General features: G+C 32.3%; 14 protein-coding genes and 1 pseudogene across 20 annotated transcripts; 8 read left to right on the forward strand and 7 right to left on the reverse strand.

The window, feature by feature from the left end:
• The first annotated feature begins 5,333 nt into the window (after positions 1-5,333).
• Positions 5,334-7,900, forward strand: LOC118050412 (dimethylnonatriene synthase). Its single transcript, XM_035060762.2, has 2 exons — positions 5,334-6,365; positions 7,050-7,900. Exons 1-2 carry the CDS (start codon positions 5,451-5,453, stop codon positions 7,671-7,673), a joined length of 1,539 nt encoding a protein of 512 aa, XP_034916653.1. The 5' UTR covers positions 5,334-5,450; the 3' UTR covers positions 7,674-7,900.
• Positions 7,901-10,616: 2,716 nt separating this feature from the next.
• LOC118050414 (uncharacterized) lies at positions 10,617-13,861 on the reverse strand. The gene is made up of 8 exons (XM_035060764.2): positions 13,704-13,861; positions 13,132-13,238; positions 12,957-13,000; positions 12,773-12,858; positions 12,559-12,667; positions 12,189-12,202; positions 11,486-11,587; positions 10,617-10,896 (listed from the first exon to the last, which is right to left on the reverse strand). The coding sequence occupies exons 1-8, from the start codon at positions 13,749-13,751 to the stop codon at positions 10,774-10,776; spliced, it is 633 nt and encodes a 210-aa protein (XP_034916655.1). The 5' UTR covers positions 13,752-13,861; the 3' UTR covers positions 10,617-10,773.
• A 784-nt stretch (positions 13,862-14,645) lies between these two features.
• On the forward strand, positions 14,646-17,430 carry LOC118050353 (uncharacterized). Its single transcript, XM_035060678.2, has 8 exons — positions 14,646-14,803; positions 14,916-14,989; positions 15,079-15,158; positions 15,251-15,345; positions 15,439-15,547; positions 16,404-16,417; positions 16,978-17,079; positions 17,163-17,430. Exons 1-8 carry the CDS (start codon positions 14,735-14,737, stop codon positions 17,349-17,351), a joined length of 732 nt encoding a protein of 243 aa, XP_034916569.1. The 5' UTR covers positions 14,646-14,734; the 3' UTR covers positions 17,352-17,430.
• A 2,072-nt stretch (positions 17,431-19,502) lies between these two features.
• Positions 19,503-32,863, reverse strand: LOC118050352 (uncharacterized). 2 transcript variants are annotated; one of them, XM_035060676.2, is made up of 15 exons: positions 32,470-32,863; positions 32,097-32,298; positions 31,079-31,158; positions 30,713-30,751; positions 29,579-29,597; positions 27,460-27,513; positions 25,466-25,593; positions 25,313-25,381; positions 24,170-24,255; positions 22,627-22,736; positions 22,181-22,231; positions 21,915-21,973; positions 21,341-21,385; positions 20,612-20,686; positions 19,503-19,819 (listed from the first exon to the last, which is right to left on the reverse strand). In XM_035060676.2, exons 1-15 carry the CDS (start codon positions 32,638-32,640, stop codon positions 19,700-19,702), a joined length of 1,308 nt encoding a protein of 435 aa, XP_034916567.1. In that variant the 5' UTR covers positions 32,641-32,863; the 3' UTR covers positions 19,503-19,699. The 2 variants fall into 2 exon arrangements, with proteins under 2 accessions (XP_034916567.1, XP_034916568.1); XM_035060677.2 differs by lacking the exon at positions 27,460-27,513.
• A 2,034-nt stretch (positions 32,864-34,897) lies between these two features.
• Positions 34,898-45,367, forward strand: LOC118050402 (protein THALLO). Of its 2 annotated transcripts, none has more exons than XM_073403923.1 (17): positions 34,898-34,990; positions 35,072-35,211; positions 35,459-35,550; positions 35,900-35,984; positions 36,454-36,605; positions 36,811-36,951; positions 37,088-37,224; positions 38,547-38,634; positions 38,879-39,058; positions 39,795-39,974; positions 40,067-40,144; positions 40,296-40,435; positions 40,517-40,658; positions 41,215-41,498; positions 41,704-41,764; positions 41,866-41,934; positions 45,067-45,367. In XM_073403923.1, the coding sequence occupies exons 2-17, from the start codon at positions 35,100-35,102 to the stop codon at positions 45,175-45,177; spliced, it is 2,052 nt and encodes a 683-aa protein (XP_073260024.1). In that variant the 5' UTR covers positions 34,898-34,990; positions 35,072-35,099; the 3' UTR covers positions 45,178-45,367. The 2 variants fall into 2 exon arrangements, with proteins under 2 accessions (XP_073260024.1, XP_034916644.1); XM_035060753.2 differs by lacking the exon at positions 45,067-45,367 and adding an exon at positions 42,056-42,311.
• On the forward strand, positions 43,261-44,791 carry LOC118050416 (protein THALLO). Its single transcript, XM_035060766.1, has 3 exons — positions 43,261-43,311; positions 44,179-44,462; positions 44,668-44,791. The coding sequence occupies exons 1-3, from the start codon at positions 43,261-43,263 to the stop codon at positions 44,789-44,791; spliced, it is 459 nt and encodes a 152-aa protein (XP_034916657.1).
• A 1,866-nt stretch (positions 45,368-47,233) lies between the features above and the next one.
• Positions 47,234-48,804, reverse strand: LOC118050408 (senescence-specific cysteine protease SAG39-like; annotated as a pseudogene).
• Positions 48,805-50,203: 1,399 nt separating this feature from the next.
• On the forward strand, positions 50,204-53,070 carry LOC118050349 (large ribosomal subunit protein mL43). Its single transcript, XM_035060672.2, has 4 exons — positions 50,204-50,353; positions 50,975-51,054; positions 52,267-52,373; positions 52,540-53,070. The coding sequence occupies exons 2-4, from the start codon at positions 50,975-50,977 to the stop codon at positions 52,710-52,712; spliced, it is 360 nt and encodes a 119-aa protein (XP_034916563.1). The 5' UTR covers positions 50,204-50,353; the 3' UTR covers positions 52,713-53,070.
• A 731-nt stretch (positions 53,071-53,801) lies between these two features.
• LOC118050348 (uncharacterized) lies at positions 53,802-61,731 on the reverse strand. Its single transcript, XM_035060671.2, has 14 exons — positions 61,574-61,731; positions 61,174-61,255; positions 60,717-61,071; positions 60,245-60,431; positions 59,381-59,615; positions 59,237-59,305; positions 58,550-58,651; positions 58,387-58,427; positions 57,396-57,529; positions 56,439-56,502; positions 56,251-56,347; positions 56,071-56,165; positions 54,299-54,321; positions 53,802-54,212 (listed from the first exon to the last, which is right to left on the reverse strand). Exons 2-14 carry the CDS (start codon positions 61,211-61,213, stop codon positions 54,119-54,121), a joined length of 1,536 nt encoding a protein of 511 aa, XP_034916562.1. The 5' UTR covers positions 61,214-61,255; positions 61,574-61,731; the 3' UTR covers positions 53,802-54,118.
• An 11,092-nt stretch (positions 61,732-72,823) lies between these two features.
• On the forward strand, positions 72,824-76,741 carry LOC118050405 (uncharacterized). 3 transcript variants are annotated; one of them, XM_073403787.1, is made up of 7 exons: positions 72,824-73,228; positions 74,858-74,941; positions 75,054-75,121; positions 75,788-75,926; positions 76,014-76,097; positions 76,234-76,323; positions 76,411-76,741. In XM_073403787.1, the coding sequence occupies exons 1-7, from the start codon at positions 72,938-72,940 to the stop codon at positions 76,414-76,416; spliced, it is 762 nt and encodes a 253-aa protein (XP_073259888.1). In that variant the 5' UTR covers positions 72,824-72,937; the 3' UTR covers positions 76,417-76,741. The 3 variants fall into 3 exon arrangements, with proteins under 3 accessions (XP_073259888.1, XP_073259887.1, XP_034916646.1); XM_073403786.1 differs by having other exon boundaries at positions 72,825-73,228; positions 76,228-76,323; XM_035060755.2 differs by having other exon boundaries at positions 72,828-73,228; positions 74,870-74,941; positions 76,228-76,323.
• Positions 76,742-77,725: 984 nt separating this feature from the next.
• On the reverse strand, positions 77,726-78,562 carry LOC118050407 (uncharacterized). Its single transcript, XM_035060757.2, has one exon. It carries the CDS (start codon positions 78,515-78,517, stop codon positions 77,903-77,905), a length of 615 nt encoding a protein of 204 aa, XP_034916648.1. The 5' UTR covers positions 78,518-78,562; the 3' UTR covers positions 77,726-77,902.
• An 11,140-nt stretch (positions 78,563-89,702) lies between these two features.
• On the forward strand, positions 89,703-95,195 carry LOC118050400 (transcription factor bHLH153). Its single transcript, XM_035060751.2, has 6 exons — positions 89,703-90,315; positions 92,126-92,251; positions 93,263-93,328; positions 93,534-93,599; positions 94,380-94,427; positions 94,649-95,195. The coding sequence occupies exons 2-6, from the start codon at positions 92,153-92,155 to the stop codon at positions 94,799-94,801; spliced, it is 432 nt and encodes a 143-aa protein (XP_034916642.1). The 5' UTR covers positions 89,703-90,315; positions 92,126-92,152; the 3' UTR covers positions 94,802-95,195.
• Positions 95,196-95,668: 473 nt separating this feature from the next.
• On the reverse strand, positions 95,669-98,206 carry LOC118050415 (uncharacterized). The gene is made up of 4 exons (XM_035060765.2): positions 97,890-98,206; positions 96,738-96,796; positions 96,168-96,349; positions 95,669-95,976 (listed from the first exon to the last, which is right to left on the reverse strand). The coding sequence occupies exons 1-4, from the start codon at positions 98,077-98,079 to the stop codon at positions 95,904-95,906; spliced, it is 504 nt and encodes a 167-aa protein (XP_034916656.1). The 5' UTR covers positions 98,080-98,206; the 3' UTR covers positions 95,669-95,903.
• A 7,103-nt stretch (positions 98,207-105,309) lies between these two features.
• Positions 105,310-116,655, reverse strand: LOC118050399 (BAG-associated GRAM protein 1). 3 transcript variants are annotated; one of them, XM_035060747.2, is made up of 18 exons: positions 116,182-116,644; positions 114,879-114,929; positions 114,634-114,731; positions 114,072-114,147; positions 113,425-113,553; positions 113,265-113,311; positions 112,210-112,333; positions 111,951-112,067; positions 111,264-111,293; positions 111,071-111,170; positions 109,468-109,574; positions 108,385-108,528; positions 108,195-108,299; positions 107,232-107,378; positions 106,804-106,857; positions 106,313-106,376; positions 105,797-105,858; positions 105,310-105,691 (listed from the first exon to the last, which is right to left on the reverse strand). In XM_035060747.2, exons 1-18 carry the CDS (start codon positions 116,374-116,376, stop codon positions 105,569-105,571), a joined length of 1,773 nt encoding a protein of 590 aa, XP_034916638.1. In that variant the 5' UTR covers positions 116,377-116,644; the 3' UTR covers positions 105,310-105,568. The 3 variants fall into 3 exon arrangements, 2 of the variants coding, with proteins under 2 accessions (XP_034916638.1, XP_034916639.1); XM_035060748.2 differs by having other exon boundaries at positions 114,879-114,948; positions 116,182-116,322; XR_004687872.2 differs by having other exon boundaries at positions 105,614-105,691; positions 106,313-106,441; positions 116,182-116,655.
• Positions 116,656-125,395: 8,740 nt separating this feature from the next.
• On the forward strand, positions 125,396-130,562 carry LOC118050404 (uncharacterized). The gene is made up of 6 exons (XM_035060754.2): positions 125,396-125,514; positions 127,094-127,591; positions 128,131-128,441; positions 128,559-128,615; positions 128,804-129,282; positions 129,818-130,562. Exons 2-6 carry the CDS (start codon positions 127,164-127,166, stop codon positions 130,133-130,135), a joined length of 1,593 nt encoding a protein of 530 aa, XP_034916645.1. The 5' UTR covers positions 125,396-125,514; positions 127,094-127,163; the 3' UTR covers positions 130,136-130,562.
• The last annotated feature ends 9,478 nt before the right edge of the window (positions 130,563-140,040 follow it).

Here is a 140,040-nt window from a genome sequence, read left to right on the forward strand (position 1 = left end):
AGAAGCCTAAAAAAATTAAACATCCGCAAATTTGGGTAAGGCCGTAAAACCTTATGAGTCAGATTATGCGAATATGATAACCTAATAGAAAGTAAAATAGAAAAAAAAATAATGAAACTTAAACTTTAAAAATAGCTTAGTTTTGAAGGACTAAACCAAAAAGGATATATAAAAAAAACTATCACAAAAAAATACATGAGTTAACTAGCAAAACTTGCTACCAAGGTCATGAGATCAGGATAATTAAAAGAAAACCAAAGAAAATATCAAAACTTATTTTCCCAAATAAACAACATTGAATGATGAAATAAAATAAAATAAAAATGCAAAATCAACCCTTTTAAAGGAGGCATCGCCTCACGTGAAAGGAGGCGTCATGGTGTTTCATTCTTAAACGGTGCCTAATGTACAACCATTTTTTATTTTTTAATCATATTTTATATTTATTAAAATATTGAATTGCCTTTTATTCAAATATGTTATAAAAAAGGGTGAAGATACGAAAATGCCCTTAGGTACTAGTCAAACAAATTTTGTGTTAAAGGGTAACCTGGTCATTTACCATGCTTTGTAAATAAATAAATAAAAAAATAAACCTGGGCAAATCTGTTAAAGCTGGGTTAATCTTCCGAAGTCGCAACTATTGAACTCCTAGACTTGGATTCAATCAAAAAGCTCAATTCTCAACTAATTTTATATTGAATGATGAAATTAGAAAAAAAAAAAAAACTCATCAATATAAAAGTCAAAGTAAAAAAAAAAAACAATTGCAATTAAAAGAAAGAGAATCAAATTTGTTAAGAAAAAAAAACATAAGTAAGATGAAATCATATAAAAATTATCTCAAATAAAACAAATAATAATTAAAAAAAAATGTAAAAGAGGATAAAATGGAAATACAAGGATGATTGATATTGTCAACAAGGCCATGAGAAACAGAGAAAATATTCTAGGACCATTAATCATGCCAACCACAAACAAAAAAATAGACACTCAAGTTCGAGGATAAAATTAAAAATAATAATTTTAATAGTATAAATTATTTCAAATAAAACAAATATTAATAAAATAAACAGGACCAAATCCGAAGGAAAAAGAAATTGAATGTTTTTTGTTTTGAAAATTTGTAAGGTCACCACAATATTTGAAGAGGAGGGAGAAAATAATAATAAAAAAAAATCCCCTAACACCAAATTGGAAGCGATTAAGCTACATGTGTAGCTTAGGGATAAATGTATCACCGAAAAGATTCAAATGCTTCAGAAGCCATCATTTGACCATCCAACATCACTTCACACGTTACTAGAAGATAGTAGGATCTTCCTCTATGTTGACTTATTTGTAAGTATTATTTATATATTTAATTTCAAAGACATCTAATTGTTGCTAATCCAAATTGATATAACTAAAAACCTTAAGAAAAATACAAAAAATGCTCTTATACCTAATTTACCTTTTGTTTTAGGCTTTTAAGGGTGATCGTGTCATTTTACCATGCAAAAAAACATAAAAAGACTAAAAAGGGCTTGGATGAAAACTCTTCAATCACCAGTACAATAAATTTAGTGTTTAGTGAAACCCTCTTTTAGAATCGCAATGGTTCAAAAAAAATAATATATATATATATATATATATATAATCTTAATTTTTAATTTTAAAATGAAATATTAATTAAAAATAATTGATTACTCAATGAAAAAAATACATTAATTAAGATAAAATAATACGATTTTCTTGAGAAGTACAATGGCTCATAAGGAAAAATATATAATAAAAGTTCTTATTGATTTTATTTTTGTTTTAACATGCAGTTTTAATTAAATATAATTGATTAATATGTGAAATAACACATTGATTAAAATGAAATAATACAACCTTTCTAAGGAGCACAATGGTTCACAAAGGGATAAAAAACGAAAAATATAAAGGGTATTTTATTGTATTTTTCCTTTGATATGACATTTTAATTATTATGTAAAACAACACATTTTAATAATATAATATATATATATATATATATATATATTATTTTAATATGAGAATCTTTGAAATATTTTTTTCAATAATATTGAATGAGAATAAAATATATTTAAATTGTTTATTTTTCATTAAATTTTCTTAAATGTATTATTCTTTCCATATAAATTCTTAAAAACAATCTATTCATGATGTTTTAGTTCTTTAATTAAAATTTTCTTTCACTACAATAATAAGTTTTTACTTGAAAACGATGCTTTTTAACCCAAAAAGGCAACTTTTTTGTCTGAATAAAAAAAAATACATGAAAAAGAGAATTAGGTTTTGATTAAAAATATATATATTTTTTATTTTTAATCCAAATCATTATAGCCTTGCAAATACTTTTTTTATTGTTATAGTTTTTTATTCAATCAACTATGCGGCTAAAAAAAAAATATTTATTGTAAAAATTATGTTAATCAATAAAGATGATTTTGACAAAAACCATCGTTTTTCTATCCAGTTAGAAATTTCCCGTGGTGGAGCAACCATGCTAGTTCATATCTAACTAGATATGGTGGAGTGTGAAAATGTTGGTTTAAGATTGTAGCCAAGAGAATTGATTAGTCTAAATATTGGCGTAACCAAAACAAACTAATATAAATTAAACTACAGCTTATTAGCTTGAAATTACCTAATTAATGGCTATGGCTACAGTCTTCTTCTTAACCTGTGCAAAACACATGCAATCGTGGATCACATTTTAGCCTGCTGTACTGACGACGGCTAATTGCTGTCCACTTTGTGCAACATAAGTCAAGCAAAAAGAAACTTTGATTGGAACCCTACGTGTTTTCTGTTATCAAACATGGGCCAACTTTATTTTTTAAAAAATTCAATGTTTTTTTTAATATATTTGTAAGCTTTTATTGCATTTACATTTTAAAATAAAAAATATTTTAAAAAATAATTACAACTACATAACCACACTTAAATAAACTCAAATTATAACACTAGACATATGTCTACTGAAATAAAAATATTTTGGATTTATTAGTAATATTTAAGTTTTATCTACAAAATTAGTGTCTAAGTATTGACAAAACAAACCTTCATAGAAAGTTTTGTTAGGACATGTTTGAAAAATATGTAATTCGAGAGTGATTGAAAGAAAAAGAAGAAGAAAAAGAAGGAGGAGGTAATTATTTGACAAATAGCTAGCCAGGTGAGAAATTAGGGATAGTGAAGAAGGGACATGTGAAAGCAAGCACCAAGGAGTACCTTCTTGTGTGATACATGAGGAGATAAGAGCATGTTTGGTATTATGATTATTCTTATAGTTATAATTTGAAAAAAAAATTAAAATTTAATGTGTTTAATTAAAATTACGATTAAAATTATAATTGAAAAAAAAACAATTTCTTATGTTTGGTTAATATGTTTTTTATATAAGGTTTGATTGTAAAATTACCTAAAAGAAACATATGTCTATATATATAATGATAAAACATTGTTATTTTATAATTATGATTACATAACGAATTGAATAATCCTTGTATATTAATAAAAGTTTTTCAGTGTCCCATCAAACTACTTGAAAAACACATAATAAAAATAATATTAATTAAAATAAAAACTAAAACTAGAATAAAAAAAAATAAGTCAGTGACAGTCCAGGTAATGCAAGTAAATGTAAAATATATATATATATATAATAAAAAAAAACTAACAAGTTTGAGGGGTAAAATAAAAAATTCAATCCTAAAGGTATTTAAGCATTTTTAATGTTCTTGTAAAAAGAAAATTACAACACAACCTCTGCACAAAAAGGATTTTTTTAAGAGGTTATTTTAGTAATACCATTATTAAAAAAAAAAAGTCAAACAAAAACATGTCACTTCATTTATTTTTGACAAATAGCTTTCATTTTATTGAAAACTCGTATTTTTGGCTCCATGGCAAAACAACACTTGGAAAGTTTTGCAATGTTAATTAATTTTATATAGTGTTAACAAACAATGGAGCACAACAATAAGAACAATGGTAAATTGCTTTTCACAAACTGAGGTTGGTCCTCATTTAAAAGTGAGGTTCACGTTAAAAAAAATACATTAACATTAAGTAAATATTTTAAAACAACTTTTAATTTTAATAGCAAGTCACAATAGCAGATCCAAACACCCACTAAAAAAGTTACAGATGATTTTTTAATTAATGTATTATCAAAAATCTTTTATATAATCATAATTAGAACCTCAATACTTGTTTAATTATTGGCTTGAACTTTACCTCCTCGTGTGATACACGAGGAGGTACTCCTTGGTGCTTGCTTTCACATGTCCCTTCACTATCCCTAATTTCAAGAACATGTATTTGTTGACTAATTTAAAAGGCTCCAAATCTTTAGAAAGAAGAAGACAGATTCTTACGTGGGAAAACTTGTATCCTGTGTTTCATGGCCAGATCTTTGAACTTCAACCTTAAGGAAGAAAAATAATAGTAATGATCTTGAAAATTTCAATGGCCGCACTTAATTTCTGCTTGTTGGAATTTGGACCGTGCATGGATTATCTATAAATTGGAATCTTAGATTGGACTATTTATACGAGTGTCTTTGTTATTGTATTTTAAAAGTAATTTTAAAAAAATTTAATTTTTTTTATTTTTTTTTGTTTTAAATTAATCTTTTTGATATTTTTATATTATTTTGATTTGCTGATATTAAAAATAATTTTTAAAAAATAAAAAAATATTATTTAATATATTTTAAAATAAAAAAAATTTAAAAAATAACGGTTATAAACACTCAAAATCTTAAAGCGCGTTAAAAATAGTTCTTTGTCATCTTATACCAACCTTCCATCCTGATAATGGATGATAGTCCTTTGTTTTAACTTTTTCTTATAATTGAATTTAGACTATAGAAAATGACTTCATCCTGAGGGAGGAGATTCCTTTCATTTTTATTTTATTAACATCTTAAGTATTGTTCGAAATATTGGAGTGTGTGTGAATATATATTGGAGTGTGTGTGAACATTTTAATGGGCCGTTTGATACGGCGGTCCAAACGGTTTTTTGCACAATTTCAAATTTTTTTTTTTTGTTGCTAAAATTGAGTTCGGTTTGTACTTTCTAGATCGTTTTGATGTGCTGATATCAAAAATGATTTTTAAAAAATAAAAAAACATTATTGGCATACTTTTCGGCACGAAAAGCTATTTGAAAAACAACAGCTATCACAATCCCAAACACTCTCTAAGTCTTGTTAGAAATATTGGAGTGTGTGTGAATGAATATATATATATATATTCACACACACTCCAATATTTTGAAGAAGACTTGAGATGTTAATAAAATATATATATGGGAGATGGTGTTGAAAACAAAAATATGGTATTTCCATACTCTATAAATACCAGAGCAGCATTTAGCCTCATGAGTACCCACCTCCCTTGAACCACCCTGGATTTCTCTTATATCCTGTTCCAAATGATTCTTGGGGCTCTCGTTCTGCTACTTCTTTATGGCTTCTGGAAAACTTTAGCCAGAGAGAGAGAAAGCAAGAAACTAGCCACAGCCCCTGAACCATCCGGGGCATGGCCCCTGATTGGCCACCTGCCTCGTCTAAGAGGCCAGGACCCAGCATGTAAAACCCTCGCAGCCATTGCCGATCAATGTGGCCCTATTTACTCCCTCAGGCTCGGTTCTCATCGGATAGTGGTGGTGAGCAGTTGGGAAACAGTAAAGGATTGCTTGACCACCAATGACAGAATTCTGGCCACTAGAGCAAACATAGCAGCCGGAAAACATATGGGATACAGCAACGCAGCTTTTGCGTTGTCCCCATATGGAAAGTACTGGCGTGATGTTAGAAAGCTGGTCACTCTTCAGCTTCTGTCAAACCACCGGCTAGAAATGCTCAGGCACGTCCGAGTATTAGAAGTAGACGCGTTCATCAAAGGTTTGCACAATTCTTATACAGAAACAGCGGATCCGTACCCTGCGAAGGTGACTATGAGCAAATTGTTCGAGAGCTTGACGTTCAACATAAGCCTTAGAACGATAGTTGGAAAACGATACTGCAGCAGCATTTACGACAAAGAAAACAGCGAGCCATGGCGTTACAAAAAAGCCATAGAAAAAGCTTTGTATCTGAGTGGGATTTTTGTGATGTCTGATGCGATTCCATGGCTCGAATGGATTGATTTTCAGGGACATATAAGTGCTATGAAGAGGACTGCCAAGGAACTCGATGCCGTGATCGGAAGCTGGCTGGAGGAACATCTTAAGAAAGAAATACAAGGGGAAAGCGACTTCATGGACGTGATGATATCTAACCTTGCTGACGGTGCTGCTGAGATGTCTGGCTACACTCGTGATGTTGTCATCAAGGCAACAACTTTGGTAAGTTTGCTACCTAGCTGTAAGCTTGTCCTGCGTTTTCTTCCTTAATCCTTCACCATATCATATCATATCATCATCATATATATATATATATCAGTAGGCGCAAGAATCAATTGAATATTCCCGTTTTCCATGGTTATAAGACATTCATATCGGAAATAAATAACAAATTAGAGAAAGTGAATTTCAAATAAGCCCTTAATCAGAAACCATGGGGTCTGTATATAGTAATTTCATTAAACAGCTAGCAGGTCAGTAAAAGTTTAGGAATTTTAGGTTTGGGGAAAGAAAAAAAAAAAAAACCTTAGTGTAGTACTATAAATATACAGTAAAATGCTGCCTTAACTTTAAGGTATAGTTAATTATCTTATTAGGTTTAAGTTTGTTTTTTAAAAATTATTAATTCAAGTTTTATAAATTTAAAAGTCACTAGAGGTTTATATAGTCATTAATTTCAAAACTAATGAGATTAATTGAGATATGTGAAAGCTAGTCCAAACATCAATATTAAAAAAGAAAAAAAAAACTGCCATTCATCCAATTTTATCCCGTTTCTTTCTTTCTTTCTTTCTTTTATGGCTGGAGGGTAAGGTGGACCCCTGAGACTTTCAAAGTTTGTCAGGTGCGCAGGGTTCTTGACTTCCAACTATTTTCAAGTTTACACGTTTTGTGTTAGTTCTGCAGATTCTGACCCTCACAGGAGCAGGAAGCACGGCGGTTACATTAACCTGGGCACTGTCCCTATTGCTAAACCACCCAAGTGTGCTAAAGGCTGCTCAAGAAGAGCTGGACAAGGAGGTGGGAAGAGAGAAATGGGTGGAGGAATCAGATATTCAGAACCTCGTGTACCTCCAAGCAATAGTGAAAGAAACTCTGCGATTATACCCTCCAGGTCCCTTAACAGGGATACGTGAGGCCATGGAAGATTGTCATATTTGTGGCTATTATGTTCCTAAGGGCACTCGATTAGTAGTGAACATATGGAAGTTGCATCGAGACCCTCGTGTGTGGAAAAACCCAGATGACTTCCAGCCTGTAAGATTCTTGACTACTCATGCAGATCTTGATTTTAGGGGTCAAGATTTCGAGTTTATTCCTTTTAGCTCAGGGAGAAGATCTTGCCCTGCTATTAATCTTGGCATGGCGGTTGTTCATCTGACCCTTGCTAGGCTTCTTCAAGGGTTTGATCTAACAACTGTTGCAGGGTTGCCGGTGGACATGAACGAAGGCCCTGGCATTGCCCTACCTAAGCTGATACCACTTGAAGCTGTCATCAAACCACGTCTTGGATCACGCCTGTATAATTAAGCACCCGTTTATTTCCACGGTATTAAAATAATATTTTTATTAATATTTTAAGCTGGTCTTTTGACACGTAGACAAACAGGTACTTAATATTTATGACTTCACTACTACGAATATGTAGTAATTTAGACATCTTAATTAGTTAAGAACTGTATGGGCTTGTATCAGAATAAGCTTCGATGTTATGTAATGAAGTAAAATAATAAGAGATGTGTGACTTGTAGTGTTTACTATGATATAAAATGCCTTTCTTTTTGGTTCAAAACACACCCATCTTTTTGTCAACTTAAAAAACAAGAAAAAAATGGTGTAGAAATACTTTTATCCTTTTTTTAGGTTGTGTTTGCACCGGAATTTCAATCAGATTTGAATTTTTTTTAATTATTTTTTATGTTTTTAATTGTTTTGATGTGTTGATATTAAAAGTAATTTAAAAAAAAAAAATTATTTTGATATATTTTCAAGTAAAAAAACACTTAAAAAAACAATCGTTACTACATTCTTAAACACCCCCTTTATAAAAGTAGTATAATATATATTTTTATTTGATCACTTATTTGATGAATATATTATCATATTCAGAATAAATATTTAATAGATTTAGATTGTATAAATGATCATGCATGTTCCTAATGATATAGATTAGGAGAGAGAAATAAATCTATAATGAGTTGAGTTAAATTATATCCATTTAATTTGAATGTAATGATTCAGATTTAACAAACATAATGATCATGTTATAATTAAGGATATATGAGATGATCTCAATTCCATTCTATGACACAACTACGATGATGGATTTCATTATTGCCATTTATGGATCTAATTACTATGTTGGAGGGAAGCACCTTTAAATTCTAAGATTAAAGATACGCAAGAATTTTATCTTTCTATTTTGAACTGATGTGAAACTTTTGGAAGCATGAATGCGAGTGCTATATGTTGATGACATGTGGAATGTCTCCAAGAACATGTCCGAGATCAATAGTTTGAAGAATCAGTTGAGTGGTGAGTTTGAGATGAAGAATTTGAAAGTAACTAAAAATATTTTGGATAATAAGATACGTATAAATCAAAGCATTGACAAGTTATATTTATTATAAAGGAAGTATTTTAAGAAGGTACTTGAGCATTTTGATATGTAACACAGTAAGCTAATAATTACTCTATTTGTTGCTAGTTTCAATTATCTTTATGTTTGTCATTAGAAAATAAGGAGGAGAACGAGCATATGCCAACTGTTCCATATGTGTTCTATATGTTAATGCAATTAAAAGCATTATATATGTTATGTTCTACACTCATTTAGACATTTTCCACGTTATTAGTGTGATTAGTAGATTTATGAGATGTCCTAGTAAAGTTTGCTAACAGGCTGTGAAATGGATATTATGTTATCTTAAAGGTACTACATATGTTAGCCTAATAGCATTAGAAGTAGTGTTGAGGGCTTTATAGATTTAGATCACGTTGGTGATTTAGACAAGAGAAGATCGCTGCAAGTTATGTCTTCACTATCTCAGGAGGTGTCATTAGTTGGAAAGCAATTTTACTATTTATTATTGCCTTGTATACAACAACGGTTGAGAGTATAAAATTGACAGAAGTAGTAAAATAAGCTTTATGGTTAAGAGGTTTGGTTGACAATCTTAATTTATCACATGAGTTAACTATTATACATTGTTATAGCTAGAGTGTCATTTATTTAGTCAAGAACTAGATGTATCATACATGGACCAAACATATTAATGTCAGATATCACTTTATTCTAGATATCTGTCACAAGATGATATATCAATGAAGAAGATTTCGATAGCTGAGAACCCTACGTATATGTTGATGAAGTCTATCTCTACATAAAAGTTCAAGCATTGCTTAAACTTGATTGGTTTGTGTAGAACTTGAAAGATGCTTAATGAAGGCAATTAAAAAGGAGTTAAAATTCATAAGTTGGCTTAATTTAATCCAAGATAAAGATTTGATGGGTTTGTTTTAAATTATTAGGTCAAGTGAGAGAAAAATACTCATGTACTTAGTCCAATAAAAAACCCTCAAGTTATCTAGTTTTAATATTAATGTTTATTTGTAAGCGTTTTCATTCTCTACATTTAAATGGCGTGAGTGGAGAGAAAATATAAGTTTTGGATTATTTTGAGATCTTGAATGAGAGAGTATGATATCTTGTAATCTCGTATTTTCTTATAATGAATGCACCTTATTGTCTTGTGCGTAAAATAGGCTTGAATTGTTAAACCATGTAAATTATTTTGAGATCAGTGGAATGTTTTGGACGTTGTACCTGCATACCAGAGATGATCGATTGTTTCCATGGAGCTCTAAACTTGCATAGATTATGGTCTAATTGTTCTTATTAGTAGCAGATAAATCGAAGACAAAAGGAAAGAAAGATAGGTATCAGAAGAATCACTTAACGAGTCATGCAAAGGCAGCAGAGGGCTCAAGAGAGAGCAGCACTAATGAGCAACTCTGCAAGGATCAAAAGGAAGTTTTCAATATGAATTGTGTGGGTCAATGTATAGGATTTGAAGTTTTTAGATTTTAAAAAAATAAAATTGGAATTCTTTGTTGAAAAGCTGGCGGAAAATGGTTTTTGAGGTTAGATTTAAGTTTAGGATTTTACGTGATTAATTTAATCAGTACGTCTCAAAGGAAGACAGCTTGCCGTTTGATGTAGGAGTAGCCGCAAAGAGTTCAACTATTAGGTGGTAGAGGCAAGCTGATAGCAGTGATTGCCAAAGCAAACTTGCTTGATTACCTGGTTTTGATTTAATTACTTGTCTATGCGTTTTAGGGTACACTGAATCTTATAGCAAATAGTTGTCAAAATGAGTCTGAAACTAATCTGATATCAAACAAATTTCTACTTTCTTGCATTTTGAACTGACATGGAACTTTTGGAAACATGCAAGGAAATATGAGAGCTGATGAGTCTAAAAATGGTTAAATAAATAATTATTAGAAAAGGGATCTGATAACTCTGTACATTCACCTAATTTTAGTTTCACATTCCAGTGAGCAAACAAGTTGCTGGAACAATTAATACAGGGCAAAATTGGATTCATTCTCAAAAGTCCAATGTTTTTCAAGTTGTTTGTTGAAGCCGAATGACAGCATCAAAGCTGAATTTTTCATCTGGTTCAAATGCATCTTCAAGATCTTCAAAGCTTTGTTCAACTCTCAAGTCTTTGCTAACTTTTAAGCCTTCCTATAGAAGCGAAAAGACAGTGTTAATGCCAAGCATTAGATTCATAGATAAATGCCTTCAGAATATAGGGGAATGATGCAGTAGGGTGCACCACAGCAGTTAGAATGTAGGAAGAATTGCATTCCAAGAAGCAGTAATTCCACAAAGAACACACAAAAGGTCATTTGATTTAAAAAAAAAATAGAAAAAAAAAACAAATAAAATTGCTGGTGTGATGAATGTAATGGTGGCTAGAACTACTGGATCAATCAACTTTCAACTATACTATTCAAAATGAACAACGTTAATACAGGTGTTGGCTCACGATTAAAAGTTGGTCAAGACATTCATCAAGGTGTATGGAGAAAAAAAGAAGAAAAGGAAAGAGAGATCAGCTTAAGTGCTCCATTAACATGATTTATGATGTCAGTTTCTGTAAACTTGTAAGCTCTTACATTGATTTCTTTCCTAGAAATATTTCTAGTCATGTGACAAAACTATCTACTTGAAGTGTTTCCCAGAACACAATTCATTGGTTAATCACAGCACCGTGAAGATAAAATGACTTCATGACTTCCTTTAGAATCAAACAAGAAGTTAAGTCGGTTACCTTGTCAACATATTCAGCTACAGTAGAGTTTATGACTTTCTTGATCACTTCCTTGTAAACTTTTGAAGGTCCAAGAACTTCTAACAAAATGTCTCTAGGTATCTGCCAGAAACAAACAATAAGAAAATTCTATTATATATGTCCATGCACATATGTTGGGTGCAAGTAAATGTATATGAACATGACTGCAAGTATGTTCTTGTCTGCAGTCCGCATGCATAGGATGTAATAGTTAGCTCTCTAACTTTTCAATGAAAGTCATCGCTGGCTGTTTTTTCTTTCCTTGTGCATGTGCTTTACATCAATAGTGTGTGTTGGTGCATGTGTGCACATGAATGTTCTCCATAAAAAAGTTTTCATGATTTAATACTGAAAAATAATGAGCAATTTTTTTTTTTTCCTGAAGTCGCAGCTGTAAACTGAGCATAAGAATCCATTTAGACATGATAGATTATGTTAAAAGCGGATGCGCCTCAAAGTTGCAAGCTAGGTGACATGACACTGCCCCTTCAAAGTTCACTACTAGCACAACATATTGTGCATACTCTTTGTCTGCAGATGGTAATGGACTCAAGATGAGGTCAACATGCATCTCAAGAACGCAAGTTTTTGTTCACTTTAGGAAATGGACAAAAATCTCATATTTAAGTTACTTATTACAACTAGGTAAATGAAATTGGAGTAAGAGGATATGGAAACTCACATCCGGTGTTTTTCCTGCCAGTTCCCCATGGTGTTTGATAGAAATGATGCATCGCATAGAAATAATAACAGAAAACATCAGAGGCAGACTAAAATTAGGGAAATGAGAAAACATTAGAAAAGAACAGTCATTGAAAAACAATACTGTAAAGAAAATAAGATCAAATACGGCTTTAGAAGGATGGTTTGGCAAGTTACTAGTAAGAATACAGTTGAACATTATTTCAATCTGACTACTAGCTGTATGGTGCTATGTTCTCAGATTCCAAAATATAGAAAAAATCTATTTGAGGATGATTATAAGTAGGCTTGAGATTCTTGAAGACAGCACTTCCCTACTAGCAATCAGATAGAGAATTCAGATATTTTACCTCCCTTTACTCTTCGAAATCCTGGGATTGGCTGGGCTGCAGTAACCATTTTTTTGAAAACATCTTCAAAAATTGCTCTAGTTTTAGCACCAGATACTTCCACTCTTATCTGTCCACAAAAGCTATGAATATAATAGATTGCTAAAATTATCAACCACCAGGCAATTTAGAACTTGCCTAAAACCAACAACATGAATCCAGTATCTGCTCATACCTTCAATTCTTGATCTTCATTGGTACTCGTAATCATCACTGTGCAATCTTTGAACCGAGAGGAAGATACTTCAACATCTTCAGCAGCTAATTTATGTAGTCATTAAGTTGTAGTCAAAGGTCAACACAACACTAGCAATAAGGTTAAAAGCAACTAATTGAAAGACAACAAAATTGATTTGCACCTGATACTACAGCCGCAACAGGAGTAAAACATCTACCATTTTCCCTGTAAAATCAAATTAACAAATAAATAAGCAACCTCGCCAATTTCTTCTTCTTGCTACAAAAACCCAACAATGACATTTACATCAAAATCCAAATACAATACTCGAGCTCAAGTGAATGAAACTGCATTACCTTCTCCAAAATCCTTGCGCCCCACATCTCATTTGATGGGAAAAGGATGGCATTTTGCGAGTTAGATTTGGAGTAAAGACATCCACTGTATGCTTGTGACTTATTAACTGAAAATAATAACCAAACAAAAAACCAAAATTATTCCACTAAATCATGTCAATTCAGATTAAGATTTAAGGGTCATGACTCATTACAAAGAAGCTAAAACCGGTATTAAAATGTAAATTACTCAAGTAAAGATTATAGTTTTCCATAGTAAAACTAAACTCAAACAGACAAACAAAAAAGTGGATAAAAACATAATGCAGAAGTGTGCTGGTTGTGAAAAAATGAGAATCACTGCGTTGCCTGTCATCTTACAATGAAGTGAACATGGTAAAAATGACAGACGGGTGTCAATTCAAGCTCTATAGTAAATCCATGAGCACTTACAATAGATCCCATTAACTACTTTAAGACCCCATGTCTTCTATAGAATGAAATAGCTAGAATTTGGCTTAAAATGAAAAGAACAAGTTCAAATTATAGTTGCAGAAATGAAGAAATAAGGAGAGAAAACAAAGATACATTACCTTGAGGTTTAAGCCCAGGCAGAGGGTTTTAGACGCTACTATTTCCATTATCTCCTCCTCCTCCCTCTTATCAATCGGTGTGGCACCTAGCTAGCTATATAGATTTCTTATCACCATCTCAATTTTATTAAAGTTTTTGAGTATTATTTTCATAAAAAAACAACAAAAATAAAAGGTTGAGTAAAATATTTTATTTAGTCCCTATACTTTGAACAAGGTCATAAAGTAATCCCTTATATTTCAAAATATTAATTTCATCCCATGATTCTTATGATATTGTATTAAAATGTTGATTGGTTTTTCTCCAAGCCCCCACTACTTGAGTTGTTGGGTCAATACAAGTTTAGATTAAAAAATAAAAAATAAAAATCATTAGACTCATCTAAATTTACACGAAAAATCAAATTGTAAATTGATCAATCAAGTTACTTGAATTTAATTAAATTAATTTTTAAAATAATTTAAAATTAAATATAATTCAAGTTAGATTCTAAATCATTCCACCATCAAATCTATTTATGATTTGAATAAAACAATAATTGATCATAAAAAAATAAAAAAGAATTAATTTATAATCCTAGGAGAGTAAATAATTAAGTTATGAATAGGTTTAAAGTTTAATTATCAAAATAATAATTTATTTTTTGTAAATTAAGATAGTGTTTGGCGTCGTGGTAAAAATTATTTTTTATTTAAAAATAAATTAAAATAATATTTTTTTTTATTTTATTAAATTTATTTTTGATATAATCATATAAAAACATAAAAAATTAATTTAAAACAAATAAAAAATTTTAAAAAAATTGAAAATCGCCCCCAAACAATAGGTGCCTAAGTTTGAGAGTCATCACAGAGAAATGTCAACAACACCCCCTGCAAGCCTGCAACCTCAAACAGTAAACGACAGTTCACACATCATCTTTAGACTAACTAATTTGAACGACATGTCGGGTTGTCGGTCTTCAACGGATTTATAAAATTGAGTGGACGGAAATGATATAGACTAGAAAGAAGGAAGGAAGCAAGCTTTGATGGCGGCGATGACGACGACAGCATCAACTTTACAACTCCAACAACTTCGAAACCTCTCCTTTTACAAAGTAAGAATACCCCATTTTCTTTGCCCGTCATATAATGTTGAAGATTTCTTGCATTTTCTTGGAAACCAAACATTCTTAGACTCACTGACTGACTAACCACTTCTGTCTACAGTGTCTTTCTTTGAGCAGCAGCAGCAGCAGCACAAATAGCATCATTTTCTTTCAATCTCACTTTACTTGCAATAAGTAAATTACAAAAACAATCATTTAATATTGTTTTTGTTAATATATTTTGATTGTTTAATCAAGTTCTTGTTTTGTTTAAAACATTTCAGGCTATTATTATTTTCTTCTAATCCAAATTTGAGAGTGCTTAAACATGTGGGAGTCAAGCCTATATCTGCTGTTGGGTCAGGTTAATATTTTCTTAGCTTCTAAACACAATTATAGATAGTAAATTGATGGTGTTACTCATTGAAGTATTGTGGCATTTGGTTGTTTTTAAAGGTATGGAGGCATCAATTGCAGAAACGAATGAGAAACTAATAGCGTTGAAAAATGTTAAAATAGTTATTGAATCCCAAGAGGAAGATAAGATGCAGGTGGGTTATTGTTCTCGGAATCTCTAGTAGCTGATAATTAATGCTATTTTGCAAAATTTGTAAATGTGGTTTGTGGTTATGTTTAATTTTTAGGTAAGAGTGGATTTGAATGGAGATGAGACTCAAAAGGTGTTCAACAAGGCATTGACTGATTTAGCTCGTTCAGCACCTCCGATTCCAGGATTTCGAAGAGAGAAAGGAGGTAATGGTTATACATGTGATTTCTTCTGTACTAATATATTACTGAATTTGACTGCCTCCATCAAATTATGGAATAACGTTCTGCAATTATGAGTATGAACATAGACAAATAGTGTGTAGCTAAAAATCACACTCACCTGTAGAATAGGGAGTCAATTCAGTAAGTTCACAGTTTCCCTGGGCGGTTATCGCCTTTCCCCGGTTCAGGGTATGGGTTCTTTCTCTTTAATAATGTCCTGGTGTGTACTCCCCTACTGATCTGACTCCAGCAGATTCTCGAGAAGCCAATTCTCTCTCTCGGTTTACTTTACTGACAAGAGCTCTGAATGAATGAGCAATGAGTTTGATTATAGCTATTCAAAGTTTCTTTGTTTAATGTAGAGATGCATTCAAGATCAAATATTTGTTTATGATATGAATCACTTATTATTAAATCTAAAAGATCTTAGTACAAGTTTAATGGTTCTTTAGTAATTTCTTGATGATAGTCTGGAATTATCCTGCGAGAAGAATCCATACTTGATAGTGGTCAGGATGAGATATTAAATAAAGAGATGTGGTATCATGCATTTCTTTGTTAATCCAAAGAAATATTCATTGAGTTACTTTTCTGCTGATGGATACCTCAATAGGTGGTTCCAACATTTAGATGAGCCATCTGCTTTTGAAGCATGATCATCTTGACCTGTTTAGGATCCCCAAACCCATATTTTTAATCTGTACTGTCTTTAATCTCTTGATTGCTTCTCACCTTTGTCCTTTGTTTCATTAATTTTCGTCTCTGCAGATTGTTAACTCCTCAGTCAATGAATTCTAATCACTTCTTATTTTTTTTGCATGCATATTGGCTAATCCAGGAAAAACAACAAATGTGAGTGATTCTCGTTCATAGTTTTTTTTTTCTCTCTCTTTAGAAATCAAAATTTTATAATGAAATTAGTTTTGCATGAATAATGCATGTTTTACTTGAAATCTTCAATTTATGATTTGTTGTAGTCTGTTAATTACTTGGAAATGGAATAAAAGATGCAAAATTTAGGAAGTTCAAGTCATGGTTTCACTCACAAATTATTCAAGTTTCAATATAAGAGAGTGCTGGTATCTCCTACAGGAAGTAATTTATTATGTTCTTCCTTGTTTTTAAATGCCAAACTTAGTTCTAATGAAGAGATGAGAACCATTCTTATTTTTTGTGATGTATTTGCAAATGCCTGTTGCCCCTGCTATATCTTTATGTTGTATATGCCAAATTGTAGCTGGCCATGGCGTGAAGTATCTTATGTTATTTGCTTCTCATCCTTCATGCTCGTAAAGGAAATTCTATGCACTGAAACTACTCCATTAAACATCTATTGGGAGTTGCATAACTAGCATTATGATCTGCCTACTGTTGTCCTCCGTCATAAGATGTCTGACTAATAATTTCTGTAGGTTCCAAGGGAATTCCTCCTGCAAATCCTTGGAGAAGATCGTGTAACTAATTTTGTGATACAAGAAATAGTCACCTCAACCATGGCAGATTATGTGAAGAAGGCAAGTTATTTTTGCAACACTACATGTTGGTCTTCGTTTTGAAGCTGAAGTAAGTATTGATGAGTTTTTTCCATTCAAAACAGGAAAATCTGAAGGTGAAGGAGAACAAAATTAGCACCACTCAAAAGGCAGAAGAACTCAAGAAAGTGTTTGTACCTGGAAATGAATTTGGATTTAATGCTGTTCTAGAGCTTGAAAAACCTGAAGCTGAAAGTGAGAATGAAACTGAAAATAAAACTGATACTGAAACTGAACCTGAAACATCAAGTTAAATTCACCAATTTTGTAAAGCACTTGTACAATGTGATTATTTTCAGAGTAAGCTATTCATTTGTAATTGCTTTTAGACTATTCCTTTTGTTCTAATAGATAGCTGCTCTCATCAATTGAAGAGTTCTAATTGCTGCCAATTTGAGACTCCTGGCAATGTCTTCGGTGCTTGCCATGGAGAAACAAATGTCAATGTTTAAAGCAGTTTCCAACTTCCTATGTAGTGTCTCTTTTCCTGTTCGAGTGAGGTTTAGAATTCTACATAAAGAGCACAGTAGTGAGCTCCTCAAATCATAGCAACAATCACTCAGGTTTTCTCTTGAAAGATTTATACGAATCCAACACCAAGTGCACTGGGCTGTGGAATGAGCTCAAAATTTGTAGATATCTCTCTCTTCTTTGTATCCTTAATGCATCGATCATCATCATCTTCTTTTTATCCCTAGCTTGGTCTGGTTTAATTTCAATTTTTTATTTGTTCTGTGTCAGAATTGCACTTGCACTCTCGTAGTTGGTGCTGACGCTTCTGTTTGGCGTGGAGGATTAGAAAGAATTTTGGACCATCATCCAGGTTTATATATATACTGGCCTTGGTGGATGCGTTTCGTTTTGCGGCTGGATTATTTTTTATATAAAAAATAATATTTAGATATTAAAATAGATTTAAAAAATAATATAAAAAAATAATTTTGATAAATATTTAACAATGTTAATTACAGTTAAATTAACATGGGATAATAAATTTTTAATTATTATTATTACTAACATTAATATTATTATTATTATTATTATTATTAGATCATTATTTTTATTACTGTTGTTGTTGTTATTATTATCGTCATCATTATTGTTATTATTACTACTTCTATTATTATTAATATTATTATTATCATTATTATTATTATCATCAATAATTTTAATTATTATTATTATTATTTTATTAAAATCATAAACTTGATTTGAAGAATAAAAAGAAAACCATAAGAACTCTGTCAAAAGAACAAAGGGTAAAAAAATATGAAATTAAAAGCAGAAGAATCAAATAAAAAATCATTATATATACAAATTAAAAACTAATGGTTAAATCAAAAACACATGAAACTTTAACAACAGAGAAAATGATAAAAATATATAAATCAAACTAAATCTGAAATACTATTACCCTTAAGGACCATAATGTATTTATTGAGGTAGAAAAAAGAAATGAAGAGGGAAATAAAAGGGTCATCAACGATAAATCAAAAATATTTGGATTACACACGCTATCTAAAATGAAAGACAAGACGAGAGAATTTTATTTTTGGCTCATGATCAAATCTCATTATCGATCATAAAAATAATGTATAAATAAAAATACCCTCATAAAAATCAATAATAACAATTAGTCCATGTGAAAATACCAAAATACTCCTTAATCAATCAAAAGCAGACAATTTTTTTTTAGCAATGTTATATAAGTCACTCTAGTATTGTACTAAATAGTAAAATGAGTCTATAACCATAGTAATTTTATCATGTATTTTAGTGTATTTGTTATATATGGCTATATTGTTTATTCATTAGTATATATTCAACAAAAAGAAAGCTTTTATACTTATTTGCCATGTTGATTTACCCCTTTTCTTGTGTGTTATGTTTTTCAGGAGTGAACTACAGAATTGATGAAAATTCAAGGAAGACATTTATTTGGGACACGCATGACCAAGTCGCGGTATTGAAAAAACTGAGAGAAGTTGAGAATTCAGTGCAAATCTATGAATTTAATTCAAAATGACATCTGAGTAATTATGTCTAGAAATTTTGCAATTTTTATTTATTATAAATCAAAATAAATTTGATGTTCCCTTTAATCACTTTGAGATTTAATAGAATTATAAGTTTAGAATAATTTGCTTATCTCATTGTTTGTTGATGCAGTCTAGCCCTGCTTGTTGTATGCTTCGCTTCCCTGGTACCAAGTAAAATTTCGTACAAAAATCAAAATATTTGCTAATGAGAAAAGATAGCATGCATGATTTAAATTTAAGGATATGAAGAATCTGGGCATCATCATTATAAATTGTGAAAAAGCTCCACCATCTGTGGCTAACTACTTGCTGTCTAAATGGCAGCGTTTTAAGAAAAAATAATAAATCAGCAAGGAGGGTAAAATCTTGAGAAAGGACCCGTTTCCTCTGCATTTCATAAATTTCCCTTCAAATTTTTTGGAAACTAAAAATTTGGACAAGAATTGATAGAGCATTCATCATATATGCTCAGTTCCAAAATCAGCAGAGTTAGCAGTTATCTATACAGACAACACTACTACCATGAAAAAATGTCTAATTGCCTCCACTGACAATGGATCAAATCACCTTGCTTCAAGCTTTTCCCACAACTTGGAAGCTCTTCTGATGATCATGTCAGCTGAAAAGCCTTCAGCATAAGAGCTGACGGCAGTCAAGAGGTTTGTGAATTTCTCACCATTGTCCTGCACCGGTCAAACCAAAAAATCAGTATTTCCTGCAGTTAAATAATTAGCAAAAGAGGTTATCCCAGAAAGCTGTGCATGAGAGCATGGAAGTTCAACTTGCATACAAGATGCAGCTGATTATAAGAGCAAGGTTAAGCTGTGCAGTGGCCAATAAAGAAAATGTAGATTAAAGCAACAAAGAAAATTATTGGAGATGAATAGTACAGTAGGCTTTGCACTTTAGCAGGTGAAGAGTGCAATAGAATTTGCATAATTTGCCAAGACAAAAATAGAACTTGATGATGGGAACACCATGTATGGGTTTGGAAGGTCCAAAGGGGACTGCTGCTGTTAAGAAAGCATGGACATACCGCGAAATGGTCATTAAAGCCCAGCTATAAGAAATGAATGGCTCTAGAAGGAATAAATTGACAGAATAGTGCCTGCGTCAAGTAATTCAAACAGTGTATGCTCGGACTATAGCTGCATTGCCGGTGATGGAAATGACTTGATAGATAGTATGTAATATTGCAGTGTGCTTGTTAGGAAGCCACAATTTATAATGGAAAGCAACAGTGAATTGGAATTAGACAGTGAATTGTGCAATTAAAACCAGCACACAAGTCATGAAACCAATAATGAAATTAGCTGGGATTCATCATCTCATCAAAGATAGAACAAAACAAACATCAACAAGTACCAGTTCTGACTAGGAGAGTGCAAGTGTTTAGAGCCTCTCTCACTAAATTGCACATTTACCTGAATATGGATAGAAAACTTCTAAAATAAAAATAGACATAGTGTACGGACCTCGGGTTTCTTAAAAATCAAATCTGTGGTAGCAAATGGAACCATGTACTCTGGAAGCTCACAACGCAACTTTGCCTGCCATTACATAAGATATCCATGCATCAAACAAATACCAAGGACTAGGTGCCTACAGTCACAGTTAGATTAATAATAAAGTAACAGCTGCCATATTGTCATCGAGTCTTTCAAAATATAAAGCACCATATCTCATTTAACAAGTCTGCACATGGCCAGTCATGAGGCTTCTGCATTTTCAAGCATTTCAATGGAACTTTGTTCCCTAAAATGGTTAGATCTCATAGATTTTACATTGATAATGACCACAATGTTCATAATAATTGTTAGAAGAAAGTGCATGGCTAGGTAAGATAACTAATACATACTGCTCAAAGAACAAAGGAAATGAAAATCTGAACTCATGTTAGTGTATTTATTTAAGTTTCTTCAGCGGTGAGGCACAAAATCTATAATAATAAAAAAAAAAGATTGTAAGCACCGAACAGGGTTATGTTTCGGAAATGAAGACATCTTCTGATACTCCATAGAAAAGACAAACAAACATCTATGCCATTTACTGTAGTATCAGTCTTTTGCTCTTTATTCTTGTCAGACCAGTCGTAAGAACATTATGCATGCTTTAAAAATGAGATTGGGTGAGATATTTATCCACTAAAAAATTAATTTTCCACAAGAAAATATAATGAGCAGAGAAAAAGATAGGAAAATTACCAGCTCCTTGCTTAGTACTGCCTGATTAGCATTCTGTCTCAAGGCCTACAAGAGAGTAGTGACCAGAGGAAAGTAAAATGAGTCAGCCACATAAACGGCCACAGAATTTTAAATAAAAGCTAATATCATGCTATATTTATCTCAAATTTCATGAGCACAAGATCATGACATGATAAATTAACTTATATTTACGAGAGGTGCAATATCCTTGATGACAAACTTCTACATCCTCTTTTCTTACCAGAAAGGAGAGTTGCACATCATTATCGATAATGCATGCAATATCCCCAAGCACATGGAAGAAGAGAAAGCCATTACAAGCCCACCCCCAATAGTTGCTGAATAAGAACCCACTATCAGACTCCACAGCAACCCCCAGAACAAACACATAGGGATGGATTCTAATAAAGTGACTAGATATAGCACAACTGATTTGATAAAAATTGACTGAAGATATTTCATCTCATTGCAAGTGTCAAACCATGGAACAACCAACAAAAAATGATAAAGATTTAAAGGGAAAAGAAAAGGATATGACTTTAGCAAGTACTTGATTCATGTTGAAGATTTCTACCTTTTTAATGCTCTCCCCTTCTACTTGATCAACACATTTCAGCAAATTCTCCAATGTGCCTGAAAAAGAAGTGAAGATTATTGCAAGTCAGTATATCAAGAAACACACTTATATGGGCCAAAAAAGAAAATCCCACATTGACAGACAAAAACAGCTTGCAATCACTTTTGGCAGAAAAAACAAATATTCCATAACAAATGTCATCACATAATAGTTCAGCAACATGTTCACCCTATGACATTTTCCAACAAATTCAAAGACGATACCGAATCTAGAGATCAGTTCCACAGCATGGACAACTCCAATTCCTTCAACTCCTGCAATTATTAAATGATGGAACATCAATAAATCAACCTTTAGAATATTTGAATCTCATAAAAAAAGAATTCCTTAAAACTTCTAGCAGATTGCTTCATTTCAGAGAAAGGTTTAAACATTTTTAGCTCATTTCCATTGCTCATTCCAGAAACTAAGCAGAGGCTAGACACAAGTTTGAGCTGACCTTCGCAACATTTCATCAAAATTCAGGATTTTATTTTTCATTTTATTCACATCCAGTATTCCTCCAGTGAAAAAAATACATGAATGTCGAACATCATGGTAAAGGAAGTTCAATGATAAGTCATTGGAAGAAGATACACATGTAAAGAGATCATAAAGGAAATGACATTTAGCTGACTGTATTTAACTAATGAGAGATGTGTAGCGTAACCTGGAATATTATCAGATTTGTCACCCATAAGAGCCATTACATCAACAAACTGAGAAGGTTTCAATCCTCCATATTTTTCAGCAAAATCCTCCATTCCAAATGAAACCATCCTGGGCAAAGCAAAATATGAAACTACAGCACTACTCTATAAAATCAGATCAAAATTCCGAAAAAGCAAGCCAAAATTAAAGAAATTAAGTTATTCAAGGCAGCATGAAGCACAATCACAACCCACCAATAGTAACTAAACAGGTGACTCATTAATTTGCACTCGTATGAATAACTTGTTTTATTACATCATTAATTCTTAAATACCCTATAATAAACTGATTGTTTGGTTTGGTAATTCAGTTTCAATTTTGGTACAGTTTGAAAACCAACCAAACAAACAAAAACCAAATTCTTTCCCTTTTCTTTCAATTTTTATTTTCGAGAAATAGTCAAAAAGGACGAAATGTTTTAGAATAGAAAGTTTTGTTTGTATTGAAAATAAAAAACCAAACAGAAATATTTCAGTTTTACATAATTCGGTTTCTCACATATTCAGTTTGGTTTCAGTTTTTAAAAACCAAACTGAAAACTGAACCAATCAAACTGTTTGCGCACCCCTTACTATTAGGCTAACATTGCCTTCAAGTTCAACTGAATTTGAAATTTTATTTAGGAAGAACCCATAAGCAAATCAAAGTCTAATAGAGCATGGCATCAGAATTTACACTCATATGTCCCATTACAAGATCATAAGCAAAAGACATGGGTGGTGTCATGGCATTGGGACAGCTGGTTGTAGGCTCTAGATATTAATTGGACCAAATTTTTTAAGAAAAGAATAAAGAATAAAACTTAAATTTGGAATAAACAAATGTTGGCAGGTAATTATATGTTCTGTGTTATACGTATAGAATTTTAAATTCATATATTTCGATGGTATGTTAAGAATATTAAATGCAAAACCAGTTTTTGCAGCTCTGCAGTATTTATTTATTTTTTCACTGCTATAAATACAAAGAACATGTATAAATTCTTTCTTCACTGTTGCATGGTTTTTGTGTTCTCAGTTTACATCAAATTGCTTTGAACATAAAATATATCTTAGCCTAAACCAGGTTATGAAGTTACATAGTATCCCTTTACCTCTCTTTTTTCTCGTGACAGATATCTAGAACAAACATAAATCTTCAAATTTTTCATAGTTCTGTATTTTCAGTTTACATCCAATTGCTTTGAACTTAAAAAACTTCAAGTTTATTAGTTCTGAAGATTGTTCATCAAGTTATCTAAATATCAAAAAATAAACTCAAATCCACTAGTGGAATCATAGTAAATGAAATCCAACTCATTATCACCAAAATGACATTATTTCTAAGCCATGCAGGATGAAAAAGTTGATCGCAGCTTTGCATAACACGACTTTATATGATAAGAAAGAACATATTCGCAGAAAGAAAGGTTTCAGAAAACTCCAAGAATTTCTGATCACTCAAACCTCAAATGTTAACAAATATAATGCAGGCATGATGTTGTAAGTTGAATGGTTACTAACTCAAGGCCACGTGGTGCAATCCGTAGAAGACGTAATGAAGGAGAAAGAATCTGAAAAAAGTCTTTGTCCGGAGAAACAACTCGTACCTGTTACAAAATAAGCACAATCACAAGACACTAACGGTGGCAAGAAAAAATAACATAGGAGCTTTTAGGCAAACAGTAATGTTAAAGGTACTCAGTTTTAACTACTCAAACTGATTAAGAAAATCAAGCAAAGAAAGTTAACCTTCCAAAAGCTGAAGGATGAATGTGATAGATGTTTAGCTAAAAGGTTTCTATGTTGTATGGTAAAATGGTCAAAAATCATTTGGGGAAAAAAAACATTATACAATAAAACAAACAAAACAAAGGGGGCAGTTTACTCCTAATGCCAAATCTTTCACTTGTGAACACTTCAGAAAAAGCTTATTAATGCTAATATTAACAAAAAAGCAGAAGCCTATCAGTTTCTGGGCTTAAGATGAGATATGTTTGTCTGGGTATAATTTATCAGCAAAAAGCATTTTTCCTGTTTTTCATAGGAAAGTGGATAGAAGGGTTCTGGAAGGTGAAAATATTGTTTTTGAGCTCATGAGAAAAATAAATCAGTCGTGTGAGACTCAAAAAATAGTGGGAAAAAAATTAGCTATTCATAACCTGTCAATCAAGAAAAGATCTTCTCCAGGGAGTTAAAAAACAAGATAATCAAGATGAATTGTCTACCTCCTAGATAAAATACATAAATAGGCTGATTATAGAGTAAGTATAAGAGAAAAGGCAAACAATAGAGGAGCCAAACAGTTTCATTGACCTGTAGACTAGAACACATATATGAAAGGCAGTTGAGGGAAAATAAGAAAAACAAACACAACTAAAGCAAGATACAACCATGTTGAAAGGAAGCATATAACATACTAAGTTACATTGTCTGCCTGTAGCTATGTAAGCAAGACAATAAACAGTTTCTTATTTTAATAGCTTCTTTCGATTTTATTCCATAAAGGAGGGGGGAGCCCACAATGACTAGATCCTTGGGAAACAGTGGAAATCATTTTCAAAACATTATCCATCTTCTCTCCACGAAAACAAAATCCATGGATGAGTGTGGTTAGATTTCATTATACAGTCTCAGGTATTTGAGAAATAGAGCTCAGATAATTACCTTAAACCCATCCTTGACACTATTTACAGCCAATGTTCCAATGACATCATCTGCTTCTACCCCAGGTACCTGCCTTCACATAAAATCATAATTGATTACCATGAGAAATCTGAGTTGATCAATTATACAAGACTGCAAGATATAGCTACTTACCTCAATCACCTTAACGGACATAGCTTTGATAGCAGCTTTCAAATATGGAAGTCCCTGGAAGACAGTATCAGGCGTAGGAGGGCGGTTGCTCTTGTATAAAGAATATAAAGTGTGGCGAAAATTCAAGCCTTCAAAAAATAAAGAATATGATAAATCCAATCAGCTGATTTTGATTTGTGAAAACTAACTTGTAAAGTAGCCTCCACTTGGGGACCTTTTTTTTTTTCTTGGGGAGGATCAAACACACAAAATGCAAATGTGCACATGAGTGAATAAACAAGAGAATATTGTGAGAGATGGCAACATTAGAGTAATTTTATAGTGTAAAATCATAAGAAACAGACAATGACAAGACTGCAATGAGCACCTTAGCAGAGCTAAACAGTGGAAAAGGAACTCTGAACACATTCCCAAGCAGTTGCAATAAAAAACCTCATTTAGTTGAGCCTAGTCAAGTTATTTTTCCAGAAACCTAATAAAATTAACCTTCTCCATCCAAACTAGCTCTAGGCCCTCCACTGGCAACAGCTAAAAAGGACTTTGGTACAGATGTATTGGCAAAGATGGAAGTCTACGTGGCATCCTAGTCTGTGAATATATTGATCTCTTTATTATTATTATTCTGTTCCATTGCAATAGAATAAACGATATGAACAAAAAAATAATCATTGGGAATTACCATGGAAAATTCACTTGAAGGTATAATATTTTGCCTTTGAGAGTTAAGTTAGGTGAAACATTTCATGATCCATTTTTTTCTTTTTTTTATGAATGTACAATAATATTTCAGAATGTGTTTCAGGTTTGATCCATGATCATGTATCCTGGTGCCCAAATGAACATGGCTGTCACAAACAGCACATATAATTAACAGTTGAAAAGGCAAGCATGCCAGAATTAAACTAGAAATTACTTCTTGAAGCTTGTTTGCATAAATATACGATGTCTGTTATCTTAAAGCACTAGAAGCAATTATAGGCTATCGCCTTATCCCATTTTGAAGCATAGAAGTTAAAAAGACTACATGGAAAACAGGAACAGAAATAAAATAGTCTTGAAGTTTGTTTGATCACTAGAAGGCCCTGCAAATGGTTGTCCATGTCTATCCAAACACCTAAGAACCATGCGCTGAATTCATAGCCCATCAGGCTGAGCTTCTAAAACTCCTCACTATATTCATTAATGAGAAATGGATTCATATGACCTCCATTAATCACAAGTCAACATTTATGATCCATCTACAGTGTATTCATATGCTGCTTAAGAGAATCACAAATGTGCTCTTAGATGTGTCATAAACTCCCTCTTTGTATCTCCCAACAGTAGAGGAAACTAATGTCACAAAGGACAAACATAACGATTCAGAGAAAGTCAAGTTCATGCCATGTGAATTGTATTCCACATTCATTGAACATTTGTAGCACGTACATGTTGGAGGTTTGATGCAGCCAGTTAAGCTCAACTCAAAATAAAATCTACTGAAAGTCATCATGACCCAGTCCATTATGCAGCCAATCAAATCTACTCAAACTAAATTGCCTTATCGTCACTTTTTTCCTTTCGTTAAAAAGTCTAGGATCAGAAACTTTGGAAATCAAACATTATTAAAATTCTTAAACAACCCTATATTAATTAAAGCAATTTATAAGCATTTTGAGACCACGCATGATAAAGAAAAGAATTATCTTTTGCAATAAAATAACATATTATTCAAGAAAGCAAAGCAAAAAAAACAAAAACAAAAAAACGCTCAATTTGATTCTAAAGTCAGACACCTTTAAAAGTGATTTGAGAAAAGGCATGAATTGCCCACACCACAACAATGACATGCCTTGCACTCAAATAAAGTTTCTTCATCTGCACAGTTGACTCAGTGTAAAACCAGCAAACATCACCCATAATTATCTGGATTCACCTATAAATGTTGTTTCTTATTTCTTACAGATTGTTAAATTCATTATCAAAAGATTTTAAAGAATTATAAACTGACATACCTTTTTCCATGACAGTTTTGTTGGGTGAAACACTAGATTTTCCATACGGTACTCCTGAAAAGGAAAGGTAAAAGTTTGGTCTATCAAAACTCCACATTGAACAACAGTTTCACTATCCAATACCCCATAACTCGTACAAATTGACCACTGACTCGAAAATAGGAGAACAAGCTGGATGGCCCAAATTCATCATCTAACATTTGAGATACCCTCTTAAAGATTTCTACTTCTGAAAGCGTTTTCAACCAACTTAAAGTCCCATTTATATAATGATTAGGAATTAACAAATTGACACAGTTTAAATATTATGCGCAAATTGACCACTGAATTTAATTATTAAGGTTTTTACAGTTTTGGGATGGAACAGTGCACGTTAGCACACTTTTGATTTGTGAACTAGACAGAGCTGAAACGTTAGGAAATCAACAATTTTTGCTCCCTTTGCATAATTCCAGTGAAAAGGACGAGGCACCCTCCAAATTGTAGGCAAATTATGCCCCAACATTTTGGTACTCATTCGACCAAGAATCCTGCAAAGGTAGTTTGTGGATATCTTTTGTCTGGTCCAAATGTCATACCTAGAGAAACCTCTAAAAATTGTGAAAGAAAGATGTTTGTGCTATAGAGGGTTCTTTCTCCTGTGAAATTAATTCACTGAGCCAGAGCTATCCTCCAGCTATGGTTTAGACGTTGGAAAAGGTGAAGCAGTCAAGCCCATTGCAACCTTGAATCTCTTAACTGTAGCACTATGCAAGTGAAAGATTTTTTATGCTGCTTTCTCTGTTATTTCAGCAGTGTTTGGCAATGCAAGGTACCATGTGTTTTCTGTGTTTTGATGCATTAACCCCAACTCACAAGAAAATCATGACAGAGTCCCAGTCAACTGCAACATTGCATGAAAGCTTCCAGTCATAAGGTTCTGGATTCATGTATTTGCTAAGATAAGAGAGCACCAATTCTTGGGATTTCTTTTGACTGACATTTGCAATTTCAAAGTCACAACATTGCCTATCTTTGATATCCTAAGCTCAATAGGACAGGCTACCACTAATACATGGAATAGTTTTCTTTCCTGATTTCAGTTTGTCAACCCCTATCATTGGCAAACTCTGTAAAGATCAGTTCCAGTTCAATTCATGACACCATAGGAAAGCCATCTCTTAACTTTTCTATGAGTTGGTTAATGCTGCTCATGCTATTGAAGTATCACTTTTCTTCAAAGTGAGAAGGCTCAAGAAATGGATGCCTACAGAGCTAAAGGATTGTTTTATGCTGTCAATAAAACTTTTTTTTTCCACAATTATAAAACTTAGAAGACATAATAAAGCCTGAGGCTCAAGAAACGGATGCAAACCAAGCTAAAGAATTATTTTATATTGTTAAGAACACGTTGTTATCTGCAAGTATTAAACTGAGCAAACATAATAATGCAGCCAACAAACTGGAATCTCTCTTTCTTGTCATGTATCAGATAACCTTCGTGTTATTTAACTTATAAGACAGAAGCGTAGCACACCAACATTTAGCCTACAACAAGTTAACATTGAACCTCACCTAAATGTTTTATCAGTGTCCATGTACTCACAATGTCCAGCCTATTGTTGATATTAAATCATAGATTTGAGCTCTCATCTCTTTCCAAAAGTCAGACTTGAAATGAACAGGAATGAAGGAATGACACTTCAGCAACAAAACATGAGACAAACACAAGAGAAACAGAAGAGTGAGGAATAAGTTCATCAAAGGGAACTATCTTCCTTCATAGATTATATGGGTTTTGCATGCTTTGAACAGGAATTGAGTCTCAAACCCACCACAATTTGACAAGTAACTCTGCAGAAAAGAGATATCTATTGTACCAAAGGCAGGAAAGGGAATTTAGAGTCAACATGTCGGAGGGCACAGGGAATCAAACCATTCACTAAAATCATTTTATTGCAGATTCACCCAGACAAAGATAAAAATCATCATTGTCAGTTTTAAGAGGTTGAGATCATGTAGTTGGAAATTCCAAGTAAAACATCAAACAGCTTGAAATACTTTAGAGCATGTTAAGAAGCACAAACAACAATTGAGAGAATCAATTAATAATAAAAATATCAGAGAATTTATATCTCACCATCATGATCAAACACCACCTGCAATGAAAAATAATAACCAATAGATAAGTAAACTATCTAATTAAGGAGAATGATGAAAAGGAAAGAGAAAACAATAGCTTAATGTGCAAAAGAAGAAGTAGCAAAACCCTTCCAAAAACAAAAGTTACTGACACTATTATGAAAGATAATATGCAAAGCTATATTCAATGTAAGTTAAAGGCAGACACTATATGTAATATATATTTGATAATGCAAATATAGATGAAACCTAGCACCAGTGTAACCAAGGTTGGGTTACAGAATCATATCTTTTAAAAATAGATCTGGAGGACGTAATGATCATATTCTGATTGTAAATAATCTCTAACCAAATGTAACGTCATGCATCAGCCACTCTTCAGAATCTGAAGTTCACAGTGTTATGAAAAACTGATTTATCAGCTACAAGAGTCTAAATCATAGTCTTTGGATTAGAGAGTACTGGTGAATCTTGTAAGCTGTGTCCAAAAGGCAACACTAAGACAACTTAGCATCAAAAGGCTTTACCAATAAATCATACATAAGGGAAGCAATATCACATTTCAGAGAGATTCAACAAATCAATTATTAGAGAGGTGAATCTCATGTTTGAGAAAAATTGAAGACGGAAACTAAGAGTTTTAACTGCTAATAACAAGCAACGTGGTCATAAATCTTTGTCCAGACACTTTCCACTTAAAATACTATTTTTTAGGGTTGATGGCCCCCCTATACTTGCTAAACCCATTCCACACTATTTGGCAAGTCCAACCAATTGAACTATGGTTAAAGAAGTAGCCCATAGAAGACTACCATCTAAATTTAATGTATCCAGCATTTTTTTTCCTTCTATGAAAATCAATTCCGTGCTTCAGATGAAATTTTGATCCAGAAATTACTAAATTTTGTGCATGTCAGAATGTAAAATGTGGATACTTTTAGTAGCTCTCAGCCTCTTGCTATCACTAATAACACCTACTATAGTTACATTAAATCATTCCTTCTTTGAACAAAAAAGTCAGCCAAAACAGAACCGTTAATGCACATGGATAGCAATGCACAACTTATTTATCTTCATTGTGTAATGTGATTGAATGCAATATACACATATAAGCATAAAGCAATTGTCATACCACTGCATGGGAAGGCATGAATCCCAGGACATCAATTATCTGCAAGAGAAATAATAGAGATATGCTTTAGACATTAAGAACTTAAACAATGGGTTACGTTAATAATTCTATAAGTATTTATCCACTCTTCTCAAAATAATATAGAGGATTATTATGTGACTTTTGATTTGAGTCTGTAATGTGAAGGTTGAGTTATCTGTGTATTGTGTGATAATATCTCTCCTTCTTTGTTTCCTTTCTCTGTCTCTAGAGTGTAGACTCTACTCTACAGTGTCAGTACACGTGGCCCAGGTCACAGGACTGTGGACAGCAACCAAACCAGTCCCTAAATAATAGGAAATCATAAGACTGAAAGAATACACTTACAAAAGATAGCGCAGAAAATATAGTTAAAACCCAATCTCCATTGCCATCTGCATGTGTTAGATGACCATGATGCACCTTTGCTGCTCACAATCAAAAGAAGACAAAGTCATGATAAGCTAAAATACAAGACTGGTCCGATTTAAATATACTAGATCTAGGTTGCACCCTGAAACTAAAGGTAGTTGTAGTTTAAAAGAGCCAATGATCACGACAAATCCAAATTTCAGAAACAGATAAGTCATATGCTGATATTTCAACTTTCATTCTAAAATCTGATGCGTATTCTCTATAGCTATGAGCAATAATTCATCAAAAAATGGAGAAATTCTCAGCATCAATGAAGTATGAGTAAGAAACTTCATAGATCCATGAAGTAAAGACCAGCCAAGAAAATTTTCAAAATTTATGGAGGCAAAGATAATTCCTAATATTTTATTGGACAAGAGAAGCAATGATGATTGAGACAGTAAGCAGGCAATACGTTCAAACATCCTCATTATCTTCAAAACTCCGAAACACTGTAAATCTTAGATAGTGAGTATGCAATGATGTTAAAGATTATTCTCTTCAAATCTCCAAAACACATTACTAAGCTCAATAGACAGTGAGATTTGAGTAGAGAGTAGACAATAAACCCATAGAATCATTAGTCCTTATCCATACATTCAACAGACTTGCCCAGCTACTTTGAAAAACTGACTGCCTAACGCAGCCTGAAATATCTAATCTATTAGCTAATGTCATTGTAATATCTAGTCTAATCTCATATAAGCAGTTAAACTAATTGAAATATAGAATAGCCCTCCTGGCACATGAAACTCTGACATTGCAGACAAAAATCACAAAACAAAGACAGACATACAAATGACACCGCAATACAATTGGTCAAAAGGTGTAAAAATAATTTCCTAGAACCAATCAAACAATCCGCAACAAAACTTAAACTTCAATTTTTCCATTGGTAAAATAATTCAACATGAATATTAAAAAAAAAAAAAAAGCCAATACCATGACATACCTAAAAGCTTGAAGTAAGCTCTATAAATGACCGATGTACCATCTATAAGCATTACTCTTCCATTTGAAGGATTATTAGCCTCCACGGCATTTCCTTCATGCTTGACCAAATCTTGGTGGACCACCTCGTTTTCACTTTTGGAAGAGGTTAGTACATTACTTTGAGGAATTGCAGAAACAACTTGAGATAAACTACAGTAGCCCTAAACAAAACAAAACCCAGAAGTCAAAAACGCCGAAAAAAAGAAGAAAGGATATTGCATAAGAACTAATTTAAAGAATTAAAATATAACAAAAAAAAAAAGGTTGAGTCTTTTCAAAACCCACAAGTTTAATTTAATCAGAAATGGCACATAACAAAGTATTAGCATTACCTTGTTTGATAGAACAGCTGGCGAAGGACGAGACAAAAAAACCTTTCTCTTAAAATTGGAAAGGTTATTAAAGCCAACAATCTGATTCGCTGCTGCAAAATTTCCTCCCACACGGTGAAACCGTCCTTTCCACATGTGGTGGAGATTCAATGACTTGTAGTAGTAAGCCATAACTTCATATCACTTCTCCTCACCAACTGTGGCTTTAGCTTTTTACACAGAATTCAGCTGAAAATAAGAATGGAAGTAGGATTTTTGTAGAGAATGCGTTTGGGTTTTGAAGGAGAAGAAGGCAAGAGAGGGTTTAAGAGTTTTTACTGGGTTTAGAGCTGTGCTGCTGCTGACACTGGTTTTCATAGGGAAGCTTTTTCAGGGGATATTTGTGAAGTTGATATAGTTTTTTTTTTTTTAAATAAAATTTTAATTTTTTATTTTTTATTTAAAAAAAAAAATTAAACACAAAACAAATTCATCCTCTGTGAATTTATGTGGTCCTCTGGTTTTATAATTTTATATTTTGGCTCTATATTATATTTTTCATGTTTCATTTTTTTGAATGCTAAGAAAAAATACAGAAAGTCGGAATATAAGCCTAGGCAAGCTTGGGCTTTTTTTAAGCCCGGTGCACAACCTTCTCCTCCAAGTTCAAGCACCTCGTTGCACTTTTTTTTTTTTTTTTTAATTTAGAATAAAATTTTAAATTATAGTTATTGTGTAATAGTTTTCAAATAAGATTATAGTTTTTTATGGTGATTTTAATAATTATTTTATAAATCATTATATATGAACATAATATGAAAATTTTCTTTAGAAAAGTTCTCATGAATATTCAATGATAATAAATCTTTATTTTAAAAAACTTTATTGTAAATTTTTGCATAACTTTTTAAGATTAACTATTCTTTTATTTTTTTCATACAATAGAGTAAAAATTCTACATTTTTTTTATTGAAACTTGAATTTCAAATCATAATAAGTCTTTACTTCAAAAATAATGTTTGTGATACAAAAATACATGAATAAAAAAGTAGAGTTTCAATCAAATAGATGCATATTTTCCTTTTAGTTTTTTATGGACAATTATTTTAATTTCTCTTAGTTTTTTTTTTAAAAAAAACAAGCTGCTAGTAAAAAAAACCATGAGTATAAAAAATAAAATTTCCCCAACGAATGTGGTTTAAATTGTTGCCTTGGTTACAAAATTTTATTTTAATTATTATATAATTAAAAAATATATATCTTTCAAAAGTTGTCTTGTGACATCCCACACTTTTTAATAAGTTTTTTTATGATAATATTAACAAAATTATATATGGAGGATTTGTTCAATAAAAAAATCTCTTGAATAATAAATGAGGAAAAAATGCCTTTTTATTTTATTTTATTGTAAATTTTCTATGTGGTTTTATCAAATTAAATATATTTTTTTATTTTCATATAGTTTTTGTGAAAATTATCGAATTGTAATTTTATTTTTTATAACTTGCTTTTTAAATCATTGATGAATTTTTATTAAAAAACTTTGATTTTAAAAAAGATAGGTCTTTGTCAAAAAAAAAAAAACCATGAATGCATGAATAAGAAAAGATAACTTTAACTTTAAAAAATCCATTTCTTACCCAATAATTTAAATCATTGGAATGCTTATTTTAATTGGCATCAAATTTGATAAAAAAAAAATCACATGAGAAAACTAATTATAAACCAAAATGAAAATGATAATCTTTATTTAATATTTTCAGATATCACAGGTTTAATGATAATATATATTAATAGTAAAGAAGACTTTTCAGTAATTTATCATATCCTATATGTCATTAACTAAATATAAAATAAATATATTTACGATATCCTGTATACTAAAATATAATCGTGTCTTTTTCTCTTTTTTAATTGTTTTTTTTTTTTCAATAAGTAAACACTATTTTAGTGCGTGTCACCACCCAAGAATGTTAATGGGTATCCATAAGCCAGGTTTCTTGATATTTATATTCAACTCATTATCAAGTAAAAAAACTGAATATCCATAAATTATGTATCGGGTCTCACCTTTCCATATGAATATTCATCATTTGACTATTTTTTATTATTCAATAAAAATTAAAATAATATATATATATATATATATTAAATTATATATGCGTGTGTTTATATTAATATTAAAATATGTATATATTATATTTTATTAAAAAAACATAAGTATTCCATAAATATATATATATATATATATATATATATATATATATTTTAAATTAGATTACTATAACCCATAAGCTAAGGTAGTTATTCAAAAAATACCATCTGTTATCTTAAAATAATAGTAATGACAATAACAAGGAACAAAATTCGGGTAAAAAGCGTGGGCTTCTAGCCCATATGTCTTATAGTTTAGGCCCAATAGAAAAACCCAAAATACAAACCCAACAAAACTTTAAACCCCAGCAGCGTGAACTATAGCTAGTTCAACACCCTCTCAGGGTTTTTGCGTTTTCTTTCCTCCCCGCTGTCAAACGAAGCAACCGTAATTTCCTTTGCGTTACTCTTTTTTCTTTGTGAAATTTTAGTGTAAGCTGATAAATTCTTGTTTTGGTGTATGTTGCAGGTGTTAAATTTGTTGGGTTCATAAAGCCATGGCAAAGAAAGGAAGGAGTCAAAAGAAAGACGGTAGCAGCAGAAGCAGTAAGAGAAAAACCCGTGGTGAATATGTTGACCCACAAGACATGGATGATGATATTGATTCCTGTATGTTACTTCTTGTTTATCATCTTTAAGTTACGTTTTTTGGGTTATGGGATTTGTGGGGGTGTTTTTCTTTTTCCGAGTTACTGGTTTTAATGTAGCTGTTGATTCCTTTATTGAATTTAATTTGTGTTGGAGGAAAAAAGGTTTGAATAATTATTTGTTTTGATGGGTGAATAGGGTTTAGTTGAGGAAAGAAATCATGGGTTTTGATTTGTTCTGTTTTTGTTGTTGTTTTGAATGTTTGCAGTTCACAAGCAGAGGGATATTATTCCGCTTGATGTAGATGGTGATGTTGGGGAATTAAGTGACGACGAGGAAGAACCTATTTTTGATGATGAGGTTTTTGGCTGCTTTTAATAATTAAATTATCAGTTTTCCTGTAATTGTTATATGTGCTTGCTATAATGGTATAGTCAGTGTAATGTGTAGAAAGTATTTTAGTTGCTGGATTGTTGGAGGAGATTGAAAATGTGAAAGGTTTTACCTTAATTTCATTGGGGAATGAAGACTGGTTATGACTTTCTATAGCTTTGTCCTTGGGAGTTTATTCGAAAGAGAAAAATTGGAATTGTGCTTTTAACTTTGTTTCCTCATCCTATGTGTTAAAAGAGTATTAAACTGTTATCCACCTTTTGTGCTTTCTGATTTCATTTTTCTCTTGTCACTTTTTTGTTGATACTGCTAACAGGCTATTAACAATGATGAGGATGAGGATGATGATGACGAGGATGAGGACGACGAGGAGGATGAAGATACTGGATTGGCTGCAAAAAGTAAGAATCTTGACTTCATTTACATTTTTTTTTCCCGTGAGCGCTGAAAAAGTTTCTGATGTCAAGTAAAAGTGACCCTTTGCGTGATTAATTAATCTCTCTGAAAAAATGATATTTCATTTTTTTGAACTGAGGTGTATGCATTCTTTATAACTCTCTTATTCTCTTCTTACAAATGGATTGTATATATTAAGCGAGGGTGAAACTTAAACTTTAAGTTGCAACATTAGCATGGGATATATTTCTCCAATATATATATTGATTACTTCATTAAATCAGTCAAATTTTACTTTTGTTTAGTAATAGCATTTGTCGCAATGATAACAGTTTTATAATTGATTAAATCATTTATTTAACTAGTAAATTTAGAAGACCACTCTGGATGCTGCTTTTACAGTTCTTGGAAGTGGCTGGATAGTGAACTAGTTTTATGATATTGAATTTGTCACTTATTGCATGTTATCTGCAGTTATAAAGCAGCAAAAGTTCTTAAGAGCAAAGTTTGGAGATTTTGATGATGAATTGCAAGATGAAGAAGAAGATGAGGAAGCAGCACAAAATATTGTATGGAGTGGGAACAGGAGCCATGATTATCATGGTGGTGATAATCGTGATATCGAGGTGAGAATTTAAATATCAAGAGCCATGATTCTCATTCCCATCCGCCTTCTAATTGCTTTACATCTCGCCATTTTCCCAGTTAAGCTAACTAATATCAGGTGGAATTATATATTTACATGTTTGTGTGTGTTATATTTTTTTTCCTTTCTTGCTTTGATGCTCTCTTTGGAATATCCTGAACATTTTGATTTTTGATGTTTAACAGTTAGATTCAAGTGATGAGGCCCTAAAGGAAGAGGAGGATGAGGTATTGAAATTACAGAGAGAAAGAGCAAAAAATTTATCAGTGGAAGACTTTGGCCTTAAAGATGATGAAGATGAAAGCGACAAGGAGCTAACACTAGGGGTAAGCTTAACCATGGTCTTGTTTGTTTGGCAGATTAACAGTGATGTGAATTCAGTTCTTAAAGTTTTAGCATCTCAAAGGGAATCAATGAATAGATTTTTTTAAAGACATTGTACAACTGTGATTATTTTCTCAGGAAATCTCAAATCAAGGAAAAACCGCAAAGAAAGCTCGTTTGAGCAAAGATGCCATTGATGACTTGGGTACAACTTTTGAGCTAAACAAAGATTTCAATGAGCTGTCAAGGAAGGAGCAAATGGAAATTATCTCTAGGTAAAATCTCTTAGCTTTATTGTTTGTAGGTTCTATGATTCTATACACTTCCATGTTACTGGAGTTGCAAAGAAATGACTTTTCTTTATCGAGTTGTTTTTATTGAAACAAAAGCTGTAAAATAGGTAGGGGAATGCTAGCTTAACAGCTGCTAGAAACAGTTGCTCATTAGATTATGTCACATGTTATGCCACTTAAAAGAAATAACCTAGAAACTTGCTAAACCCATGACCATATTTTTCTATTTCAAAAAAATAAAGAACACTCTTCTTTGTTCTTACTTTCTAATATGAAAAGTCTATCAATTTCTAGGTATTTCTTTAAGTGACATAAGTCATGTCATAATCTAATGAGTGACTGCTGCTAGCATTCCTCAAATAAGAAATAGGAAAATAATTTGTAAGGGTAAAGCATATTCAGAGCCTGAAAGGGAAGAACCAATTACTTATGAAACTATAATAGTAAAAGATCTTCCCATGGAATCTTTGTTCAGAATCAAGTTTCGGTGAAGTCAGTATTTATAAAGAAATTTCACATGTTAAGCCAGATGATAGTGTTCAAATATTTCGAGCAACTTTATTGAAAATACCTTAGCAATGAGAGGAGAATTTTGGATTAGATGCTCAGATTTACCCTTAAATTTTTTCCTTATTTTATTGGATCTCCCCTGCTCTTCTCTGCTGTTAAATGTATTTATCTACATTCTATTTCCTGGCTAAACAATGAATTTTATGCTTCTAGATAAGATGTAAATAGAGGAATGCAGATAATAATTATTGAACTGACAAGGTAACGTGTTATTAGTGGTGAAATCCCACTATTATAACATGTAACTCTTGAACTGACAAGGTAACGTGTTATTAGTGGTGAAATCCCACTATTATAACATGTAACTCTAACTACATAATGAAGTAGGTGAGATAGCTGCAAGTGTTTGATGACATGCTATTGACATTTGCTATATTGTTTGGGACTATTCAGCGGTTTAGAATTGTGGTTGTTAAAATGGGATCATGAAAAGCTCCATGGTAAGCCCCATTTTTACATGTAGTATTATTTGAAATCTATGGGTGGTCTTTAGTGCTCTGAAGGATTTGTTATATCCTTTTATGCCTGTTGTTGGAGGAGGTCGTGTGTTTTCCATGTGCTCTCTAAGTATCGAATCCCCTTACTGTTAGACACAAATGTGGTGCTCCAACTCATAAATTTGTTGTTACCAGTTTTCTGATTTTCCATGGTTTTAATTCCATATTTTCAAATATGCTCTTCTGTTTTACTTAATAAAAAGGTTCCCATTTCTGAGCTAGCATTTCTTACTTCAGTTCTGCTCCAGAATTGGTTGGTTTGCTGTCTGAGCTCAATAGCACACTTGAAGAGCTTGAAAACAAAGTTAATCCACTTTTAAAGAAGGTACTTTTCTTCTTCTGTCACTATTGTCTTTCACTTTTTTGTGCCTTGTACTGGAGCTGCATATGCAAGTTCCGTTTGCCTAAGCATCATTCTATGTTTTGGCAAATGATTTTCTAAACAATGGTCCTAGTTTCTTATTTTCTAAACTGCAGTCATATTAGTCATCACATGTGTCCAGATATTGCAATTTCACTATTGGAAGTATATGCTGTCAGGATGTTATATGCTTTTATATGTTCTGTAGGCTAAAGTGGGAGGAATCGTGCTGGAAAGTGGATTGCGCTATCTGGAGGTGAAGCAGCTTCTATTGCTGTCTTATTGCCAAACTATTACATTCTATCTTCTTCTGAAGTCTGAAGGGCAGCCAGTTCTTGATCACCCTGTTATAGCTCGCCTTGTAGAGATCAGGGGCTTATTGGACAAGGTTTTCTGCTTTACATGCTTTAATTTTTCTTTTTCCGATACCTCAATTTATAGAACATTTTTTTTTTGTGTGTGCATGCCTCGTTAAGAAGTCTCACATGCTTGGGTTGAGCAAGGTAGATTGTGTTTCATCATAAGGAATAAACAGCATGTCAAGTTTCCTTCAAAACTCTAAAACCTGCAGAGTCGGTTGGCTTGGTGTATTGCATCTTCGCTATCATTTAACTTTAAATTTGCTTTTCCTGATAATTTCATTTGTATTATTTTATTTTTTTTTGTCTATGTGCTTGTGTGTGCCTCATTAAGAAGTCTCACATGCGTGGAGTGAGCAAGGTAGCTTGTGTTTCGTCATAAGGAACAAATTGCATGTTAAATTTCCCTCAAACTCTAAAGCTAGCACAGTCAGTGGGGTTGGCATAATGCATCTGTGTTATTCATCTGACAGTTCATGTGGATACAAAAGTGGTATGTTATGCCTGGTTAATTAAATAAAAATTATCAGCTAGTGAGTGTTCATCCCTTATTTGTCACTTTAACTGCTAAATTTATTTTCTTTCTACTGGCTTTTATGAAAGGAAAGGTTTCAGTGAGCATAAATATCATGTTTGCATACGGTGAAGGTATAAAGGACCATTGACTTACTGTTTTTGCATTGTGAGGTGTGGCCTGCTTCTTTCTATTTAAGAGGTGTGTACTTTACAGCTCACAATTTTCTCACTGCATGTTACTCTAAATAGATGAAGCAACTTGACGAGAATCTCCCATCAGAACTCGATGAGTTTCTGAAGAAAAACCCAGGGATGCAGACAATTGAAAGCTTAGATAGAGAAGGTGATGGACCTGCTTTGGCATCTCAGTCTGTCACGAGGGACCATGAATTGTCTCTTCTCTCAGCTGATGAACAAGAACCAGCAGAGGTTGTTACATATTCAATTCATTAATGTCCTGACATGGATTGTCTTTTCAATTTAATCCTTTAAATTGACATCATTTCTGGTTGATTCTGCAGCTTTCTGATGCAATTGAGCTGCTGAAAACAGAGTCTTTAATAGGTAGCAATAGCAAAGAAGGGAAACACAAGCGTAAGGTAATAAAAGAAGTCATAAGTTTCAAATTTCCCAATAGCTCTTTCCCTTTGTATCCCATGGCATTTTCTTTTGGCTTTCCTGTCTTTCTTTGTCATGCTTTTGCATAATTGAGTTAGCTTGTGGCTAAATTTAGAGATTCAAAATTGGCAGAATGATGAAGTTGGTGTACAAAGTATGGAAATGTTGAAAGTAAGAGCTGCCCTGGAGGAAAAATTGAAGCAGAAAGGAGCCTTTAGTTCCTTTTCTTCAAAGCCTGATAAAGCTCAGAAGCATCGAAGACCAGTCAATGGGTACTTTTATTGCTTCTATCCTCCTTAATTTTAAGCTGCTTATGACTTGTGATGACTAACTTGTTCCATGGAATGGAACAGACGGCTTGAAAGCCATGAAGACTATGATGACGATGCCGTAGATGATGAGAAGGGCAATCATAGATTGAGTAATGGGCATACAAGCTTGTTGGGATCAAAGAAACTTTCCAAACTTGTTATTTCCAAACAGAATAAGCCAAAGGTATTAATTACATCCTATTTTATGTGACTTAGCCATGCCCTTTCTTTTTATGTCCTCTTCAGTTTATCACAGCCTGGAAATAAAGTAGGCATAGCGGTTCCCCAACTGGATAGATATGTTTCAATTAAAACAGTTATCATTTATAAAGGAATTAATTCTCCAGCATCCACATGATTGCTCATCTGATATTAACCCCCAAGTTGCTCAAGTTGATGAGAAGAAATTGAGTTGAAAGATTCCCCTTCAAATTTAACCCTTTTGAAATGGATCATTACAAATTAAACTATTAAAATTCAATTGTTTTGACTCGGTGCATACTGAGCTGAGTTTTATTTATCCTAATTACTCGCATCTGAAATTGATGCTGGAGCAGGAATTGAGAAACTGCTGCTTTCTGTAATCGTTATTAAAGTGATTGAAGGTTCAACGGATATCATTCCAACAAGCAATACCTAGCTTGATTCTTCAACAACTCCTGAGGAATATTATGTTTGGGCCGAGTATTTTAGATTGCATTTTGATGTGATTTTTTTTCTTTTTGCTCCTCTGTGAGTAGGTTGTTTCTGGTGATGATGATTTGCCTATGAGAGATGATATTGGAGAGAGGAGGAGGAAGCACGAGCTTAGAGTGCTGGCAGATGCTGGAGTTAAGACCGAGGATGATGCTGGAATTAGGACCGAGGATGATGCTGGAATTATGTCTGAGGATGAACTTGCAATTGAGTCTGACAAAAATGATGATATGGATGAAGATGCTGAATCCTCAGAAGATGATTTGTACGAACAAGTGAAGCAAAAACGAGCAGCCAAACTCGCTGCCAAAGCTGAGATTTACACGAGGTTGGTTTACTTGTTCACTGTTCTTGAACATTACAATCAAACCGTGCTCTTGTACCTGCACTGGCTAGAAAGTGCAGAGATCCTTCTGAGAGTTGAACTCGTGGTGGTTGCTTGTTACTTGAATCGCCAAATTGTTTGCCCAAGATAACTCAGATTAAACCCTTCAGTCAATTTATGTAATTAAACTGTCAAATTGCTTTTACAGGACCTCAGCACCCCAATCCTTGCCTGAAACTGTTGATGGAAAACGTCATATCACTTATCAGGCAAGAATGCCTCAATTTCACCATCTTTTGTCAACTATAATCGTTCCCTGCTGGTATTGACTTGCAAATATACACACTTTCTGTTTTTTTAATGTCACCAGATTGAGAAGAACAGAGGGCTCACACGTCCGCGCAACAAGCTGACAAAAAATCCAAGGAAGAAATACAGGGTACGTTCATTGTTTTAGTTTATTTTGCCGCATGATAGATTACTCCACATCTTTCTTTTTTTTCACCTGGGGAATTGTCCTTGAATTATTAATTTACTTCTCCCCCACTCTCTCTGCTCAGACAAAGCATGATAAAGCACAGAAGCGGCGACTAGGGCAAGTGCGCCAGATCAAGAAACCTTCTGGTCCTTATGGTGGTGAAAGCTCTGGAATCAACGCAAGAATTAGTCGAAGCATCAGACTCTGAAACTAAGCACGATGTTCTTTTGTACCATGAAAGTCGAAGAATCAGACTCTGAAACTAAGCACTGTATTCTTTTGTACCTTGGAAGTTTTGAGTTTAAGATTTTAATATAAGACAAATTTCCTTCTGGAAACTGCTTGACTTGATGATTCAAGCTTTACATGCTTGATACAGAATTTCGAGGAGCATAAAATCATAGAAACTTTCCCTTAGTCTTCGTGAAGACGTGACATTGCTAAAACAAAAACAAGGGATTGCTGTTGATTTGTTTCAAACTCCTTGGACATGTAATATTTTTTTTCCCTCTATCTTAGATTTGGTGGAAAATCTGCCATTTCCTTCTTCTAATTCAATAGGGTTTTCCAGTGACTCGTTAAATTTGATTTTAGTGTGAACACTTCTGGTCTCCAACCAAACCAAAATTATTAGAATTTCTTATGGTTAAAAGAGGAGATATTCCCGTGTGTCCTTGACAATTTCTTAAAAGGTTAATTACCATATAATTTAATAATTTTGAAAGAAATAACTCATTTTTTAAGCATCTGACACAGCAAACAACAAAGTCTCTTCCAAGTAAAAACATCCACAATCTTTCTTTCAAGCTAAAGGGGGAGAGAAAAACACAACCCAGTTTTCTTTATTCATTACTTGTTAGCTTTGTGATATATAGAGCACCATAAATTTCACAAAACACCACCTGCCCACACCAAGGTAAAAAACCCTTAAGTAGTTCATAGTTATTTTTCACAAAAGCCATGCTAGGGTTTCCCTTAAACCGCAGCCAGCTAGCAAAAGATTTTTCACCAATATTGCTGCTGCTTTCTGTGATCGTTATTTAGAATGATTGAAGGTTCAACGGATATCATTCCAACAAGCAATACCTAACTTGATTCTTCAACATCTCTTGAGGAATTTTTGAAAATGATTTCAGCTTTTTATCACTATTTTGGAGTGACTCTCACCGTATACTAAATTTCTACGTATATTATATTAGCGCACACTTCAAAACAGGTAAATATTTTTTTTAAAAAAATATAAAAGAAATATTAAGAATTTAAAAAAATATTTTAAACATAGTATGAATGATCACCAGATCTAAGAAACTTGAATTTGATGTGATTGCCAAACTCAAGGTACATAGGCTTGACAAAAACGACTTAAGTTACTTTTTTGTTTTTTCCAAGGCTAAAAGTATTATTATGCATGGAAATTGAAAAAACCTAAAATACCATTTTATGGCAACCTATTCTTTTTTTATCTTGGAGGTAAAGAAGTATTTTTATTATTATGAATATTGTGAAAAATAAAAAAAGCTCTGGATAAACAGTTCTAATTTTTGTTGATTTTAGGGGTAAATGAATACTTTAACCTTGTTAAAAATTGAAAAAAAATGCATGTACCCCCAAACAATCTTGTAATCACCATTGAGCCAACTGAAAAAACTCAAATATCCCAAAATTGAAGGTTTAAGATCTGGCAGCCATGTTGATCAAAGCGACTTCGATCTGGAAATCATGTCAGACTCAAACAAACAACAAACAAAGAGAGGACACTTGTGTACTTTAGTTATTGAGAGAGAAAAAAAACACAAATAATCGATCACCAATGGTAATCCAACCATGATATATATAAACATGTTGTACCATGTGAAAGAAAGCACACCTGTACATCCAGATTTGATCACCAAGAAGCGTCTAATAGGCCTCCTTAATGACACAAACACTACCTATTCATTAGGGCGTGTGGACACACGCTAACAACTTTTCGATTAAAAAAATAAAAAATACAACATGAATAATACTAAAACACTTACCATAGCCTTCTTAATTATATAACATACTCATTTAATTTCACCATCACAATCCACAATAATCCATATATATAACTATAGTGAAATCTCCATGCTATTTAGTTTTTTTCTATAATTATAATGTTTGGGCCGAGTATTTTAGATTGCATTTTGATGTGATTTTTTTTTCCTTTAGCCCCACTGTGAGTAGGTTGTTTCTGGTGATGATGATTTGCCTATGAGAGATGATATTGGAGAGAGGACGAGGAAGCACGAGCTTAGAGTGCTGGCAGATGCTGGAGTTAAGACCGAGGATGATGCTGGAATTAGGACCGAGGATGATGCTGGAATTATGTCTGAGGATGAACTTGCAATTGAGTCTGACAAAAATGATGATATGGATGAAGATGCTGAATCCTCAGAAGATGATTTGTACGAACAAGTGAAGCAAAAACGAGCAGCCAAACTTGCTGCCAAAGCTGAGATTTACACGAGGTTGGTTTACTTGTTCACTGTTCTTGAACATTACAATCAAACCATGCTCTTGTTCCTGCACTGGCTAGAAAGTGCAGAGATCCTTCTGAGAGTTGAACTCGTGGTGGTTGCTTGTTACTTGAATCGTCAAATTGTTTGCCCAAGATAACTCAGATTAAACCCTTCAGTCAATTTAGGTAATTAAACTGTCAAATTGCTTTTACAGGACCTCAGCACCCCCATCTTTGCCTGAAACTGTTGATGGAAAACGTCATCACTTATCAGGCAAGAATGCCTCAATTTCACCATCTTTTGTCGCTAGGATAGTTCCCTATCCACGATGCTGCTAGTTACTGAAAAATTTTGAAACTATAATCGTTCCCTGCTGGTATTGACTTGCAAATATACGCACTTTCTGGTATTTTAACGACACCAGATTGAGAAGAACAGAGGGATAACACATTCGCGCAACAAGTCGACAAAAAATCCAAGGAAGAAATACAGGGTACGTTCATTGTTTTAGTTTATTTTGCCGCATGATAGATTACTCCACATCTTTCTGTTTTTCACCTGAGGAATTGTCCTTGAATCATTAACTTGCTTCTCCCCCTCTCTCTTTGCCCAGACAAAGCACGATGAAGCACAGAAGCGGCGACTAGGGCAAGGACCTTCTGGTCCTTATGGTTGTGAAAGCTCTGGAATCAACGCAAGAATTAGTCGAAGCATCAGACTCTGAAACTAAGCACTGTGTTCTTTTGTACCATGGAAGTGTTGAGTTTAAGATTTTAATTGAAGACAAATTTCCTCCAGAAAACTGCTTGATTTGATGATTCAAGCTTTACATGTTTGAAAGCCAGAATTTCGAGGAGCATAAAATCTTAGAAACTTTCCCTTAGTCTTCGTGAAGACGTGACATTGCTAAAACAAAAACAAGGGATTGCTGTTGATTTGTTTCAGATTCCTTAAAAGATTTTATTTTTTTTCTCTATCTTTGATTTGGTGGAAAATCTGCCATTTCCTTCTTCTAATTCAAGAGGGTTTTCCAGTTGGTCTTTAAATTTGATTTTAGAGTGAACACTTCTGGTCTCCATCCAAACCAAAATTATTAGAATTTCTCATGGTTAAAAGAGGAGATATTCCTCCGTGTCCTAGACAATTTCTTAAAGATTAATTACCATATAATTTAATAATTTTGAAAGAAATAGCTCATTTTTTATGCATCTGACACAGCAAACTACAAAATCTCTACCAAGTAAAAACATCCACAATCTTTCTTTCAAGCTAAAGAGGGAAACAAACACACAGCCCAGTTTTCTTTATTCATTACTTACTAGCTTTGTGATATATATATATATATATATATATATATATATATATATATATATATATATAGATATACACACACATATCACCATAAATTCCACAAAACACCACCAGCGTACACACCAAGTTAAAAAAACCTTAAATACTTCATAGTTATTTTTCACATAAGCCCAGATAGGGTTTCCTGTGAAACGCAGCTAGCGAAAGAGGGATGTCTTGATTCAATCTTATTCAACCATGACCTGCTTCTTCCCCTGAAAACCCCACTTGAAACTATCTAAAAACAAGGCAAAAACAACAGTAGAAAAGACCGAAGCCATGGAAATCACTGATAAATAACCAAAAAACCTGCTAACCTTAGGCTTCTTATCAATCATCAGAGAACAAAAGGAACCCGTGAAAGCAAAGATGACAGAAATCACAAAGGCATGGAATATTGAAGCGTGACCTTTAAAGATCACAGTAGGAACTGGATTCCCATCTATGTTTTCTTGAGGGAGTAGGTTGAGAAACATACCAGTTGTGAAAGTAATTATCAAGATAGACTTCAATTGCAATTCTGTTGGACCTGAATTTGGTGAAATCTGATGGTTGATTTTCGTTGCCATGTTTCTTGATTCTTCAAGAAATTGTTCTGCAGAAAACTTCGAATAACGCGGAATTGGGGATCGAAAAATTGTCTAAAAGCATACTTCCCATCGAAAAGACTTATATGGGCCCACCACACACACACACACACACACACACGTGCGTAGCTTTGCTCGGAATAAAATCTTAAATTAATTTTAATGCAAGAAAAGGGAACCACAAATTAAAAAATATATATATATGACGCTAATAAATATAAATGTATTAATTTATATAAAATATATATATGTTCACACGGGTCTTGATCTTCCTTCCCACAGCTGGATAACTAATATCTGTTCTTCCACAAGAATTTGCTGCTTTCAAAACCACATCTCTTCGATTCTGAAAAGGGAAAGGTGCCAAATTCATGTAAAGGTGGACTCAGAAACACGTTATGCTTTCTCCTTCACAAGTAACCCCTCATCCCCCCCCGCCATTAACTGGTAGCAGTTTCTCTGTGATTTCATTGAGAGGAAAAATCAGGGAGAAGAACATGATGGAGTTTCGGTACTAATTTTTTTCCTAGGTAGATCGTCTTTTGTTTTGGGTTAATTGAGGGGTTACGGTGTGTGCTGTCTGCAGTTGAGAGATCGGCGTTGTTGGAAGACGAGAGTCACGACTAGTATTGATGCTGGTGTGCCTGGGTTAGGATTTATAAAAAATGAAGGAGAAAAGGTTGAAGGCGGTGGCTATTTTTTTTTCAAAAAACAATTATAGTAAAGTTGTAATATTTAATATAAGTTGATTTTAGTTATTAAATAATAAATAATAAATCATCAGATACAACCCCATATCAAAGCACTGTCATGTAACAAAACACTGTCTAAAAACCAGTAGAGATTGATGGCTTCCTGAACTCAATACAGCCAGTCATTGCATCAGGCAATACCACTTCAAAGAAATATATTATGCAGATCAAATCTATAGTTCCTGGCAAGAGATTTCGAATCTATAGTTGCTTCAACATATGTTTTATAGTTTACCAACCATTTGAACAAGTTGTTGGGATGTTGGAGAAATATTCCATTGCTTGAAGTTCATGATTCACAGAGAGTTCTTACAGAGCATTTTTACACGATAGAGAATAAGCATTTTCACAAGGACTGTGCCACAGATCTAGACCGTGGGCTGTATATTTAGGCAGTTGGATAAGAGGAGTCCATTGCTATGCCACAGAGACCTTCTTCGGCATCTATGTCTCTCTGCATCCTTCCTCACCCCAGCTAGTGCCCCATGAATTCTTGACAAGCCAATATTTGGTACCATCACTGGTTTCGCCATAGCCAACTGCTGTAACACCGTGGTCCAACTCTGTTCCACACTTTCCTGTGAAAACACCACTTGAATAGAATTGGAAGTCAGACCCTCCTGCATCAATGGAAACAGAAATTGGCTGATTGGCCACAGCCTTTTAACAATTCTGCCTCACTGTTGAGATGCCTGCTTTCTTGAGTTGCAAGTCCCATCAGCTGCCTGGTAGGGGTAGTTAGCTTCAGTTGTGATGCCATGGTTCTTGATTATGAATTCAAAACCATCTTCCATGAGACCACCCTCACAGCCCTGATTCTCACCTTGGGTGTCACAGTCTACAAGCTCTTGCTCGGATAGGGAGACCAATTTACCTGTGGTTAGTTGATTGATCCCCTCAGTAGCTGCCACAGTAGAAAAGGCCCGGCAATTGCCTGTTTTTGTCCCAAACAAAATCAGCAGACATATTTTGACATTAATACAACTGTAACATATAGTCTGCAGCATAAATGCAGTGGTAAGGATGCATTGCTTGGCACTAGAATAAAATTCTGGCCTTGCAACTACAAGTATGCGTGAGCCTCGATTGATGTCAAATTAATTTTGATGCAAAGGATATTCTAGAACTTGAATCCAAAATATTTGGTCATTGCAATTCTGATAACATATTAGAAAATCATCCAAACTGTTAAGACAAGTGAAAAAATATTAACATATTAAACTTACCACACTGGCCTTGATCCTTGATAGGAGTAACAGCACCTTTCTTTCTCCAGTCCATGGTAGCAGGAACAGCATTAACATTTACATACTTAAATGATGTAACTTTCATTGGCCTTGTCTGAAATGGCCTCCGATAACCATTACGAGCACCCTTGAACTCTTCTTTGGTTTGGTCTGCAAATTTATTAACACTTAGCTTATATGGTTTGTTTCCAGCAGTATTGAATGATTCTATGCATTTAACGTTGTCCTTGAATATCTTGAACCGTCTTTTTTTCTCTGCAGCATCTACATAGACCTTTTCATATGTGGCCATCCATTGCTCATGCCTGGCAGACATGGATGATTCTTGGAGCTCCCGAGAAGCTACTTCAAAAGCCCACATTCCCAAAATGAGAATGAATGCAAAGAAACATTGCCTTTAGCATATCGAAACCATGGTTTATCCCTGCACATATGCAGCAAACCTGTATGCTGATGTTCCTATTCTTTATTAAGTTTAGAAAGATCAGGATGCTTAGAGTAACGGAGATTTGGATGGCCAGCTCTGATTCATGGCTGTGAACCTAAAGGAAATGTTTTTCTTCCTGCTGTCTCTAAGCTTGTTAACCGTGTTCAAATTCGCAGGCAGCTTCTTGTAACTTCAGTTGAAGTATCTAAAAATAGCTGAGAATCATGGCTGGATGTCATTGATATTTACACTCGTCTTCACTCCTCAAGCTAGATAATAAATGCAGCCAAAAGTCTTCCTTCTTCCTGTTCTTGGCCATCATAGAAGACAAATGACTTGCCCTGAAAATGTTGCAGTTCCTTTCATTCTTCAAATGAAAGATACTACTTCATTACAGTTACTGGAGCAACTTAAAAGAAGCTCGACCCTTCAACATAAACCTTGTCTGAAAGTTGATGTGTTTAGCATCTCGGATACCTTGCGATGGAAATACATTGAAATTCGCAGAATTTTGAGGCATTTACATTCCTAGCAATTCCAAGGGCATTCATGTAACCTTTGCATTATGATCAGACACATCCCACTAGAATTTTACTAATTCATAGGTTCCTTGCCCTCCAAAGAGGCTAATTGCAGGTACTCCAGCCGAGCTTGAACAGACAATGGAGAAATTCTTCGAAATATCCTTTGAAGTCCACCACACCCGGCTTTGCAATCCTGGAGTTTTTTCACAATTCTTTGAACAACTTTATCTGGCAAAGACTTGCCATCGTTTTTAGTTAGCCATGCTGAGATGCAGTGAAACCTGGAAATCCAGAATGGGCTACCAGCAGAAAATCTCATCTTTAATTTGGAGTTCACGTCCATGTCTCTGCTGTCTTCTGTCATGAATTTTTGGGTTAAAATAGGATCGTTACACATGTATATAGAATTGTAACCAAACGCTGAAAGGTCACCCTCCTCACTCGTAAAGAACTTTAAACATATCATCTAATTTTGCTCAATCTACAATCTTAATTTCATGAGCATGATCATGATCATGACACATGTATACGATGATCTGGCAAAATCTAAGAAATTCGGGATTTAATTCTCTCTACCACTTGATACCGTAAGAATTATCTTGACATAGCTAGTCAGCGAATTTTGATCTATTCATACCTCATAAATTTTTAATGACCTACAAATTAACAAAACTAAAAAACAATAAGTTACCTACAAGTTAACTTAACCTGGGATTCCTTTTCAAATCAATCTAAAATCACAAGAAAGTTGAAAAAAATCAAATGTAGATTAATAGATAGATTTCATTAGCTATTTGATGTTTAGGGGTGAAATTAAAACGTATTAGAAACAATAGGAGTAGCATTAGAAAATTGTAGACTACAAGGATAGAAGAGAAACATTAAAAGCCTGTGGGGGTAAAAATAAAGTTTTTGTAATCAGCCTGCCACCAAAACCCCACAAAACCTTCTCTCAGCAACGCCCTGTCCCTCTTCTTCGCAAAACCCTTGCAGCCCCATCAACAAAGCTTAAGGTCAGTTTCTCTCAAAGCTTCATTTTGAGTACCTTTCTTTTTCAGCCTTGTAGCTCTCTTTGGATTCATGGGTTTTCTGAAGTTGGCTTCTTTTTGGATTTTTTTCCTGCAAAAAGAGCAAAAGATCTGATCTTTTTTTGTTTATTTAATGGGTTTTATTAATTGAATGGTAATGTTGGGTTTTTAGTGACTTTCTGTCTGTTTATTCATTGAAAGATTGTGTTTTTAACAGGCCCTTTTTCTTCTTTTGCTTGTTATGTGATTTTGTTGTGCAAATTAATGAAGGTGTAAGGCGGCTTTAATAATTTGAAGAGACCCTTTTCTATTTCTTTCATTTGAAGAGCAGATTAGTATTCAGAGATGATAACTCTGGAGTGTTTGTAGAAGTGAAGAAATGTCATTTTTCATGTGGATTGTTTGATTTTAAGCTGATTTTGGATTGGAGTGGCTTAGGAATTTGTGATTGTTTCGATGGGAAATAATCATGTCACTTGCTTGTTTGGTTTTGTTTTTTGTAACTTTGTATGCTTTAAGATAAAGAGATTTTTCATTTGTTAATGAGAAAATTTTGCGTTTTTATGTTGTACGTTTTGTTGTTAGCTCATTGTTTTCTAATGTCAGATGGCTTGGAAAGGTATGTGGCAGCTGAAAAAGCTGGTTGTGAGCTACTGTGACTGGGGAGGAAGTAGTAGGGGTATCAGGTATGAGTTTCGGCATATAGATCACATATGTTTTAATCACTGAGTGATGATTTTTGTATCTAAGAAATCTAGAAGCAAATTCGATGCATGTTAAACTCAACTTATGGGAGGTCGAATGTTATAGTTTTGGTCATGTTCGAAATAAGTCCATGGGTGCACTGGGGAGAAAGTGTATAGATCAGATTGAAGTAGGAGTTAGGAAGGGTGGAAGTAGACCAAAAGATTTTCCATTTGATGTGGTAAAAGATTTGATATGACATCAGTTTGCAGAAGGTTTGCTTGAAAATAGAACTTAATAGAGGCAAAGGATCCATTTACTTAATCCAGACTTGTTCGAAAAATGAGCAGGGCAGGTGTTCTTACCACCCAACCAGCTATGGAGATGGTAGTACTTGGATTCTTTTCATCTTTATCATCCTAGTTTAACTCAGCAGCATCTCGAACTAGGATTAAGAATTCTGAGAGTTATTATGGAGTTAAAATATGTTTTTCGTCAAACCTTATCCTAATCTCCATTTTTCAATGTCATAGAGATCTATATCTGTGAGCAACTTTGTAAATTATGAGGGGGGGAAATCAATGGACACTAGGACAAAACATTAAGAGCTCTTGGAACCAATTCTATACTAGAATTAATTTTATCTATTTAAGTAGATTGAATTGATTTGATTTGCTAAATGAATTCTTTTGTTTGAAATAGGTTTTAAAGTTGTGGAATTCATTTCACTAAGGTTAGTGAAATTAAATCATTTATTCCAAATTGCCACCATCCCCAAAAAACTTCTTCCAAGCAGATGTAAGAGAGGGGGGGGGGGTAGAGAATGGTGTTAGTGGGATTAGTTTCAAGGGGTCGATTATTAAGCAAACCCACACCCCTGATTTTAGTGGGATTAATTTTCAATGAGTTGATTCTGAAGCAAATTACACCCAAAGTGGTGTGATTCGCAAATTTTTCAAACACTAGAATTGGATAAATTTTGTTGAAATGATTTCATTTCTATTCAATTTGGAAGTTTTCAAACAGCCTGTAAGTGAACTCTATATATATGACCTGTATGTTTGTGTTCATCTCATAGATGGATGTTGATTTTTATTCCTAAACAGAAGTCCAAACCTTTATTGGTCCTTGGTGCTTATAGCACCCTTGCTGATTTTCCTGGCCACTGGCTTTTCCACAATTAGTAGTTATCGATTTAATTATGAATATGGCAGGGCCTTCATAGAGTCAAACCTGCCAGCATTTAAGGATAGCAATCCACAACTAGAGGTGCTCACTGAACTTTCTCGCGGTCAGCATCCATGTTTGAAGGCTTTTTACAGTAAGCTTCTCTCCTCTCCCTCCCTCTCTATTTCACACACAACAATAAAATACGAGAACTAGGGTCTATTTCTACTAAATAATAATTCTTCTCCACAACATGAATGTGTCTGTGCTCAATCATTTAGAAAAGCCTTTTCAATGTTTTTTTTTTGGCATGCAAACAGAGAACAAAAATGAGAGGGTGGTATGTGTGAAGAATTTGGCATCAGAAGACGTCCTTCTTCATGCTACCAGGCTAAGGAATGCGTTGGGAAGAAAAGTGAAAAAACTGCCAACAAGGCATGTGACCAAACACCCTAGCGTACAGGGTACATGGACGACTGATGTTAGATTTTGAAGCACGAAAACATCCTATATTACAACTTCTCGTGGCTTTAGCTTCATGAAGATATTGTGATAAAATGCTGGCACCGGGATCAAGTGAAAGTCATCTGTAATGTATTTTCTTGGGTTAGCTTGAACTTCCGGTCATCATTTAGACGTTCCAAAAACTTCGGCCCTAGACTCAGTCCCAGTTTGTTTTGTTCTAAAAGACACGACATTTGCATATCTATCCCATTCGATAAAATTCAGTTATCCTCTTATTTACCGGCCTAGTGTATTGTCACGACTAATAGGATTTATTGGGATTCTGATGTGAATTCAAAGGTTATTTGACCAAACTGGGATTCTTATCTGCTACTTGTTTCCATTTATTTCCCTATCTTCGTACAAGTTGGAGTCCCAGGTTCCTCTATTTCTTTTCTCCCCTGTCACAGGTCTAGCTGGTGTTGCAGCTAGTTGATGTGCAGTGAGCAGCGAAGCTACTATTATGGGGGAATTCCCACTTACTGTTCTAGCCATATTCTGATATGAAATGTATTTTTCTTTTTATCATAATGAACAGACATTATACAATGGTTCAAGAACTGATATTCGCATGAATCTCTTCTCCCAAAACAAGAAGATTTGAACCTCTGGAAACAGTCCATGTTAAGTAGAAAAGATGAATGTGTATAATGGGTTTTGTCTAGATGCCTGCCAATGATCCTCTTCCATCACATGTACCTGCCTGGATGATGGTGCGTAATCATAGCAGCCGTGCAGAATCACACCCCTGCGACAAGACGAGGACCTGTTCCCAGTTCGGTCTTACATGCCAACCCTAATTTTTCTGTTCAGAAGTCCATCCTCCACTTTCCTCTTAAGATTGACATTGATGTGAAAATTTTCAAATTCTTTCCTGTTCATTACTGCAGACCGCTACAAACACTCCCGCGGACTTTCACAGCATTGGCAATGATCGTTGAACATCTGCCAAAGAACCCAATGAAATCGAATTGCCACATATCTGTGCACTTAAATATTCAACGTTTAGCCTCCTGCATATATAAAACTACAAATTGTCAATGAATGACGATGATGACAAACCCATCTGCCTCTAACATGTTCCAAAACATCCATCAACTTGCAAAAACATAGGAGAGTGCTAACAATGTTATCATAATGTTACAAATCTCAACGAGTAGCTCAAAACCCTTTGGGTTAATACATAAAGTCGTCCAACAAAATTTCAAATACAAAAGCATGTGCTTGCACGTGTATGCTTCTATTTGAGCACCTCGTATTCTTTCATAGGCCTAAATTTCTAGTTAGGAACACTACTGCGTTTACATGTGGTTCTGTGTCAATTCTGCAGAAATCAACATCCAATCTTCAGTACGCAGTTCAAAAAAGGTCCAGCAGCAATCTTGTATTCTACCATTAACCCTCAGCAGTTGTGCCAGCCTCAGCGGCCTTCTTCTCCCTTTGTTTCTCTCTTTTTTTCTTGTTCTTCAGCGCATTCTTGCTCATTTGTCTAAAATTAACGTCATTGATGAGTATTAACTTTGTCAAAATTGAAAACATTGTTTATGCAAGCATGGAAACAGAATATGTACTTACTCAGTGGAGCTTCCTCCAAACAACTGTCATTGCAGAACATGAAAACCATCAGAACATAAGCAACTAATTAAATCCAATCAAGCAACATTGTAATATTTGTAATAATAATTGCCAAGAAAGAATAGCTTAAAAATCGAGCTGAGTATATTTGGAAGTTTGGCATCAGTTTGCCACGGCAATGCAGAAGATGAACCCAATGATTTGTATACTTGGTATAGTTCAATAGCCAATTTACTTCCTCCACTGATTAAATCTTAAAAATCTGGTAGTCAACAAAAGCAAAAGGCAGAAAAATACTGCAAGTAGGGCTTCAGAACAATGGTTGTCATGGAGAGAGGTTCCCTCTCTCAAAGGGCCAACAATCTGGATGCCATGAGTTGCTTATATAATGCTTTTTTTTTGTCTGAGAGGCCAATGGATAATTTACAGAAACCACGTATTAAAAGCTTGAGCAATTGAAGCCATCTATTCTCCCATTAATACCAAAGTGGCATTTAATGTATTTCTTTATGCATACAAAGAATCCTTTTAAAAGGGTACTCAGACGCTCATATTTCAATGCTCTTAGTTTCCTACTAGTTCCTGACATAAGCTACGTTGTGGATTGGAAAAAAAAAATGAACAAAAAAAATGAATGTATAAAAAAGTCTAGGCCACAAGAAACTATCTGACAATGTTATTAATCCCAACCTAACAAATAACTTATTAGATCAATCCGGGTTTTGTAGCTTAACCCGCCAAACTCACAACCCGGATCATGAACTTTACCAAATTTAACAACTTTGTTTTTTTATATATATTTTACCTAATGATACGATAACAAAAATAGATGCTTACAAAATTAAACACCAACCAAAAGCCGAAATGTTTGTTCGAGACTGTAATAACCTCATAAAAAACAAACTAAAATAAATTATGAAGACCAATTTAAATCTATCAAATGTTAAAAGATGAAATCCAAAAACATTCAATGGAAGATGGAATTAAAAAAAAAAAAAAAACCTATATGGCAATGTTATTAAACCAAACCCAGCAAGTCAACCTTAAAACTTCCTGACCCTACTCATTGCCTAGCCCGGTTTTAAAATTAACTTGTATAAGAGTTGCTTCTATGTGATTCAGTCTACTTGATGGGTCCAAAAGCAACAAGGACAACCAGTAAAAGCGTGGTTTGATTTTAAAAAAAAATATTCAAGATAATATCTTTTTTTTAATATTGAGACAATAACTTATCAGAACGACCCAGGCTTCACAACTTAACTCGGCAAGCCCACAACCCGTATCATGGACCCTATTGGGTTTAAATTTTTTGTCTTTTAAAACTATTTTTTATTTAATAATATGATAACAAAAATAAACACTTGAAATTGAGCAACAATCAAATGCCCAGACATTTGTTTGAGACTGCGATAATCTCAATTGAAACAAATTATAGCGACAAATTCAAAATCAACAAAATATTGAAGAATAAAATTGAAAGAATAAAAGCTAAAAAGCATTTAATGGAAAGAAAAAGAAAAAAAAAAAAAAAAAGATAGAATTAAAATAAAGAAGGAAAAAAAAAAAAAAAAAAAAGTAACAATTTATTTAGTGTAGTAGTTAATTACCAAAAGATGTGATCGAAGATTAAGAACAAAGTTAGTTTTAACAGTGGAGAATCCACTCACAATCAGCAGAAAAGGAAACCCATACAACAGTCAAATTTTAACCTGCTTGTGATTCTTTAAGAAATGACCATCTTAATTAAAAGAATAGTACGTGGGTTTCTATACCTCTGCCTGAACAGCAGCAGCAGCTTTAGCATGTGGAGGGCGATAAGCAGCAGGTTTCTGAACAGGGGCAGTTTTCTTGGAGGCTGCACCTTGTCCTGACAAATAATTATGTGTTCAGGACCCAAAAATTTATAAAGAAATGTTTCATTATCAAATCAGGGTTCAAAGTATTGATAGAACCTTGAGATTTGGTTTCTGTGACTTTTAATGAATTAACAGACTTGATTAGTTCTGCAATTTCACCAAATCTATCTGGTGATTCTGGTTTCCACTCAACCTTCAGAAGTAATTGCACAAAATCAAGATTGAATCAGACAAATAGAAGTATGATCAGTTCAAGAAAACCAGTAACTTGTTAGAATACCAACCTCATACAATTTATCAAACATCTTTTTGAAGTATAGTGATCCATTGTGGTGGAAAATTTTAATCCTTCAATCACATAATTCAGAAATCAGTTCTTGAATTGTTGGCAAATAAGTTTATAAGATGTATGTATGTCCATGCCTCTTACATGTATAAGAAACAAAAATAAATGCAGTATCATTTACGCCATACATAATACTGAACTGTTCAACTCTATGACACCGTGAAGCTGAGCAATGGTGCTCTACAGCTGTGCTTAAGCTATTCGATAAAAAACAAAGGTTGCAAAAAAAGTATTTCATCAAGCATAAAAGCTTTAAACTACTAGTTGTTTCACCACCAGTAGGGGGTGTTTATGAGTGTAATAGAGGTTGCTTTTCAAAGTTTTTTTCCCTTGAAAAATGCATCAAAATAATATTTTTTATTTTTTTTTAAATTCATTTTTGACACCAGCACATCAAAACGATCCAAAAACACTAAAAAAAATTAATTTGAAGCAAAACAAAATTCAAATTTTAACGAAAAAGCAGGTTCAACCTCAATTCCAAACGGAGCACTAAGCCATGGCACTTGAAATGCCCTCTGAACAAAAGGTTGCTGCTCATTATTGCTAAGCATTTCAATTTTCAACCAAAATTGGAAGTGTTTGACAAGCTGCTTAATGAAAGAAGGCAATCCCATTTGCGTGAATTTGATTTTCACCGGAAAAAAATATAGAAGTGCATCACCAAATGTGTTTTAGATCAGGAACAAGAATATATGTAAGAAAGGATGAAAGCACTTCCTCCGTGACAATAAAATAGCATTATTAATCAGTAGTCAAAACTTTAAAGGTATCAAATTATGATCTATGAATTCCAACTTTTGATCCAAGATATGGGTACAGGTTTGCTACACTTCTAATTATCAGCAATGGCAAGCATGACTAGAGAACCAAAAATCCCAACCAATGATCATACCCATTGTCAACTTGTAGTCTTGGAGCTGTTGTGGCAGTCATGAAATAGCACCCATCTGGGGACCACTCACTTGTTACAGACCATTCAGCCTTAGTTGTTCCAATTTGTTTTTTGTCCACATAGTCCCAGAAAGCCTGAAATTTTATTCAAGCATAAGAAGAGGAATAAGAAAGAACTTGATCACCTAATTACTTACTCAAAGCACAAAATAGGTCAAACTACATAGAACTGAAAGAAAGAAGAATTTTTTTTTTTTTTTCATCCTTGGCAGCTTAAACATTAACATGATTTAAATTTGGGTGGAAAAGACAATGCAGAGGTCTTGCACAATTTCAGCCCAACATGGGGGAAAGAAACCTAGAGTTGCCAGGAGAAAACAAGCACATAAGAAGATAATAGATGACATATTCAATAGCTTCATAATCCTAGTTATTGAACAAACAAGCTCTGGGAAAACCCCCTCCATTTACTAAAAGCAAAGCCCTGTAAAAAAGCAAAGGGTATCTCCAGAGAATGCTCTAAGGTACAAAGAAACACACAAGCATTCCTCCTTCCAAGAGTATCATAAAGCAAGAAGAGGGTCAAAAAGAAAAAGCCTAATGGAAGAAAAGACAATTAGTAACATTTTTATGTGGTGTTTAACATCTCAATCTACCAAGAAATGAAGAGAAGAATAGTAGAAAAACTCTAGAAATCCCAGACCAAGGGCATATGAATTATGACCTTCCCAAGGAACATAAGAAAAGATATTTTAACTCATCATAAATGAAGCACACAAAAGAGTTATTGACCTAGGGCTTTCACTAATTAACAAATGAGCTGATCAAAAATTAAATTATCCCAAATTTTGTGCATTAATGAAAGAAGAGACAGTGAGGAACTGGAAAATGATTTAGCAGGAAAAACAATCTTCAATGAGAGGAAGGGTTAGTTCAAATAATCTCAACCCGAAAGAAAACTGCTAGAGAATAATCAACTTGAACTTACTCACCATGTCACCAGGTAAGTTACCAAAACCAGCTAAGCATAGAACTGTAAACCAAAGAATTAAGGAAACATATATCACACAAATACAATGAAGAAAAAGGTGCTTCAAGTTAATCAAATTGTAAAATATACAGCTAGCTAAAAGAACAATCTTTGCCAAAGGATACATTTCCCTTTTGGGTTCCATCGGACAGTATTGTAAGGGCCCGTTCCAAGCTCAAGTAGAGGATGGCACTTCTTATCAAACAATGTTGCGCTTGCAGGCATAACTAAAATAGGTCAAGGAAGCACAAAATTTGTGGAAGTAATTGAGACAGAAATGTGAATGAGCGCAATCTGAGTTGAAGACTAGTAAATTTTTGCATCCTTCGATTTGTAAACTGTTAAAGCTGATTTAAATGTTCAGACATGAGAAAAGGTTTTATATATATATATATATATATATATATATATATAAAATAAAAAAAAAAAACCATCTGTGCAAACACGGAAATGCAAAATTAACTCTTCAAAAAGAAATCTACCAGAATAACATGGCACAAGTTCACTATTTTGGAGAATCCACCTCTGAGAAAACCTAACTGCACAAGGTCATCATTGCAATATGATTTGTCCCTCAAGGGGTAGAGTTCTCATATCAAAGTTCCTCTACACTTTATAGATGTCCAAATCACTGAGAGTAGATACTTGGTAGCAGCCCCTGTCTTTTAGTTACATGCAAACGAGATCTACTAGCAGGGTCCATGTATTCATGTTTCTTAGACATGTCCTCCAGATGAATGCTTACCTTAATAAGAGTGACAACATGGATCTAATGCAACAAATCTTTCACTCTATGTATGGAACAAGGATACATCCATAAACAACAGCAAACTCTGAACCAGAACATGACCACTGAACATCATGAATTGGCCCCTCTTTACCTGTTCATGGATCAAACAATCAAAAGTCAGTGTCTGCAGACAACTAAAAAACTGAAAAACTAATCCCGAACATACGTAGAGGTACCAGCCCCTCATGGGACCCATTGGTTGTAAGGTAGTTCAGCTTGGACTCTCCATAATAACTTTGATTGGTCTTGTCAACATCTGATTGCGCCACCGCCAGAAGCCCGGTAGAACCACGATTCCATTTCAGTTGCACTGTATCACATCGGAAAAAGCTCCTTCGAGCAACAGGCTGACTTTGCATTTCTTTCCCACAAGCAAATATCTGAACACTGGCTGGAACACCCTACATGATCCAACAATTAATTAAAAAAAATCATCATAAGGAAGAAGGACAATTAAGGACACCCAAATCTGAAAACCAATTTAATATCTGCATCCTACTTGTCAGGAGCATATTGAAATAACCTGTCTAAATATACAATGAGCCAAATATTGGATTTGCCAAATCCGAAAGCACCATGTATGCTGACAAATTTACCATGAGAATCTTACTATAAGAAAATTCAATGTCATCAATTTGAACCTAAAATTTCTATATTTTGGTGATAATACAGCATGAGTTTATCCAATCACAATTCCCAGAATTTCGAAGTTTTGATCAATTATTGGGAAAAGCTCAATTTTTAAAAAAGGTCCTTCTTTCAGCATCCCAATTTTTACCATGATTGGAAGAAAAACTATATTCTCGATGTAGTAGTCAACAATATCAATATACAAAGTTCTCAATAGCTTTTATTCAGAAAAACTAACTACTGCAAGCATCCATTTTGCAGTGCACATGCATGACAACATTGTATTTAAGATATGGTTGTGCTTGCATGTAAATGCAATGATGTAATCATTGATTACACATTTACTTAACATGGATAGAAATCATTCCTTAAACTTGGCCTACAAGCATGGAACACACACCTTAGACTCTGGGATAAATGCTGCCACATGAGACCCTGGCACCATTGAAAGCTCAACAGCAGCCACCCCAGGAACCCTTATGCGGTGAACAATTCCTTTAGAGAAATCTTTGGGATCGAAAAATTGTATTTCATTTGTTGCCATCCGACATGCAATAGCTTCATCAGAACTTAATCGGATCGAGGGCCTGAAGGGCACACATATAAACAATTACATAGTTAAGAGCTTCAATATCAAATTACATGCAAGCACATAGGAGGCAGGAAGGGAGAGATAGAGGGAGAGATTATCCAGAACAAGATATTTTAAAATCCCATTTTCAGCATAAGCAAGACAGTATCATCAAAATTATGATTCCAGAAATTATGGAAAACTACAATTATAATGAACAATTTTGTATAAAAATGAGCAAAATGTATTTTGAATTCACAACTTTCTTCTAAAAATACAGTCAGCTAAAAGTATATATTACCACGTGGTCTTTGTCATGTTCTTTTGGAATTGCTGATAAACAGAATCACCACTCTCTATCTTCCACAAAACCAGATTCTTATCCTGTGGTGTCGATGATTTCTGAAAAGTCTGAAGATAAGTCCCACAAGGTGACAACACAGCAGCGAGAACATTGGGAACTTGGAAAGATTTAATCTCCTTAAAGCTACTGCAATCATAGATACTAATAACAAAATCACTTTTCATCACCAGAAGTCTAGACCCATCTTCACTAAACTTTGCACGACTACAAGGAACTCTCTCAAGCTTAACACTTGGTTCACCATTCCCAAATGGTGGCCCATTCCACACAAAACACCCTTCTGGTCCTCTAACTGTAACAACAGAATTCAAACAGAAACATAAGAAAACAAGCAATAACATGAACAGCTATATTAAAACTCATAAAGGAACGGTCTTTTTGTTCTGATAAGTACCTAAAATCTCCAAGGAAGGTGCAGTGTCCTTAGCTGCCATAACTTATATAACCAACTAAAGACCGCTCAGATAAAATCCCACCTGCATCAACCAAAAATCAACAATGGGTTCTCATTGTTTTTTTTCCAAAAAGACTTGAACAAAAAGACTCCAACTTTTATGTCTTTTCTACATTTAAGCTGATATAAAAGGAGCTAGGCACTGGACTTTAAATCAAGCAAAAATTGAGATTTTGTATTTTCTACATGAATTACAATAGTGGGTATGCATAAAATGATTGATTAAAATAGAAAACAACTTGGGAAAAATTAAAGAGCTGTTTGGTGGTATGGGGTGTTAATTTTCTTTTTATCGTTGTTTTCCTTGCAATTTCTAGGGAACCAAACAGAAAGATGGTACCTTAACTTGGGAAGTGAGTAGCCGGAATTGTATTTCTGTGGACCGCCGGCTGCGAGAAATGGAGTGGGATCGCAGTACCTAGTAACGGCGTCGGAGGAAGTGATTGCTTGAGAGTGGACGCTTGTTATAGGTTAGCCCCTCGTTCTCATTTAAAAAAAAAAAAACCAAAAACAAAAACAAAAACAAAACGAAAAAGAAGAAGAAGAAGCAAATTATAATTTAGTTCTCTATTTTTAAGAAATTAATAGATTAGTTCTTATAGATTTAAGATTATCATTTCAATCCTTATGTTTCCATCCTTACGGATAAATATAGGGTTGCTATAAACAAAATTCAGGCATTATTGTTTAAAGAATTTATGGATACGTTGAAAATATTTTTCATTTTTCAATTCTAGTTCTCTACTCCAATTCTAGTTTTTATCTTCTAGTGAAAAATCAAGAACTCATTCAATTTTTAAAGATTTAAGATGTTTTTTCAACTCAAAAAACTAGAAAATATGTTGAAACTATATTGTTTTCTGTTTGAAGAAAATAATAAAATGAAAATCTTTTTTTCTCCTTTTAAGAGTATTGCTCATTGTTTATTTATTATTATTTTGAGAGAGAAAATTCTAACTCAATTATTTATTTATGAGCACAATAACACTAGTAGAACATTTTCATAGTGTCCAGATACACATGGCTTTTGCTAGATGGGAGAAAATCTAGTTTTTTTTTTTTATTTTTATATTATTATTTTTTTTTATTTGTTAATTTTATAGAAATAAGTTGGAGAATTGTTCAGTATTTAATTATATCATAAAAAATAAATTAAAAAATCACTTATTAATATTTTAATTTTTCTTTTAGTTTTACCAAAAAAACGAGAATCATATTTAATAAATAAAAAAGTTAAAGGAGGATAAAATTAAAATAAAATAAAATTTATAAATTATTTAAAATAAAATAAATAATAATTAAAAAAATAAAAACTAAATCTGTATATAAAAAGATTGAAAGTTGAAATTAAAAAAATATATATATAAATTATTTAAAGAAAGCTACCAAATACTGTTGGTTTCTTTTTAATTTGACCGTAAATCATTTTTTATTGATCAATATTTTTTAGTAAATGTTTACAAGAAAGTGTTTTTCATGAAACAAACGCCTTGTAAAAAAATCTTTTGCAATTTGCTCTAATGCAAGTTTGATGCAAAAGTCAGATTATGTGGAAAAACTGCTGAACCAAATTCTATTTCCACTGAACTGGCTACCGGATACTGTAACGAGGACCACAGATATGTTAACGAGGTGGGTGGAAATGAGAGGAGATAGAGGAGAGTTTGAGATGGACGGTACATCAAGAATTCCATGACCTTTCAGCAGAGATCATAATTTGGAAGTATTTATGAGGAAGGGAAGAGTATATGTAGATTACAGGAACAATCAATGGATCTTTGTCTCTCAAGGTTTGAGAATTGCAGCAGAGATCATAATTTGGAAGCATTTATGAGGAAGGGAAGAGTGTATCTAGATTACAGGAACAATCAATGGATCTTTGTCTCCCAGGCTTCAAGAATTGCAGCAGAGATCATAATTTGGAAGCATTTATGAGGAAGGGAAGAGTGTATCTAGATTACAGGAACGATTACAGGAACAATCAATGGATCTGTGTCTCCCAAGCTTCGAGAATTGCAGCAGAGATCATAATTTTGAAGCGTTTATGAGGAAGGGAAGAGTGTATGTAGATTACAGGAACAATCAATGGATCTTTGTCTCCCAAGCTTCGAGAATTGCAGCAGAGATCATAATTTGGAAGCGTTTATAAGGAAGGGAAGAGTATATTTAGATTACAGGAACAATCAATGGATCTTTATCTCCCAAGCTTCGAGAATTGTATACATTCCAGGGTTCAGGTAATTATTTTCTTCTAACTCTGGTCTAAAGTTTACTTATGTTCATTGAATTCTAATAGGCTAAATTGAAGTGGCAAAAACAAACAAAACTATCCTTCTTATAGCTTCATTTATACTGTTTTTTGTTCACAGAAAACAGTTTTTTGTCCCATCTCATTTCCAGATTTCTGTCCTCCGCCTCTCATGGGACAGCTTGCCATTCTGTCTGGTCCTGCCCTGCCAGTTCAATCCCGTTTTCCTAAAGGTCATTTGCACTAGAATCAGCTGGAAGGGTTTTATTTTGCTTGTTGAACAGTGTACAAATTCAAATGTATTGTGATAATCTATTCTTGATTTGGGACGAGTGGTTGTGATTTCAGGCTTCATTTATGTATGCGGGTTCTTGCCTGCTAAGAACAGCAGACAGAGATGGAGACTAGATACGGGAACTCAGTGAAGCAATAAGGAAACTGATAGAGACTAACAGCAGAGCAGGAGAAAATTCAAGAAATCTATTGAGATTACAAATGTATTGGTATAAAAATCAGGATGAAGCAGATGAATGCAGGAAACTATTGCCATCCTTTTGACTTGGGCCCTTCTCCTTTTAGCATCGCATCAAGAATGGCGAAACAAAGCACGCGAAGAAGAATGTCGTGTTTATGGAGGACATGAGCTTCTTGGTGCAGCGAATATAAGTCATCTCAACCATTGTTAGTCCTCATGGACCACACAGCAAGTGGCTCACTCGTCATACTGACCAAATCAACAGACAGCTTATTTTTACATGTCCCATAATCCAGAGACAAGGATCCAGCACAGACAGCACTCGATTGAGGAAAACGCGGACCTGCATCTGTGGAATCATGTCAATGATGTAGAAGGTGACAGACCAGTATGAGACTTCATTGAACAAGTAGAGCGTCCAATTGATCACTGAGCTCAGTTTCCGAGGTCACAACGAGACATCCAATAGAATCAAGTTGACAACAAGAGCACGCGGCTGAGAGAAGCTCAATGCACGCGATCAATGGCATCCACTTTGGTAGGTGGCACCAAGTAATGAGCAGCTGGGGAGCGCACATTAATTCTTTTATCATCAACACACATTATATAATCACTTTCAAGGGAGTAAAACTAGAAACGAATCTACCACAGTATGTACAGATTAATTGATCATCAAGAGTTTGATTCAATTTTCAGGGAGAAAGAATCTATCCCCTAATTGCTGCAGCCATGGCAGGCAAGCACACTGCACAAGCTCCAAAAGTGATCCAAAGCTTGACTATCTGGCAGCAGCGTGCCCGTGAATGCTAAGAACTCATGAGCTGCTCCAGCAAACCCAGTCACGGTCAAGATTATTCTGGCAAGCTAGCCCTCTATGATGTCCACACATCAAGATACGGCAAAGTTCTGCAGGACGTCAAGATGAATTTCACAGTTAACGTGCTGTATCCGTGAGATCCTCTCCATTCAAATTTTGAAGTGTCAAGAAACCGATTAAAAAGTTTGTCATCTTCCATCACTTTTCCAGGAACCAGAAGCTTAAACTGTGCATCAATTGATCTCAGCTTTGTTAAGTTGAGTCATCAAGAACTTCATTAGTTCTTGAACCACATCAAAGAGGAAGTCATCGTCTTTCCCTGAATCCTCATTTCCGGTGGAATTCAATTTCAAGTGATTGCTAAATTAATCAATATCCCTTATTAATTACTAGGCTAGAAAGCACTTGAAGAAAAATGTTAAATTAGCTTTAAATACCATTATTTTTACACTGTGAATATGTAATATATAAATAAAGCTATCTTTTAAATACAAAGCAAGAGGTACAGGGTGTAGGAGAGAGAGATCAATGACCCTCAAAAAGAAACCATTTTTTGCCTCTGGGCTTTAATCCCAACACACCCTTTTGGGACTCGAGAGCACAAGGCAATCTTGAAGCTTAAAACTAGCCCGTATCATTAAAAAAAAAAAAAAAAAAACAAAAAACAAAAATGATGCCCAAATCCATAAGAAATTGCAGATCCAGCCAACTCAATCTAGTGTCTTGTTTGCATTTTTTTACTTGTAAAATATTTTTATATGGAATGTTTAGTAAGTGATGACATGAAAAACTGTAGAAAATAAATGGTGGTGATGGTGATGGTAATAATAAAAAAAAAATTATGGTAAATGTAATGGTTGAAATAAATATTTTATGAAGTTTTATAATAAGTTAAAAAGTATATTTTAATAAATTAATAAGTTGTAAACTATTTTATGCTTAAATGTTTATCTTGTAAAATACCATGAAAAAAACTTGTGAAATGATTTAAACTTATAGAGAATTGGTAAAATCGACGCTATTCTTTTTTATTTTTTTTATTTTTATTATAAGTTCGTTGAGCAAATTATAAGATAGATTTTCAGGGTGGGGGGATCGATTCCTGAAATATGATCATAAAATTTGATGAGGATATATTCTGTAAAATAGATTTAATCTCAATTAATGTACAAACTAACCTAAAATTTCCAATCATCCTCATACAATATGGTTTTATTTTATCTTGCTTGGAAGTGCCAACTGAGCCCAGGCCAGGCCAGTCCAGTTGTTTATGTATACAAATACCTATACATCATGTGTGTGCTTGTGGGTCTGGATTTTTGCGTCTCAGAAGTATTATACTTTTGAAAAAGTTTAAGAATTATTTTTTCTTTAAATTATTTTAAAAAAATAAAAAAATTTATTTTCATATATATTTCAAGCAAAATTACTTTAAAAAACAACTGTTAATACACTCTAAAACACCCTCAATAATATTAATATTTTTTATATATATAATCATGAGTACTCGGGCCAGCTTATATGTACCTGACTAGTTTTTTGAGATTCTAAAATTAACAATGAGGTAAATCTCTAATAATTCTAAAATGTATATTAAAGTAAAAATTACTTTAAAAAAACAATTATTAACACACTTTTAAACACCTCCTATAATATTAGTACATTTTTTTATATAACCGTGAGTATCTGTACCAATTTATATACACTTTAATTAATTTTCTAAAACTCTAAAGCTAATGATCAGATAAATTTTTAATGATGTTGAAATTTATAATATTTAAACTATTAATTTTTTTCAAAATAAAATCAAGATTTAGTCAATTAAGCTATATTTGTGGGAATTATATTAGGGCATTTACAATTAGAGGGGACATTTTATGGTTCCTGATCCACCTTGTCCCTCCATACTCGGTACAATTATTCGAATCACACCCCCACCTCGATAATGCCTTCCCCTCGACGTTTGTTTTGCCATCATCATCATCACCATGATCCTTTCAACCATTTTGTCATCAATACACCAAAACAAAATAATGCAAACCTAAAATAATGTGGTATCTTATCCTCCTCTACTTTGTTTCCTCACCTTTAAGCTATCAAGCGTTGACGAAGCCAAGCTAACTTCATTTGTTTTTGAACTATATTATTAGCACAAACCAAACCCAACTTGTCATGTCATTGATTATTTTAAGTTTGTTTGTTTTTATGTTTAAATTTTTTTATTTTTTTTAATATTATTTTGATGTGCTGATGTTAAAAATAATTTTTTAAATATTAAAAAAATATTATTTTAAACAAAAAATAATTTTAAAAACAATAGTTGATGCACTATTTTTTATCCCTCTATGCAACATCGTTTTGCATTTCTATTTTTCAGAAGAGATTGAAGAGTTTCTCGTTGGAGAGTATCAAAACGTTACTCGTATGAAAAACACTTGTAACATTATACAAATACAAATCAATGGCCTTATAAGACCATGCTATTTCCATGAGCAAAATAAGAGGGATTGGATGGATTGATCTAAATTAGTCTAATTGTGTTTTTTAAAAAAATATATATATTTTTTTTTACTTTAAATTAATTATTTTTTAGTATTTTCATATTGTTTTCATGTGCTGATGTTAAAAATAATTTTTTTAAAAAAAATTAATGTATTTCTAAACAAAAAATGTTTTGAAAAGCAACCACCACCGAACTAACAAACACCCCAAATCAATCTAAAACACAATTTTAAAAAAAAAAAACATTTAAAAAAAATGAAAAAAAAAACAACAAATCATATCAATTAAGTCATCAGTTAACTCACTAAGTCGACTAAGAGCCCGTTTGGCTACGAAGTAGAAGTTGCGTTTCTTCACAAACGCAGTGCCTCAGTGTTTGGTTAAATAAAAAAAGTTGTTTGCTGTGCGTGGGTCCCTTCATTTATTGTGTTCTCGCCGCAAAAAAATGAAAAGCAGCAAATTGCTGCTTTTTGCATGTCAGCTCTACTGTTTAGTGAACAATTTTATTTTTTTTACCAATGTAGTTAATTAATTTCACTAGTACTATTCACGTGAACAATAATTTTTTTTAATTAGTTTAAGGTAAATTAAATTTACTCGTAGTGTAATCTTAATTTTATTCTTGATAATATTTTATCTACTTTTGTAATTCTTGTCGGATGAATTTTGTACGTAATGGAATTGTAGATAGTTTTTTTGTTAAAGTAATTTTTTAAGTGTGATTTATTTCATAATGTAATAGTAATAGTTAAATCCATAAAATTTAAATTAAAAACCATCAATATTAATATATATTTTTTAAAATTATTTTATAACCTCAATTTCAAAAGCATTTTTAACCAAACACATTAAAATATTTTTCTTCAACCTCAATTCTAACCACAGTTTTAACTAAACATCTATTTTTCGTACTTTTTATAAAGCTAGATCGACGAACCAACTGTTGAAACAATGATGATCACTATACTAACCAATAAATCAAACAGATGCAACCACCCACATGAACCGATCTCCATGATGATTTTTTTAATTGAGAAATTAAATGGGGGCAAGTAAAATAACAAAACAACCTTCAAATCATGAGAGCACATAGCTAATTGGCTAGTAATTAAAATAATATGAGAAGGATCTCTGAGCACTCTAATCATTGTAACTCCCCAGACAAAGTATGGGAAATTAATACGCAAAATACCAATAATCATTTCTCATAACAACAGCAGTGATTACTCGAATGTATATATACAGGTGCGTTTGAAATTATAATAATTACAGTTTAAAATAATTTTTTTAATTTTTAAAAATTATTTTTAATATTAATATATAAAAATCAATTTTTTAATCGTGAAAACTTAATGGGACAATCCAAATATTGTCGACCCTAATTTGGGTAGAAGTTGTAACCACTAGCAATGCTTTAAGGTCCAAAAACAACAAGTTTTAGTTTTTAAGGCATTATGTCAAAGCTTTCTCCTTGAAAAAAAATAATAACAACAATGGCATGATGAGAGTGCTGCTTGCCTGGAGCTGTCTTGATGGAGACATTCACCAGAAAATACGTGCACGAATTGAAGCAGATAGCTTTCTACTCTCTAAGCACTCTCCACGCCAAACCACATAAAAGCATAAAAAATACACTTGCATGTATTTAGTCGCGATGCACGTGTGCTGACCCGAATAACAATATTAATCTAAACGAAAACTCATATAAAGTATAATCAATCCGTTTGTTTTTCTTATTGTTGATGATCGTTTGGGGCTTCTTGGGAGTTTTTTAGCATTAAAATAGACGTTTGGTGTGTGAAATCCTTAAAAAAAAGAGGTAAAGGTCTAATTGCACACAGCCAGCATTTTTTAGGGATTCGGTATCTCGGTTGATAATCCGGCCTTCAGCCTGCATTAAAATATGCTATGAATATCAAAACAGCCTGTAAAACGCAGCAAGCATCAATGTCGAGTTTTGAATTTTAACGACACATTTTCATTAAAAATAGGTTTAGTAGCCGTTAAGACCAAAGTTTTAAGACAGGATCCGAGAAACATCTTAGATAATACAGTTTAGGTTAGGAGACTGGAAGGTCCATCTAGGGTTAACTTGTTCTTTCAAAAAAAAAAAACTAAAATAATATTATTTTGATAAAAAAGAAAATATTAGGTTTTATCAAGATTAACTTGGTTATGAATTAATTTTGATTTTGATTTTTATTTTTATTTTTTTAACTTGAATTAGGTTAGACCCTGAATTTGTTCGATAATCAAAAATTAAAAAACAATAATTAAAACTATCCTCCCATAAATTAAAAAAGAAAGAAAGAACATGAAGACCTGAACTATTCATGGAACACGTGACTTATGAGGCTCAAAACGTGACGATGGTGGAATGGAAAAGAGATATTCTCCTTGTATGGTTCAAGTTATGTATTGAATTATTGATGGAAAAAAAACAATCATGATGTATTTGAATTAAGTTTTTGTTTACCAAGATTTTTTTTTTTGTTAGATATTCAATATATCATTAAATATATAAAAAATAATCTATTTACAAAAAAAACTCTTCTATCAAGTTTTTTTTACAAGAATGTTTGAAAGCGCAACAACTTCTATTTTTTAGCCTGTTTTAAAAGCATATTCCCCTTGAAAAGCACCGGATGTTGCTGTTTTTATAGTGTTTTTCAACGGTTTTAACATGTTATTATTAAAACAAGTATATAAATCATTTTGATATATTTTTAAGCGAAAAAAACTATACGACACAATAACAAGCACATAAATTATATTCAAACGATAACTTAAACGGTTTATTCACTTACTAGCTGAACCCAAAATTCAATTTAAATCGATAATGTAAAAATAAAAAATAAAAAAGCTCATTAACCATGTTTGGCAACAATTAAAAAGTAATAAGCAATGGGATTGAATTGCCATGGATACCAAGTAAGCAGTGTCCTATTGTCTTTCTAGCCTTTCGTTGCTTTGAGAAATCAGGGAAAGACAATGGTGGAAGCAGAATATCATCATGTGATATTGTTGCATTGCCTTTTCTTTTCCCTAATTCCCTCAAAACATTGCTTAGTTCTAGGTTTTGGTATCCTCCTTGTTGTTTTTACTATAAAAAGACTATAAAAAATAATGCACACGTCACCATCTCATCTTCAAGTCTTGTCACGTACCAAAAGTTTTTTTTTTTTTTTCCTGGCAGTGCAGAAGAAAATATCTGTATGGTGGGAGTTATTTACAAATTTAAATCTTGTTTAGTGTCTTGGTTTAATTGTATTTTTTTAAAAAATAATTTTTTATTTTTTTTAAATTATTTTAATATGTTTTTATCAAAAATAAATTTTAAAATAATAAAAATATTATTTTGATATATTTATAAATAAAAAATATTTTGAAAAATAATCTTCATTGAGATTAATATAAAGCCCTGGAGACAACTAATATGAAAAAATGTTTCTAGGAAATATATCCAAAATTCAATAAAAAATTAATTTGAAAATTCATGTGATTAAAGGGAAAAAAAAAGGTGTTTCTTGAAAATATAAGAATTTGTTTAGGAGTGTATTTGTGGTTATTTTTTAAATAATTTTTTGTGCAAAAATATATGTCAATAATATATTTTTTTTTTTTAAAAATTTTTTTTGATATCATTACATCAAAATGATTTGAAAATACTAAAAATATATTAATTTGAAATAAATAAAAAATTTTATTTTTTAAAAAATACTTTTAAAATGTTGAAACAAATAGCAAACATTAATCTAAGAATGTATAATATTCATCCCTTTCGTGATCGATTGCCACCCCTTTGAATTGATGTGGTAAGATCAATGTATCTGTAAATTTATTAGGTGTTTTATCATGACTCTACAATAAATATGGTAATGTTTTATTACTACTGCGAAACAGAAAGGATAAATATAAATATTAAAATATTTTTATATATATTTTTATTTTAAAAATATAAAAATTTATTTTAAATTTGTTTCAACAATAAATTTGTTTCGTTTTTGTTTATATGTTTTTAAATTAAATAAGTTTTTATTTCTTTTTATATTTGTTTATTTTATCTTAAAACACTAACCAAAAACATCTAGCATAATAATTGTGCTAATTATAGTAAATAACATATAACAAGTTGTATCATAAGTAATTATTTAAAGAAGTTTGTAGTAAAAAAATTATCATAAATTGGCAGGCAATGGTTCGGTCTAGCGTGATTAATTGTGTATTTGATGGTGTAATACGGGGTATTTTTTAAAAAATATTTTTTTATTTAAAAATATATTAAAATAATTTCATTATAATATTTTTTTATTTTTAACATTAGCATATTAAAAAAACTAAAAATTATTAATTTAATATTTTTAAAAAATAAATATATTTTAAAAAAGCACCCAACAACAAAAGCTACCAGTATACTTAAATATAAATAATAAATTAACTAAATCAACCTCAAATAATTAATAAAAAAAATATTTCTTATAATTTGCCCATATTTCTCTTTAAAAATGCTAGGCAACATTTAATTATTGTCCCCGTGTTAAAAGTGATAATATTTTTATACTTAAATTTACTCTAAAATATTTTTAAAATATATTTACTCTAAAATATTTTTAAAATATATTTATTTTCTATATTTATCTCTTTAACTAAATACATTTTTTATGTTTATTCCTTTTATACCATGACAATAACCAGATTATTATGCTAATATGTACTATTTTTCTCAACAAATCCCCGCCGTCAAATTCTTTATTTCTTTTATTTATCATGTATTTAAAAAAAAAAAATCACGTTGAGTATCAGGTAATTTAATTATTTTTTCATTTTATTTCTACTATCCGATATGTAAACTATAATTGAAAAAAAAAAGATAAAATAAAAATTAATTAAATTATAAATGCTCAGTGTAATTATTCATTCACGGTTCAACAAAAAGAAAACTTAAAGAGAAAAAAATTCTTAGATAGAAACATTTTTATTATTTTTAATAAATTATAAGTTTAATTATATATATTTATATTTATATTTATATTTATATTTTTCCTCAATATAAATTCAAGAAATAATTGACTGCACAAGTGTATTTGAAAATTTAGTTGTTGTGATTTTTTAAAATATTTTTTATTTATAAAAATATTAAAAATATATATTTTTATTTTTAAAAAATTATTTTTAATATCAGTACATAAAAATAATAAAAAATATTAATTTAAAATAAAAAAAATAATAATTTATTTTAAAAATAATTTTAAATCATAATAACAAACGGCACTAAAAACTTTTTCCAACACGCTCGCCGCAAGCAGCAGTTAATACCCTCCCTGAACAAATTTGTTCAGGCAAAAATGTAATTAAACCGTACGACCAGGAACACTTAGGTCCAGAAATAAAAGACGAGGTCCATTTCGTAAATTCGGCCCCCACAAAACGTTATGTTTTCAGGCAAAAATGTAATTAAACCACACGACCAGGTCCACTCAAGTCCAGAAATAAAAGACGAGGTCAATTGCGTAAATTCCTCCCCCCACAAAATCTTAACCTTTTCAAAGCCCCACTCTCTCCTCTCTCTCCTTTTATGTTCCTCCACTTCTTGAGAGAGAAGCACAAGCCACGAAGAACTAAAGAGAGCCTGTCAAAACATCAACACGCATTATAGAGAGAGATGGTTGATGATTTCATGGTGTGTGTAGACAGAATCATAGTAGCCTCAACTTGTTTTGAGTCAGTTCATAATGGAGAAAGAGACAGAAATAGAAGTGATGGTGTTGGTATTGGTATCGGAGCAACAGGTAAGGATGGTAATGTGAGTGAGAGTGTTGTTTCTGTGAAAGGAAATGAAGAAGGGTCTTCATGTTCTCTGAAGAAAGTAGAGATGGTTGAGTGTAGGATATGTCAAGAGGAAGCTGAGGTTCTTGCTATGGAAGTTCCTTGTGCTTGTAATGGAACCCTCAAGGTCTTTAATTTTCTGTTATGGATTTTTAATTTATTCTCTCACCTTTTTTTAGTTTGTTCATTGTTTTATTTTTTCTTGTTATTTATTCGTTTTTTTGGTTGTGAGTTTTTAAATTTTTTTGCTAACGTGTTCGTGGATTTTGATTTTTGAATGGATTCTCTCCTTTATTTTTCCTTCTTCTTAAGTCAAAAGCTGTGTTCTTTTTGTTTTTGGTGAGGAAATGAGGCTGTTGTTTTATGCTTTTGGGATGTTGGTTTCTCGGGTTCTGAGATTTTTGTTGATTCTTCTGGTGTGTCTTCTGGTTTTTCATTTAACTCCCCCCCCCCCCCTCTCTCGTCGTGGTTCACAGGACTCGGAAATGGAGGTTTTTCTGTCGCTTTATTTTTGTAACGATACACAACTCTCAAGGTCTTTCCCTGTCTTGGGTTTATATAATTTTAGTTTCTAAATATGAACTTCAAATTTGTGAACATGCTGATGCTTTGAGAATCGGTTATGTTTTGTATTTTTAAAGTTGGGGTTTTTATTTTTTGCATATTATAAGCTACTTGTACCACTGTGTATGATATTTAGGTGTTGACAGGTGTGTGCATTTAATGAGCAGACGTGCTTGTTGAAAAGTTGACCTCCTCTTTTTACGTGTAATTTTATTTTCTAAACACTGTTGATTAACGGGGAAGACAAGTGGAAGAAATGTTTTTTTGATAATAAACTGATTGGAGGTTTTAAACCGAGTCTATATTTTATAATAAATGTGAATATTAAGATATAATTTACCTGGATTTCCTTATTAGCTTGGAAGCTTAAATAGATTTTTGAGAAAAGACTTAATTTTTTGGTATGAAAGAAGGGACTGGTACTTTCCGTACTTTATTTTGTTAAAAGTTCCCTGTTTTTCAACAGGTTTTCTAACAAGTTTATTCTGTAGAGCCACCAATTCCTTACTTCATAGAAATTGTATGTACCTTTTCTTTTTCTATGCAATAAACCGACCCAGGAAGAAGGAAACACATTTTTCACATTGATCTGCAGTAAGAAGGACAAATGGAAATAATTTATCTTAAAGTTCTTCATCTGATTGTGATTAACAAGGATGCATTATAATTTGATAGAGTTGATGCATTTTGGATATAATAGAATTTTGATATTATACTAAGCTTAGAGATGTTGGTTGCTCATGATATCTTATCTTTATTTTTAAGATATCCGGTATTGAAGGATGGTTTTGGGTTGGAAGGGTGTATGATCAAGTATAGATAAAAGATGCATTATTTTCTTATGCTTTCTAGCTGGGTTTTGGTTATCATGTAGGAGAAAAATAGGAAAGGTTTTGGGGCATGGGGTAGAGGAACTGGCTTGTATTTTAGATAGACCACAACTTGCATCTGGTTTAGAGAACAGAATTATGTTGTTTCTTTTTGTTTTTGTAAATAGGATGCATCCCTTTTGTGCTTGTTAGTAAACATTGTTCTTTTATATGTGTCATGTAGTTCCCCTTATACTAATCATCATCTTCAACATTCAAGATATTCCATGCCAAAAATGCACAGTCTAACAACTGTCTGCTGCAGCTTTTTTGTAGTCTTTACTGGTGACCCATGTATTCTATTTCCACTGATGTTTTATCAGTGTCACTTGCAGTTTGCTCATAGGAAATGCATTCAGAGATGGTGCAACAAAAAAGGTGACATTACCTGTGAAATCTGCAACCAGGTAAAGGTTTCCCTTTCCACCAGCCTGTGGACTGCTTTTTTGTACGTGTGATACATTTCTAGAAGATATGTCAATGCATGATTTTTTATAAAATGTGCTTTCTGGTTGGCAGGTTTTCTCACCAAATTATTCCCTTCCACCAGCCCGCATCAATCCTGATGTTATGGCAATTGATATAAGGTAACTACTAACTACTGGATTCTCCATCATGCATGTGACCGAGAGTCTGGGAAATATGGGGAAAGATCGTAGGACAATGATCAAATAGATACTACCATTATAGAAAATCTGTTGCCTTCTTACGTTGCCCTAACCAGCTACCCTTTGGTTCGATTAAAATTGGCCCAATTAGCTCTACCTACTCCTAACAATTCTTAGCGAGTATGATTTCAAATTTTTTTTTAACAGTGAAATTAATGCAAATGATTTTAGCAAGTTATGGAAAATTTGATCCCCCCTGAAGGTAACGTGGTTTCAACATTTGTGTTCTTGTTGGAAAATGGCATGAAGGGAAAAACTTATTTCATTGAATCAGGTATTTGAAATTAAAGAAAGAAGATTAGGATCCAATTGTCTGTGTTGAAAAGGGTACACTCAGTACTATGAAGCTATTAACGCTGACACCAACACCACCAAGATCAATTGGATAGTGATGATTGTGGCCTATGATAGCTTTGCAATCCCTTGCTTGCCTCATTCATGCGTAATATGCTTTGAGTTTCTATATATTGCTTCCAAATTTTTTCTCCTTTTTTTTTTTTTTGTTTTTAATATCATTTCAGCATATTTTCTGCATCCTAGCAAAATCTCTTTGAAGATTTATATGTTTTTCTACATTGCTAACAGGCAAGCATGGGGCCACCACATTGATTTGCATGATTCTCATCTTCTAGCTCTTGAGCATCAATTGCTACAATCGGAGTACGATGATTATGCTGTTGCCAATACAAGCAGCATTGCTTGTCTTCGATCTGTTGCTCTCATTGTAAGCAAACTGTATCTGAACAATATTCTTATGTGTATCAATGCTTTTATGTGCTTACAAGCTAATTTCGGTCACCATTATGTGCAGTTGCTTATAATTTTGCTACTCCGCCAAGCTCTAATGGTTACAAAGGATTCAGGGATGGTGGAAGAATCATCAACTTTCTTCAGTGTAAGTCAATGGTGCTCGTTATAGTTCAGATTCATTTGTGAATATACATGTTTATGCACTACACAAACCAAAGTCAGGTGGATTAACTCGACCCCGGTATACTATCAAAATTTTGATATTGGACTTTCAGTTTCAGGTTTCGCTTCTTCAATTTGCTGGTTTTCTTTTGCCATGCTATGTGATGGCCCGCTCTTGGTACATTGTGCAAAGCCGAAGGAGAAGACATGTATATCTTTTGATCATTCACTCTGCTGGGTTTTTGCTATTATTCTATTTGATGTGTTGAATTTATTCTGTGTTTTTTCTTGTACAGGGATAAGAGAGACATCATTGATGTGAGTAAGCGGTTTTGCTTGTTTTTGCTTCTTCTTGCTTCTGATAGGCAAGCTCCTTTGTCCATAGCAATTTGTCAAGTGGTATTTCAAGTAATAGCTATCAAATGGGTTGAGAATCAACTGGAAAAGCATTTTAAGTATTAGGGTTTTTTTTAAGTTACCTAAGAACTCAAGAAAATGTAAATGTGAGAAAAATGAGTTCATTAGGTTTTTATATTTCATGTTAGTGATGCCATCAATCTTATCAAAGCTTCTTGTTGGACATTGCAAGAAATGATTACATGTCTAGAAGAGGTTGATTACGGTAAACATCTGGTGCATTGTTAAGTTCCATTGAACAAACTGCGAGGTTTGGTATTGCAAGTAGCTAGAAACAAAACAGCCCAGCGGTCATCACGCCAAACCATTCAGCTGATCCTGCATCGGAACTCGACTTTTATTGCAAGCAGAATCCTAGAAGCAGGATTGGTCTGAATCCCTTCTTGGTCGCAAACCACATGTGTCCACTAGTTTTGAAGCCATTGCGTTGAAATGGCATCATAAAATTATAGAGCAGATAGTACTAGGAAAATGGAAAATGGAACAGGGAACCGAAGTCCTAGGATATCAGAATGGAAAGTTATGGGTCGGCTAGCTAGGGAAGAAGACGACCCAAGGACAGACAGTTCAATCCTCTTGCATTCAGAAGGTTCATACAAGGGTTCGACAGTGTGATCCTCTGTCTTAAACACCTCTCATGAGTCATTGAAACAGAGCAGAGCACCGTCTTACAATTTTTTTTTAAGAAAGCATTGAACTTCAGTTTTCGTTTCCTCGTTTGTCTCAGCAAACAAACATAAATCAAAAAAGATAAGGCTGATGCATAGAGTAGTTAGCTAAATTACTCAATTTCCTTAGAAGGATAATGCAATCTAATCAACTCAATTTAACAAAAGAATAGAACAGTCAAAAGTTAGATTGCAAAAAATCCAAAAGCAAAGCAATAACAATCATAAGAACCCAGGAACAAGACCACAAGAACTGTTTTTTTTTTTTTTTTTTTGAAAAAGGAAAACTCACCACTCAACTAACTGGAAACGTGTATAGCCCACACAGATGGGCAAAGAAAATGCACCGCCAGGTTCACAATGAGTTGACCCAGCGAGGGCAACTCAGCTGCTGATGGCGATCCCACCACACCTGGCTAGTTTTAGAATTATACAGGGTCTGCTTTTAACAGCATGCACAAACCATCAGGCAATATCAGCTTCAGTATGATGCTCAGCATTGTGGTTTATGCCTTAAGAATTATAATCACTTCTAAAAATGCAAAATTTTCAAAGCAATCTATGAAGTTCAACGACAACTGAAATATGTAAGCGCATGGATATAGCTGGAAATTAGTAAATCTCAATGCCACCAATCACTAAAACACGCAATTATCTAAAACACGCAATTATCGAAGAACAAAAACGCAAACTCTTTCTTAACTCAGTTTCCATCCTCATGTTTTCTCCTCTTCTTCTTTTTCCTTTGGCACTCATCTTTCAATCCATCCTTCCCTTCCCTCTCCTCCTCCTTTACCTTTACCTCTACCTCTACCTCTACTTCTCCACTCTTCCTCTTCCTCTTCTTCTTCTTCTTCTTTTTCATTTCCTCTTCCACTTTGATTTCAACTCTGCCCACCACTTTACCCTCGTTCTCTTCAAACTCTGTCTTTTCCTTCTTTACTTCATTGCTTCTCTCGGTTTCCTCTTCCAAATCACCCTTCCTCTTCCTCCTCTTCTTCTTCCTCTCTGTCTCCTCCTCTGCCGCATTACCCTCTTCCTTGACCTCCATTTCCAATCTCTGCTCGTTATTATTCACTAGCCCGGATTGACTCGCCTCCACTCTCTGAGTCTGAGCTGAATCCCTTTTGTGTTTCCTGCGATCGGATTTTGAATGAAGGCGTGCCAACTCATCGAAAGCGGCGGTGGCGCGACGAAGATAAGCGTTTAAGGCCTGGGATGCTCCGGTGTCGGTGGAGACGAACTTGGACAGTATAGAGGCCGCTTTGGCGATTGTCACCGGAGTTGAATCCGTGATTTTGCCGGCCACCGTCTTCATGTTTTAGGGCTTTAAGGATTTGCTAAAAACCTGTCGTTTAGACTTTTTGGATGATGCTCTATATCATAAGGAACGGTCCGGTTCAGCTGTTTTCCTTGGGCTCGCTTTGGGTTATTGGGCCTTCCAACATTCGTGGCCCGTATATTTTGGGCTGGGTTTTAGAAAATGGTAAACATGCATTTTGCTTGAAATATTGTCCCCAGGGCATGTGTTTAGTTGTTCACCGCCCTCGAAATTTTATTTTTCATTTCTATTTTTTAATAAAACACTAAACAATGTGTTTATTTGTTAAGAATAGAGACAAATTAAAAAAGAAAATACATCAAGATTGTAATATTTTTCGTAAGAAATCAAGACCATAATTTAAATAATAATAATCTTAATATTGTTGTATTCATAATAATCTAACTGTAAAATATTATTTTTATTTTATTTAAATTCGGCATTATCATAAAAGTAGTATATTGTTAACAAAAAAAATATATTATATTATATTTATAATAAAAAATTAAACTTGTAGAACTAACTAGAAAATAAATAATTTTAATTTTTTTAAGCATTCATGGTGAGCATGTCGCCATCTTTAGATGGCACATGAGATTCCTTTTAACTTTAAAATTAAATCTTATTGATGTGTATAAATTTATCTTATTAAGGTATTTCTTATGGAAACAAAGATGTTGTAATATGAACTTTAGTGTGTTTTTATCCGGGATAAGCAAAAAAATTTGAAAAACTAATTAAATCGAGAAAACAGATAAAAAAATAATCGAAAAAAACCGAATTATGAAAAAAACTGATTAAAATTTTGAAAAAACCAACCAGTTTGGTTCGGTTTTATAAGTATGAAACCGAAAAAATTGAACCGAATAAAAACTGGAAAAAAAAAAAACGAGTCAAACCGAAAAAATCTGAGCCAAACCGAAAAAATCAAGTCAAACTAAAAAAATCTAAGCCAAACTGGGTTGAATAGTTTTTTGTCCTAAAAACCGAGCCGAACTGAACAAAAACCAATCAGTTTGAACCGGTTTCGATTTTTTTAAAAAAAAAATAGTTTGGTTACTTTTTTTATATATAAAAACCAAACCAAACAAAAAATATCACCCCTAATCTTTATCATCTCATTCTTTCTTATTTTTATTTTATTTTTATTTATTTTTTCTCTTGCACTCCAATTGTTGCGTGAGCCTATTTGTTATCCTTTCTACTCTACTTAAACTCGATATTTAGTCCTTCAATTTTTATATAATATTAATGCTAGTTTTATTATCATGATGACTAGTTTTATTAAGCATGAAACCAAAAAAAAACCGAACCGAATCGAAACAGGAAAAAAAGTAAGTTAAACTGGAAAAAAAAATCGAGTCAAACTAAAAAACCGAGTCAAACCAGGTTGAACCGGGTTTTGTTCTAAAAAATCAAGCCGAACTGAACAGAAACCAATCGATTTAAACCGATTACGCTCTTTTTAAAAAAAAAATTAATTTTGTTACTTTCTTTTATAAAAACCGAATCAAATAAAAAATAATCACTCCTAGTCTTTGTTATCTCATCCTTTCTTTCTCTTTGTTTTCTTCGTTTTTTTCTCTTGCACTCCAATTGTTGTGTGAGCATATTTGTTATCCTTTCTACTCTACTTAAACTTGATATTTAGTCCCTCAATTTTTATATAAAATTAATGCTATTTTTATTATCATGATGATGACATTTATTAGGCTTATTTTTATTTAAGTTGGGTAAAAAATAACAATTTTTTGGACAAACATTAACTGTTTTTAGCGGTCGTATTCGCAGACAAATATTAGCTTTAGTTAAAAAAAATAATTGTGCAAAGATAACAGAAAAAATAGTTATAATAATGGGACTAGAGTTAAATAAATATAAAAATCAAGGGATCAAATAAAGAAATGGGCTGGTTAAAAAAAAAAAAAAAGAGGCTTTTTTGGCATGTCCTGGGAGTCTCAAAGTTACACAAGCGAGATTTGCCTATTGTGAAAAGAAAAAAATTATAGCTGTGCTAATGCGAAAAATATTTTTCTCATTATGCTAATTTGAAAAAAAAAAAGTCATCTTTTATATATATGTATATAAAAAAAACTGATCAAATTTGCATTAGAAGGACCATATTAAAAACAAAATCTACGGTAAAGAGACTGGATAAATAAAAAATAGTATAGGGGTTATATTAAAAGTAAATGTCAAGAACATAGGGAAGGAATGTGTGATTAATAGAATTTTTTTTCAATTTTAGAAAAACTAGCTTACTCTAAGTTAAAACTATAGTTTTCAGACCCGGTCTAGTCTAAAGCCATCGTTTTAAAATCAAAACAATGTAATTTTAGTAAAAAAAATCAACAGGTTGCAAACGAATGTTTGACCGGGATAACTCACCAGGTTTTTTTATTTTTTTTTTCAATTCGGCCCGGGTTAGCTCATCGGGGCTGAGTAGAGATTCAAAGCTATGGTTAAAACAATAAAAATTTTGTTCAATAGTAATAATGTAACATGATGGTGGTGGCAGTGAGGGGTGGAAAATAAAAAAAAAAAAAAAAAAGAAAAAAAAAGCAAGGAAGCTAAGATTGATGGAACTTTTCTGGAATAAGAACATGATTTAATTTTAATTGACAAATAAATGCATCTGACAAGAAAATACAAACATTTTCAAAAGATTTATAAAATAATCTATGGACAAAACAAAAGCATGATCGAAATCTTGTCTGGAAAAGAGAAAGAAAGGTGACAATTTTGTCAAACCAAGTAAAATAATAATTCCTAACCATTGAATATATACATGGTTTTTTTCTCTCAAGTATATGTTATTATTTGGATGAAGGCTTCTTGTCATTATCAATAAGAAAATGAAAAGAGAAAGGAAACAATGGAGTAGGTTCTTTTCTTGGCCAAAAGCTTGTGCATTGAAAATGATATCTTCACATTCAATAAACCTTTTGGAACCCTAAAGGTAGATGTTGACCACATCAACCTTTAAATCATTCAACCAACTTTTTTTTTTAAAAAAAAAAACAAAGAAATATTTAATTGTTTAATTTGATTTTGAATTTTCATTTCAAGTTTGTTGTCTAGTGGTGCGCTTCTGATTGTATTTGAGCGCATTTTTAAAAACATGTTTGTCTTTAAAGAAATATTAATTTAATATTTTTTTAGTGATTTTGATTATTTTGATGTGTTGATATTAAGATTAAAAAAATATAGATAAAAAAGATATTTTAATGTAATTTAAGTAAAAAAATACTTTGAATTATAATATCAAACACGCATTTTAAATAATATTTTGATCATAATCGAGAATAGTAAAAAAAATTAATTTATTCAAGTTCATAAAATATGGTCACGAAACAATGAACTGAACTTATAAATATTAACGTATAAAAAAAAAGAAAAGAAAAACATAGTAATTTGAAATTCAAGAAAAATATATTAAAATAATATATTTTTTAAAATTTATTTATAATATCAGCACATTAAAATGATATGAAAATATTAAAAAATTTAATTTAAAATAAATAAAAAATATAAAAATTTATTTTTAAAAAAAATAAAAAAATAAACTGTTTGTATAGTTAACAATGATACTGAAGTCTCAGGTAAATAATAATTGATGAAAAACAAAATAACATTAATAGACATTGATAATCAAGTGTGCTTGTACTTGTTCATACATATTATTGCAATGGATTTCAATATCATCATTAAACAAGATCCACGCAAGAACTCCAGATTCGAAGTCATTTTCATTCGACAGAGGAATCCATGATTTCTGCCATGATTTCCGTTGGCTTCATCGCGGTGGCCGACGAACTATCAATCTAGTGCTCAGTCCCGTAAATTAATTTAATAAAAGTCAAGGAAAATGATAATCAAAGAAGATAGTTTTTCTCCCCGTTCGATCATCAATGGGGCATGGGTTATGCCGATTATTAAGTATTTAATGATTTCATATCAGGAAAAAAAAAAAAAAAAAAAAGCCTGAAATTGCAAGCTTTTATAAATATAGTAGTTTCATTAATTATATTAATCAAACGAGATTTAAAAACAAAACATTGGTTAAACACCAACATTGGTCCTTACTCAAACCCTAATATTGGTCTGACCGCTGCTCGGATGCTTTATACTAGATCCTGACTCAAAACCTAAAAGCTTAGAATCAGATTTCGCTAGATCCTTGAGCACCTTAAATGGAGTTCTAAAATCTCAAGGGTCTCAAACTGTGTCTTAAGCCCTGTTTATTTTACGTTTTAAATGTGTTTTTGAAAAAAAATTATTTTTTTATATTTTTTTCTCTGTTTCAAATTAATTTATTTTAGTGTTTTAGATTATTTTGATGCGCTAATATCAAAAATAATTTTTAAAAAATAATAATAAAAATATTATTTTAATACATTTTTAAATAAAAAAATATTATAAAAAACAATCACAACCATGCTTTCAGACCGGCTCTTAACCCAATCCCAAGTACTTTAGATGTTGTCGTGACTTGAATCATAAAAATCACCAACCAAGGGCTGACCTAGTACCCCTGCATGATCCATGACCATTTTTCAAATTTCAAATCCGATCCAAGTCTTAGAACGCATGCTATATCAGAAGAGAATTATCTGTGGATTACATTTTCATCAACTTTCGTTTGTGAACGAACGTGGATTATTTTATGGATCTATCAATGTTTCATTTCAATTCTCAGTTTAAAAATTCTTAATGTCAATTCTCTATTTAAAAAAAAAAAACATTCCAAATCTTCCAATAGCCATCTTTAAATCTTTAAATCTTAATTTATAGATTTTGAACTCTAGCATTAATAATCTAAATGGAATAAAACATGGTTTATCAGAGATGGCAATGGATTTTTCATACCTTAGTCCAAACCAAAAATAATTACCCGAACTTGAATAAATATGGATCTTTCATGCCCGGTACCTGACCCAGTCGGGTTTCGGGTACTTATCATATTATCCAAAATCCAAACCAGAAACGTGTGATAGCAGCCTCCAAGTATAATCAGACAAACAAGAAAACCGCGTGGGTCCCACGTATGACAGAATCCTGCCCTTCTCTTCCTTCCCCTCGTGGACTTTTGCGCGCACGGTAGCAGTATCCTTTAAAGGGGCCCACCTTACAGCCTAAAACCTGCTCTCACCTCAATGTCCATCCATTTTCGTTTTCAGACACAGCACGACCAAGTGGTATCCTTCCACGTGTTGAAAAGAACACGTGGTTGGTTAGCGAAGAGAGTGTTATTACGCGCTATGGGAGGAGTGTGAGAAAAGATAAAGCGAGGAGAGAAGTGGGATCCACTGTCAGAAACCGCCCACCTGAAAATGTAGAAACTGCTCTGACAGCGATTTCCCGCGCCAAACACATTCGTCACCGAAACATGTTTTTTATTTTTCTTTTTGCCAAATTGTAAACTGGTCCCTGGAGTTGAGCGAGAAAACAAACACCCCTCAACAAAACAATTCCTGATTTTACCCCCTAAACTCTGTGATGTTTTGTATTTGCTCCTAAACAACAAAAATTGATAGAAAGACTCGTAAAAATTTTACCTCCTAATCAATTTTTAATGGTAATTATTTGTGTGAATGTAAAATTTTCAGAACGGATTAAACAATGATGGTGTTCAAAACATTCTTCTCAATCAAATAGAATGTCTTCTTGATGGATTAGTTTATATGTGGGTCTTGTTGATGAAAGTGATATTTTTATCTAAATATATAACTATTACTTTTTCCAACACAAATCAACAATAAAATAAATTGATAAATGCAGTCAAATAATGCTCAACACACATATTTTCTAGAAATAGACCAAGCACAATCTTCATGTGGTGATGATTTGATCTCCTAGTATGCGTTGGTTTCATACTTTATATGTTGGAAGTGTTCTAAGAAGGTATTTGAGAGTATGGTAGCAATTATTTGTTAAAGTATTTTTCGTTCAAAAAATATATTAAAATAATATTTTTAAAGAAAAAATCATTTTTGACATCAAATAATCTGAAAATATTAAAAACATATTAATTAAAAGTTAAAAAATAAAAAAATAATAATTTTTTTTTAAAGCACTCTCCAACCACAAAGTCAAACACTACCTTGGCGTGTGCGTTGCATGTACATACAAACCAAATTGTCTTGCCTATTTACTATAGTTTATAATTTTTATATTTTTAACTTTTGATCTCTTAAAAAAATTTGTTTTAAATTAGGTAAAATTTGTTTTGTAAAGTCGATCATCAACTTTTTATTGAGAAGTTCCCTTGATATTGCAAGATCTATATACAAAGGCGATAAAAAAATCTACCAAGTTAAATTTTAAATCAAGGCAATTTAAATTGATCGAATTTAAAAAAAAATAATAAAAAAAGGGTTGAACCTTCCCTTGTCCATGCATTTTAGTTTTCTGAATTTAGCAAGAAAAAATGGTTGAATGTCTTCTAATTGTTCAATTTTGATCCTATAACTATAATTATTTTAAAATAGTAAAATTTTATTTAATTTTGACATACTAAGCATCAACAGAACAATATAATTTTCTCGATGCTGCAATATCTCCTACCCAAGATAACCAAAGCAATCTACCAAGTCTAATTGAGATAAATTTCAACGTCAAATGATTAAATCGAAAGAAACAAATATTGAGGGATCAAAATTGAAAAAAACAAATGACAAAAAAAAAAAAGTGAAAACACTATTACATTTCATAGTGTTTTGTTTCTAGTGCTGCCATACTTTTGCCACGTGACTTGGTTTTCTTCTTAATTAATGCGGGCCTGGTTAATGGATGTTCCTAGAACACTTATTGAGAGTAATTTAATATTTCTAAATAGTCACAATAATTTTTTCATTTAGAGTTTATTATAAAAAAAAAAAATGACACTAGCATTACATAATAGTCTCACAGAATTCACTTGCCAAAAAACTATCAACCGTTCGATCTATGATATTCACTAATAAAATTCACTCGCAATTAGATGTATTTCCAAATAAAACCATACTTTATTTAATTCTTGAATTAACATTAGTTATCTTTACTTAAATATTTAAAACAATCAGAACCGTTACCAGATTCACTGGTATTTATAAGTTAAAAAATCATAAAATTTTGATTTCCTACCATATTTGTGTCAATATTAAAAAAACAAATGAGCTTAATCATTCACCTTGAATTATAAACAAAAATATTATGGATTGAAACAAAGTATTTTTATTTTTTTATATTCAAGGTATTTTTTATTTTTTATTTTTTAATTTTATATTTACTTCAACTTTGAGTATATTAATTTGTTTTGGGTCACGTCGCTATCTTTGGTATTAAAAAGAATTTAAGAAAGCATCTGAAATTACAGATTAGCTTGTGTTTTTTAAAAATTCATTTTTGTTTTGCTAAAAATTAATTTTACTTCCATGTTTTTGATCGTTTTAATATTCTAATTTTAAAAATAATATTTTAAAAATAAAAAAAATATTATTTTAATATATTTTAAAATAAAAAAATAGTTTAAAAAAAGGGTAATTATCCTCCCAATCGGACCCTAGGAAATATAGTCTTTGCATAATCATGGGATTTGGAATGGCTTCACTTTCAAAGCATATAGATTGCAAGTGGCAATCTGGATTTGGGGTTCTTATCTGTTTATTAATAAAGTCAAAATAAAAATCATGTATAGACACAATTCAATTGAAAAATGTCCAATCAAGATTTATTGTAAGAACGTTAAGTACCACAGAAATTCATGGGTTGTCAAGCGATGGATGTCTCGTCGTCTATGTAGTGTGAACGATGGCAAGAACAGGAGAATTATAATTCAAGTCTCCGCACCAAGGCCTAGGAGAATTACTGTGAATTTGCATAATGATTTTTTTTTAGTTCTTTGGATTTTTTACACTTATTTTTTTTTTAATTTCATACTTTAACTTTTTTTTTCTATGGTATTAGTCATAATGAATTGTTTTTATGTCTGCCTCCAAGACTTTTTTCTTTCTTTTAATTGGACTCTTTCAATTCAACTTTATTTAGGAATTGACTTGATATTTTATTTTGATTCCATAGATATAGGGTATTTGTAAAGTTGAGGGGAGGAAAAATTAAATAAAATAATGTTTATATAGAATAATTAAGAGTTAAAGGGGCAAAATCGAAACTAAAAAAAATATAGTAGACTAAGATAAATCAGTAGGGTATTTTATTTCAAATTTTTTATTTGAAAAACAATAAATGTTTCCAGACTAGTTTACATATTAATTTTTCTATACGCCTCTTATCATCATGACTATGTGAGTTTTAGAAAATTTAATATTTTTTTTAAAAATATTAATATTGAAATTTAAAAATACAAAAAAACAATAAAGTGAGCGTATTTCATCAATTATACCGAGCTACTGAATATTTCTTTATTTCAACATGTTTCCAATGTTGGGTGGGATTCTCAGAAATATATGAATGGAATTACAATTTTTTTTTTAGATCATAAAGACAAGGGAACTATTTTATTCTTGATAGATGAAAATGTCGTGTTATATGCTTCTGTTTCTATTTACTAATCAACACCAACCACTCTTGTCTATTCTTTTCGTTTAAAATAGAAAATTTTCGTATTTCTTGATAATTTTTAGAAGAAAATGTTGATAACAGATGCTATAGTTTTTAGACCCGGTTCCGCTCAAAGCTAGGATATTGATTGATTATCCAGATCAATTTTTTTTAAAAAAAAAAATAACGTTATTTTAGTTAAAAAAAATCAACGGATTACAACCGGACTTGCAGAGTCACACCAGATTTTTTTTCTTGTTTTTTTTCAATCTAGCCTGGTTCTAGCTCTAGGTCAGCCAAATCCGGAGTTGATCCACAAGATCAAATTTTAAAATCATAATAAAAACATTGATGATCACTGAGAAAGAACAAGTTCATAGTTAATTAAGACTACGATAACTAATTACTATTGATTTAGGGTCTACATAGTTAAAAAGACATAAATCTTCCTTCATCCTAACTCCAAGCTCATTGTCGCATGTTTTTAAGAATATTGAAGTTTTTTTATATGATTTATTTTTTATTATTAAATAAAATAAAAATAAATAAATATTTTTATAACTTGACTAGATAATGAAACAACCAAAATATTTATGAATATTTTTTACAACCTCATCTCTACAGTTTTTATTTTTTCATTGATTTATTACAATTTTATTATCTTGGCCACTTGATTAGTGAAATATCTCATACTAGTTATCCCTGATTATTATGAATATCACTTTTTTATAATTATTTTATAATGTTTTTTTACCTCATTTTAATATCTAAATATTATTTTTTTAAATAAAATAATCTGGTACATGGTAAAGCATTTTCGAGACTAGTACTTAAATTGTGTTTGAGAATATAATTGTAATTGTTTTTTAAAGTGTTTTTTACTCTGAAAAAAATAAAATAATATTATTTTTAAAAAATTATTTTTGATATCAGTGTATAAAAATCATCAAAAAACATTAAAAAATATTTCTCTAAATTAAAAAAATCTTCTAAAACATTTTTTTAAAAAAATATTAATCTATTTGTCGATCCTTTTTAAATTCAATTACTAGTCAGTGTCCACTTGAAGGAAACATTTTTAACTTTTTTGGTTGTGTTTCGGAAGGGATATTTCCAATTAACGCATTTAATTCAGCACATTTTTTGGAAGGTAAATTTACTCTCAAGGTGCTGAAAATTAATAAACGGGAGTTAAGAGGATGGTAGGTTAAATTATTATATATTTCTAAAAAATTAAGGTCTTGGACTACATATTCTCTTGGGGATGGTAATTTTTTTTGGCTTTCTCATTTTATTAAAGACTTGCAATAAAAAAATTGAAATTCATTTGTCAAATTATATATTTCTAAGAAATTATTTTTTCTAATCAAATTAAAGACTATGGTTATGAATTATCTTTTTATTATTCTGTTTATAAATATCTTACCGCTTTTAAATGTCAACTCAAGCATAATTTTTAGATTTAGTCCGGTTTAAGATCCAGATTTCAGGTTTTAATCGAGTTACCAGGTTAATTTTTTTAATCAAAACGATGTTGTTTTAATAAAAAAAAAAAATCAATAGATTGCAATCGAGTTTTTAACCGGATATTATCGGTCAACTGGGTAGCCATGTCAACCTGTTAGGTTACACCTGATTTTTTTTTTCCTGTTTTTTCTTCGATTCAGTCTAGTTTCAGCCCCAAATTAATTATCAAGCTAAACCGAATTTCAAAACTATAAAGTAAATATCAAACTAGATTGTTTTGAATATTGTTTTCCATACCAACTCAAGTGTCATGTCTTAAACGTCAACTTTATTCATACATTGTTTTTTATAATTTACCTTGAGATGTAAAAGCAGATAAAAATAATAATCTAATTATCATAAATATGCAACATAAAAATTATATTTGGTAATATGGTATGTATTATTTTTAAAAAATATTTTCAATTTAAACATATATTAAAATGATTCTAATATATATTTTTTATTTTTAATATCAACATGGTAAAATTATAAAAAATATTAATTTAATTTTTCAAGCTACATTTGTTTTTAAAATATATTTTTAAATATAAATTCAAATGCAAAAATAAAACAAATAATAATTATTCAAAAATCATTTTAAAATCACAAAGAAATCAAGAGCCATTAGGGGTAAGCAAAAAAACCAAAAAACCAATTAAATCGAGAAAACTGGAAAACAATAACTGAAAAAACCAAATCATGAAAAAAGACTAATTAAACCGATTAAAATTTTAAAAAAACCGACCTGTTTGGTTCGGTTTTATAAGTTTAAAACCAAAAAAATCGAAACCAAAACCGGAAAAAACCAAGCCAAGACTAGAAAAATAGAGCCAAAATTGAAAAACCAAGCTAAAATTAAAAAAACCAAACCAAACCGGAAAAAACTGAGTCAAATCAAAAAATTAAGACAAACCGATTTTTGTTCTAAAAAAACTAAACCGAAACCAATTGATTCGAATCGGTTTTGATTTTTTTTATAAAAAAAATTTCTATTTAATTATTATTTTTTGATAAAAATCAAACCGAAAAATAATCACTTCTAAATGCCATCTCTCTCTCTCTCTCTCTCTCTCTCTCTCTCTCTCTCTCTCTCAATAGTCTCTTTGCATGGTTGGATATTAGCTGTCACATATACTAAATAACAAAACTGCAAAAACCAGTAAGTAAGGATTCCAACAGTGTTGTTTTTCTTCTAACATTTATTAGTTCTTCCAAAAACCTTATAAAACCACTTTCAAAGCCTCTGTTAACCTCCCTCTCTCCCTTCCTTCCATAGTTCCAGGCTTTCAGCAACTCACCAAGCAAGCCATCCACTTTCTTCAAAGGTGTCGTCATAGTACTCCTTTAGCTTTGCAAATCACCTTAGCTCGTCACTTTGTATTTCTTGAGAGTCCCTTTCTTTGGTGATGGACTGTTTGTTTTTGTGCTACTTTGTCAGAAAATAGAAAGAAGTTGCTTGCTTACTGAAAGTAAAGTTTTTTAGCTTTAACACAGACCGAAACAGACAAGTTCTATTAAAAGAGTTTTAGCTTTTAGAGAGAGAGAGAGAGAGAGAGAGATAAATATGGCTTTCTGGGCTAGCTGTGTTGTTGACAAAAACTCCAATTAAAGTCATTCTTGTAGGCTTCTACTTAGCTTTTTGCTGAATTAAGAGTGATTTTGGAGGGGGGTTTTCAAGGGTTTCCTCTATAAGGTTTAGAGATTTCATTTTGAGCTCCTCTGGCAATGCTGTCTCTGGTTTCTTGGTGAGTTCTCTATCTTCTCTATGTTTCTCTCTTTATTTTGCTAATTTTTTTATTTCACTTTTTTTTTTTTCTGAGCAGAGGTATTAAATATTCTTTTTTTTTTTCTTTTTCTTTTTGAGTTAAGTGGTCTTAAAAGTCTGTTCCTTTCATGCACCAAACCATCTATTTATAACTTGTTCCTCTCAAGATGAAAAGGAGTGCTATTTTTTTCTTCATTGGTTCATATAGATTTGTTTCTAATGTTTGTGATTCTTGAATGCACCTATGGATTTTACTAGTAGTAATTAGTGATGCTGGTATTAAATATAAGTGGATGGAATGGCAGATTATGTTTTCATTCATGCATGGTATGAATATTATGCTATCTGGTGGGTCCAGAAGAAATCTTCTACTATTAAAGTTGAGTTCGTTCCCTATTACATTCACAAAATCATTATAATACAAATGTTCATTTATGTCTGTATTCCTTGCTGATTGATTTTTTTTTGGGTGCAATTTTTAGTCATTTGATTAGTTTATCTGATTTGGGGTGACTAATCAAATGATGGATTCTTTCCCTTTTTTTTTTGAAAAGAGTGGATGATAGGGAATTCTTTTTTATTGACTGTGTATTTTTAATGACATCCTTCGTGCTCCATTCCAGCGCCTATCCAGCTAGACCCCCCGAGAGGCCTAGTTTTAACAATAAGCATTTGATCGCGTGTTTCATTGATTCATGGAACTGTCGTCTGTTTACTTGTTTAATTGTGGAGATAATATTTGTTTACTACGCGGATGTATTTCTATAGATAAGCTGATACATGTATAAATTATGTCACGAGCATCTAATTGAGGGTTAATCTCTCACTGAAACAGTGCATGACAACAAAACATTAACCATGCGTTGAATCTTCCGATGACATCATTTACCTTGTGTGTAAAATATATGGATATTTTAAGTCATGGTGAGGCTAACATTAAGCTAATTGGCAAGTCTGTAATGGTTGTGTTCTATCTTGGATCTAATAAAAATGGATCAGTTGGATGGTCACCATATTGTCTGTTCCTGTTGGCAGCTCTTGTGCTAGTAGCATCCGTGTGGATGCTTGATCCCTGTATTCACCAGGGAAGGATCTCTTGATTGCTAGTCTTACTTCACACAAGATAAAGAAAAACATCCTCCTGTTGTAGTCCTTGATTTTCAACCTCAAACCTGTAATTTTAGGGAGTCTCAATTGTTTCATTGTCTGTTTTTCTTTCTTAGAAAAGAAATAATAGTAAGCAGATAGTTTGGAAATTCATATGGGTCATTAAATGTGGGTCTTGATTTGGAAATTTCATTTCTAGATTTTGATCAGAATTTTATATCTTCAAGAATTTAGAAGAAAGTGAAATTTCAACTATTGGTATAATATCATACATGTCCTATCTAAAAGTGTTTGCTGGCTGGTTTCTTGTCTGCAAAAGGAGCATCCTTTTCTTTTTAAACCATGCCAAATGAAAAGGGATATCTGTGCGGGAAATAAATGTGAAATTACATTGTGCTTCAATTATACAATGATATTTGAGATTTTGAAGATTATAATCTTTGGCTGAAATTTCTAATTACAATGAACATGTATGATAATCGTGATCAGTCAATTTGATTGATATGCTCATCAGTCAATTTGATTGATATGCTCTTTTGGTTTGGCAGATCAGATTATTATTATCCATCTCCTTGTAGATATCATGTTATTTTCCTGTGGAGCTTCTTAAGTTGCTTCAAATATCCTGATTCTGTTTCTTTATCTTTGATTGCACATGCCAATTCTTTGCTATTTCTGTGTAGGGAGAATAAAGAATAGAAGTGCTAAAGATGATGGAAAACAAAAGAAGCCCTTGCTCAGTTGACCATGCCAGTCTCACTTCTCTTGCTACCAAAAGGCACAAAGCTGATTTTTCCATCTCCACAAAGGTTTTTCCTTCCTCCCTTTTTCGTACATATCTCCCTTTGTGAATACAGCTTTTTCCGCATTTTGCCCCAATTTGGGAGTGCAACCCAAACAGAGGTTGGCCAAAATTCAATTTTTTTTTTTTTTCTGAAAAATTATTTTTTTTCTATGTTTTTAAATCGTTTTAAATATGGTGATATCAAAAATGAATTTTAAAAAAATATAAAAAAAAAATTATTTTGATGTATTTCTAATCATAAAGCATTTTAAAAAGCAACCGTTACCATACTTCTAAAGACCCCTTTCTTTGACATTTTTACCAAGTGTAATGGATGATGAAGACCACCAATATTAACCAGAATTCTTCGCTCAAGAAAGCCAAATCCAAAAATATGTGGTTGTTTTCATGGATAATTTGGCATTGCCCTTCTCTATCGAGACCAATCTCCTTTCTCTGGACCCCTTCAAGCTTCTGTTTTCTTACTGTTCTTGCCTGTCCTACAGTATTTAGTCCAAGTGTTCATTCTGCAGTCAGACAAGCCATTATTTGAAGGTGCCTAGTTAACACTGGCTAGAGGTTGAAGTTATGACCCCAACTTTTCTTTAGCAACGAGACAATTGTAAATTGGAGCATGGTTACTGAAAACATGGAAGGAAGTGCTTTAGGAGAAAAGGTTTTAATCAAGGCTATATGAACCGATGCTATTTTGATGCACTGAAATCGCTTAGATGATAGTGCACAGTTTACTTTTAGTTTAAGGTATTTGCAAGTTGGGTGCTTTGGCCTTAGGTGATTTATTTAAAGTTCATGAGTGGGCCTTTTATTCAAAGTAGGTCAAAATCACCCACAAGCATATTATCTGTCCTTGGCACTGGTTCATTTCCAGCAAACCCGGAGTCCCAGAGTTCTAAACAATCCTTGTCCTTGTTACTAAATGTCAATCTTCTCCTTTAGCAACTGTATTGCTGGTCATTTTGATCTACTGTGCTCGATTTAATGTGCATATTTTCTTGTATTTGTGTTTTGGCAACAGGAACGAAAAGAGAAGCTCGGGGAACGTATTGTAGCTCTGCAGCAGCTTGTTTCACCATATGGGAAGGTAGATATGACAACTTGTTTTTGTTAATAAGAAACCAAGTTACACGAGCATTTATATTTTCACAACTGTGAAGATGGTCTCTTTATCAATAAACCGCTGTTGAAGTTTGAGGGGGGAATATGTTCTATTATTTTTTCTTGCACATATACTTTATCAATTATCTTGAATATTAGTCATTTTAAAACCTCTCTCTCTTTTAATGCAGACTGATACTGCATCTGTTCTTATGGAGGCAATGGAGTACATACAGTTCCTTCATGAACAAGTTCAGGTTCAGACTTTGGCCTTCTCTTTATTATTTTTACCTGCATTATCCTGTTAGTCTGCCTGCTCACTGCTTTGCAACCTGGAAATACATGCACAGCTAGACTGTGAGATATGAAATGGAGAGTTTGTGAGGTGAAACTCTTGTTTTTAAATTGCAGGAATTTTTTTCCTATAAAAATTAACTTGCAAAATGTGACTATTGATCACTTAAATGGGTTCTAAAAATTGCCATTTTGTGGAAGCATCCAACTGCACGCAATGGCATGTCATATGCATGGATTTGTTTTCAGTATCTGACCTGGGAGCTATCGTGGTTTGGACATGTCATGTTAAAATAGTCTCCCCAAAATTGAACTGGAATCCCTATGCTTTCCATATGATTTAGGTTATAATAGAGAACTTGTACCCTTTTGAACATTTAAGTTATTACTTTGAGGTGGCTGGCACATTATCATTCCACATTGGACTCTTGTTGTTTTGTTGCAATTAGATTGTTTTACAATTTATTTGACTTTCTTCCGGGAAAGAACACAAAGTTAAGCTTTTGTTATGGCTGCCTCATCGTGCAAGTTTGATGGCTAAGACTGATAATGTTGCAAATACGATGTGTAGTTTATGAGTATCGATGACAATGTGTTAATTTCTCATTATTATAGTTTTAGAACCGTTGGGATATGTTTTTTCTAATATTGCTGCCTCCGTTCTTCTGTTTGAACATTTAGAATTTGAGACGACTGATTTGACTTTTAAGCTCACAGCTTTGCCTATTTCGTGATGGTTTCAGGTGTTGAGTGCTCCATACCTCCAAGGCACATCAACAGCTCAAATGCAGGTGAGCATGAGCTGGACCGATAACATGACATTTCCAATCACACACTTTCTTCCTAAACTGCAATGTCCTTTGAGTGCACTTTTATGAAACACTAGCTGCATGTGGTCCACTTGAACACGCCATTGCCCTATTGAAAAGTGCTGTTACGTTTTTCACCCATTGCACCATTGAAAAGCGCCTCTACTTGACTGAAATTCACAGCTGGTTGATTACTTGTGCAGGAGTTAGGTCAATACAGTCTAAGAAACAAAGGTTTGTGTCTCGTACCGACCTCGTGCACTGCTGGCATTGCTCGCAGCAATGGAGCAGATATCTGGGCCCCCATCAAGAGCCCTTCTCCCAAATTCAATAAGGACGTTTCACCATTTCACTGACACAATTTACCTCAGCAACTTGTTAAGGTTGTTCTAAGTTTCTAGACAAGGTGGCGTCAAGGGTAATCACCTTTCTGGAGGCGCAACAAAGTTTTGTCAGGCAGATGCAACTTTGTAACAGAATTTAACGTGGGAAAAATGGATTTTCGCATGTTATATTAGTCAAGCTCTCAATGATGTAAAATGTCAAGTCACCATTCTAGTATTATCTATGTTAAAAAAAATATTCTAGTTTTAAGGTGATGATGACAGGGCACATTATATGATATGATCAATGTATCTCCTGATTAGCAAAATGTAGACTTACAGAAGATGTATAATGAACCCTGACAGAGGATTAATCAATATATGGGGGGCTTTAATGGCGTCGATTTCCCCTGCCTTTTACAAGAAAGATTTATCTACAAGATTCCTGTTGTGAACTCACATGTGCTGTAAACTTCCAAATTTTCATTTATATGCCCCAACTATGCTGTATAGTTGTGACTTGATGATTTTGTAGGAGAAAGAAAAAACTCTTGCGGGTTGTTTATAACCTTTGGAATTGAATTTAATTGTAATGGTTAAATCAATTATTGACAAATAGGCTCTCTTGTTGTTAAATCAATTATTGACAAATAGGCTCTCTTGTTGTAGGCCTTTATATGAAGAACAATAAGTTAAAAAGAGCCTAATTCTTAGCTGAGATCCTAAATTGGGATTACGGATTCCAAAATGAATCTGAATTCTCATGACAACTGAAGATTGTGCTCATGGGGTGAATTTATGGATGTTCTCAGAGCAGGGTATCCACCACCACCCACATCGGATGCTCTAAAAGTTTGGCATTGAAAAAAAAAAAAAAAAGACTGCAATGAAGATGTTAGCTTCCCTGAAACCAATTACAGTCCTTTACGTTACTTGTGACCTTACCATACACCATCAATTCAAGTCTATGGTATCTTAAGAGGGGCTCAAAGGAAAACTAACAATGCTGATCACACTGCATATTTCTAGTTAATTCAATCATCGTTCTTTATGAAACCATGCAAGTACTTAAGATACAGGCACATCATCACAAAATTAAGCCACTCTTTTCAACAGAGAAAAAAAGGCCACTCTCTTAGGATGCTGAAGTAGGCTTAACCTTCTCCCGCAAGTACTGCAGCATGTGTTCACGTTTCCAATTGTCAATTCTGCAAGTAAAATAACAGTGGAAGTTCTCAGTACAGAAACCAATAGAACCTCATTATTTTTCTTGAAATGCAAAAAGAAAAGATGGATTCCTAAAATGAGTGCTGGTAATTGCTTTGGAGGAGCTAAACATGGCTCAAGCACTTGCCAGGCAGAATGAATATCAAAACAAAGTTATGCAGGAATAGCTCACCTAATGGTTTCCTTAGGCTGACCCTCATCATCCAGCATGATCAACTTTGGTGGAGAATTGAAAAGATATTGGACTTTAAAGGTGGGAAATTGATCCTTCTCTTCTTCGATGAAACCAACAATTTCAGGATAGAAAACCAATTTTCTCATGCAAACCTCTAGTATTGCACCAGAGTAGGTGATCTGCAGCAATTTACAACATCTTTCAGTTCAAATAAAAACAAGAAACTAAGTGATTCTCTTGGATATTGTGTATAAATATTCATGTACAAAGTGTACATGCACACACAAAAAGTAGATACTGAACTTCTTTAGCAATTCAACGATAATGCTCTTTAAAATTGCATGTCCACTTAAAACTGGAATAGAAGACTTGGAAATCTGCTCTTTATTCATTTAAGGATACATTGACCACATTTTATCCATAGTCCATACCAATCATGGGCCTTTCCAGGTTGAATTAAGAAATGAAAGAATAGTCCAAGCATGAAATTAGGAAAAAGAGTCAGAAGGAAATTCAAAACATGAATTTGAGCTTCAAATATATTTTTATCCTTGATATAATTCGTACCTTACTAATGGAATCATCAGAATCCTCTGTGCAACACTTCAGACAGTCAGACACCAACTCTGCACCCAAAACTTTAGCGTTAGACTACTTGTAGCTGCAAGGCAGTATTAAAGACCTTTTACATTATTATGCCCTTAAGCAAAGTGGAGTCCAACAAATAAGTACTAAACCTCAGATCTAGTCACTATATCAACCTAAAAGTAAAGTCAAGTACCCATCATTGAATTCCATCAACTTAGTTACAGCCTCCGAGTACAGAGTGTCCCTAGCAGCTAGTGTGGTGTTATGGGTGGGGGAAGAAATCGACTGTGCATGGGAAATGGTTTAAATGATGTGTTCCTGTCTTAAGGACTTTGCCTTCATCTCCTTTTGGCTCAAGCGTATCGCATTACATAAAAATCTTTCCATCAGTCCCTGATTTCTTATTAAAAAATAAGGTTGTGTTAATAATTCTCCTCGCTCATGTCATGGCATGGGCATGCTACTGAACAAGTTGGACTGATTACATCCTGCGCTCAAGATGATTGATACTGCATCACTCCTACATTAGTTAAACAGCCAACCCACCCGCACCAAAACAAAACCAACAAGGAGAATCATTCAACCATTGACATGTCTTCATCACACAAATATCTATGCCTCCCCACTTAATTAGCCAAATTCTCACATCTGCAGTTCAACAATGACTAATCCATTATATCAACATCACAGAAAACTGAAATGGCCAACACCATCCATATAAGGCAATTTCCTCCCAACAAAAAGTGCCAGTTCTTTTTCAGTGAGCTGATTAACATGGGGATAGTCTCAAATTCTCTGCACTTTCAAGTTAAATCAAAATATCTACTTGAGAATCCAACACCATCTCAATGTTACAACACTAATTAAATAGAAACAAGTAGAAACTAACTCAAATAGCAACCATCAATTCCATTCCATAAAATAATCAAGATCCCACCTTCAAACCTAAAAGGAACTCGTAATATTCAAAACCCAGAAACCAATCAGCCAAATAACCATAAACAGAACACCAAAACAACCCAAAAAAAATTAACATAACCGCACTAAGAACTACAATTCCGAAAAGACACAAACTTTATGAACAAAAAGGCTAAAACATAGAGAAATATCAAAAGGGTCTTTAGAACTCACCTTGGTTTTTAACATACTCAGCAAAAGTATGGCAGTCAGAGCAAAGTGCAAGCCCTGAAAAACCAAGATCCTCACATTCTCTTGAACTTAATTGCTCTTTGGATTTCACAATTGGTAAAACAAAAGTAACTAACAGCAATAGTATAAAATATTTAAACACGTCCATGCTTAATATCTCTGTCTTCACCATGAATTTTTTGTGAAGTTTCAATATTTTTATATGATCAAAGAATGTTTAGAGTTGAATCTTGACATGGGTAGCTAACGGTGCTTTTGTTATGGAAAATTTGAGGAGTTGACTGTCATACGAGTCGTTTCGGTAAGAGTGACGACACGACGGTCATGGTAGCGGGTAATTTCTTTTTGTGAGGATAAACTTTGGCTCTTTTTTTTTTAATATTTAAATTTTATATATATTATTTATTTTAAGGGTTAAATTTCTTTTTTTAAAAAATCCATGCTAGATGGCTTTTACAATATTTTTATATATATTTAATAAACATATAAAGGATGTTGTTTTTTTACTATAACAATCCGGTAGATATAGAGATATTATATTGTAGATTGTAACAATGTAATAACAATTTTATTATTTTAAAAAAAAATTTGATTGCTATGGTTTTAAGGGTAGTTTTGTCTTTCAAAAACACCAATTGGTCATTGTCAAGAGTTAGTTTTGTCTTTTTAATTTTCTTAAAATTATATAATTATTTATTTGCCCTCAAGCTAAAAAAAGAATTGTTGTGTTTATACCTTTATAATTTTGCAAGATTATGAAAGGATCTTTCTACCTTTGTAACCGCGGGGGGGGGGGGGGGGATGGTCTAGGGGTAATTTTGTCTTTTCATGTTTTTTTTTGAATGCTGGAATCAAGAGGGTATTTTGCTCTGATTAATTGATTTTTAAATCAAAGAATAGTTGGCACTAGGAATGCATCTGCGACCTTATGACGACGCGTGTAGTGTATCCTCGTGGCCAAATATATTTTTTTGCTATGTCATCAGAAGCGTCGATTTACCCTCTTCCTTATGATGTGGAGTGTGGTGGTGGCTAATGGATGATATTTCTTTGGTGGTTGTTTCTTTTTTCCTTCTTGCTGTTCTCTCTTTTCGAGCAAAAGTGCACACATGTCCTTTTTTTCTTTTCGTTTCTCAATTTTTGTCCTTAGGTTTTTTATTGCTGATTTTAGTCCTTGACCCTCTTGGGAAATTTTTTGATGTTTTCAATTTCATCATGAAATACAATTTGTGATGAATTATTGTTTGCGATTTGGTCTTTATTTTTTTGATTTCTAATTTTTTCCCCTAACTTTTTTTTAAAATTTTAATGTTTTCAATTTCATCTTTCAATCAAAGTTTATGTTATTTTAATTTTTCAATTTAGTCCTTATTTTTTTGATTTTTTTTCCTTTTTGTTAAAGTTTTGTTTCTTTTCAATTTAACACTCTAATGTTAATGTTTATTTTGATTCTCAAACTTTTGATGCCCTCATTCTTTTAGTTATGATTTTTTGTGTTATTGATTTTTTCCCGGTTTCATTATTTGACATTTAATTTGTTAGGGATTAAACTTCATGGTTTTTCTATTTTTCATGCTTTCGATCTAATGACATGTGTCATGATTTTTAAGAGTTGGTACAATTAGAGATTCTTGTTTTTTTTTCCCTCTCATTTGCTTTTATAGTTTTTGTCATTTTGCACTATTTGTTTTTTCAAAAAAGATTGATTTTGTGGTTATCTTCAAAAAAAATTTCTATTAGTTTATCCCAATATTTTTTAATAGATTTTTTTTTGAAAATTTTGTTTTGTTTTGTATTTAACTTTTGCATTCTTTTTTATTTTATTTTATGTTGTTGAGCTTTATTTTATAAAAAATAATTATTTTGAAATAATATTTTTGATATATCCAGCCCTGCATAGTTTTTTTCATTTATTTTATTCACCCAATGTCATATGTGTTTTTATTTTTATTATCTTTTATTAATTCTAATAAACAAATTTGGTTGGCACAAACAGATAAATATCTCATTTTGCAAGATTAAATATCTTAATTTACATCTATTTCTCATCTTTTTCAGTTTCTCTTTTATTTGTTGTTAATAACTTTTTTTTTTTGCTTATTTACATTAATAATTATCGATTTATTTCATTAGATGTCTTGATAAACTTTTTAATTTATACTTTGAATTTGTTATGTAAAAATACATATCGAAATAGCCTTTCTAACCATGTTTTTTTTTTTTTAAGTTACGGCCTGTAGCATAGTGTTGATCAAATATCTAGTATAAATATAATTCTTCTCATAATTTCTTGATTAAAGATAATTTCACAATCTGAATGTCTATTTGAGAGTGCCATGGAGGATTTGTTTCTTCATTTCTTTTTTATGCATTCATGTAAAACATTATTTAGTTTTTGAAGATGCCGCTTAACCTTGCATTAATGCTAGAAAAAGCTTGTGTTATTACCTTTTAGTGATTTGGTTATTTGCCTACTAGGATTAAGAATCCATGATGTACTTTATTAGTTACATATTAGGCTTAGTACTTGTGCTTTGCTGTGGGCCAAATTAAAAGTTAAATATTGCGCCAAAAGTGTTATTAATATTTTCTGCATGTGATAAAAAGTAAAAAATATGAATTGAAAGCTTGACCTAAATGTCAGATAAAATTAATCGACTACCATATGTGTTAATAAATGTAAAAATAATTTTGTGTAACTCATTCAACCTAACAGGTGAAGAGGTTAACTAGTTACTCCATTCAAATGGTGATATGACAACTTAAAAAACCTTTCACTCCACCGTCGTTTTAGTCTTTGTGTAACTTATAAGGCTTAAATATGAAACAATGGATTGTTTAAGGATTAAATAGTAAAAAAAACAAATTTAGAGAGTAAAATAAAAAAACAACGACATATTATATTGACCTGGGTTAACCTTTAAAAAGTAAAATGAAAAGGTGATGACATATTGTATTAACCTGGGTTAATCTGCGATATTTATTACCAGGGTAATTAGACATGAGCACAATGAGCTAATCCGACTAGACAATCTATCTCTTCCCTTTTCTTTCTATTATTTCTCTCCCTGGTTGGGCCTTAAACGAGTCTTAATCGGTCTCGAGTTTGATGAGATCTAGGACTAAATTGAAGAATTACAAAAGATTTAGGGATGAAATTTCTTAAAAACATCATATTATGTCAATTCCAATCAACTTGAATTAACATGCAAGACCCACAACTTAGGTCTTAAACACGACCATAATGAGATAACTTAGTTAGACAATGTTTCTTTTTTTCTTCTTCCCTATTTTCTCTTCGGTTAGGCCTTAACACGACCTTAATTAGCCTCAAGTAAGATGAAGTTTGAGACTAAATTGAAGAGTTATCAAAGAATTAAGAAATTGGCTTTAAAATGTTTTTCACATTGTTGTCATTTTTAACCTATACGTTAAGGCTGTTTTTGAATATGACTGAGTTGGATTTGGGCCCATAACTATTTTCAATCCAATTTCTAATATTTTACAAAATAAACCTAACCCATTCAGTTTTTTTTTTCCTTGAGCGGGTTGAATATATCAAGTCGGGCTAATTTTTTTTTAGATATTACAAATATCCATAGTTTTAGCGTATATTGCTAATTTTTATAAGTTGGAATTAATTAGAACTAATATTTGAGTTTAATTCGAACTAATATTTGAGTTCAACAAATTAGCCCAAAACATGTTATAAGTTGTAGCAAACAATTTAGACTTAATAAATCACTTGAATCAATTGAGTAAAATAGAAAAACAAATTGCAAAAAAAAATATAAAGGGAACATATAACAACAAGTTAAGTTATGAACAACAAAAAAATTAGTCACAACAAAACATAAGCCAACAAAACTTTTGCAACTTCATATTTTTTATGAGAACATTAGCCAATGCTAGCTATTTGAAAGCAATAAAAAGTAGCAATAAAATAGCAACAACAACACACAATAATATATCTCTAATAACCCATCCAGGAGCCAAAAAGTTGTTACATATGTATAAACATGAGTTTGTAACTATTACTTTATAATATGAACTTGAAAGCTAATTATTTAACAATCACTCACCATTTCAATAATGACTTATTACACTTAAACCTCCATGGCTAAACTAGCAAACTTTGAAAAAAAAGAAATATAATAAAATAGCTTAGTTAATTGTAACTTCACAAGTTAGACTAAAATATTTATGATATAAATAAAAGCTACATAGTCTAATAATAGTCCAAAACATACATGATTCTAGTTTTTCAAAATTCTCAAGATTATTTATCATTTATGAAAGATGTATTGATGCTAAAGAAGAGCGAATCTAATTTTGACATCAAATGATAGCTTCAACAATTGTTGGATTCAACAAACTTCTAAGAGGATCTAGTACATAACCCCTCGTATTAAATGATGATTTGAAGGCAACTATAGATATAGGAATGACTAACATATCTCTTATAACTATAAAGAGTATTAAATATTTGAAGTTGTTAGCTTTCCATCAATTTAAAATATCAAACGAAATATCACTTGGATCTTCTTATCCATTTTTCAATTTATATTTACTATCATTCTTATCTTTCTCAATTAAATGCCTTTTGAATTAAAAGGTTAATGCTCGGCATACATCTTCCTCCACCTCTTTAGCATTCAAATCTTGAGAAGGATTATTTCTAATAGAAACTTCTGCCATAAATTAAACTCATACAAGTGTATCTTTCACCTTTTTCATCAACTATTTTACCATGGCAGCAAACTCATACACTTAACATAACACAAAACTTCACATACTTTTAACTTGTAATGAGAATCTAAAATAATTTTTATAAATAAAATATAGTTTACATCCTCAAAATTTTCCCGATATCAAACTTGCACCGTATTTATTGTCATTCCACCTATTAATAAATCTTTACTTTTGGACAACTTAGAAATTTATATTTGCGTATAATGACTAGTTCATGAAAAAAGAATTGCAAGTGACATACAAAGACCCATAAAAGGATTTCAAGAACTTTATAAGGTTTATTGCATTTTCCTAATCTAGTCTACTAGGTGGCCTATATATTTCTTCTTACCCTTTAAATTTACCTATAAAAAAAATATTAATTACCTAGGATCATCCTCCTTTAATCTATTAAACACTTTCTTCAATTTTGTTGTTGTATCTAAAATCAAATAAGTGGTATTCCAACGAATCATAATATTTTTTTTAAAAAACCAATCTTGCTTTTAACCTTCAATTTCTTCATACATTTCTTAAAAAACATAAGCCTAGCATAATAAGATCTTACAAACTTAACAATATTTTTAATTTTAATAATCGACTCATCCATTTCTTTAACCTATCACTCACAACAGACAAGAGAGGGGAAGAAAGTAGTGTTGGCCAGCCACCACACCTTCATCATCGTCTTCTTTCATTCATCTCTAGACCAGGTAAGAATTCATTTCCCTGTTTTATATCTTCAGCTTATTTGACACTGTGCGAAGGTAATTGTGCCATGTATGCGTGAATTATTTCATGCTCACGCGCGGCGTCACTGGCTTGGATATTGACTAAGCCAGGCTGACTAGATCTAACAAAAAAAAAACCACTAGTTTTTAATTTATACTACATCGTGGGCAAATCAATTTGTTTTTTAATTAAAAAAATTGATGCTACTTACATGTTAGGTTATCTGGTTGAAAAAATTAAATAATATAGAAATTAACTTAATATGATTTAAGTTCAAAGGCAATTTAACAAATACAAAAATAAAAAATAATAGACGCATGTAAAATCAAGCGCTAATAAAATGATGGAATGTTTATTTAAAACCATGACTCCATAGAAAACAAAAAAAATAAAATTATGAAGACTTTTAAAATAAATTAAATGTTAAAAGATAAATTTAAAAAAGAAACTAAAAAAAAAGATAAAATTAAAAAACAAATAAAATACCTAAAAAAACCAGGACATGCGACCCTAGATGACCCAGCCCGCATAATTTTTTTTTAAAAACCAAGTTTGCATGCTTGGGGTTTGATATTTTTTTTTTAAGAGTGGACAACATGTTGCTCCTTTTATTTTTTTAGACAATGTGTCGCTTGTTGTGCCTAAATTCTAGCGACTCTCTAGTTGTTGAAAAACCAAAGCAAGGGTGTTTCACATCTAAAAGCTCATTTTCAACCTTTTTTTATTTTTATATCAAAACACACAAAAAAACTGATAGATCTAAATAAACCTATTTATACATTCAAATAACCAAAAAATAGTCCAGAAGGAAAAAAAAATCAACTTGAAATCTAAAACCTAAAAACTCTATATAACAGTCAGATCTACTCTCTTAGATAATTTGAAAATGAAAGAACATGAAAGTAAAACTTTGATCGATATTATTTCTCTTTACAACTAGAATTAGATGATTTTTTCTCACTCACCTTAAACCAGAGACCGGAAAATAAAAAAAATGAAATTTTTAATCAATATGAATTTTGAAAAATACTGAAGGGGGACTAAAATGAGGTGATTTGCAAATTAAAAAGACAAGTCACCTTTTTAAGTCAAACAACCATCTAATTTATTCATGTTTTTTACTTTGATTCCCTTTTTTTAATTCTTCTCTTGGTTAACAAATAAGAAACAATTAGTCTTCATTGGCCACATAAAAATCAAATCACCCCAAAAAAAACAAATTATGACCAAAATAAATAGTGAAAGAATCAACCGTATTTTGACGAGAAGTAAAATCACCACACCTCTTAATTTTTTTTTTGTTTTGTTAATTGGGGTTTCCAAGGCACTAATCATACCTTTTGGCTAGCTAGCACAATAACGAATCTCATCAATATATAACGCACATATCATGATTGTATTATTTATTTGAGAAAAGCTCAAGACACATGGCAATAAGTTTCAATTACTTTGCATCATGTGTAACAACTACACTTTATAACATCACCATAATATATATCGAAATTTCGTTACTACACACACACACGGAGAAAGGGAGCCTTGAAAAACAGGAATGGAAGAAGCCAAGGATTTGAAAAACGATTTTGATGGAGGAAGGTGGAAGGCAAACACTGGAGATCTGTAAATCCTTTATCAAGATAAACTTATGGCCGGTTTCATGAAATCACTAACCTTATTTACATACAAAGATGAAAACAAAATTCGTAAAGAAGCCATCAAAACTGATTGGATCATGCAGAACTAAGAGCTTGAATAAAGAACACGATGATTAAGCTAGAATTGAAACACTACCAGGAGGATGAAAGAAGATTATTATTGCAGATTAATCCTACAATCAACGGCTTGGTCTCAACAAGTCAGCACACAACAGATTATGTCGTAGTATTTTCTTCCACCATCCACTACTATTTATCTTTTATTTCGAGAATGAGAATGCGTGTTATTTTAATTTCTTTATCAATATGTTTTGCTAACATTAAGCACATGTTTAACTATGGTACGAGGAATTTGCGGTTTGATAAAACATTTCATGAACACACCCCTTGTTCTCCAAGGAGACAGGGTGAAGTTATGAAAAGCACACGGGATAAGAACACCCATGGCCATTGCGAGGACCTCTACATACAAATAATTTAAACAAGATGACATTACAACAAAATTAACCAAAAAATAATGGACTTGAAATACTACTGGGGCTATTAGCTATTATCTTGTGTTATAATTGGAGAGGATGAGGACTTGTCCGTCGTCTCACCACTGGACGTGCGTGATTTAGCGCTCGCGCGTGCCATTTCTAACATCAAATCTACTTCTTTCTTGTACTGCAAAGTGCAATCATAATTCATGAGATGGTTTTTGAACTTTGGAAAGCTAGTTGAAAAGTAAAAATTCAAGTGGTACTGTAAAAAGAAAACATCTCTACTAACCTCATTGATGGCCCCTGACCTAATTTTAGATTGCATTACACACCATTTCTTGAAATGTGCACCTGCAGAAATAGTAAGATTAAAATTTCACCCATTTCCTGAAACAACATTCCGGACTGAAAAGGTTGTTAACAATTTTAAACGACACAAAAGAATATCAAAAGAACACAGTAGTTCAGGCACAGACAACAGGTCAGGGTTAGTCGGAGTCGGCCCCTGTCCATAGAGAAGCTCTAGCATGTTCTAAAGATCATAGCATGTTGGATATTCTTACATCTATGCTTCTATGCCCTTGAACAAATGCAAGAGAGAACAAGTGCTTGTGGTTTCATTATTTCCTCTTTCATGACCAAACAACCAGTACACAAGATTATACCAGGAAAGAGTAAAATCGATTAGAAGAAAAGCGGTCAACAGAAAACAATCTATTTAGACATATTTGACTATCAGCAGAATTCAAAGAAAGGTCAAATCTGGTCACGTATGTCAAGGAGACTAGGGCAACAAGAAACCTACCAACTTTTATATCCATTGCACATGAGTTTTCACCATTGGTCTCCAGGCTCCAGCGACAGTGAATCTAATGTAGGGCCAGCAGTACAATGTCAACAACAATGTTGGAAACAAGAAAGCAGATAACAACATCTACAGATAAAGTAGAACCTTGTTAAGCTAGAAGTTAAAGTGTGAAACACGCAAGCTCCTATGATGAATGCTATTCTCATTCTCAAAAGGGTCAAAAATCAACACCTAGCCAGCTTATCTGGAATAATAATCCAAAACTATTTTAATTTGTAAATTATGTTTCCAATTCTTTATTTTGTCATCCAACTTTTTGTTCAATGGATGAGACCTGAAAAATTACACTGTGCAGAGTCTCCTAGATGCAAAAGAACAAATAAAACTTTAGAAATATGCTTTACAATCTATGATTAAATCATCAAGGAGTTCATTACTCTTTAATTTAACATGGCTATATTTTCTCAAGGTGCCTAAATTGCACATACCTCAAAGTAAGATCCAAAGGGAACATCATGCGGCTGTTGCACAGTTTCAAACACCTAGAAAAGGGCAGATAAATAAATAAATAAAATTAACATAAATGAAAAGAGAGAGAGATACAGAGCAATAATTTCCTCCTGCCCATAGGAAGACATGCATGGGAAAAAAATCATGCATACCAAAATGAAAGTAATTAAAAAGGAAAAAAATTATCATGATGAAACATGCAGCATGATACCATGACATCTGTGGACAAGAGGAAGCTTCCTCCACCCCAGGCTGGAGGAAATTATTGTCCAAAAATAAAAATGGTCATATCACAAGTTATATATTGAGCTTCATTGGACGAGTAAGGTGATCTGAGATCATTTGAAATAACAGGATTGCTACTAGCATTAAGAAGAAATTTGTAGGGTGAGATATGAGGTCGCACAAGCTTTTTCTTATCTGGTGACAGAACAAAATGCTGCCATTCAGTCACAGCTGTGTCTGGAGGGCACATGGGACTATTGCATAAAGATCTGAATGTTATCTCTCTCACTTGACCATCATATTCATCTGCTGCATGCCACTGTCCCATCTGGAAAGACCACAAACTAGTGAGTGCTGGAAGTAGAGAGTGGTGGATAATTAGAAAACTCCAAATTTTTTATCCAATAAAGTATTGCCACCAAGTCAAACAAAACTTGATCCACATTTAACAGCAGAAGTAACGAATTTAGACTTGTGTGAGAATCTGTAGACTAATGTGACAGCCATTCATAATAAAATCAACTATTACCTTAAACTCCAAAATTATATCATGCAAAGAAAAAAGGAAACCTTAAAAAAGAAAACAAACTGGGTAGCTCAATAATAAATGAAACTTAAATGAAGACAGTGCTAATACATTGCTCTCAAGTAATGCAAAGTCAAACTTAAGGATAGAAAAAGAAAACAAACTGGGTAGCTCATTAATAAATGAAACTTAAATGAAGACAGTGCTAATCCATTGCTCTCAAGTAATGCAAAGTCAAACTTAAGGATAGACACAAAGGACGTCTATAAGATGTTGCACCTTCCAATGCTCTAAGTAATGCAAAGTCAAATTTAAGGAATGATATGAAGGCCATCTATAAGATGTTGCACCTCGTATCTATCAGAATCCAAGCAAACACATATTAAAGGAAAGAAAGAGCCTATCTGATACTAACCATTTGTCAATATTTTCTGTACCTGATTACATGGACTTTTGCTACTCTAGAGCATAATCCAAAACTTTTTACCACTTAATTCTTAATTCTACAATCATTATTCTAATCATTTCTAACGCTGAATGATATGAAGAGTATACTTAAATAACCAAACATACAGGATGTGTAAACTAACAGCATTTAAGGAACGATCTCAAACTTACAACAAGATTTGAATCCTTTCTAGCTGAACGATACTCATTTATAAAAGTTGAGCCATCCTTCAAACATATATTAAAAAACTGCTCAGCAGTGCATGGAAATAAATCCTGCAATAAAGAATAATCAATTATAAAAAAGTAATATTATGACAAGCCAAACCCATGAGAAGGTACAGGAATAAGGTGTTCATACATTGTATATACCAACAAGAACCTCTTCTTTGATGAAAGCTTGAAGCTTTCCAGCTTTCTGCACAACATCTTCAGGAATATTGACTTGCTTTTTACCACTCCTGATGGAGCTACTATGTGCACGCAGTGCTGATTCTGCCCTCTCCTACATGACAATAATAATATCAAGTGAGACTTTTCTTTGTGAATTGCAGATGTTGGTTCATCAAATTTCAGGCAGAGTATAAAATTTGGAGCACAGCAACACACAGTGTTATTCCAGATCAATTATAGGGGAGCAAATTCACTCACTAATGGAAGACTAACTCAAATACTCTTGGCAGCTAAAATATCTTGGTCTCCAAACAGTGAACTACTAAAGGATTTGCTGAAGAAAGCATTTGGATGTTGCCCATATACAAATGCAAAGGAAATCATTTCCAGGTTCTGAGTACTTCTAGAAAGCCTTTCCAGGGAAAGGCCATTGAATACTGTGTTCCAAGGGCTCACCAGGTACATATAATGATGGCACATGGATCGTCAACCACAAAACAGAACTTTACACGAGAACAAGGGAGGGAAAAAAACAGATGATTTAATGATTGCAGATTCATCTTCAAATCAACCGTCAATCTAAATAACGACATCTTCAAGTTAATGAAGCTCTGATTGCACGGCTATTATCAATCAAGACTTGAGTTTTGCGAGTTTCTCTATGGCATTTAATTGGAAAATGTGCCCATGTGTGTGTGTAAATAACAGCAAAGGAACTGGAAAATTCATCCCTGATACACACAACAAAGTATAGAAGAGACAATTTCTGAAGCTTGTTTCTAGGCCAAAAATTAGAAAAAGAAACAAAGAGACTGTAGTACATAACCCATGGGCACAGCAAATGAAAGGTTTACTATCAGAGGAACTATTACTGTTTCAAAGAATGGCTAAAAGACTAGTATCTTTAGCAGAATCTCAAGAATTTCAAAAAATTGTTCCCATTTTGTTCTGCATAATACACCATGCCAACTTAAAAAAATAAAAAAAATAAAAATTCAATTGACATATATAATAACAAAAAGATGACAAAAGAAACGATTCTAGGATAGACCTTTTTCTCTGCTTCTAGCATTGTGCGGTAGTTCTTTGCTGCACGCTGCAGCCCTCTTAATGCATGATTCCTGTTCCAAAATGATGCAAATTTATACCTGACTCTACCTGAAAATGGCAAAGAAGGATAAAATAAAGTAATATAAACATAACTAAACAACTGAATTCATGCTAAATATAGAATTTGCCTCAGATGATGGGTGCTTCTAATTACCACTCCAACAGAGTAAAAGCACATTTGATTTGTTTAAACAGGACATAGAAACCTGAAAATTACCCTGTTATGGAAGAGAGAACTAGAGATATTGGCTTATATAAATGAAGGAGTGTTGCCAAAGCGAAGAACATTTCCCATCATGGAAAAGATGCTACATAACATGGTAGAAAGTTGAATGTGCCAAGGAATAAAAAGAAAACCCAAGTAACAGCTTATATGTGCATCTTCTGACATGTCTCCAATGCTAATTCTCAAGCATCACATCACATAACATACATACATGCATGAGCTGTGGGATACATCAACTACTTGGAACTAGCTGTGCCAGGCATTGCCTGGGGTCAACGAGCCCACCTTGTATAGGAGAAGCTCCATCTTGGCGGACCATAGGAGTTGGAAATCACAACTTGTGTTAACCTTGCGGGTTTTAAGCCTATCTCGTACTATGAGCAAGCCAGCACTATGAAAAACCCAAAAATTGTAAAATAAGCAGCACCTAAACCCTTAAGTAGGCAAACTGTATTAAGAAGCACAATTTTGACCAGACAGCACATCAACCAAGGGCAAGAAATTCTTAACTTGTGGCAGGGACAACCTTACTGTTTGAATCAAAATCAAGCAGGCTAGTCAAAATAAGATACATATTTTGAAAGATGAAGGAATATGGTAAAAAATCGAAGGTTAATGTGAACCTCAAATGCAATCAAATTTCTAACTAGGTGAGGCCATTTCTCATAAGCTTCAAGCAACAGATATATACTGCATTGATCCAATAATATGATACATTACAAATACACAAGCTGAAAAAAGATACATAAAAGATTAGGGCAGATTTCAGAATGAAATGACAACCGGAAAAACTTGGATGTTTGGCATTGCTGCTGTTTTCTTTTATCTATTTTTGTTTTCAAAATTATGGCATAAGATTTTTTTTAAAAATGAAGATTAAAAATACTCAATAGAAACTAAACTATTAACTGGAGACATCAAATAAAGAATTTAAAAACTTTGTATGGCATGTGAGAATTGATTGTGAAACCAATTTCAAAAATAGAAATGAAAAACAGAAACAGAAAATAGAAAACAGCAGCAGTACCAAATGGCCATTTTTTCCCTGAAATCAGCACGAGAACTTAATACCAGGCAATTTAGGCAACAAAACTTCAAAAGGATGACCCAATGTCAAGATTTCACAAAGAAAAGAAATGTCGAAAATTTTATAAACATAGGTCAATTAAAATATTGAGACCTCTTGGGCAATGGAAAATGATAGGAAATGCTGAAACCTTATAATGCATGCCAAAGATAATTTCATCTCCAAGTTAAAGAAAAGGATAAATATATAAAAGCTTTTGAAGATATCAGAGTTATGAATTTTATCACTAACCATCAGGACTTCCTAGAGGGGGAACACCGTGTCCACCAGCACCCATCCGTAGAATAATTGTTACAGCAGGATTAATAAATGCATGTTGACTCCTACGAATCTGTAAAAACCAAAAAAAATTGGTTGAACGTAAGTGTTTCATGTGTTAAACAATATGGCCAATATCATCAAAAGAAACACATGAAAGGCATACCTCATCTATATCCCCAAATGGTATTACCACCTGTGACATAAAAATAAATGAATAGGGTACAAAAGAAGACTGTAAGAGTAAGTCATTGACTCTGAATACACCTATGCTGAATTAAAACCTAAACGCTTGGAACAAGATAAATAACTTGAATTTTCATGTCAATTGGACTAAAGAATTCTTAGCATAAACTTTTTACATGAGAAAAAACTTTATAACCAAAAAAAAGGAAAAAATAACGACCAGATAACTTTTTTGAAGTTATGACACGCAGATTATATCAAAATTTTAGAAGCAGCAACATGAAGTTATACATGCAAATCTCCGTTGCGTTTTCTACCTACAAAGGTTGAACACAAAGCATATTACTGGAGCTAAAAAATCCCATTACTTGGGAGAAAAAGAAACTTGCAAATAGGCCAAGTGGAGCATACTACATTCTTCTCCCCTAATATTGAGGTATGACACAACCAAAGACAAGAATATGCCATGCATTATTCCTCCACCCAAACACAAAGGAGCAATCTCTGCCTGCCTTCACCAACACCCCTAGACAGGTTAAATCTGGGCCCGAGAAGGGGGGGATGGCGGGTGGTGTTTAAATAATCTATCAGTGAAGACCTAGTACAATTTATTTGAAAAGTGTTAGAAAAATCAATAAAATGGTTATAATGAGAAAGATGAGCTAACCTTCATTTGCTTAGAAAACACATTAGAATGGAAGCATATGTTCCATGCAGAGACATACATGCGGCCATGATATAAGAATGACCTTTCAAGTGCACATGAATAACTATGCTCAGCAACCTGAAAAACACAGTACATTTGTTAAGTTAGCCAGTAACAGGATATGCAACAAAGAAACTAAAACACTAAAAGGACTTGTTCATAAATTCATGAGTTCAATAGATAGACAGGTAGAGCAAGGGATGATTTTTGTGTAAGCTACCTCATCTGGAAGAAGGTCAAATATTGTTTGCAAAGGCCCAGGCTTTTGGTGAACCACCGTAGGTCCTTGTTTGTCTGAAGGTATCCTCCTTCGCGGGTTAGCTCCAGCATATCCATTTACAGCCCTGCCGGTTATAAACTTTAAATTAATTCAAGATAATTAACAATTCCACCAACATTTAGAGGTAAGACTAATTCTCGTTACTTGATATGGCAAACGGTTGGAAGTGAATTAATCTGCACTGGTGAAATGAGTTTCATTCTTTGGAGTGTGAAAGGTGAGTAGTCCATAATCCATAAAGTAAGATAACATGAAAACCAAATTATTAACTCCAAAAAATAGATTTTACTGATAGGCACAGTGACATGGAGCAGCACAAGTTAAGCTAATTAGAAAATTGGCAATTTTTCATTAAAAAAATTATTATCTGGGTATCTTAATTTAAAACATTGTAAGAAATCAAAATTAAAAGTCCAGTAGACAATTAACTTAAACTAAGCAAAAAAAGCACTGTAACAAGTTATTGTATCAAATACAGTTCATACTGAGAGTAAATACTTGGGTTGGCTTTGTCTCAGAGGTATTTTTTATTAGGATTAGTTGGATACAATAGCTCAAATTGTTATCGCTAGAGTTCTTAGTTTATTTCAATGTGAATGATACCAATAAGAGCTTCTGCAGTTTTGTTCAGGTGACTTGAGTGCCTTTATTTTGTATCTTGATAGCTTACTTTCTCTTCCTTTTCATGCACTCTATTTCTATCTTCCTTTTTTTGCATGCAAATCCATGGATCCACAATTCTCTAATCCCTCAATACCATAATTACTTCTAAGACAAACATGACATTTTGATTGCAAAAAACATGTTTGGAACCACTATACAATTAATCACTTAGTGCAAATAATTAAGAGATAACCTAAGAGAAGAGAAAAGAGACTCAAAGCCAGATAAATGCAAAAGGAAAAACCCAAAAGTGGGATTCCCACTCCTTAAATAAAATTGTGTAATTCTAGCTTGATGTTAATGAGGTAGTGGTAGAAGGCAATAAACCATACCTGGCGGAATTTGCAGGCACCTTTATTGTTTTAATATGGAGACAAACCTGAGAGGCAGTAGAAAATTTTATTCATCTTTACAGGAAAGAATAAACAAATTGAAGAGGTCAAAACAATAAGAAATAGCAATAGAAACAAGAATGGGAAATAAGAAAGTTACCTGTCCTGATGGGCTATCTAATGTGTACCATTCAGCACCAGTTTGACCTTCACTTTCAACTGGAACAGTTACGGAACCAAGAACAGCACTTTTCCAAATTATATCCCAGTCATATATTGTCACATTAATCTGGCAAGACGTGAAAAAAGACATTAGATTGAAGGCAAAAAAGTAAAATAAAAAAATCTAACCAGAAAAAAAAAAATTCTCATTTGACCTTCAAATAACAACTTTGGACAGAAAGTTGAAGGATTCTCACAACTTCCACTGAAACTAAGTTGAAAGTCAACAAATAAAATAGGTTGGCAAATTCAAGGATACAGTCACCAAATAAAGCAAGTGATGTAAGTCATGTAACTTTCCCAATTAAATTATTACTAACCAGACAATATTTTATAGGCAGTTTAAGAGGAGAATAACACAGATAAACACAAGAAGAATTGCCAACATTGATCACAGTAAAGTGCATAGAAGAAGGGAAGATCAGGAATAAAGAAACTGCAAAACTTGAGACATCAATCAATGCTTCTAAAGGTACAAAAATGTACTTTTGGAGAATGATTTGCCATGTATGCAAGGTGATCTATAAAATAAAATTCTCAATACCTCACCCAGTTATTGATTTATATCAGCCAGTCTACAATTACCTGAACAGGGAGCTCATCAACAGAAAAATTGAACTCTTCTCCCCACATTGGATTTCTTGAACCAGGGACCATTGAGCTGTGTAGCAAAAAAGTAAAGATAAACAAATGGAACAGAACATAGTCACAGTCATAAATCTAAATGAACAACTTGTAAGAAGAAGATAAGATCCTATGATCAAGCATTCAAAACACTTAGAGAGATGCACCATATGTATACAAGGTTAAACCGCATAAAACAAAGCCGGAATGGCCAAGTGATTAGCAAACAATATGGTGAGTCAGTCACAAGCATATAGTTGATGAAGTACATGTTCATGTTAGGAAGTTAATAACTATAACAACACAAATGCCCAATATTATTTTTATTTCTTTTTAGATATCCACATGTGCCAAAAAAATTTCTGACGTGACTATTAGATTACTGCTGCCATGAAAATCCACCATGGCCATCCCAAGCACCATATTGGTATTCAGTCCCAAATGAACAATTATAAATTTGGATATATGTTTTAGAATCCATGACAAGTTAATAAAATTCAAAGTTGAAAACAGATCAAATAACCTGAAACGTTTTTCAGGACCACAAGTGATGATTGCATAAGGATCTGAAGTGCCATTTAAGTTTGCACCAATGAGATTCTTAGCTGCCAACAATTCCAACTGAAATAGAAAATACACAATAAACAATATCATTCTCACAGCCAATAAAAATGACAATGAGGACATACTAAATGGAGTCAACTATGCCAATCTTCATCCATGATACTTATGTAACAGAATCAAACATTTCATTGGATCCAAAGATACCTTGATTATATATGCAGAATTGGCTTGAGAATCTCCTTTCAAATGTCCCATCTACAAAATAAGTGCAGAACTGCATGTCAAAGAAGTGGAAAATTACTCCATGAAACAAGCAGCACACAAGATTGAAACACCACTAAAGTTTAATATTTGATCAACAGGGAGTGCATGCTCAAGAACTTCAGCTATAACCCATTTTAATTTTTAAGCTTATAGAAAATCCCCTCAACCAAGCAACATGAACGCATTCAAACAAGTGGAAGGTGAAATTTTGATCTGATCTTCCAAGTACAGAAAGGTCTAGAATTCCAGATTTTCACTTCATTTGTCCTACCATAATCCTCAGCAACAAAAGAACAGCTAAAAATCCGAGCAAACGAGCAAACAACAAGCAAGGAATATCAAACATTAAGTAAAATCTATCCCATAGAACACATAAAATTGCAAGAAATCTGAATAAGGTACGTGAACTCTCTATATGAACTTTTTTCCCTTACTATAAACTTTTTTCTCTCTCTATCCCATAGGTTCAGTGACGATCATTTTTAAGAGCCAGAGATTTTATTTTGGTTTAATGGACCTAAGTACATATAATTAATGTGATTCTAGAGAAAAAAAACAAAATAGTTCCTTGCCTCCTCGCATTTTGTGATGGTCCCTATATGTATTCCCCCGCTCCAAACTATTCCACTACTACCATTGGGTTGTTTTTAGAATCAAAAGACCAAAAGGATTGATCACACTAAAAGCTAATGAACTAGAGAATACTTTATTAAAGGTAATTACTTTAAACAAGAAGCATTCAAATGACCTACTGCAACTTATACTACTTTTGGAACTTATCATCATTTCAGTCCCTAAAGGGAGACAGGAATAAAATTACTACTTCACCACCAACAAAAGATAAAGAACACACTTTTTCACATGATCAATGGCATTACCCACACAAAATTCAAGAGAAAAACTCTTCAGGACGTTCAAACAATCCACTTCGAGAACACTAACTATCTAAAACCATAAAAGAAATCATATAAAAATAAAGAAAGAATCAAACTTTACATAAAAATAACTCAAAAAATCAACAATTGCCTAGAAAAACAAAAAAAAAAACAAATCACGTAAGAATCTTAAAAATTAAAACTTCACATAAAATTCAATTCAAAACAACAAACTAACATCAGAGAAATTTATCACAGGAGACGCAAAAAATATCATCAAGTAAAAAAAAGAGTCAAAGTTGATAAAAATGAATTCTAAAAAATCCAAAAAAAAATTAAATGAAAACAAAAAGAAACCAAAAACTAACCTTATCTTTATCATCAATGCCATCTCCAGAATTCTCCAGAACCACCGCCCGATCACCACCACCACCATCTCCGCCGCCACCTCCACTCCACGAGAAAAAACAAAACGACAAGATCACAAACATCGCAGCCGCCACCGCCACCTTGATCTCCCACCATGACGGCACCAAAAAATCCAGCGCTTCCGTTTCAATCATCCTCCCTCAGTTTAACACCTCTCTCTCTCTCAATTCTCGCCAATAACTAAACCAATCAATGATAAATTAGGGTTTTAATTAATAATGATAGAGAGAGAGAGCGTGAGCGTGTTGATTTCGAAGAGTAAATGAGAATGACCATTTCTAGAGAGAGAAAGGGCTATTTTTCTCTTTTCTTTTCCTTTTTTTAATTTTTTTAGAGAGAGAAACCCATGTCACAGTCTATAAAGTAGACCGTTGTTGGGGGTTGAATTTTTTAGAACAATAGCGACGGAGAAGAGAGAGTTCGATAAAGATTGAAAAGTCTTCCTTGGTATTTCGTTGCAATTGTATTTTTAAAATTAATTTAATATACTAATATTAAATATATATATATATATATATATATTTATATTTTTTTTTTTTTTTTCAATCCAAAAATACATTGAAAAAGTTCTAAATATATTCTAAAAATTTATTTGTTTTTATATTTTAAATTTTTAAAAAAAAATTCTTTTTTTATTTTGAATTAATTTTTTTATAATTATTTTAATATATTGACATCAAAAATAATTTTTTAAAAATAAAAAAAATATTATTTTAACATATATTTAAATAAAAATTAATTCAAACACTTTCTAAATAAAAAACCGTTGATTTTCATTATGACAGAAATAACCTTGTGATGCTGTTAATTTGGAGGGTAGTTTGGGAGAGGCCACTTGAAAGGTTTAAATGACCGTGATAATGATTATTATTTTATGCACGAGGAAAAAGTCTTTCATTTTTGTTGACCCGTGAAAATTTGTTGTTATTATAATCATGATGATGAGTTTACAAGCATGTATTGGTCCCCAAACTAGCAACTTATTCTTAATATAGTCCCTGAATTAAAAAATTTATCAATTATGTTTTCAAACTATTACGCATCTTTCATCTAAAATCTTCCCTTTTCTAATGAAAATTTTTTTCCCAAAATTTGTGTTCATTTTATTGCATTATATATGTAATTTGGACGGACATATAAATGAACATGGATGTGAGGACTCAATTGAGAGATATATACTAGTTTGGAGATTTAATTGAGAGCATTAATAATTTGGGAACCTAAGAAATTGTGGGTAATTAGTTGGAAGACCAAGTCGAGGATTGCCCTCAAGAATTTTCCAGGAAATTTGGTCTTCTCCTTTTCTTCTAGAAAATTTGACAAAAAAGAAGGAAATTTCATATGCTTGTGCTGAGCTAAATTGGATGGCAATTTCCGAAGGTGCTAGAGATAAAAACGTGAACAAAAGAAGGTCAAAAATTAGCAAACACATTTATTATCAGTTTAGAAATGTGATTGCGGTTATTTTTTAAAATATTTTTTTATTAAAATATATTAAAATAATATATATATATATATATTTTTAATTATTTTTTTAAATCAGCGTATTAAAACGATTCAAAACAGAAAATAAATTTAATTTTTAGTAAAAATATTAAATTTTTAAAAACATAATTTACACCGCGTTACCAAACAGTATCCATTGAAAATCCTAATACCTTAATATATAGTCCCTGAAATAAATAAATAAAAATCTTTTAAGCTCTTGGGCTATTAGGCTTTGATAAAAAAAAATCTTTTTATTTTTAATAAATGTCATTTTTTAAAAAATAACTAAGTCGTGTGTGTATAAAAGAGAGAGAAAATTGCAAGAATCCTAGAACCTTGACATCGTGGAGAAGTTTAAAAATAAATATAGTAATAAAAAGTGAGAATTGGTATGTATTGTTCAATATATCAAGTGTTTTTTCCTTATGAATAAACTTATTTTTCATATTGTGGTCTTTGTATACATGTGTGTGTGTGTGAACTCGGTAAAATAGTCTCGTAATTTTGGGAGAAGGGGTATTGTGAGTTTTATGATATATTTATACTCTTTTAAAGCATTAGGAAAATCATGTATCTGATAAAAAAAAAAAAAAAAAAAAAAAAAAGAAGCGCGATAGAAATAGAGAAGTTGAATTGAATAAATAGGACATTGATGAAGATTTTTAAAATATTTTTTCATGAATTTTCCGATGCAATTTTCTTTTAAAAAAACAATGCATGTGTAATGTTTATTTTTTAAAATATTTTTTATTTTAAAAAAACAACTAAATAATATATTTTTATTTTTTATATTAATACATTAAAATGATCCAAAAACATTAAAAATAAATAATTTTTGACGGAAAGTAGATTGAAACTCACTTCTAAACACTCTCTTATAACTAAACGAGTGATATAATTATAGTTATGAGATATGATTCGAGTACTTGTTTGAAAAAAAGTATAAATTATAGGATTATCGGGTCAACTCGAGCTAATTATTTTTATTAAAATAATATCATTTTATTATCTATTTTAAAACAAATCATTAGTGTTGATTTAGTTAGGTTTGGATGAGTTAACCAAATCATAAAAATATTGAGTTTCATTAGATCTATATTTTGTCTAGTTCAATTGAAAACCCTAATCATGTCAGGTTTTAGATTTTAAGTTTTTTTAGTCAACTTGATAGGTTCATTTAACAAAAATAGATATTGTAAGTAATATTGCAATTTAATCTTGATCAACTGGTCAGATTCTGAGTTTGCTCTTAACAGCTCATCAATTAAAGTGCCACAAACTTCAGGATTATTGAAGACTTGTATAATTATTAATTTCAAAGTTTCGGAGAATTAATTGAAGTGCACATAGTTTGATCCGGACATCCCTAGTTAAAAAAAAAAAAAATTGCAATCTTGCTTATGATAATACCCGATACGCAGTTTTCTTTTCAAAGCTACAGCCGATAGAGAAGAGCTATTGTACAAAGGCAACCTAAAAAAGATGAGAGACTGAAGATTAAGAGAAAGTTGGATCGCAATTTGAAAAATCAACGAAGGGAACAAATTTCGGGTTAAAATGAAAAACAATGAAGGGCCAAAGAATTTTGGGTTCAAATGAGAAACACCGGCCAATGAAAAAAAATCAATGGTCATCGATTTGGTTTGAAAATAATATATTTTTTTTAGGTTTTTAACAAAACCGGTTCAGTTCGGTTTTTATCAAATAAAATATTGGTGTATAGAGGAGAAGAAAAGACATTTTTAAAGTATCGTATGCTTTGGATAAATGGCAAGAAACTCTGCAGCCGACTACTTTTATCATGGAGCTACGATATCAAATAGATGATCGGAGCATGATTGACAAAAGGGAGTTTTCAATTAATTATACATTTCTAGAGTGACCCAATTGCATGAAGAGTCTTTGTCTAAAAAAATAATAATTGCATGAGAGTCAAATTCTAGGTGATGACAGATTATCGGCCACGACAATGTTTGGTTTGGATTAGTTTTTTTTTTTTAATGATAAAAAATATTTAGGTATTATTAATATTATTTTAATAAAAAAATTATATAAAGATTGATTTGCTTGTGATTTGATAGTTTTGACGAGTTTAAATAATTAGATATCCGGTAAAAACATATTTTAATTTAAAATAAATATTTAAAATGAGATTTTTTTGTGAATATTGAGACAATAATATATTTGATCGTATCAAATGTTGTCAGGTTAAGTTGTTAATCAACATACTGATTTCTACGTGGATTGACAAGTTAATTTCTAATAAATTCAATATTAAATGATAAAATTAAAAAAAAATCAATTAAAAAAAATAAAAAAAACAACTTGATTCGACTAAGATTTACCTGAAAAACTTATGATTCGGATTATGAGATAAGAATAGTCTAATAAAAAGTAAATTAAGACAAATCACAAAGCCTGATTCTCAATCAAATAAAAAGATAGAATTAAAAAAAAAAACTTAAATTAATATGTTAAAACTGCAATCCAAATCACAAGTATAACTCCATAAAACAAAATAATTAACAAAATATATAAAGCCCGTTCCCAATAAATTTCTCCTTCTCTTTTAGTAAATAGTTAAATCTTATTCTCTTTTATTTTTTTTATTAATAATTATTAATTGTCAATGTTAACACGAGGAGTAATGCTAATACGTGTACAATAAAACATTATTATAATAGAAAATCTTGAAAGTGAAAAACCATGAGTCCATTGATCACCTTTAAAGTAATGGGATGTTTTAACTGCACTCTCTTTTGACAACATCAGGCATATCCCAAGGTCGCTTATGGGAACAAGCATAGTTTTTAGATCCGTTTTGTTTCAAGATTTGGATTCTAAATTTTAACTGGGTTATCTTGATTATTTTTTTAATAAAAATTAAAATAATATTATATTAATAAAAAAAATCAGCAAGTTATAACTGGATTTTTAACTTGATCTTACTGAGTCAACCGAATCACACCAGATTTATTTTTTTTCAACCCGACCCGGTTCCAATCCCGGATTGACTGGTTCCCGGGTCGATCCACCGGGCCAGGTTTCAAAACTATGGGAACAAGTCTCGTCTTTGTGCTACATCAAGGACTAAAATTACTTTATAGAAAAATTAGGGACTGAGATGACAACAGAAAAAACTAAAATACACGACCATAAAATCTTAACTAATACCAGAATGTAATGAATCCTTCTATTACATTCGTAATGACATTAATACTTGATTCATTATATATCATTTCTCCATGTCAATCAATTCAAAAGGGCTAAAAAATAAAATAAAAACTAGAATTGAAAAATTAATATATTATAAATTGGTATTATAAGATTAAAAATAAATCAAAACTTTTAGAAAAAAACAAAGAACACAAATTATAAATAAAAAGAATAAAAATTAAATTTAACATTTCAATAAATTAAGGAATAATTTTGATAATTAGCATGGACAATATGATTTTCAAGGGGATGGGAGGAGAGGGGAAAAAAAAAAGAGGCTATTGGCATCACTAAAGAAAAAAGATTTTGTGTCGCTTCCAATGAAATGATGAAAGTTAGTATCTGACCATCAAGAGGTGCCTTACATGCCATTCAAAGAAAATGGGCGCCTTTCATAGGCGTGTTTGTTTCACCCACCTGTTATTTTTTTTTATCTTTTAATAATATCTTATATTTGTTAAAATAGCAAATTGTTCTTCAACTAATCTAATAATAACATAAAAACCAATGTGCAAATACAAAAAACACCAAATTATAATTTTTTACTTTCAATGGTATTAATTTTGGTTGTTTTACCTTGCTTTTAAAATACAAAAAGACTTATTTATCCCTAACTAATCCAATAAATAATGACCAATAAACCTTGTAAAAAAAATCTTACCCCCTCAATAACCAGTTCAATGATTTTTTATAGGAGGGGCAAAACTGTCGTTACAATGTTTCAATCACTAATAACCCGAGTATGTATGGACAGTGTTTTTCCAAGGAGATTTTAGCTTTTGTTAATTAATAATTTTGTTGCATACTCCTGTGCTCCTGCAATGATCAGCAGTGAAGGAATCATGCTGGACCTGTTTCAGCGATCGGTTTCCGGTATCATATTTACCTGTTCCATACTAAGAGTGCAGCCTCTTCTTCGAACGCTATACATAAAGTATTTTAGCTCGTTAGATTTTAAATTTATGTTTTAATAATTATGAGTTTGAGTTTTTTTAAAATTACTAAAAATTTATATAATTATTAATTTTAAAACTTGTGGAATTAATCAAAGTACATGTAAGCTGATACAGACATCCATATTAATCAATATATATATTGCAATCATGGATGTATATAGACACACATAATGCAAATATTCTATATATACAATCAGGAACTAAATTTATTTAATTCAAAAAAAAAACAGGAGGACATAAACTTGATTTAACGGAAACATGGATGGACTGCTTCCCGGACAAGAATAAATAGAATAAATTGGTGAACAACCATGGAATCAATGAACTTTTTGGCCACTTTAAGTTAACTTACTCCTAACATTACATGCATGCATGGTGTAGTTTTATCATACATATTTTATCTAGGTTAATATTCTAATTTAATAGTTGATATATTTTTCAGAAAATCTTAGGTTAAATACTCTTGTTTGCATTCGAAATCGAAGCATTATCTATAAAGATTGTTCCCTCAATGTAAATTTATCTAACTAGCATCAAACACATCACATTTTCACTTAAACATGTTTGTATTTCACAAATTCTTATCAATAAATCTTTTTTAATTTGATGTTTTTCAATAAAAATATACTGATAAAAACTTGATCGATCAAATAATAAATTGAGTGTTAGATAATGAAGCACTATCCTTGGAGATTGTTCCCTCAATGTAAAGATTGAGGATTCAAGTGACCAAGATTCTCTAGTTTATTTACTGTAATATACTGTGAAATAACAACTAAATATATCTGATGGCAACGATGATGCTCTCTGTTTATATCAGAAAAAAAAAAAAAAAACTTTAAAATTATTATGCGTGCTGACCCATGAACGAGGGCCATATGAACCTTGTTAGGTATGAAACCTTGAGAAAAATCAAGTTTTAACATTGAAAAACCATCCAATAACTTGCAGCACAGAAGGAGAGCTAGGCCAGTGGAGGTCAAATCCGTTTTGGTAAGACTTTTGTGCAATGGCTGCTTCCATACGGGAAGGAATGGCTGGTTTGTAAATAAATACTCTTAATTTCATATGCATTATTTTATATATAAAGAAGAGAAAACACTTGCATTATACCATTACAACTTTTTTCATAGCTTGATTTGTTGAAATGATTTATATTGTGCTTAGCTTTCATTTTTTAATGAAAATAATCTAAACGATCACTTTATTGTGATATACTCATATCTTTGTATTATTAACAATAATCTAAAACGTGAGGGCAAAATATTATAGCCCATGCTGCTGTAGACTACTACCGCGAAGCAAAAAAAAAAGAAATTCAACCATCTAGGTGGTAGTCTAGTGGTAAAAGTTTGGGACCAAGATGTTTGCTCCCTCTGTGGTCTCAGATTCAAACCCTAGGTTGCTCATATGATGGCTACTGGAGGCTTACATAGTCGTTAACTTCAGTGCCTGTGGGATTAGTCGAGGTGCGCGCAAGTTGGCTCGGACATCCACGTTAATAAAAAAAAAAAAGAAATTCCTTCCCAAAACTTTTTATTTAATTTTGCCCTTATGACCAACTTTACAGTTAGTTTTAGTTAATTTGTTAGGAAATAACGAGATGAGATTAAATGATGGGGACAAAAAAAAATTGGAGGACATGGGTGGTGTTTTAAAATTTTTGGTGAAATGTTCATGGTAGTTCTCACACTTTTTTAATTATAAGTATTAAGTCCCTTTAATTTTTTTTAAAAAGTTGATTTTAATCCAAAATTTTATTTTCTTTACATTTTAGTTTCAAATTTGAGAGAAGAGAGAAAATTCCAACCTCTAAAATGATTGATCTAGTGTCAATTGATTCCATTAGATAATGAAATTTTAACTTAGATGTTCTTTTACCTTTAAATTACCTAAAAAAATAGATTTAACATCGAGAAGTTTTTTATTTTGAATTTTTTGACTGATTTTTGGGTTATTAAAGCCCTTGCATGGGTTTATCAAAATGTCTAAAGTGTTTTCTAAGTGCTTTGGATAAAAAAGGGTTGAAAGTTAAACTTTTAAGAGAAAAAAACCAATAAGGGTTGATTTACTATATATCATTGATCATAAAAAACCAAGTCAGCAGATGATGCATTATCTATCTTATTTTCTTAAGAAGTTAAAGGGTTTTTTGCCCTTTAATATTTATAAAAAACAAGGAGGTGAGCAACGCGATTATTGGGAAAAAAAGACTAGTTCACGACCAACCCTTTTTTATATTACTAGAGCGTGAGCCATGCCTTTTCATGGGCAAGGCATAAGGGTAGGCCACAAATTGAGTTTATTAGAAATCCAGCATCGTGATTTGTTTTGATTTATTTTTTATAGGGTTATCACGGTTTCATGAACTAGGCCACAAATTTAGTTGATTAAATCGAGTTTATCCAGGCTGATACAATATACTATTGTCTCAGTACTTTTTTTTATTATATATATATATATAAAATATTGTCCAATATGTGTTAAATTTTAAATTCATGATTTTTTTTTCTTTTAAAAAACACATTAAAAATGCACTGACATTCTTTTTTTTGCGTTCGAAAAGAAGATTAATCTGACTTGCTTTTTTTTGCATGTTTTTTATTATCTAATTCAATAAAAATTTAATTTCAATAAACAAAATTATTTAATACAATCTAATCCATGTCCATATTGCAAGATCGTATATCTTGATATGCATTTATATCTCAATTTAGTTTTTAGTTATTGTTAATAAGTTTTTTTTTTACATTTATTATCATATATGATTATTTATTTATTTATTTAATTAAATGCATGCATAAAGTTATGTAGAAGTTATATTTTTTTTATTTTTTTAAAAAAGATTTATATTTCACATCAATATATCATAATAATCTAAAAACATTAAAAAAGTATATTAATTTAAAATAAAAAAATTATTTTTTTTTACAAAAAGAACATTTGGCAACCGGTGTACATGATGAACATTGTATGTTACGCCCTGTGATTTGGGAACGAAAAAAAGAGAGTAGAAAAGGGTAGTATGGTCTTTTGGCTGTGCGAATATCCCTTCTTTTTTAAACCGGTAGAAATAAACCGAAATAGAAAGTGAGGAAATATAGGAATAGGAGTGTCACCTGACCCAATAAGAGCAAGGCAGATGGCTAAAAAGGATAGAGCAACTGCACGCATGAAATTAAGTAGAGTGAATTATAATCCCGTCCCTATTCTTTTAATTTCATTATAATGTGATCCCTTTGGTTTAAGCTATTATATTTAATCTCGGTTGATAAAAATCAATTAATCATTATTAATCATTCATGTGGTCTTGGAAATATAAAAACAGCATCAATAAATCAACGGTTAACACAATTTAAGGAGAAAAATGACAAGGTTTCTAACTAAAGAGACTAAAATGAAGAGTTCATGAAAATATAGGGATGTAACTATAATTTACTCAAACATTACAACATGCTACAAACAACAACTACTTTAGGTTTATAACGTCTACCACAACAACATTCACTTCCCTCACTTTCCTCCTCTCGCCGCACAGCCAGCCTTCCATACTCCCACTCTCAGTCACTGCCACCTCTCTCTCTCTCTCCCCGCAAGTAGCAAAACACAGAGGTATATCTTTCTTTCTCTATATATTTGCATGTAAATGCCTATATATTTTAGCTTTCTCTCCTGACTTTGAATTTAGCTAATGCTTGTCCTTCTTTTTATAGGCTGCTTGCTCTGTTTCTTGTCGTGTTAAAGTCTCGTGTTTTTTGTTTTCTTTGGCTTGATGGGCTCAACCTCTTAACCACAGCTTAAAATAATGCACTTGGATTTTTGTGAAACAGCTTGATCACTTGTTTGTTACAGATGTCACCGTGTGCTGTACACGGGAATGTCTAGGTGTGTAATTTTGTTTAGGTTGTTTTGACAAGCTGATTGCTGCGGCATGTTTCTTTGCGGGGTGCGAGTGGAATTGTGCTGTGTTCTCAATTTTTGTGGTTATTTAGAGAAAACTAGTGATGGGATTGTAGTAAAGCTGGGTTTTTTGAGCTTCGTTTTGCTGTTCTAGCAGCATGTTCTATATATATATATACTTATCATATTTGGCACTTCTGCTATGTGTTCAGTAAATGTACAATTTGTGTCAGGTTCTGTGTTTAACTCGGATAAACTTATCCATAAGAAGCATCCTTGCTATTTAAGTGTATATATACCTGTAAGTAGAAAAGGTGTATCTTCGTAAGCTTTGTTCTTGCTATTTATGTGTATATATACCAGTAAGTAGAAAATGTGTATCTTCGTAAGCTTTGTTCTTGTTATCTGCATTTAAGTGTTTCGTTGACTTTTCTTTCTTTCTTGGAGAGCTCTAATCTTTAGGAACTAGTCTTTTGCTCTTGTGAGGGTGAGCCTGTCGGCCCTCTTGTTACTCAAGGAAAAATTAGCCCTGTCCTCATTTTTTCCTCCTGAACGTGATTTCAATGAAATTTTACCTTACCAAATTCCCCTCTTCAGAGATGTTAGCGCACCTATCAGGAATTCTATACATTGTGACTAAAAATCAATAAGTTTGAGAATGTTATGTATAATTAAGCTTTAAAACATCCTATGAAAGAATGAAAAGGAAACCTGTTTGATTGTTGAAGTCCTGGTGAAATTTGATAGTTATCACTTACCAAGTGCCAAGTGCATGACTTGTCTATTCCAGAATATAAAGTCCCGATTACACATTCATGCATCTCCTCTCTACATTTCTGTAAGTTGGTTGGCACAGAATCAGCATTTAATTTTAAGATACGCAGTTTGATTTCTTTTATAATGATGTTATTCTTGGTGAATCAAATTTCTCTTGCTGCCATTTTTTGGTGTAATAATCGAAAATTTCCCCTGCATGTTGGAATTAGTCTTTGCAAATTGAATTGACAACCGAAAGCTAATTTCTTTTCCCATTCGATGCACTTCAATAAGCTTATGCCTCTATTGTCTTCTATTGCTCCTTAGTCCCATTTTTTAAACTCATCTATTCTTATGTCACTCTAGTAAATTCCTATGATTTTTCTCTTATTTTCAGTAAATTTACTTTCTTAATCTTTGTTGTGCTTCTTGTCTTGTTCTGTTCTGGGCTGAACTTGAAAAGAAATTTGTTCAGTATGCTATTTGAAATGATTAAATTGATTCGCTAACATATGCTGGTTCAATCTTTTCTCAGACTAATTATGAAGGAATTTATTTTAGAGCAGTGTTCATTAATGAGTCAAAGTGAGCTTGGCTAAGATTCTATGGTTCCTGCACAACCAGTGATGGATATCAAACCAGATTGTAAACTGCAAAATTCCACTAACATTGTGATTGATAGAGAGAATAAAAATGTCCAGGATACATCAGATGGTCTGGGTTTAAGGTGCAAGAATGAATGTGAGGAAACTATTAATCAGGCAAACACTCTGTTGGAAGGAAAAGCTACAACTCCGAAGGACTTTGAGGATGTTCAAGTTGATATAGTTACGTGTACAAAAATTAATGAGACCAAATCAGCTTTAGTTGAAGATCCTGATGCAACTGAATATTCAAGCTCATTTGCCGACACTACTTCTGATCCTGAGAAATGTTCTGGACTAAGCGAAGCTGAAATGGAATCACAGTTTTTTGGTGACAGTGATTTGGCATCCCCATATGATGATGCATTTAGTAGCATCTTTCAGACAAGGTGTGTTCTGTTTCAAATTCATGATCTTTTTGTCTCTTATTTTGTACACAAGAACCACATTTGTGTTCTTGTATGCTTTGGCTATGTTCAGTTAATTATTTTGTAAGTACAATATATGCGAGGATTGAACCAATGCTAACATTTTTATTTATCTGTAAAGCTTTAGTGGGTAAATTATTTCTCATCACCTACATAGTATATTTAGAGAAGCTGAGCTCTTAGGGCTTGGGTTGCTTTTGAACCATAGCTGTCTTGATAGAGGAATTTGTTATCTGGGGAACAATTTTTTGTTTTAAGGCTAAAAAGCTGTTAGAGAATGATTTGTACAATGCTGTTCTAAAGTTGAGAGCATTTTCATCTAGATGCAATAACCTATATCTCTATGTTTGCATATATGATTTTTTCACATTATTTTATGTCTACAGTTCGGATTTCTCATGCAATTTAATGTCTTGCTGCTGAAGGAGCTTTTAAATTCAACTGTCATCTTTTGTGTTAAATTACACAGCACTTATTCAACATCTCTTACTTCCATATAGGAAGAAGAAGTTAACAAATCATTGGAGGAATTTTGTTCGTCCTCTAATGTGGCGCTGCAAATGGACAGAACTGAAAATCAAAGAAATTAAGTCTCAAACATCAAAATATGCTAGAGAAATTGCAGCATGTGAACAGAAGAAGCATTCAGGAATTTATCAATCTACATTTGAAGGTTTTTGTTCAAAGTCCCTGCCATTTTCAAATGAGTGTTACAGAAGAAAGGCTGTAAAGAGGAGGAAACGCAAGAGAGTTGAAGACACAAATGATGCAGCATCATACATGACTCATCATAACCTTTTTTCTTATCTGGGTATAAGCTTCATCTTTCCAAGTTGCATATGGTCTCTTTTGCTCTTTGCTCTTTGCTCTTTGCTCTTGCTCTCTTTTCCCTCAAGGTCCTTTGACTCCACTTTGTGATAAATTGCAGAAAACAAGAAATCCAATCCAGAGGGCACTTCTATGATTGATGATTTTAGCAATACAGGTAAAGTTGTTTGCTACGCTTTGATTTTGTTTCTTCTTTGTAGCTTCTGTACATTCATGTGGATTTTCATGTTATGCATCCTTTTTGTCCTCTTGTTCTGTACTCCCTATTTTCCTGTAAAGGCTGGAAACACTTTTTTAAATAATCATTATTGATACTGGTTGCTGGCTATTTGTAATCTTGAACAGCAATCACAGACCAACATGTTGATGGCAATGATAAATCTGGCGTGGACAATGACGAAATGTTTATTGAGTTTGGAGATGGTGATAAATCCTTGGAGCAGGTCCTTCGGAAAATTGAAATAGTGCATTCTCGGGTTCACAAGCTGAAGAATCAACTTGACATGTTGATGTCAAAGAATGCCTCCAAGTTTTCATCCTCAGAGAATCTGAGCCTTCTTGCAGCAGGTGATGCACAGACTAGCTCTGCTCCTAGTCCTACATTCTCTGCTGGCAATGGAGAAACTATATCAGCAGGAGCTATTTATCCTGCAACTCAGAGTATTCCTGGATATGATATTGGAGATCTGGTTATGCCTGAAAGTGCCATGTCTGGTTTTGGTGAGGCTGTTCACGTGCCTGATATTATTGAAAGCACAGTGGGACTTTTGTCTGATGCTGATGTTACCTTCCATCAGCCACAAATTGGAGATTCAAGCGAAAATGTAAGAATCGTTTATAATCAGTATTGTCTTACTCCATACACTTATTACAGTACTTTCTAATGAGATGTCAGTGCGGCACTGGTTGATTGAATGTGATACAAAAATCGACGCATGTTTCCTTAAATATAACAGTATGATATAGCATAATCACTGGCTGCATCATGAGCTTTCTTTTTTAAATGTACTATGTCAATTTAGGATTTCCATTATTTTTTTCCATCATATATATGTGCTTTTAAATTTCTTGAACCTAATCTATTTCTCCAAATTCTGTCTGAACTTTATTTCATCTCTGGCATTCTGGCTCTTTTGCAATCTTTTCTTGGGTTCATCACCCTTAGGATTCTCTTTAAAAATCACTATGTAGTTAGATAACTTCTCTCCAATCAAATTGCTTACACTGAGTCCGTAAGCTGTTTTGGATGTTCCTTCTGATTTGAGAGGACCGTACTCCTTGAGTTAATGACCTCAATAGAGAATCCAATAACTACTTTGGTAAAATAAAATCACTTAATGTACATGGTACAATGTGCAGATTGTGGATAATGTCCTGATACAAAATCAAGCAGCTGAAGGAGAGCAAGACACTTTCATGGCAACAAATGTTCAACTCATCGAAAAGCATCATGAACCAGAGAGAGGCGAAGAAGGAGAAAGCAGCGATCCTTTTCTAACTCCAAAATCCGAACCTGATTCAATGGAAAAAAACATGGGGTCTCAGGGGCAATCAGTTCTCAAATCATGTTTGGCCTCCGATCTCCAAATTCCTAGAAACAAGAGAAAGCGAGGGGAACGAAAAGCTGGTTCAGGTGGTTGGAACAAGAAATGCTCAGGTGAGCCTGATAGCCAGTGATATGTTCAAATTCTTTATCGTTACTGGCTCTACAAGTTTCCATCGCACAATTTTCAAGCTGCTGGAAGTGGTACTCTGTGCACAAGGCAGATGAAGTACCTTCACCTCGTTAATGAACTTGTATCCTAATAAAATTCAGTCCAATAGTAGCAGCATGTAGCAGGTCACAGAACTAACTAGTTAAGAACAGGTAGTTCGTTTGATGCCGCAAATAGGATCAGTCCCGGAGCCTAACTTGTATGACCACACTTCCTCTGTACATTAGGTATGCACCTTTTGTGCTAGATTTAGTTAGAAATCACATGGAAGGAGTTGATAGATTCTGACAATTGGTTTGCATTGTTGTTTTTGGTGATGTCACTGTAAACGATGGTTGTTTGTACACACACAAATACAGATATCTATCTCCTTCGCAACTTTGTTGAGAGCTTACTGTGTCAAATTTTGTTTTTCTGATTGAATCTGAATGACTGATGGAATTCTACGTTCCTGATATATGCATAGATAATTTAACCAAAATCTGCTGTCTCTGGAGCTTTAAGGAGTCAGGACCATGAATGGTGAAAATCATATTATGCCTGAAAATTTGGTTGGCCTGCACAATTGCAGTACTTGATTATAGGCTAAGGAGATAAAGAAAACATGCCATGATGGGTGAGAAGGACTATGGAGTTTTTTGAACTGCACAATATGATGGTGGTGATAAAACTGGAGAGATTAGAACTTAGTAAGTAGTTATCTGTGATTCATCTCACCAATGGCTCAAATTATCTGTCAGGAACATTTGACATGGATGTAAACTAGTGAAATTGTTGCCTAAAACCTGAAATTTTAAGTGATCTAAGAATTACTACTGCTAAACAATCATCACGTTCTTCAAGCTACATCCATAGCAAGTATGGTTAGTTTTGTGTTTTGTCTGATGCAAAAAATATCACTAAAAGTGTTTCAACATCTATGGCCTTCAATGTGGCTGTAAATGGTAAATTCTGCGCAGCAGAGAAGGAGGGGGTTCTCAGAATTGCAGGCTTTGGTGCGGGCCCAGGTGGTTCCAAACACTTGATGAGTGTCAGGACTATGCGCGTGTAAGTATCTCAGGTGCACTGCAATGGCATCCTTCTTTTCATGTGAAAGAAACTTAAAGAAGAAGTGACAACTCTTTAAAAAAAAGGCAAAAGAGACTTTGCATCATTTGTCCATGGATACTAGCCAGACAGATTTGATGGATTCATCTGGAAAATTTATATTTCAAAACTTCATTAGTGGGTTTTAATTTGAACTGTTTTTTATATTTACCTAGCAAAACTTAAATGATTTAATGAGATGACTCGGTCAAATTTGATATAACATGACCAGTTCAATGTCAAGGGTTTTTTTTTTAAATAATATTATTTTAAAAAAATAACTATTTTAAGCTAATTTGGTGGCCCGCGAATTAACTCAATAACCTAATAATTCAGATTTGTTTTTAAGTAAGATCTCGATTTGAACTGAATCTTAAAAACCCATAGTTTTTAGACCTGACCTAATCCAAGGCTCAGGTTCCAAGGTTTTGAATGGATTACTTAAGTTAATTTTTTTAAAAAAAAATTAAAACGATGTCATTTTAGTAAAAAAATCAACAGGTTACAACCGGGTTTTTACTGGGTCTAACCAAGTCAACCGGATCATCAAGTCATACTAGGTTTTTTCTTTTCTTATTTTTTTTTCAACTCAGTTCAGTTCCAGTTTTGGATCAACTTGCTAGACTAGACCAGGTTTTAAAACTATAAAGAAAACCATAATGATCACACATTAAATTCAGCAATAATTTCACATTTAATAGGTAAAGTGCTGAGCCTTGTAAAGTTAATAGTCCCTTTATAACTTTCTTCTTCTTCTTCTTCTTCTAGGCGCGTGAGATCACATTTCCAGCCCAAAGTGGACAACATGATGTCTCTGGTCTACAATGTACAAAAGCAAAAGATGACTGGAAACCCTAATGCCCTTTTTGACCTAAAAAAGTATATGTGAATCAATGACCTCTTCCCTTGTTTGTTTTCTCTAACTAGTAACCCTCTAGAAACATTGCTCCACCGATTTTTTCTTTATTTGTGTGTAAATATTTGGACAACTTAAATACATCGAAACTAGGTTAATCTTTTTGATCAAATTAGTAAAAAAGAAAACAAATATGCTTTAATGCAGAGATTCAAAGAAATATTCTTGTAATGTGATCTTAAAAGGCTTATAAGACTTTTATCCATGCAATCCGTGCTCTAATCCACCATTCTTTGAAGATTTTGCCGAACCAACCCTACCTCTCATAAATATGAGCCCTTTTGCCAAAATAAAAAACCATAATTTCGAGCAATTAAAATTCATAAAAATCCCAATATTTATGTACACTGTACTCAGATGAAATGGCATGCAATATATAACCCAACATCACCAAATCATCATGTGTTCTCCTCCTTGCAGTAGCTTTTAGAGTTCTAGATATAACATGCATAGTTTTTAGACTTGGCTATGTCCAAAGTCTGGGTTCTGGATTTTTACTGGATCATCAGGTTTTGACCGAGTTACCGAGTTATCCGGGTTATTTTTTTTAAATCAAAACAATATCGTTTTAGTAAAAAAACAAAAGTCAACAGATTACAACATGGTTTTTGACTGGGTCAACCCGACAGGTCATACCAAGTTTTTCTTTCCTATATTTTTTCTTCAAATCGACCCAGTTTCAGTCTTAAATCGACCAAGTTTTGAATGACCTATCAAATCAAGCTGAATTTCAAAACTATAATAACATGAGCCATGATGCCATCCATTAGCAAATAATTTATATACAGATTGGATCCTTAAGCATGCCTACTTCTCAGTTCTTAGTTCAACCCTTTAGCCATTTGAGCCATCACCACATATTATGTGTTTAAATTTACTCCATCCATTTGATTGAAGAAAGTGAAATTTTATAAATTTAAAACATAAACGGTGAAAGTTAACTGGTCAGGCCTTTAAAATCATTAAATACTTATATGATTATTAACTTTAGGTCTTAAAAAATTAATCGAGATATAGTTTACCCGAATATTTACAATTAAAAAAAAATGAATTTATACACATTTAAATCTGCCTAGATCTCTCTCACCATTAGCCCTATTTGCTTATGTCATTGACAATTTTGTGTTTGTTTAATTTGTTCTCTTGAGGGTAGAACTAATGTATATTCCACATGTCCAACCCTAAATTTATGCTAATAGCTTGCTCGAATTAACTACATGCACATGCCATGTCTAAGCTACCAACAAGGTAATATCCTTGCAATCTCTTCTTAGAATATGTTGTTTTTTATGTTTTAAAAATATTTTTTAGTTTTAAATTAAATTTTCAAAACATTTTGATGTATTAATATCAAAAATTAATTTTTTAATATATTTTCAAGTAAAAAATCACTTTAAAAAACTATAATTTTTATATTTTTAAACACAACTTACTGGTTAACAGATAATTCGACAGAGACACGAGGCAACATTGTATCCAAAACACATCTTTTTGGGGTCCAAAGTACAAAACAATTGAAACAAATACGACATAAATTGTCGAGGATCAATGGACCTTTGGAACGTCATGGAGACTTGTTGAGTTGTAGAGATCAAAGATACAGAGAAAGGATTGTTGTGTCTTCTGCCTGTTTACGTACGATATATGGTGATGGGAACAGCACTACAGCAGATCATTTTCAATGCATATTGAGGGATATATGCTTGATATCATATTATCCTCAAGAGACTGAAAAAAAAAAAAAGAAAAAAAAAAAAACAAGAAGAGAAAAGGTTATTTATTTATGGTGCTCAATGTTTGTGGTGATTGTGCTGAAATATTATTCCTTTTCCTTTTTGTTCTTACAAATCATTTTTTTAAGAAAAAAAAAAAACAATAAACAATAAAAGGTATCAAAAAAATTTTTTAAAACTAAACAAATACTTTAAAAACACAGTTAAAAAAACACGTAAAAACTTCTTTTATAAAAACTAGTTTTTATACTTAATTTTTAAGTAAATCTCACAATATAAAATATAGTTTTTACCGTTATCAAATATTTTATTATGTTTTTAAAACCGTAAATACAAAAGCAAGTGCAATACAAACACACCCTAATTATTGGTTTTTTTTTTTTTTTTTATCAATGAAAATTTTCAAACCATTATTTTTTTTTCATGTTTTAAGAAGCACGAAGATAAAAAATGAAATCCATAAACAACACCTTAATTATTAGTTTTTTTTGTGTGTCCTTTACTCATGAGAAACGGTACAAACACAAATTCCCAAAAAAAATTGTGTATTCCCTACTTGATAATTTACCTCTTAATTGAAAGAAGAAGAACCCTAGATGCCAACAAGTATGACCTGTTCTGTTCGACCTTTTTGCCAATTAAATTGAAAGGATCTTCATGATTGTTCATGACCTAGCCATTTGAATTTAGCATTCTGTAAGTACCCTCAAGTTTATTAGATCATGCTTCAATTTAATATATATATATATATATATATTTTTAATTATATATATATCAAGGAAACTTCACCGTTTAAAAAGCACACTTTTATGGGTCCAGGTAAGTGAGTAAAACCCCAGCTATTCCTAGACTCTCACAAGAGGTGTACGTCCTAACTTAACTCGAGACCTGCTATGCAGATCTCAAATCCTTTGTCATTACCACACTACGTTCTTGGGGACTACTTCAATTTAATACACTAATTTCACGCATCCACAAAAGTTATTTACGCTATCAAACCAATTAATTTATATATATATAGTCATTAAAATTGATTTAGTTTAGTTGTTGAACTTAACAAGCTCATGATTTAGAGTTTAATTTGTATTAAATTTTGATTTAAATTTATTTTAATATTAATCCGATTAAATTTAATTAATTTAATGAATTGATTCATGATTTGATCATAAACCATTAAAAATCAAGATTAAAGAATTATAAAAAAAAACACGACAATTATATATTGATAATAAATAAATAAATAAATAAAAAGATGAATACAAGTTGATGAGATATGATTAAGGGGGCATTTTGAATGTTTCAGCAGCAGCAAGTAGCTGTATGTTAGCCCACCTTCTTCAACTTTATGGGTCACCAAACATCACCCTTCTAAAGTGGCCTTATATTTGTCTTCTTGGCTGAGACATTAGAACATTCTAAAGTGCAAAATGTTTTGATTTTAATATATTAGGAGTTTTTTCTGCCATTTGTTTATATATATATATATATATATATATATATATACATTGCCATTAATTGGACCAGTGAAAAGCTTAAGGGAAGAAATGAAAAAATGTAATGTTTTCGTATTATTATGATATATTGATGTTAAAAATATTATTTTAACATATTTTCAAGTAAAAAATAAGTAATCATAAATATACTTTCAAATGCATCTTTTATGGGGCATTAAGTCCAGTAAATGATCTACCTTCAATAACATATTCTCTCTTTATTGTTTATTTTGGTGGGATATATATATATATATATATATATATATATATATATATATATATGATAAGTGGTCCATCCATGTATGAGTGGATCTTACGTCATACTACAATTAATTCGACAAATAACACAGGCTTTTGGAAACATATTAGGAGATTCCATTTTTTTTTTTTAAATAATCTGAAAAGGACCTTTAAATTCTTGTTCTTGGATTCTTCCGATCTTGGTGAGGAAAGAAGTATAAAGAAGACACCAACTCTGTCAAAAATCTCAAGTCATCGGAAAGACATCCCTCCTAAAATCTATAAGGCATCCGATGTTATGTCTTTAGATTCATTCTCAGATTCGTGTGCATATTGCTACGACACACACAAATTTTAAGCTTTTTTTACCTTTTATATATATATATATATATATATATATATATATATATATATATATAAATATAACACCATCTATGTCCCATGTATCTTACAAATACCATCATTCCCCCATCTCTCACGTGAAAAGACAGGGTGTGATACTGGCACAGCAATAAGTGAACACAACAAACACGAGGATGACGATAAAAGTATAATTATGATTATTTTTTAAAAATATTTTTTATATTAAAATATTTTTTTAAAAAATTATTTTTAAAATCAACACATCAAAATAATTCAAGACTTATAAAAAAATAATTTTTAATATAAAAAATAAGTTTTAAGAAGGGTACAATCACGGTTTCCAAATATTTTTTTATACCTTTGATGTAATGTTTGATGGTGATTATTTTTTAAATTTTTGTAGAAATATATTAAAATATGTTTTTTTAATTAGTATATTAAAATAATTTGAAAATATAAAAAAATATTTTTGATATCTATAAAATTATATTTGGACCGCACTACCAAATAGAGATATGTGATGTGTTTGAAAACATAGTAGTTGTTTTGGGTTTAAAGAGCTTTTCATTAATAAATATATTAAAATAATATTTTTAAAAAATTATTTTTGATATTAAGATATCAAAATAATATAAAAAAATTAATTTTAAATAAAAAAATCAAATTAAAAATAAATAAAATAAACCGTGTTCCCAACGGCCTTGTATAGCATTGATTGCAAAACCACAATCATGCTCGGCATCTGGCAAAATGGTATTCTGATCCAGTGGCTGGCATCACATGGATACTATATCATTGTCATCGGGCCCACTATCCTTGTCCAAGAAAGAGGTCCTCCAGGCGTAGGGACCATGCTGCCATATATTAAGGGGTACCTTTCATTGCCCTGGCCTTTGTTGGGCTGTTGCCCATCACTGATAGCCCTACGGCAACACATTGAGGGTAAAAGACACGCTCTTGAGCTCTTTAAAAATCAAGAAATCATCCTCTTGTGGGGTAGTCGTCTGTTTAAGGGTCTCTTTTAGCCCATTCCTTTAGCCATCATCGCATTTTTTGCACGCCCTACCCCAAGATTTAGCCGAATAATGCATACAAGAAAAAGAAAAAAAATTGCATGCAGTCATTATGCTTACAGTTACCTAGGTCAACTCGTGGGTGCATGTTGTTTTGAATTTTTTAAATTTTAATCCCATTATATTTTATTTAAATTTACTTGAATCAACCGGGTTATGAATTGATCAATCAAATTATTAAATTGACCCAAATCTCAAATAAAGGTTAACAAGTCAACTCGTGAATGGATATTATTTTGATTTTTTTGAATTTTAACCTAATCAAGTTTTATTCAAGTTTACTCTAATCAACAAGTTGGCCAATCAAGTTATTTAAGTTTAATTAAATTAATGTTTATTAAAAAAAATTTAACTCAAGTCGTTAAGTTAATTAGTCAATTTATGAAAAGAGTTTAATAACCATGACTATGTTATATGTGTTTTTTTTTATTTCCCATAATGTTGGTGAGATTTTGTGCTATAATGACTATTGGCTTTGCAATCACTCAATTGATGAAGTTATTTATGGTAAGGAGATAGCATGATAATTTAAAAATTCCTTGAATTAAAACAAATAGTTAAAGACTTGAGTTGAGGGTGTAAGAAATCTTGGATTAAAAGTTTCTAAATTTCTGGAAAAAAAAAAATCTGGCCCCGTGCCAAAAATAATTATGGGCTCTCTCAAATTGGATTTTTTTTTTATATTATAATTTAAATCATGTGAATCAACCTTGATCAAGAAGATAAATCATGATGACTCAAAAGAATTATAGGTATTCCATTGCAATATTATGAAAACAATATAGATAATTTAAATTTAGCAAGATCATTAGTATATAATAGGAGGGAATTCAAGTCTCTCCATGGACCTATTTTCTTAATCCTGAATTTAATTTTTTTATCCTTACTTGTAAAATAGCTTTTTTGTGTTGCTATTTTTATATCAATTATTTGGAATAACTTAGCTCCTATATATATATATATATATATATATATATATATATATTGATGAGATTGATTGGAATGGTTCAACCTTCTTCTTCCCTTTCTTGGTTTTTGCTTTTGTTCTCGGTTTTATTTTTTTTTTTGAACTAAATTTTCGTTCCTTGCAAAATAAGTTATATTACGATGGTGTTGGGCTCCAACCACTGTTTTAAGATTTTTAATTACTTTTATATTTTTTTTAATTGTTTTGAAGTGTCGTTATCAAAAATAAAATTTTAAAAAATATTTAAATACATATCGTAATAAAAACATTTTAAAAAAAAAACATTTAACACTCTCATGAAGAGTCACGTATATCTTGTGACTTTATATCATGAATTGAAGCTCATACATATTCATAATTATTCGCAATAACTTGTCCAAGGAAGATGGTCATGACATGTTCATTGAGCTTGCAGGATGTTCAGTGAGTCCGGGGATTAGTTGTGGTGCTCGCAAGCTGGTCCGGACACCTCGGGTTACCAAAAAAAAAAAAAAAGATGGTCATGACATTCCATGGTCTTATTTTTACAATTCTAAGAACATAAAATGTTGAAGGTTGGAAAGAAACTGGGTCAATTCAGACCAAACATCAAGCAAGATTGACCAAGACTAGGTACAAAGTCTAGAATCATAATCAGTTTCTTTGTTCTTTACGCGAACAACATAAGAACACAAAAAAATAGAACCCAAACTTGCAATTTGGTGATGAATTCTGGGTCTCTAATCTATCTTTATTTCACTGCATTAATTACTAGGTCAAAGAATAAATTCAAAGTAGACTCACAAGACCAAAATTAATTTTGGGGGACCAAGTCATGTATGAACTTGACATGTGCAACATAGATTTATATCGGGTCTTCTTAAAATTAATTTTATTTGACTTTATCAATTAAATAAATTAATCTATACTCAATTAACCCGATTAAAACTTATATTAAATTTTCTTTTTATTAACATGAGTATCCAGATTAACTTGTGTGTACTTTGACTAATTTCTCGAACCCTGAAGTTAATAAACATATAAGCTTCTAGTGATTAAAGAGAATTTGAACTCTTAACTATTAAAAAATAAACATAAAATTTGTCGAGTTAAACTACTTTATAAAATTAATTAATTTTTAAATATTTTATTCATAACTTAAGTGTTGTGCCGTCCTGATAACTATGTATGCTATGATTTAGAAATAAATAATACTTGTAGAGCTTATTAAATGGCATTTGGCCCGACAAAATTCACCTGATTATTGACTGTTCCATTTCCAAATATGAGGCGAGAAAAGATGTTAAGAGTTGTCTAAAAATTTAATTTTTTTTTCTTTTTTGCACCACTGCATGTCAAATGCACCTACTGCCCAGTTACCTGCGTGTGTGTGGGAGTTCATACCTTTCCTGTGCATAATTTTATTATAAATAATATATGGATTTTTTTTTAAAACATAATTTAGATTTTTTAAAATGCCATATATTTATTTTTAATTTATTGTAATAATTCAATAAATAATCATGCATAGGACATTTTGTATATTTTTTTTGTGCTGCAATTTTTTTAATGGTTGCATATTTATGTTATTTTCTTTTTATTAGAGAGTGTGGAGATGATTTATTTTTTGAGTTGATGTTGTCTTTGTAATGGCCTTTTCGTTCTCAATGTTGTTTTAATTGTTTTTGTTACAAGATTAATTTCTCGTTAAAATTTTTTAATTTTTATTTGATAACCCAGCCTTCTGCCAATTTAGTATTTTTTTTCTATTAATTCACTAATATTTACCTAATAACTAAGTATTTCTCCTCGCCAAAAGATTTTTTCATACTCTCCCATGTTATGAGACAAGAAAAATAAATAAATAGAAAAAACTTAACATATACAACCACACAAATTATTATATGAATTAATTTCAATTTTTCATTAACTCAAAATGATATACACAAGTATATTGATGTGTGTCATGCACAAAACTTACATGTTATGCACAAAATTAATATCTTACACAACTCTC

This window comes from Populus alba, chromosome 13 (genome assembly GCF_005239225.2).
Source record: "Populus alba chromosome 13, ASM523922v2, whole genome shotgun sequence".
NCBI classification, from domain to species: domain Eukaryota; kingdom Viridiplantae; phylum Streptophyta; class Magnoliopsida; order Malpighiales; family Salicaceae; genus Populus; species Populus alba.

Coding starts and splice junctions, on each gene's coding strand:
- LOC118050349 (XM_035060672.2), top strand. CDS start 50,975: ATGGCTTGGAAAGGTATGTGGCAGCTGAAAAAGCTGGTTGTGAGCTAC. Junction 51,055..52,266: donor GGAAGTAGTAGGGGTATCAG/GTATGAGTTTCG, acceptor TGAATATGGCAG/GGCCTTCATAGAGTCAAACC. Junction 52,374..52,539: donor ATGTTTGAAGGCTTTTTACA/GTAAGCTTCTCT, acceptor GCATGCAAACAG/AGAACAAAAATGAGAGGGTG.
- LOC118050416 (XM_035060766.1), top strand. CDS start 43,261: ATGATCACCAGATCTAAGAAACTTGAATTTGATGTGATTGCCAAACTC. Junction 43,312..44,178: donor ATGTGATTGCCAAACTCAAG/GTACATAGGCTT, acceptor CACTGTGAGTAG/GTTGTTTCTGGTGATGATGA. Junction 44,463..44,667: donor AAAGCTGAGATTTACACGAG/GTTGGTTTACTT, acceptor TTGCTTTTACAG/GACCTCAGCACCCCCATCTT.
- LOC118050352 (XM_035060676.2), bottom strand. CDS start 32,640: ATGGCTTACTACTACAAGTCATTGAATCTCCACCACATGTGGAAAGGA. Junction 25,594..27,459: donor CAAAACTGTCATGGAAAAAG/GTATGTCAGTTT, acceptor TATTTTTTGAAG/GCTTGAATTTTCGCCACACT. Junction 22,232..22,626: donor CAAATCTGATAATATTCCAG/GTTACGCTACAC, acceptor TAATAATTGCAG/GAGTTGAAGGAATTGGAGTT.
- LOC118050399 (XM_035060747.2), bottom strand. CDS start 116,376: ATGATTGAAACGGAAGCGCTGGATTTTTTGGTGCCGTCATGGTGGGAG. Junction 112,334..113,264: donor GTGCCTGCAAATTCCGCCAG/GTATGGTTTATT, acceptor TATAACCGGCAG/GGCTGTAAATGGATATGCTG. Junction 112,068..112,209: donor TTGACCTTCTTCCAGATGAG/GTAGCTTACACA, acceptor TGTGTTTTTCAG/GTTGCTGAGCATAGTTATTC.
- LOC118050407 (XM_035060757.2), bottom strand. CDS start 78,517: ATGAAGACGGTGGCCGGCAAAATCACGGATTCAACTCCGGTGACAATC.
- LOC118050415 (XM_035060765.2), bottom strand. CDS start 98,079: ATGGTGAAGACAGAGATATTAAGCATGGACGTGTTTAAATATTTTATA. Junction 96,797..97,889: donor TGAGTATGTTAAAAACCAAG/GTGAGTTCTAAA, acceptor TTTTGGGTGCAG/AGTTGGTGTCTGACTGTCTG. Junction 95,977..96,167: donor CAGCCTAAGGAAACCATTAG/GTGAGCTATTCC, acceptor TTTTACTTGCAG/AATTGACAATTGGAAACGTG.
- LOC118050402 (XM_035060753.2), top strand. CDS start 35,100: ATGGCAAAGAAAGGAAGGAGTCAAAAGAAAGACGGTAGCAGCAGAAGC. Junction 39,059..39,794: donor TCAGGGGCTTATTGGACAAG/GTTTTCTGCTTT, acceptor TACTCTAAATAG/ATGAAGCAACTTGACGAGAA. Junction 40,145..40,295: donor AAGGGAAACACAAGCGTAAG/GTAATAAAAGAA, acceptor CAAAATTGGCAG/AATGATGAAGTTGGTGTACA.
- LOC118050405 (XM_073403786.1), top strand. CDS start 72,938: ATGGTTGATGATTTCATGGTGTGTGTAGACAGAATCATAGTAGCCTCA. Junction 73,229..74,857: donor CTTGTAATGGAACCCTCAAG/GTCTTTAATTTT, acceptor ATGTTTTATCAG/TGTCACTTGCAGTTTGCTCA. Junction 74,942..75,053: donor CCTGTGAAATCTGCAACCAG/GTAAAGGTTTCC, acceptor TCTGGTTGGCAG/GTTTTCTCACCAAATTATTC.
- LOC118050404 (XM_035060754.2), top strand. CDS start 127,164: ATGGTTCCTGCACAACCAGTGATGGATATCAAACCAGATTGTAAACTG. Junction 128,616..128,803: donor TGATGATTTTAGCAATACAG/GTAAAGTTGTTT, acceptor AATCTTGAACAG/CAATCACAGACCAACATGTT. Junction 129,283..129,817: donor TTGGAGATTCAAGCGAAAAT/GTAAGAATCGTT, acceptor TACAATGTGCAG/ATTGTGGATAATGTCCTGAT.
- LOC118050400 (XM_035060751.2), top strand. CDS start 92,153: ATGATGGAAAACAAAAGAAGCCCTTGCTCAGTTGACCATGCCAGTCTC. Junction 92,252..93,262: donor ATTTTTCCATCTCCACAAAG/GTTTTTCCTTCC, acceptor TTTTGGCAACAG/GAACGAAAAGAGAAGCTCGG. Junction 93,600..94,379: donor TCCTTCATGAACAAGTTCAG/GTTCAGACTTTG, acceptor TGATGGTTTCAG/GTGTTGAGTGCTCCATACCT.
- LOC118050348 (XM_035060671.2), bottom strand. CDS start 61,213: ATGGCAGCTAAGGACACTGCACCTTCCTTGGAGATTTTAG. Junction 59,306..59,380: donor TGAGGGGCTGGTACCTCTAC/GTATGTTCGGGA, acceptor ATCCATGAACAG/GTAAAGAGGGGCCAATTCAT. Junction 57,530..58,386: donor GTAACTTACCTGGTGACATG/GTGAGTAAGTTC, acceptor ATAAAATTTCAG/GCTTTCTGGGACTATGTGGA.
- LOC118050353 (XM_035060678.2), top strand. CDS start 14,735: ATGGCGGCGATGACGACGACAGCATCAACTTTACAACTCCAACAACTT. Junction 14,990..15,078: donor TCTCACTTTACTTGCAATAA/GTAAATTACAAA, acceptor AAAACATTTCAG/GCTATTATTATTTTCTTCTA. Junction 15,346..15,438: donor AAGAGGAAGATAAGATGCAG/GTGGGTTATTGT, acceptor TTTAATTTTTAG/GTAAGAGTGGATTTGAATGG.
- LOC118050414 (XM_035060764.2), bottom strand. CDS start 13,751: ATGGAAATAGTAGCGTCTAAAACCCTCTGCCTGGGCTTAAACCTCAAG. Junction 12,859..12,956: donor TGTTGCGGCTGTAGTATCAG/GTGCAAATCAAT, acceptor TACATAAATTAG/CTGCTGAAGATGTTGAAGTA. Junction 10,897..11,485: donor TAGCTGAATATGTTGACAAG/GTAACCGACTTA, acceptor TCGCTTCTATAG/GAAGGCTTAAAAGTTAGCAA.
- LOC118050412 (XM_035060762.2), top strand. CDS start 5,451: ATGATTCTTGGGGCTCTCGTTCTGCTACTTCTTTATGGCTTCTGGAAA. Junction 6,366..7,049: donor TCATCAAGGCAACAACTTTG/GTAAGTTTGCTA, acceptor TTAGTTCTGCAG/ATTCTGACCCTCACAGGAGC.